At 43.3% G+C, this 139,305-nt stretch overlaps 1 protein-coding gene across 2 annotated transcripts; it reads left to right on the top strand.

Annotated features, from left to right (window-relative positions):
• Nucleotides 1–44,434: 44,434 nt before the first annotated feature.
• On the top strand, nt 44,435–99,445 carry LOC117348471 (tetratricopeptide repeat protein 24-like). Of its 2 annotated transcripts, none has more exons than XM_033920664.1 (7): nt 44,435–44,566; nt 70,087–70,768; nt 74,644–74,859; nt 76,070–76,198; nt 85,629–85,750; nt 91,028–91,134; nt 97,251–99,445. In XM_033920664.1, exons 2-7 carry the CDS (start codon nt 70,105–70,107, stop codon nt 97,351–97,353), a joined length of 1,341 nt encoding a protein of 446 aa, XP_033776555.1. In that variant the 5' UTR covers nt 44,435–44,566; nt 70,087–70,104; the 3' UTR covers nt 97,354–99,445. The 2 variants fall into 2 exon arrangements, with proteins under 2 accessions (XP_033776555.1, XP_033776556.1); XM_033920665.1 differs by having other exon boundaries at nt 44,441–44,501.
• Nucleotides 99,446–139,305: the final 39,860 nt, after the last annotated feature.

Here is a 139,305-nt window from a genome sequence, read left to right as displayed (position 1 = left end):
TTATTTTTCATTTTGAATTATGGCATTCCTTTCTACATTTTCTTGCATTTTAATTGTAAACCGTTTGAATGGATTTGTTATCCCTAAGTGGTCAAGCAAATTCAATAAACCTGAACCTTAATCTTGTGTGGGATTGCATGTTTGCAAGTTTTCACAGATTTAGGGCTCCTTTTATTAAGCCACGCTAGCGGGGTTAACATGCGCGACTTTTCATCACACACTAACCCTGGCGCTGGCCAAAAACTACCGCCTGCTAGCACGACCATTGGTTTAATGCGCGCTAGCGGCTAGCGCGACCGGCGGTTTAATGCACGCTATTACATGCATTAAACCGCTAGCGTGGCTTGATAAAAGGAGTTCTTAAAGTTAGTTCAGATCTAACAATAGAAGTGTGACTATGTGAATATAAGTATCATAGCTAGTCAAAGTGAATCCTTTGGCAAAACAAAGGATTTACACCAAGCCCCAAATGGTCTATGCAAGATTTATCTGGTCCAATCTGATCGCTCATGTTTGGAAATTTATTTATTTTTAGTTTAGTTTTATTTAAAATTTGATTAATCGCTTAATCTTACTTCTAAACGATACACAAAAAATAAAAAGTTTAAAGACAGTCAGGGAAGTATAATATATGAGACATGGACTTATACCAATACTTACATTGCTAATGGAAAGGAAGGTAAGAAATACAATAGGAAATAAATAAATATGGGTAAAACATAAGGTAGGGGATTTGAGAAAGAAAAAGGAGAGAGGGGGAAAAAAAAGAGAGTTATGAAATAGAGTTAAAATCAGAAAGGGGCTTATCCTAGTTTAAAGAGTCAGAGATCAAAGGCATCCTTAAAAAGGAAGCATTTAAGATTGCTTTTGAGCCTGTCGAGAAGACATTCCTCTCTCAAATACAGTAAAACCTTGGTTTGCGAGCATAATTCGTTCCAGAAGCATGCTTGTAATCCAAAGCACTCGTATATCAAAGCAAATTTCCCATAGGAAATAATGGAAACCTCAAACGATTCGTTCCACAGCCCAAAAACTTTAATACAAAATACTATATGTACTTGTTTTGCAAGACCTCGCTCATTTAAGAAGTCACTACACTCCCACAGCGTCAGAGAGAGAAGAACCATCGGCTCAGTTGTAAGGATGTGAAGCTTGTATACTGTATGTACTCATATTGCAAGACTTTGCTTGCTTAGAACAGTCACTTGCAGCGTCGGAGAGAAAAGAACCATAGGCCCAGTTGTGCTGTATATACTGTATGTACTTGTATTGCAAGACATTGCTTGTATATCAAGTTAAATTTAATAAAATGTTTTGCTTGTTTTGCAAAACACTTGCAAACCAAGTTACTTGCAATCCAAGGTTTTACTGTAAGTAGGAAGCAAATCCCATGTTTGAGGTGATGTGACTGACAAAATATATTGAGAAGGGGACTGTTAATAATGCTGTTAATACATGCTGATAAATTCTCTCCATCTTTCCCATCTAGGTCAGTTAGATAAAGGGCTCCTTTTACTACGGTGCACTAGCGTTTTTAGCGCACGCAAGAAATTACCGTGCGTTAAAGCCCTAGCGCACCTTAGTAAAAGGAGCCCCAAATTTAAAATGATTCACCTCTCTCCAGATGCTGCAACATAAAATTGACCCCAGTGGTCTAATCTGTGAAACTGGAAACGCATCTTGCAAATCAAAGCTGCAGGGTGGAGGGGAGGTTTTCAGTCACTTCACATGTTAATGTACAAGTGGGTGAGAACTTCTCTCTTTTCTACTCTAAATCATCTTATGAGGAACCTTATACATAAGAACATAAGAATTGCTATCTCTGGATCAGACCCTGGGTCCATCAAGTCCGGTGATCCGCATACGCGGAGGCCCCGCCAGGTCTACCCTGGCATAGTTTTAGTCCCCATATCACTGTATGCTTCTCAAGGGAGATGTGCATCTAATTTACCCTTACCCGTATCACTCTATGCCACTCTTAAGGAGATGTGCATCTAGTTTACCCATCCTGTACCCATTCTGTACCCATGGAAAGATACTGAATAAGGAACTTTAGTACAGGTATCAAAACTAGTGGAATTATCTGTTTTAGGTGTCTATTAAAATATCAAACAAAAACTAGAGAAATAAATACTATAATCCAGTTCAAGCTGGGATGTTTTTGCTTTAAGGTACTATCCGGTTTAGCCCCTAAATATATAACTGACCTCTTCTCCTTCTCACTCAATAGACATAAGAGAAGCGCACACCTGAAGTTCATCTCCCCACCAGCTAGAGGATGTAAATTTAAAAGACACTATCAACACCTCCTCTCTTATCAAGCAGCCTTATGGGGCAAAGACCTGGAAAAACTAATTATGCACGCAAATAACTATGGTGAATTTAGGAAACACCCGAAAACAGACCTGTTCCTGAAGTACCTAGGTAGCTGATCTGCACAATCTCTCCCATAACAACTGATCTCTTAACTGTTAGCCACTAATCTCCAACTATGTAAGTTCCACTCAATTTGTAGCAGCTTTCTAATCATTGTAAACCGCATAGAACTTCACGGTACTGCGGTATATAAACTGTTGTTATTATTATAAATCAATAAAATATTATTATAAGAGAATCCGGTAAATCAATACATATTACGACAACATTTTTAAATTATTGATATTATATATGGTAAAATTCTTAAAACATCAATGACAAGGACAACAGACAAGACAGGTCAGCAAATCTAACATCAATTGTCTAATTTCAGCAGGATGAGCAGATACAGAGTGTGGTAATACATAAAAAACTTGACCTCAGCTGTAGGTATTGATTTACCAGAGTCTATTACAATATGCCTTAATAAGTGAAGATCACTACTTTTTTTGTGTGTGTTCAATCTTTTTTTTTAATACTTTTGAAATATTAAAAATACATCAAATAAACAAGTAACAAAACTAGAAAAAGGAACAATATATCAAGCGTCCTTCAACATACATATTGAGTAAGCAGATATGAAGTGCTCAAAAAATCCATGTACATGACAATCCAATTGAAATTTCAACAACAATATAAGACAAAAATATCATCATTTGCTGTACAGTAAAAGGGTGACATTATAATGCTGGCATATGACAAGATACAGGAGATCAAATGATCACTACTTATATTACCTGCTTTCTAAATATGACTGCAATTAAGACCCATTTTTTCATTTTTGATAAGGATACGGGCATGGTTGATAACTGGCTGCTAGATGAAGTCCTGTTGGTTTTAAATAGCATTTAGCTGGCTAACAGCAAATATGCAATGGAATATAGCCAGTTACTCCCACTGAATATTTGCGGTTAACGCGTGGAGTCTAACCAGCTATATTTCTTTCTTTATTTATAAAATTTATGAATCGCAAACAAGCACAACGCAAACATTGTAAAATGCAGTAAACAAATAAGTCTTCCCCACAAATTTCCTCAATACAGAATTCTTTAAATCTAAAACAAATAACCACATTATAATCTCATTATACCTGGAATTGAATTCCAAAGATGAGAAAATTGATATTCTAGATTTAACTTAACAAATCCCATTTAGTCAATTAGCAGGCCTATCTTTAACCTTAGGAACTTAACTGGTTAGCGTTGAACTTCGGCTTAACTGGTTGCCAAAAATGAAACCAGAAACTCAATGCCGACCCTAGCAGTGGGCCCCCAGTTGAATATTGGGCCCATTGACTTTTTCTACTGTACATTGCATAGCTACTTGCAGTAGGGTTAACAGACGACATGTCCTCCTTTTCGAGGACATGTCTGGCGGGTCCAGACAGCTTTTCCAAAACCCGGCACTTTGTCCGGGTTTTGTAAAGCCTCCTCTAAATCGTGTCAGACAGGAGGAAATCCATGCATGCGCAGATGTGCGTGTGTGTGACGTCATCGGGTGGCATCCATGCATGCACAGATTTCCTCCTGCCGACAAGAGCAGGCAGCGGGGGGCTGGAGTGGGGCTAGTGTGAGATGGGGAGGACTTACAGGGCATTCAAAAGAGTGTTCTGATAGGTACAGTTTCAGAAAGCCAAATCAGGAGTTATAGTAGAACAATTACTGAAGAGACAGTGTTGCTTTTACTGTGAAAACAATTCCAGTTTTATTGACTCATAGGGCCAGATTCTATAAATGTCACCTAGCAGCCATTCAGCGCAGTTGTTAATCAACCGCTAGATGTCATTTGTAGAATTGTGCCTAGTGGCGCTTAAATCGACATAGATGCTGGTAGGCGTCATAATGTTAGGCCAGGATTTTCTTGGCTTAATTTGTTGGTGCCTAAGGCAATCCAGGACCAAACTCTGCCCTTAACCATGACTACTTTTCGGGTAGGTGCCAATAAGCATCTCGGTGTAGACGCCTATATGGCACCTACTGAGTTAGGCACCTACTCAAAACGTAAATTTTAAAAAATTGTTTTCTAATGGCGCCATTCAATTAACACTTCTAAATGAACCAATTTTTAAAAAATAGGTGTCTAGATTGGCTACCTAGGTGCCTTATATTAGACACTTATTATAGAATCAGGGTCATATAGCCCAAAACATCAAGGGGACAATTTTCAAACTAAACCAGGGCAAAGATTTTCATGATTTTAATTTGGAGGGGGAGGGAGGTGATTTAACTCATATCTTTACGTAATTCAAGGCAAGTTACATTCAGAGGCCTTACCATCTAAGGACTAGATGCACTAAGAGGATCGAAAAGACCCTGTGGGTCTACAATGATCTAATTTTTTGGCCGATTCAGAAAGTGCTATTGATGCACTAAAAGATTTGCATGGAAATTATTCACGCAGAGGTTCGTCGTAATCCCCCAACTCTGCTATCCAAGTGGCTGCTGTGAGAGCGACTCTCACACATGCGCAGAGCCAGCAGGGGAAGCCTGGACAGGTGAGAGGCAGGGGAAGCCCCGAAAGCAGGCTTCAGCCACTCAGCCGTTCGGGCAGGAAACCTTTTTTAAAATATTTTTTTAATGGGCACAGATGCTGTGCATGTTACACACGCATAATATCTGCCCCATAGCCCCCCTCCCGATGACAGCCCTCCCCAATGAACCAACAAACACAGCACCAGGAAGACCCCCCCCAGCGAAAAACAGCAGGAGGGATGGCCATTCCCTCCTGTATTCGCCCCCCACAGTGAAAACAGACAGGGAAAAATGAGTACCTGAACAAATTCATGTAAAGTGTTCTGACCTTGCCTAGGAGAACAGTATAGAAAAATGAATAAATAAATACAGGTACATAGACCCATACTCAACAATCTATTTCTTCAAATGACCCATATACTTCCTCTTTTCTTCTGTTTAAACTTTAAATGGTTTCTATTCAGCCAATCTATATACTAGCCTCTAAATATTTAAGAGCATAAAGGCCTTATATAGGAGTCTGGGGAGAATTGTAGTACTGCAAAACTACCTCTAGGGTTGAGGAGGTAGACCTAGGGATTCTTCAGGTGGGGGGGGGGGAGATCATTGACTGGGGGTCCAGGAGGATGAAAGTACTATATAACAAGATTAATGCTAAGGGTAAGCGGTACTATTTTGAACTAGCAGGTGCAGGAGAAACTGGGGATCACTCCTGCTCCACACCCCCTAGATCACCTGGAATAGGACGGGCAGGCCAAATGATGCCCATGAGACAGGAGTTAGTTTCAGGGGGGGGGCACTGAATGGGATTCTGGAGGTTAATTTGCAGGAACAGGAGCAACCAGGGATCACTCCTGCCCCAAAGACCATGAGGCACATTTCTGGGGAGGGCTACTGTGGAGGGTATCTTCCTTATATTCTAGTTCTTTCTTTTTCAACCCCTCTTATCTGAGGTCCACTGAAATGTATGACTTCTATTAAGAGAATCTTTCTTTGCTTTTTTTCTGTATTGGGAGTTCATACACATATTTCTGATACAAGATGTAATGTTCCTTGCATGTTCTTTTGTGCACATTTTGCAAACAGACCCCCCCCCCCCCACCCAAATAAACTCCATTAACTCTCCAAAGATGACAGATTGGGATTTTCAACCTTGGTAAATCATCGAAAAATGAAGCCCCTGGTCATCCTTGTAATAAGTTTCAGACTATTAATAATAAGAGGCTAGCCCATATTTTATTACTGCTACCCAGCTCACTTCAGTAGCACTGTGGGAACACTATCACCTTACATGAAGCCTGACTGTTACAGTGCCTCTTCAGTCATACTCCCCATACAATTTCTTTTCCTGTCAGCATCAATTCAATGCAGGAGAATGGCAACTCTCTACAGAAGGTTAGGAGAAGAAGTGGAATTTTAGGAAGCTACTGGACATACCAGGAAAGCAGGTAATCCTAAACAAAGAAATGGTTTAATTCACTCCTTCATAGGTGCTGACTTGAGAATACATGCATAAAAGTTTTTTTTAAAAAATCCCATGAAAGAGATATCAATTCCTAACTGAACTCTCTGCTTTCAACAACACCATCTGCAATCTGGATAGTGCACTGTGCTAAAATGTGTGTTCAGGGCAATGTTCTCTGCCTACCACTAGATGGTGTCAGGAAGACAGAAATAAATATTGAAAGAAAAACAGTTTCAGAGGATTGAACTTCTGATGAGAGAAATAGCATGCAAGTGACTGTTCCCCTGACATTTTGCATATAAGAGCTTCTTTGTACTTAACTTGCTGATATCATTTCTAGACTTTTCCATGTGTCCCACATGGAACGTAATTTTCAATCAGCTTGTCAAGATGAAGAGACCAAGTGGGCACCTGTTTTGGGACTGTTTTAGGGGGGGGGGGGAGCTTGTATGCTGCCTATTTGTGGTTTTTGACATTCAGGTGGTGGGCATTGTGTGACTTGCCCAGGGTCACAGGGAGTAGCACTGAGATTAGATCTCAAAACCTCTGGGTATAGAGGAAGTGGCTTTACCAGTGAGCCTTATGTTCCTCTGCCATACTTCCCTCACGTAGGGGGCCTTTATAAATACCAGCACATATCATGCAGAAATTGAGATCAGGTGTACATGTACTATTCATGCATATTTCAGAAACATGGAGGGCAATCCTATATAAAGGTGTCAGTGGTGTAACCACAGGTGGGCCTGGGTGGGTCCAATTTGGACTCAGGCCCATCCAGAATTATGCCACTCTTGCTAAAGATTTCTTCCTCCTCCAGCAGGCCTTGCCTTGAGCTGATGCTAACACCAGCCCCTTTGCATATGCTCAGAGCATGCACAGTCACTGAGTATGTGTGGCCGGCTAATAGTGTTGTCAGCTTGAGGTAAGTGCTGCCAGCTGCTCTTTAGAAGAACTCTGGCTGCCCAAGGAGGAAGAAATCTTTAGCTGGTGAGGTTTGGGAATCTCCATTAGTCCAGATATATAGTATTTTGGTTTGTCAGGCAGGCAGGGGAGCAGGGAGGAGAATGAATTCCATGTCCACCCACCTAGAACTCAGGTCTACTTGAAACTGGCTGTCTAGCTACACCCCAGTAAGGTGTGGATCATAGCAATTGGGGGCCTTGGTCGGATCTGTGTGTCTCGGACTGCACTAGCTCTGGAAACACTTCCAAGCCTTCATATAGGCTGCTACAGTAATATACAGACTAGGGGAGAGTACAGCACAGTGAAGGGTTGCCGGATTTTAAAAGATTGTAAAAGAGGATATGGCCGGGTATATCCGGACATCTGGTATCCCTAGCACAGTGGTTAAAGTTACAGCCTCAGCACCCCTGAGGCTGTGGATTCAAACCCACACTGTTCCTTGTAACTCTGGACAAGTCACTTAATCCCCCCATTGCCCGAGGTACATAAGATAGATTGTGAGCCCACCGGAACAGACAGGGAAAAATGCTTGAGTACCTGAAAAAAAAGTCATGTAAATCATTCTGAACTCCCTTGGTAGAACAGTATAGACAACTGAATGAATAAATAAGTCAATTTAGGTGTAAATGCAGAATAGGGACCACTTTTTACACATGTACATACCCATAGCAATATTCTGTAAGCTTACACCTAAGTGGCACAGAGGTCAATGGGGGTCAATGGCGGGGGGTTGGCTGCTAACAGGTTAACCAATTAAGCTGATATTCATGTGGGAGGAGCATGGGTGGGATGTGGGTGTGTCAACCATCAACACGATGCCCTATTTGGAATACTATGTGCAGTTTTAGAGATCGTACCTTTAGAAAGATAGAAATAGGATGGAGTTGGTCCAGAGGGCTGCTACAAAATTGGTTAGTGGTCTTTGTTATAAATCGTATCGGTACAAACTTAGAGACCTTAATAAGTATACTCTAGAACAGGGGTAGGCAATTCCGGACCTCGAGAGCCACAGGCAGGTCAGGTTTTCAGGCTATCCACAATGAATATGTACGAGAGGGATTTGCATGCACTGCCTCCTTGAGATGCAAATTTATCTCATGCATATCGATTGTGGATATCCTGAAAACCTGACCTAGCTCCAGCTCTCGAGGCCCGGAATTGCCCATGTTACCTCAGCTCTACCTTAACTGTGCAAGCCTTGGACACTTATGATTTTACAGTGTTCAAAGCTTGTGCAGATGAAGACAGAGCTTGCAGGAATGGGGTAGGGATAGGGGACAGATCTCCCGGGGACAGGATGGAGAAAGAAATCCCACTGGAACGGGGAAAATATGTCCACTTGTCATTCTCTACTGTTAATAAATGTATACATTTGGCTCTCTCATTTTTAGTGTATTGTTGAAGGCATTTGTCTCCCAAGTTCCCAGCAACCCCTCCCCCCTCCAAATAATATGGCTTTGATTCCATACATACCCCAGTACCTTTACCACATTATGGGGTCCTTTTATCAAGCCGCGCTAGCAGGGTTAGCGCGTCGTACATTTCATCACGTGCCAACCCCCGCAGCCGGCTAAAAAACCAACGCCTGCTCAATTCAGGCATTAGCGGCTAGCGAGGCAGGCGGTTTAACGCGCGGCATTACGCGGGTTAAACCCCTACCGCAGCTTGATAAAAGGACCCCAATATTTTTTCTGGCTTTCATAAATACTTTGAGAAGAGCAAAATATGGAAACTACACCATGAAATATATTCATAAAGGAAAGCAGCTTTGGAGAAAACAGCAACAAATTAACACTTATGTGAATAAATTGCTGTGTGGACACCCCACAGCAGAAAAACTAACACGAAATAGGAAGATCTAATAGTACATCTAGTCTTTCATACAATAAGTTTTTTCAAAAATGTACTAGAATTCCAGTCATAAATAAAATGCTAGAAACAATGGAAATTATTGAACGAGTTAATGAAACCCTGAAATTGGGTTTATTGCCTTCCATAAATGAAAAGCAACCTGGGACATGTTCTTCCTCATATCTGCCTCTTAGCAACCAATCGTCAATCATCAGGTTCTCTGCAGCTAGAAGAGGAGAAGAAAGGAAGGGTGAACCTGGACTTCATCACCACACTTGCCTCATTACTGAAGGAGGAAGAGGACACCTTGAGTTTGCTGGAAGTCTATGAGGCCATCACTGTGTCACCTGCTTTGTGATGCACTCTGGTTACATTATATACAGTCTTTGGGACTAGGACATACATACACCTCTTGTCAACTAGGTTGCTGGGTTTTTTGCCTCTGTCATCGGCATAGCTTATACATCTTTGCAAGCAGGTGAGCTTTAAAATATTTGCCGTTGACTTAAGTTTCAAGTTTCTTTAAAATTTGATACAAACGCTTATAAAAATTTCAAAGCGGTGTACTTAATAAACAGACACAAGAGGAAAAGGGGGGGTGGAACTGCAATGATTTTAAGAAAAGGTGACAATGAGTGGAAAAATAATAGGGGCACGGCAGGAGCAACAACTCTTATGCAGAGTAGATAAGAATTGATGATTAAGCGTTCGAACGTTTGGATAAGCTGAGTCTAATGGTTTTGAGTTTCAAATGCATCCTTATAAAGATGCATTAAAATAATAGCAATGATTTCTGATTTAAAAAAAAGTATACAGGTCAATATTCAAAGCACTTATCTGGATAATAGAGCCTGCTGTCCAGACAAGTGCAGTTGATCAGGATATTGCTGGCATTAAACCCAGATATTCAATACCAGGCTTATCCAACCACTGGCATTGACTATCAGGAAGGGAGGGAGGAGTTGGCCGCTAAAGCGTTAACCAGTTAAGCTGATATTCAGCACTGACTGGTTAAGGCTCTCTTTTATTAAGCTGCGGTTGAGGTTTCTTCTGCTACCCGAGGCGCTAAATGTCCGACGCTCAGAGGAATTCTACGAGCATCAGAGCATTTTGCGCTCCGAGCCGTGGTAGAAACCTGTATCGTGGCTTAGAAAAAGGGAGGGGGGTAAGTTGCTAGTGGTTAAAGATAGGACTGCAGTCAGACCTAAGTGCTAAACTTATTTGGTTAGGCGCTGAATATCTACGCGTAAGTGAATAAATAGACAGTTTTGCAAGCGGAGCCCTAATCAGCAAGCAACTGAAAAAACGGTGCCGGTCGTGTGTCACTCAGAGTTTGGCGCTGTTTTAGGAATCACGGCCTGTGTTGAAGATAGGTACCGGAAAAGTGGGCCAGGGTTTTACAGGCCCACATTCTGGCACATACCTTCAAAACAGAATCATGATTAGCAACTCTGAACGTCAGCCCTGCCCATAACCACGCCTCTTTTGATGTTCGGCACCACTAAGCGTCTGCGTAGACACGATTCCAATGCCGTGTTTTGTAGATGCGTCTGAATTCAAGAAAGCATGAGAAAGCCTCGTGGCACCTACTTTTTATTTCTTTTAATTGATTTTTTTAATGACTCAGTCAATTACCATGCCATTAATAGCCAATTAAAACAATTAACATAGGTTCTGGTAGAGCACCTACCAGCACCTTCCAAATTGAGCCGCTTTTAGAATCTGGGCCTATCTGTAAATATTCAGTGGGAGATAACTGGTAATCTAAATATTTGCAGTTCACTTCAGATATGCTATTTAATTGCTCATCAGTTGTTTCTGCCCAGTTATCCAGATAGGAGCAATATTTAGTCTGATAATTTGGGATAAACAGAAGTTTATCCTAAGTGCATTCAGGTGGTATACTGAATACCGTCATTTCCAGATAAAGTACCTCTGGTAGCACTATAGAAATAATTAATAGTAGTAGTAACTCCTGAAAATGGCACCCAAAATTTTTAGAGGACAGTCAATGCAAGATGTGCCCCCAATGAAATTGACTAACAAGCCAATTAGTGCAAACAACTGGTAATTTGAATCTGCATGCATACATGGATTATGCCTTCAAGATGGCCACTGACTCATGGCAACATGCACAGTGAGGAATCCACCCTGTGATGTTTCACAGCAGAGTACAGGTGTGGTTTGCCCCTCAGCCTACATCACCTGGTATTCCCAAGTGGTCTCCCATCCAAGTACGACCCTGCTTAGCTTCTGATAGTAAGAGCAGGCCTACTCAGGGCAACCAGGTCATAGGCAGGAAGCGCCCAGGGGCATGGTCATGGGAGGTGCATGGATCGATGAAGGGTGTTCCTTGGTATTCTGTAACACTGTGCGCAAATTTTAGTGTGTTCCTAAGATGATACTATAGTTGTAATATATATTTTTGTATGCTTAATTATAAAGGTACCTAATTTTATGGATAATCTCTTATATTTTCCCTTTCAAAGCTTATCAGTCCTCGGAAACACCACTTTCATTACACAAAGCTTTATCTTCAATCAATTTTTTATATAAATATATTTCATTTCTGAATTTCAAACCGTACATATTAATCAATACATTTATCTATATTAAGTCTATAATTATAGTAGTCTTAGGGCTCCTTTTACAAAGGTACGCTAGCGGTTTTAGCACGCGCACTAGCTGCTACCGCCTCCTTTTAAGCAGGTGGCAGTTTTTCGGCTAGCGCGCGCTAATCTTGTGCGTGCACTAAAAACGCTAGCGCACCTTCATAAAAGGAGCCCTTAGCTGTTACTTAAGACAACTATAATTATAGACTTAATATTGATTAATATTTATAGTTTGAAATTCAGAAATGAAATATATTTATATAAAAAATTGAGTGAAGATAAAATCTTGGCTCCTATGACGATATAACACATAAAGCTTTGTGTAATGAAGTAATTGAACACAAAGTGGTGTTTCTGAGAATCGATAAGCTTGGAAAGGGTGCTATATTACTAGGGAAAATATAAGAGATTATCCCTAAAATTAGGACTCTATATGAAATAACACCGTCACGATATACTATAATTGTCTATAACTAGTGATTTCTATTCCGCCAATACCTTGCGGTTCAAGGCGGATTACATAAAAGTTTTCAGAGATTACTTAAAAGTTTACAGGAATAGCATAAGAGATGTCATAAGAGTTACATAAGAATTACCAAAGAGTTGTCGAGATCGTAAGGTGATAAATGTTGGGTAATGAGAATTTACCAAAGAGTTGTCGATATCTTAAGGTGGTAAGTATTGGGTAAATAGAGGCATTTTAGCATTAGTTGGGTAGTTAGAAGCATATTAGAGTACTAGTCTTATAGCCCGTTACATTAACGGATGCTAGGTGTGTCTGTCTTTATTTCTTTTTCTCTCTCCTTAGCCGCTTTCTGTATTTCTGTCTTTTTGGGGGTTTTTTTTTCCTTGGCTGTCCACAACCACCCCTTGCCTGCTCCCCGTCCATTCTCCCTTCCTTTTACCTCCCCTGTGTCCTCCACCACCCCATCACTGCTCACCTTATCCAGCAGCAACCCTTCTCCCTTTGTTTTACCTCCCCCCTGTCCATCATCACCTCCTTCCTGCTCCCCCTGTCCAGCAGTAGGCCTTCTGTGCAGTATTTTCCTCCCAGCCCCATACCTTCCTCCTTAACTCCATGCCCTACCATTCTCTCCCCTTCTGCTCCCTTTCCTCCTTCAACTTAATCGGGCAGCAGCAGCATTTATAATTAATTGCTGTTGCCGGCTTCAGGTCTTCCTCTCTGGTGGGTCCTGTCTACATCATGAAAACATGAAGTAGGCAGGACCCACCAGAGAGGAAGGCCTGAAGCCGGCAACAGAAGCGAATTTTAAATGCTGCTGCTGCCCAAAGAAGCCAGGCCTTAACCACAAAGGTGGGGGGGAAGGTTTTAAAAGGTATTAGGTCGGCGTTGGTGGGGGGGGGGGGTTGAAAAGCCATCTTTTTTATTTTTAAATGCCGTCCGGTTTCGGCCGCCGCAGCCAACATCTGTCTCGGGGGGGAGAGAGAGAGAGAGCTTCGGGCGGCCATGTATATTTTTCAGTTGAAAGACGCGGCTGCGGTGGCTCCTCTCAAGATCCCTGACTGCATCGGACTTCAGGCAAGGAGCACGGCCGACAGCCGCCGTGTCCAGCATCCGCCTCGGGGGAGGAGAGAGAGTGTTTTGCGCGCATGCGCACTCCTATCTGTGGTGCCCTACAGCGCACGGAAAACGGAACACGCGATGGGAGTGCGCATGCGCGGCTTAGCCTTTTATTATATTAGACATTAAGGGTATAGAGTGGGTAGGTGGGGTTTGTCCAGGTTTTGGAATGCCCCTACAAGCTACGGCTGCATCTGGAGGGCATCTGAGCATGCGCAGATGATGTCACACACCTCCACGCATGCTCCAGGCCCTCCAGACGTGGCAAGCGCTTGTCAGGGAAGAAGAGAAGAGGTTTGTGGGGGCAGGGCTGGAGGCTGAACTGGGGCAGGATGGGGTTGAGCCGAAGGCAGAATAGGGTAGGGCCGGGGTGGAATGGGGCAGGGCTATAGGCGGAACAATGCAGGGCCATAAATGGTATCTTCAGGGACCAGACGGACTTCATCTAACCAGCAGGGGTAAGAAGGTCTTCGGACACAGCAGCACGTCTGCTTCGAAGAGCTTTAAACTAGGTAAGTTGGGGGAGGGTACCAGTGCAGTGGGTAACTATCTTGAGGAGGAGAGTCACAGCTCCACTTCAGAGTCCGAGGTAAGTGCTCACTTTGCTAACAATTCCAAGTCCGTGGTAAGTACTCACATTGCAAATAGTTCTGAGTCCGTGATAAATACACACATTACAAACAATACATTTGGGGCCACACTAACTTGGATGGGAAACTACCCGCAGGGTCCTAGCAATCACAAGGCATGGAGGGCTATGTATGTCAATGCATACAGTTTAGGCAATAAAATTCTGGAACTGGAGACCGAAATAATAAATGCTGATCTAGATGTAGTGGCGATTTCCGAAAGTTGGTTCACGGACTCTCATGGGTTGGATATGGCTATACCGGGTTACAACTTACTTCGTCAAGACAGGGAGGGCAAGCTAAGAGGAGGGGTAGCGCTATACACTAGGAAGGACATTAAAACTACAAGAATCACGGAGGTCAAGTACACCAGGGAATCCCTCTGGGTAAACCTAGCCAGAGGCAAAGAAAAGTGTCTGTATCTTGGTGTAATATACAGACCACCAAGACAGCTGGAAAACAAAGACATAGAATTAATCAAAGATATAGAGAATATCACTTTAAGGGGGGACACTGTTCTGCTTGGGGACTTCAACATGCCCGATGCAGATTGGAACACGCTCACAGCGACAACCAGCGCCAGCAGAAGGCTATTATCCGCCATTAAAGGAGCGCAACTCAAACAACTGGTATCAGAGCCAACTAGGGCACAGGCGATTCTGGACCTGGTACTCACCAATGGAGAAAGCGTATCGGAGGTCTCGGTAGGCGATAAGTTAGCCTCCAGTGACCACAACATGGTATGGTTCAACCTCAAGAAAGATTTCACTAGATCGAGCACGACAACAAGAGTACTCAACTTTCGAGGCGCTGACTTCAAACGCATGGGAGATTTCGTCCATCACGCACTACAAATCCAAGATGTGGCCGATAATGTGGAGGACATGTGGTCAACCTTGAAATCTACCTTACATGCAGCAATGACCCGATACATAAAATCAACAAGCAAACGGCGAAGAAACATTAGACCCCAATGGTTCACCGCAGAGATTTCAGATCTCGTTAAAGAAAAGAAGCTTGCATTCATTTCCTACAAACATTCAGAGACATTCAGGGAGGCTAAATTGGAATACAAGGCCAAGTCTACAGCGGTGAAAGCGGCAGTCAGAGAGGCCAAGCATCAAGCTGAAGTAAACCTGGCAAGGAACATTAAGAAGGGTGACAAATCCTTGTTCAGGTATATTAGCGACAGAAAAAGAAACACTGATGGGATAGTGCGCCTTAGGAAATCAGATGGGAGGTTTGTAGAATCAGATTCAGATAAAGACGAACTACTAAATGAATACTTCTGCTCGGTCTTCACCTGTGAAACACCGGGGTCTGGTCCACAGTTGCAGGTAAAGCAAAGTTCAGAAGACCCATTTCGGGATTTTGAGTTTACTTCTGGAGACGTCTACAACGAATTATCAAGACTCAAGGTGAACAAAGCCATGGGCCCAGACAATCTACATCCTAGGGTGCTCAGTGAGCTCAGGGACGTCCTGGCAGAACCTTTATCCGTACTCTTCAATCTGTCCCTGAGAGCGGGAATAGTCCCCTTGGACTGGAAAACAGCTAACGTCGTTCCTCTGCACAAAAAAGGTTGCAGGACAGAGGCTGCGAATTACAGACCGGTAAGTCTCACATCAGTAGTGAGTAAACTCATGGAGACACTCATCAAACGCAAGTTGGACATGATACTAGACGAGGAGGAACTACGCGATCCCCACCAACATGGATTCACCAAGGGTGGGTCCTGTCAATCCAATCTCATCAGTTTCTTTGACTGGGTAACAAGGAAACTGGATTTGGGAGAGTCCCTAGACGTCGTGTACTTGGACTTCAGCAAAGCTTTTGATAGCGTCCCCCACCGCAGGCTATTGAGCAAAATGAAATCGATGGGATTATTCACGATTGGCTGAGTGGTAGACTTCAGAGGGTGGTTGTTAATGGTACCATCTCTAAAACATCGGAGGTAGCCAGTGGGGTGCCGCAGGGCTCAGTCTTGGGCCCGATCCTGTTCAACATATTTGTAAGAGACATGACTCAAGGACTTCAAGGTAAAAAAACATTATTCGCTGATGATGCCAAACTATGTAATATTGTGAGTAACGGCAATCTGTCCGACAGCATGACGCAAGACCTGCTTTTGTTGGAACAGTGGTCCTCGACCTGGCAGCTTAGCTTCAACGCTAACAAATGCAAGGTCATGCACCTTGGCAACAATAATCCGTGCAGAACGTACACATTGAATGGAGAAACCTTAGCAAGGACTGCCGCAGAACGGGATTTGGGGGTGATCATCAGCGATGACATGAAAACAGCCAAACAAGTGGAGAAGGCTTCATCTAAGGCTAGGCAAATGCTGGGTTGTATCCGGAGAAGTTTTGTTAGTCGGAAGCCCGACGTCCTAATGCCTTTGTACAGAACCATGGTGAGGCCTCATCTGGAGTACTGTGTACAATTCTGGAGGCCACATTACCGCAAAGATGTGCTGAGAATCGAGTCGGTACAGCGAATGGCCACCAAGATGGTCTCGGGGCTCAAAGATCTATCATACAAAGAAAGGCTGAACGAATTGCGGCTATACTCTCTCGAAGAACGTAGGGAGAGAGGGGACATGATTGAGACGTTTAAGTATGTCACTGGTCGCATCAAGGTAGAAGATAATGTTTTTCTTCTTAGGGGACCCTCAGCCACAAGAGGACACCTGCTGAAAATAAAGGGCGGGAAGTTTCATGGCGACACCAGGAAGTACTTCTTCACTGAAAGAGTGGTGGACAGCTGGAATAGGCTCCCAGTACAGGTGGTTGAGGCCAGCAGCGTGCAAGTTTTTAAGATCATTTGGGACACTCATGTCGGATCTCTTCGAGGGAAAAGGTCATCAGAGAGCAATTAACTAGGGGGTGGGTCAATGGAGTGGGCAGATTCGATGGGCCTTGGCCCTTTTCTGCCGTCACTTTCTATGTTTCTATGTAACCCTAGCCTTCAGACAAGTGTAAAAGCTGAAATGGATATATTTTAGGCCTATACGTGTTCCCTTGTAAAATGAGGACTACATGAGGCATGTTGATTTAGAATACACACTCTTTCTTTTCGCCTCATAGAGAAGTGCAAGTTAGCTTGCCAGGCATCCCTCCTGCCATTTTTCTCCTAAACTAAACTAAACTAAACCTTAAGTAGAGCTCGACACGGTTGACAGTAATTGGTATAGAAAGAAACTACAATGAAAAGTAGAAGGGCTTAGAAAGAGGGGCTTAGAGGGAATTAGTAAATCGATGTGGGAGAGGTCATTGCATTTTGGAGAAGAGCCAAGTTTTCAGATGTTTTCGGAAGAGTTGGAGGGAGGACAGGCACCGAAGCGGGGTGGTAAAACTGTTCCAGAGTTCGGTGATCCTGAAGGAGAGGGAAGTCCCTAGTTTTCCTGCATGGGATATGCCTTTTAAAGAGGGGAAGGATAGTTTGAATTTTTGAGTGGATCTGGTGGTGTTGGGGTTAGAGGAGTTCCAAGATAGTGGAAAAAGGGGAGGTAGGATACCGTGCAGAGACTTGAAGGTTAGGCAGGCGCTTTTGTAGTGAACCCTGAGGATTACTGGGAGCCAGTGAAGCTTAGACAGAAGCGGGGAGACGTGGTCAAATTTGTTTTTTGCAAAGTTGATAATTATAAAGATAATCATCCTAGCTTTTATGTTGGGAATGTGTAACAGAACTGGAAGTGACTGGTTTATATTGCAATTTCGCCCCATCTTTTACCGTCTCCAGTCTTCAATCCCATATAGATGACTTCATTAAATGATGCTATCAAATAATACTTGTTTTATTGGATGATTGAAACTGGCTAAGTGACACTGCATAGAGATAGGACTGACTTTTAGTCTCTTTTTATCTGTACCCTTCTCTACTGTCAAATCCTGACTCCAGCCCTTCTACTTTGCTGCACCGTATGCCTAGAACAAACTGCCTGACTGTCTCTGGCAGTATTCAAATCCATGCTAAAAGCCCACTTTTTTTGAAGCTTCTTTTAAATCCTGACTTCAACCCATTTGTAAAGCACCTAAACCTGTTTGTCATTCCCTCTGTAGTCCCCTACCGTATCTGCCTTATCATTCAGTCTGTAATTCCCACTTAAGCAGTATGTACAGATTCACCCTTTTTGTCCTGTTTACCTAGTAACATAGTAGATGATGGCAGATAAAGACCCGATTGGTCCATCTAGTCTGCCCAACCTGATTCAATCTAAATATTTGTTGGGTTTTTCTTCTTCTTATCTATTTCTGGGCAAGAATCCAAAGCTCTGCCCGATACTGTTCTTAGTTCCAACTACTGAAATCTCTGTCAAAGCTCACTCCAGTCCATCTACACCCTCCCAGCCATTGAAGCCCTCCCCAGCCCATCCTCCACCAAAAGGCCATATACAGACACAGACCATGCAAGTCTGCCCAGTACTGGCCTTAGTTCTTCAATATTTACTATTATTTTCTGATTCTAGATCCTCTGTGTTCATCCCATGCTTTTTTTTAACTCCGTCACCGTTTTCCTCTCCACCACCTCTCTCGGGAGCACATTCCAGGCATCCACCACCCTCTCTGTAAAGAAGAATTTCCTTACATTGCTCTTGAGTCTACCACCCCTCAACCTCAATTATGTCCTCTGGTTTTATCATTTTCTTTTCTCTGGAAAAGATTTTGTTCTACATTAATACCTTTCAAGTATTTGAACATCTGAATCATATCTCCCCTGACCCTCCTTTCATTTAAGGTATACATATTCAGGGCTTCCAGTCTCTCCTCATACCTGTTATAGATTGTAAGCTCTTTTGATCAGGAACTGTCTCTTGCATGTTTAATGTACAGCGCTGAATGCGTCAGGTAGCACTAGGGAAATAAGTAGTAGATTCCGCATTTTCATCTTTTCACAGGAAATGGTTGGGGCGGGAGAAGCGGTAAGAGGGTGTGTCGTAGAATGTCATGGGAAAAATGTATCGCAAAAGAGGGTGATTATGTGGAAAAGTGATGTAATTTGCTTTTGAAAATATTTAATAAATAGTGTTTAAAAAAAATAAAAGTGCAGAAACTTTTTGAAGATGCCTTGTAGTAGTACTTTTATGCAGTCCAATGTGACCACTAATCAAGTGTTAAATGTTGGCACTTAACCATATAAGTGCTGACTCAGCCCGTGGACCACCCACAAAATAGCTAGCTTCAGGTTTACTACTATTACTAGGGGAGTGTGTGGTGCAGTGGTTAGTGCCACAACCTCAGCACCCTACGGTTGTGGGTTAAAATCCCACACTGTTCCTTGTGACCCTGGGCAAGTCACTTAATCCCCCATTGCCCCAGGTACATTAGATAGAGTGGGAGCCTGCTGGGACAGATAGGGAAAAATGCTTGAGTACCTGAACGTAAACCACTTAGACTGTAAGTGGTATATAAATGCTTAAATAAATACTACTACTTACATATCGCTGAAAGGCGTATGCAGCATTGTACATTTTGACATTTATAGATGGTCTCTGCTCAGAAGAGCTTACAATCTAAATTGGACAGACAGACTTAACATATAGGGGATGCAGAACCCAAGGTGAGAGGAGTTAGGAGTCAAAAGCACTCTCAAAGAGGTGGGCTTTTAAACAGGCCTTGAACACTGCCAGAGACAGAGCCCACCGTAGGAATGCGGGCAGCTTCTTCCAGTATGTGGTGATGAATGACATGGGAACAGAATTTGTACCGTCACTGTCCCCATGGATAACAGTGGGAAAACATCCCATGTCATTCTTTAGTATCTATCCCAACCTCAGTCCTTCTACACCAGCATTCTTCAATGCAAGGTGTTGAGTATCAGTGGCTATGCCCATTCATTACTCTGATTCTTATGTGAGCCAAGTATAGGATAATGAAGCCATTGTGACATCACTGATGAGGTTGGCTCTTAGGCATGGGTGGAATGAGGCATTATGACATCACAATACCTGCTCTGGATACCAGAGACTGTCATTCTTTAGTGTCTATCTCAACCTTAATCCTTCTATACCAGCATTCTTCAATCCAAGGCTTGAGGGTCAGTGGCTATGCCCATTCATACCTCTCTTTTAAAGAATGACATGGGGATGGTTTCCTGCGGTTAATCACGGGGATGGGGATAAATTCTGTCCCCGTGTCATTCTAGGCACATCTGTAGGTAACCTTGAACAAGCGATGTAGTTGTTCAGGAGCCGTTTCTGGCCGGTTCAATCGCTCTGATGATCGACCCCCATGGTAACTTGCTAATCACCGCACAAAAAAACGTCAGCTGTTGTATGAAACCCAAATTCAACATTGTCATTTTTTTTTTCCAGAATGTCTAAGCAGCCCTGGGGTACTATCATACCTGCTCCTTTCCCACTGGGTTATCAGACATTATCTCACCAAGAAATTCAACAAACCGTGAACCGACTACATTCAAGGTCAAGGTGTACCAAGTGTGGAACATCAACTAGTCTAATTAGACTGCCTAAAACCCAAAAAACCCTGAGCCCAGAAATTCTAGTTAATCTCCTGGAAAGGTTTTCCCCTCACCAAAAAGGCAAACCATCAGATAGAAAAAAAATCAAAAAAGATAATGAGATGGGCACCGGTGATCGCCTGTGATAATAGTGTGATATTATTTTTCACCTTTCTCGTTGCAGCAGGAGAATAAAGCTTGCGGCTGCTAGAACTAACATAACTTGTGAGACTTTTCTTTCCAGAAAGGCAAAGTTTAGGCACAGGGTAGAACACTCAGAAATGACAGAAGAGTCACCCTTCTATCAATTATTAATAATACAAGACATCTTTATTTATTACATTGATATGAAGAATTAATATAAATTTCTCAATTACCTCTCCCTCCCCCACCCCAGATGTGTAAGGAAAAACTTAGAAGAAAAGTACATAAACCATTAATGTGAAGCAGCAAATAAAGCCAATGGACTCCATACTTTATTAAATGAAACACTGGACCCCAAACATTCTGCATTCATTCTCTCATATTTGTATGTATTACATTTGTTCACCAAAATGTGTAGTTTAATCTATCATGGCTTTTCCTATTTTTCGTGATCAATTGAACAGCTATTCCAGTTTATTAAAATTTTGATTAAACGCTAAATATAGAATTCAAAGCGTTGTACATTAAAATAAATAAATGGGGGAATTAATATTAAAACAAACATGACTTAGTACAAATCTACTAATATAACATAGGATGGGATATAAAACAAGAGGAAAGGATGGGGGAAGAATTCAATTAATTAAAGACAAGAGAACAAAAAGGAAATAACATTAAGGAGGGGAGGTGGGTAAGTTAAAAATAATAAAATATCCAAATGGTGAATTACTCATAAGCATCTTTAAAAAGTTAAGGAACTGATTCACTAAACTTCATGGGTCCTTACTACTGTGTTTCCCGTACTCCAAAAATAAGCCCTAGCATGATTTTCTGGGTAGGTCTTAATATAAGCCCTATCCCAAAAGTAAGCTCTAGTCCCCGGAAGCCTAACCCGAATGTCCCTGGATTTGCCAGCAGCAGTGCTCCCCCACCCCCACCCCCTACCCCCGTCCCCACCATGCAGCCGATCCTCCACTGACCCTCCTTTCTTTCCATCTTTCCCTCCCGTCTGAACCCTGCTGACCCTCCAACTGCGAGACCTACAAAGAGCAGCGTCGGCAGCATTCCAAACAGGCTGCTTCGCAGCCTTCTCCCGCCAGGGCATTCCCTCTGCCGCATCACTGATGATGTCGTCAGTAATGTGGCACATGGAAGGCCCCAGCGGGAGAAGGCTGCGAAGCAGCCTGTTTAGAGTGCTGCTGACGCTACTCTTTGGAGGGAGGTATGTAGGTCTCGCGGTTGGTGGGAGGGAGAGATAGAAGGATGCGAGGTCAGTGGGGGTTTGGCTGCGCAGCGGGGGCTACTCAAGGGTTCTACTACATGGAAGGGAGGGATAGAAGTTGTGTAAGGGTTCTACAGATGGTCTGCGCATGCTTCAGGATCCCTCACTAGCGATCCATGTGGTCGATGAGGGGTGTTCCTCCGATCACCCCCATTTGCATGCTGAGCCTTGGTGAATTGGTCGGCCTGCCACAGATCGGGCACGGAGAGGCAGGTTAGTGAATCTAGCCCATTCTATGTTTAAATCTTTTTTTTTTTTTTATTTAAGACTTTTTAATACCATTTACAAAAAATGCCTAAACAGTTAACATCAATTAATTAATAAATAAATAAATAGTTTTATCGACTATCTGCTTATGGTAACCTGCCTGCCAGTAATTCTTTCTTGCTGTGCTTTTTGACTGCAAACATCTTGCTATCTATGCATCTATGCCCAGAGATTGGGAGGATGGGAGGACATAAGGGAAGTGGGAAAACAGTGATCTAAGCTGAAGGGAGCAATAAAAATGGCTACCGACCTTTATGTGAGGAAAATAAATAAAAACAAGAGAAAAAGGAAGACAATATGGTTCTCTAAACTAATGGCGGAGAAAATAAAGGCATAAGAGTTGACTTTTGTGAAATATTTAAAAGAACTCAAGAAGAGGAGTACAGAAAGGACTACCAGGTGAAACTAAAAGAAGCCAAGAGAGAATACGTCTGGCAAAAGCACAAGCAAAAGAACAAATGGCTAGAAATGTAAAAAAGGGAGACAAATTTTTTTTCAGATATGCTGTATTAGTAAAAGGAAGAAGATGAAAAATGGAATTGCGAGACTAAAAGATGATATGTATTGATATGTGGAGAGTGATGAGGAAAAAGCAAACATGTTAAACAAATACTTCTGTTCTGTGTTCACGGAAAAAGATCTTGGAGAAGGACCAAGATTGTCTGGCAAAGTTACACACAAGAATGGAGTAGATACAATGCCATTCACGGAAGAAAGTATTAATGTACAACTTGAAAAATTGAAGGTGGACAAAGCAATGGGACTAGATGGGATCCATCTCAGGATATTGAGGGAGCTCAGAGAGGTTCTGCCGGAACCTATTAAAGATTTGTTCAACAAATCTTTGGAGACGGGAGTGATTCCTGGGGATTGGAGAAGAGAGGATGTGGTCTTTATTCACAAAAGTGTTCACACAGATGAAGCTGGAAACTACAGGCTGGTAAGCCAGACATACTCTGAAACTCCAACCCCAATCAGCTACGATAACATCAAAGGATACTATCTGAATACCTGCTCCGTGAGAAACAAAGCACACATAATATACGACTGGATATTACAAACACAACCGGATTTTATGTTCCTGACAGAAACATGGCTGGTCTCTGACACAGATGCTATCCATGAAAGAAATCCTACCACACGGATACAAAATGCTCCCACTATCAAGAAGCTGGAAAAAAGGAGGTGGCCTAGCGATTATACTGAAAGAACCCTTTAACTACACCAAGACAGATTCCAAAACTTCAGAAAACCTAATAATACTAACTTGCAAAATCACTAATGCTCAATTAGAAGATTCCCTGACAACAACTCTATTCTATATCCCGCCCAAAAAGTGGTCAAGCGTCAGAGAAGAATTTTTTGAATTCCTAACTATTAACACCCTAAAAGACCCGTACAATCTACTACTAGGGGACATAAACATTCACTTAGAACAAAAGGGAAAGCCAGAAGTAACCAAAATTACCAACTTCCTAATGTCACTCGACTTCCCTATTCCAGACACAGAGATAACCCATAAAAAAGGCCACAAACTTGACATAGTTACCTTTTCTCAAAAATAAATCCTAGACCCCAAAATACAGTATCATACAGGGTCCTGGGGAAAATGCATCTAGTCGGACCACTATATTGGCAATTTCCACTTCCACTGGCAAAAACACAATTCCCAGCCGAAACACAAAAGCAAAAACACGAAAACAATAACCAGCCGAAGTACTATAAACCCAACTGAATTCTGGGCCCACTATGAGCTTCACCCTACAACCAATGAAATACAGGAATTCCCCACAAGATGGAAAAAGTTCAGTAAAGAACTCTTAGACCATATAGCTCCTTACCAAACATACAAAAAGAAAGATAGAGCACAAAATGAATGGTTTGACTCAGAATTACTAACCAATAAACAGGAACTAAGAAAGCTGGAGAGAATCTGGAAAAAAACAAAGAAACAGATAAGACAAACTGGAAACAAAAAATGAAAACATACAAAAATATGATCAGAGAAAAACGCACAAAAAATAGGTACGGAAAAAATAAACAGCAAAGAATTGTTCAAACTAGTAAAAACATTAACAGACACAACAAGAATCCTGAAAAATGACAATGAGAGCACCCCATCTGCCCAAGCCCTAGCCAACTTTTTTAAAAACAAAATCACAGACCTAAGAACAACTCTACCCACACCCACAAACGATATCCTCCACTATCTCGAACCCCATGACCAGAATACCAAAGCAGACATGACCTGGGACCACTTCGAATTCCCAAATTGGCACCAATTCCTAAATTTATTCAACAAATACAGTAATTCAAACTGCCTATTAGACGAATGTCCCCCTAAAATCATGACAATTGCCCCACCAGAATTCAAAATGGAATTGTTCACTTGGCTATCAATGGCCCTTACAAACAGAACACTAAACAAAGACATGGGTCACTTACTGATTACACCAATCCTCAAAGATCAGAAAACCTCTACAGCACTAACATCCAACTACAGACCCATAGCAAGCATTCCCCTTTTCACAAAACTACAGGAAGAATTGGTCAACCTCCAAATGGTAAACTACCTAGACAAATTTAACATCCTTAGCGAACATCAATCAGGTTTCAGGAAAAGATATAGCACAGGACACGGTGGGAACGAGGAGCGGGTAGCGGCGAGAGTTAGCTCCGCCCACCCACACCGCATCATCACCAGCGTCGGCGCCGGACTCCCTTAACAGGAAGGGAGCCAGCGGCACGAAGAACTGAGCTAGACCGCGTGGAGGCAGGCAGAGCAGGCGGTAGCTGAGGAGGAGAGATCTGGGAGAGGTAGGCAAACAGGAGGAAGCAGGACACGGTGGGAACGAGGAGCGGGTAGCGGCGAGAGTTAGCTCCACCCACCCGCACCACATCATCACCAGCGTCGGCGCCGGACTCCCTTAACAGGAAGGGAGCCAGCGGCGCGAAGAACTGAGCTAGACCGCGTGGAGGCAGGCAGAGCAGGAGGTAGCTGAGGAGGAGAGAGCTGGGAGAGAGGTAGGCAAGCAGGAGGAAGCAGGACAAGGTGGGAACGAGGAGAGGGTAGCGGCGAGAGTTAGCTCCGCCCACCCGCACCGCGTCATCACCAGCGTCGGCGCCGGACTCCCTTAACAGGAAGGGAGCCAGCGGCGCACAGCCGTTCGGCACGCAGCGAAGGCGAGCGGCAAAGGCGCTCGCCTTAGCGAGAGCGCCTTTTCGAAGAGCCGTAAGAAGAGCCAGACCGCTACACCCTAGAGCAAAAGGAGAGGCAGCACAGTAAGTGGTAGCAGGCACACAGGGAAAGGGTAACAAGGGCACAGGAGGAAAGCCGCATACAGACAGAAGGCACTGAAGACAGGAAATCAGGTAGGTCCAGGGGGGCCGCACCCACACCCACACAAAACAAAAGAGCAGCGACAGTGTAGCAGTAAGAACAGAAGACAGATAAAGGACAGGCACAGAGGGCACAAGAGTGTAGCAGTAAGAACAGAAGACAGATAAAGGAGACAAACCCAAGAGGTAACAGGGGGAACTCACAAAAGCTGAAGGCAGTGGTGGAGGGTTAAGAAAAGACAAACTCAAGCAAAAGGTTCTGACAGGCAGAGAGGGCTACGAAGAACAGGACAGGCGGAAGGAAGCAGAGGACAAAGAGGATCAAGAAGAGCCAGGATCAAGAGTGAGTGCGCAAGCAAAGAGCATACGAACCTCTAGAAGGCAGACAAGCATGGAAGCTGCAGGAGCCCAGGGATTGAGCTTCCCAGTGTTCTGCACGGACTGCCACATGTACGACTATCTCCCCTCGGGGAGACAGTTGTATGTGTGCGGACGATGTCAGGAACTGAAGAGCTTGAAGAGTGAGGTTAGTCACCTGAAGCACAGGATCCAGGAACTAGAGGGACTCTACATCTCAGAAGACCCATTCCTGACAGCCGATTACCCCACGAGAGAGAGGCACTTCAAGAAAGGGAACTATGATGCCATGAGACACATGGTAAAGGAACTTGAGAAGTTCATCGAGGATGCCTACAGGAGAGTAGAAGAAGAAGAACCCGAGCATAGCACGCACAAGGAGGATGAGCTGAGCGAAGGACACGAGCTATCCGACACGAACGAGGAAGGATCCCATGGAGGGTACTCGCAGGAGGAAGAAGCAGGATCCTACCAGAACCTAGAGGGAGAAGAAATGAGTGCCACCAAAGACACTGATATGCGACCACAGCGGAGACTGAAAGAAGGGAAATCTGCAATCCTGGTGGGAGACTCGATCTTGAGACAGGTTGACAGTCACATAGCAGGAGGGAGAGAGGATCGGCTGGTTACCTGTCTCCCAGGAGCAAGAACCGGGGACATCATCGACAGAATCAAAAGGATCCTGGAGGGAGCAGAGACGGAAGAGACGGCAGTGATGGTCCATGTCGGGATGAACGATGTCGCCAGGAGAGACTACAGCAGGAAGGCACTCACCGAACAGTTCATGATCTTGGGAAGGAAGCTGAAGATGAGGACACAGAGGATAGCGTTCTCGGAGATCCTACCAGTACCGAGGGCTGATGTGAAGAGGCAGACGGAACTACAAGCAATAAATGCTTGGCTGAGGAGATGGTGTGAAGAAGAGGGGTTTCAATTCGTGAGGAACTGGACAACGTTCTGGGGCAAGAACAAGCTCTACAGGAAAGATGGATTACACCTGAGCACGGCGGGAACTAGACTACTAGCAAGCAACATCAAGAGAGGAATAGAGCAAGCTTTAAACTGAGAGGAAGGGGAAAGCCAACAGTCAACCAGATGTTGATGATTCGGAAGACAGTATCCCAAAAGGATACTGAGTGGGGAAAGTGCAGGGAACACACCAACAACGTCAAACAAGCAATGGAATACCAGCAGAGCCAGACAAATCAGGAAAGGGATAGGAGGAATCCACTACATGGGGAAGTCAACAAGGGGCAAGAAGAAGAAAATGAACGTAATGAAGAAACACACCACGCCCCACAGGAGGAAGACAAGAGAGACAATAAACAAAAGTCTGCAGAACAAGAAGGGGACGGAAAGGAAAATGGATCGCAAGGGAAACCAACAAGAAAACAAATCCATCGAGACTTAAACTGTATGTACACTAATGCAAGAAGCCTGACGAACAAAATGGGGGAACTAGAAACCAGGGCCAAAGATGAGAACCTAGACATCATAGCAATCACGGAAACATGGTGGAACGAGGACAACAAATGGGACACAGCACTACCAGGGTACAAGCTCTACCGAAGAGACAGGACACATCAGAAAGGAGGAGGAATAGCACTTTATGTAACGGATACAATTCAATCGATCGGAGTGGACACACCAACAATTAATGACCAACTGGAATCAATATGGGTTAAAATACCAGGAAGAAAGGGAACCGAGATAAAGATGGGGCTGTACTACCGCCCGCCCGGACAAACAGAAGCAATAGATGAAGAACTGAGAGCTGAGTTGAGGCGAGAATGTAAAAACGCAAACACCATAGTTATGGGAGATTTCAACTACCCAGGGATAGACTGGAGCCATGGAGTTTCCAATTGTTCAAAGGAATTGGAGTTCCTAGAGGCTGTAGGGGACTGTTACTTGGAACAGCTCGTCAAAGAACCAACGAGAGGGGCAGCTATTCTGGATTGAATTCTTAATGGGCTGAGAGGACCTGCCCAAGAAGTGGAAGTAGCGGGATCTTTAGGGAACAGTGACCACAACACGATCCAATTCAAAGTGGAACTAAGTATGCCAAAGGGGAGGAGAACCACTGTAACAACGTTCAACTTCAAGAAAGGGAACTATGATGCCATGAGACACATGGTAAAGAGAAAACTCAAGAACAGCACCAGAAAGGCACTGACGGTGGACCAAGCCTGGACCCTTTTTAAGGACACGGTGAACGAGGCGCAAAGCCGATATATACCCAGATTTAGAAAAGGGGGCAGAAAGAATCAAGCAAAGGACCCAGCATGGTTAACAAGAGAAGTTAAGAAGGTGGTAGGAGATAAGAAAAAATCCTTCAGGACATGGAAAAAGGATAAAACTGAGGAAAATTGGAAAAAGCACAGGAAGCACCAAAAAGAATGCTACCGCGTAGTCAGAACAGCAAAGAGAGAATATGAAGAGAAACTTGCAAAGGAGGCACGGAACTTTAAACCTTTCTTTCGATATGTGAAAGGGAAACAGCCGGCGAGGGAGGAAGTGGGACCCCTGGATGAGGGGGATAGGAAAGGAGTGGTAAAGGAGGAAAAGGAAGTGGCGGACAGATTAAACACGTTCTTCTCGTCGGTCTTCACAAAAGAGGACACATCCAATGTTCCGGAACCGGAAAAATTCTTCAAGGGGGACCAAGAGGAAAAATTATCGTGCATGGAGATAAGCCTCGAAGACATACTCAAACAGATAGATAGGCTAAAAACTGACAAATCGCCAGGCCCGGACGGAATTCACCCAAGAATACTAAGAGAACTTAGAAACGAAATAGCGGAGTTACTGCAGCAGATTTGTAACCTATCCCTGAAAACAGGGGTAATACCGGATGACTGGAGGATAGCAAATGTTACACCTATCTTCAAGAAAGGAACCAGAGGCGACCCGGGGAATTATAGACCGGTCAGCTTGACCTCAGTTCCGGGGAAGATGGCCGAATTATTGATCAAGAACAGTATCAGTGAGCACATAGAAAAAAATAAGCTGATGAGAACAAGCCAGCATGGTTTCTGTACTGGAAGATCCTGCCAAACAAACCTACTGCACTTCTTCGAGGGGATAAGCGGACATTTGGACAAAGGTGACCCCATAGATATAGTATACCTAGACTTCCAGAAAGCCTTCGACAAGGTACCTCATGAGCGCCTTCTAAGGAAACTGTGGAACCATGGGGTGGAAGGGGACATACACAGATGGATCAAAAACTGGTTGGCAAACAGGAAACAGAGGGTAGGAGTAAAGGGACACTATTCTGACTGGAAAGGGGTCACAAGTGGTGTCCCACAAGGGTCAGTGCTGGGACCGCTGCTATTCAATATATTTATTAATGACTTGGAAACAGGGACAAAGTGTGAAGTTATAAAATTTGCGGATGACACAAAACTCTCCGGTAAGGTTAGATCTGTAGAGGAATGTAAAAAACTCCAAAGGGATCTGGACAAACTGAGTGAGTGGGCAGATAAATGGCAGATGAGTTTTAATGTGGAGAAATGTAAAGTTATGCACATAGGGAAAGGGAACCTGATGTACAACTACACGATGGGGGGGATGACATTGGGAAAAGGCAACCTAGAAAAGGACTTGGGGGTTTTGGTGGATAAAACAATGAAACCGGCAGCACAATGCGCAGCGGCCTCAAAAAAGGCGAACAGAATGTTGGGCATTATCAAAAAAGGTATCACTACCAGAACCAAGGAAGTTATCCTCCCGCTGTACAGGGCAATGGTGCGACCGCATCTGGAGTACTGCGTCCAGTACTGGTCGCCGTACCTAAAGAAAGATATGGCGATACTCGAGAGGGTCCAGAGAAGAGCGACAAAAATGATAAAGGGCATGGAAAACCTCTCGTATGCTGAGAGGCTGGAGAAGTTGGGGCTCTTTTCCCTGGAAAAGAGGAGACTTAGAGGGGATATGATAGAAACTTATAAGATCATGAAGGGTATAGTGAAGGTAGAGAGAGACAGATTCTTCAGACTGGCGGGGGGCAACAAGAACTAGAGGACACTCAAAAAAATTGAAGGGAGATAGGTTTAGAACAAATGCTAGGAAGTTCTTCTTCACCCAGAGGGTGGTGGACACCTGGAATGCGCTTCCAGAGGGGGTGGTTGAGTAGAGTACGGTTTTGGGTTTCAAAAAGGGATTGGACGAATTCCTGAAGGGTAAGGGAATCCAGGGGTACAATTAGAGGGTTACTATACAAGACAAAATGCTCTTGAGTAATAGATCACTACAGGTCATTGACTTGGGGGGCCGCCGCGGGAGCGGACTGCTGGGCATGATGGACCTATGGTCTGACTCGGCAGAGGCCATGCTTATGTGCTTATGTGCACAGAAACGGTCATAGCCTCCATACTAAACCACCTCTATGATCTCTTCAGCAAAGGCAAAAAGCGCACTGATCCTGCAATTAGACCTCAGCAGTGCGTTTGACCTAGTAGACCATGATATCATGCTACTGTGCCTTGATGCAATGGGAATCTCGGGAAAGGTAACGAGATGGTTCCAAGAATTCCTAACAAACAGATCCTACTGAGTAGCCAGCAATGGAAATCACTCCAACCCATGGAATAATCCGTCAGGGGTACCCCAAGGCTCCCCTCTATCGCCTACATTATTGAACATTTACATAGCATCCGTAGGTCACTGACTACAAAATTTAAACTTAAAACACTACATATACGCAAACCATATATCCATCCTAATCCCTTTAAATGACATCTCAACTGAAATTATAGATATCCTTTCACACACAATGAGAGAAATCGAAAAATGGACCACCAACTTCAAACTGAAACTAAATACAGAGAAAACAAAAGTCTTCTTGGCAAGCCCCAACGACAAAATAACGAGAACATCATTAAAAATAAACAGCCATGAATATCCGATTTCCAAAACCATAAAAATTCTGGGTGTCACAGTCGACATGCACTTGACCATGGCTGACCACACAAATTTAACAGTGAAGAAATGCTTTTATACGCTATGGAAGCTAAGAACTATTAAAAAAATACTTTGACACAACATCCTTCAGGTTACTGGTGCAATCGCTGATCCTATCCACCCTACTGCAACATCGTCTACCTGGGTATCCCAATAAACACAATAAAAAACCTGAGATTAGTACAAAACACTGCAGTTTGCTTAATCTTCGGACTGAGAAAACAAGACCACATTAGCCCATATTACAAAAAACTGCACTGGCTACCAAGTGCGAATACAATTCAAATTTGCATGCATCTGCTTCAAACAAATCTGGGGCCTAGCACCTTCCTACCTGCAAACACACTTTATTCTACACAACCCCACACGAACAACCAAAAACATCTTCGCCTATCCTAAAATTACTGGCTGCAAATACAAATCCTACGACGAACTATCAAGACTCAAAGTAAACAAAGCCATGGGACCAGATAACCTACATCCCAGAATGCTAAGGGAGTTAAGGGAAGTCCTGGCAGATCTGTTCTTTTCAATCTTTCCCTAAGCACAGGAAGGGTCCCCTTGGACTGGAAAACCGCCAACGTAATCCCACTCCACAAAAAGGGCTGCAGGACAGAGACAGCAAACTACAGACCAGTGAGTCTCACATCTATAGTGTGTAAACTCATGGAAACACTGATCAAACAGAATATTGACACAATCCTAGACGAAGAAAAACTACGTGATCCACACCAACACGGGTTCACCCGGGGTAAATCCTGCCAATCTAATCTGATTAGCTTTTTTGACTGGGTTACTAGACAACTGGATGCTGGAGAGTCACTGGACGTAGTGTATTTGGACTTCAGTAAAGCATTTGATAGCTTCCCTCATCGAAGATTACTGAACAAGCTAAAATCGATAGGATTAGGAGACACTCTAACTACATGGGTTGGGGATTGGCTGAGCGGCAGACATCAAAGGTGAACGGTACCCCATCTGAAGCATCGGACGTGATAAGTGGAGTGCCGCAGGGCTCGGTCCTGGGTCCGATTCTATTCAACTTATTCATAAGAGATATGACGCAAGGACTTAGGGGAAAGGTATCGCTGTTCGCAGACGACGCCAAACTTTGCAACATAGTAGGCAGAAGCTTATTACCTGATAATATGACACACGATCTACTGCTGCTGGAACAATGGTCAACTACTTGGCAGCTTGGCTTCAATGCTAAAAAATGCAAGGTAATGCACCTGGGAAAGAGAAACCCGCGTAGAACTTATGTACTAAATGGTGAAACCTTGGTTAGGACCACAGCGGAACGCGATCTAGGAGTGATCATTAGCGAGGACATGAAGGTTGCCAATCAAGTGGAGAAGGCTTCCTCCAGAGCAAGACAAATGATGGGGTGTATCCGCAGAGGTTTCGTCAGCAGGAGACCTGAAGTTATGATGCCGTTGTACAGAGCCATGGTGAGGCCTCACTTAGAGTACTGCGTTCAGTTTTGGAGATCTCACTACCGAAAGGACGTGCTGAGAATCAAGTCGGTACAGCGAACAGCCACCAGGATGGTCTTGGGGCTCAAGGATCTCACGTATGAAGAAAGACTAGAGAAATTGCGGATGTACTCACTTGAGGAAAGAAGGGAACGGGGAGATATGATTGAAACGTATAAGTATATCACGGGGCACATCGAGTCAGAAGATGATATCTTTCGGCTCATGGGACCTTCGACCACCAGAGGGCATCCGCTAAAAATCAAGGGAGGGAAGTTTCATGGCGACTTCAGGAAGTATTTCTTCACCGAGAGAGTTGTGGATCATTGGAACAGACTCCCACTCCAGGTGATAAAGGCCAGCAGCGTGACGGATTTTAAGAGAAAATGGGATACTCACGTGGGATCTTTAAGGGAGTAAACTCAGGGGGGGAAGATACTTGGAATGGGCAGACTTGGTGGGCTATAGCCCTTTTCTGCCGCTTTTTTCTATGTTTCTATGTTTCTACCTTGACAGAACCTTCATGTTCCAAGCTAACAGACAACAATCCTGGCTGTGAAACTACATAAATAAAACCAGACAGACTACAACGCATTCCGAAAATCTATCAAAACCACTCTGTTTGACAAATTCATCACCTAAACAGACCAATCCGCGCTCTCTACTCTTTTTCCCCCTACAAACCCGAAGCAATCTTCAGGCAATTCCTACCCCTCTCACTTTTCCTCCCCCTTTCAAACCCTCTTACATTCCCTCCCCTACAACCCTTTTCTTCTGTAACTTTCCCCTCATGCATTTGTAATTCGCTGAATGTTCAGCCTTCTTTCGATGTGAACCGCCTAGAAGTCGTCTGACTATGGCAGTATAGAAAAAATAAAGTTATTATTATTATTATATTATTGGAAAAATGATGGAAGTGTTGCTGAAAGAAAGGATAGTGAAATTCCTAGAATCTAATGGGTTACAGGATCTGAGGCAATATGGTTTTTGTTAAAGGTAAATCATGCTAAACAAATCTGATTCAATTTTTTGATTGGGTGACCAGAAAATTTGATCAAGGGCATATGCTAGATGTAATTTACTTAGATTTTAGCAAAGCCTTTGACATGGTTCCTCATATGAAGCTCTTGAACAAACTTGACAGGCTGAAGTTAGGATCCAAAGTGGTGAACTGGATTAGAAACTGATTGACAGACAGACGCTAGAGGGTGGTGATTAATGGAATTCGCTCGGAGAAAGGATTGGTGATTAGTGGAGTCCCTCAAGGATCAATGCTGATGCCGATCCTGTTCAATATGTTTGCGTGCGACATTGCCAAAGGGTTAGAAGGAAAGGTTTGCCTTTTTGTGGATGATATCAAGATTTGTAACAGAGTAGACACCAAGGAATGGTCTAATATCTGGCAACTAAAATTCAATTCAAAGAAATGCAGAGTAATGCATTTGGAGATTAGAAATTGGAAGGAGCCGTAAGTGCTGGGAGGTGAAAGGCTGATATGCATGGATGGGGAGTGGGACCTTGGGGTGATATTGTCTGAAGATCTAAAGGCAAAGAAACTGTGACAAGGCGGTAGCTGTTGCCAGAAGGATGCTAGGCTGTATAGACTGTATAGAGAGAGGTGTAACCAGTAGAAGAAGGTGTTGTTGTCCCTGTACAGGTCATTGGTGAGGCCTCACTTGGAGTACAGTGTTCAGTTTTGGAGACCGTATCTTGCAAAGGACATAAGAAGACTTTAAGCAGTCCAGAGAAAGGCAATGAAAATTGTAGGAGGTTTGCACCAAAAGACGTATGAGGAGAGACTGGAATACCTGAATATGTATACCCTAGAGGAAAGGAGGGACAGGGGAGATGTGATCAGTGGCGTACCTAGGGGGGGGCAGGGGGGGCGGGCCGCCCCGGGTACCAGCCCTAAGGGGGTGTTCCCGGCCTTGCCGTTCAGTCCCCCGCCACCCCCGAAGGACCGCTCGCCCCACTGACCTTCCTGCACCACCTGTGAAGCAGCCCGCAGCAGGATCGCGAAGTCAGCGTCAGCATCCCTGCGCTGCTTCCTGCGCCGCGATCCCGCCCCTCCTCTGACGTCAGAGGAGGGGCGGGACAGTGGCGCAGGAAGCAGCGCAGGGATCGCTGACGCTGACTTCGCGATCCTGCTGCGGCTGTTCATAGGTGGTGCGGGGAGGCCAGGGGGGCGAGCGGTCCTTCGGGGTGGGTCGGGGCATCAGGCCTTCAGGGTGGGGCGGGCGGGCAGGCAAGCAGGCTTTCAAGGGGGAGGGGGTGACAGGCAGGCAGGCAGGCCTTCAAGGGGGGACAGGCCTTCGGGGGGGGGGGGTGCAGACCTTCAAGGGGTGCAGGCCTTCAAGGGGGGCAGGCAGGCCTTCAGGGGGGTGCAGGCCTTCGGGGGGGGGTGTAGGCCTTTGGGGGGGTGCAGACCTTCAAGGGGGTGCAGGCCTTCAAGGGGGGAACAGGCCTTCAAGGGGGGAAAGGCAGGCAGGCCTTCAAGGGGGGTGCAGGCCTTCAAGGGGGGGAAAGGCAGGCAGGCAGGCCTTAAAGGGGGGACAGGCCTACAAGGGGGGGACAGGCCTACAAGGGGGTGGGACAGGCCTTCAAGGGGGGACAGGCCTTCGGGGGGGTGCAGACCTTCAAGGGAGTGCAGGCCTTCGGGGGGGGGGGGCAGTCCTTCAAGGGGGTGCAGGCCTTCAAGGGGGGGGAAAGGCAGGCAGGCAGGCCTTCAAGGGGGGGACAGGCCTACAAGGGGGGGAGAAGCTACAAGGGGGTGGTACAAGCCTTCAAGTGGGGGACAGGCCTTCGGGGGGGGGGTGCAGACCTTCAAGGGAGTGCAGGCCTTCGGGGGGGGTGGTGCAGGCCTTCAAGGGGGTGCAGGCCTTCAAGGGGGGACAGGCCTTCAAGGGGGGAAAGGCAGGCAGGCAGGCCTTCAAGGGGGGACAGGCCTACAAGGGGGGGGGGGAGAAGCTACAAGGGGGTGGGACAGGCCTTCAAGTGGGGGACAGGCCTTCGGGGGGGTGCAGGCCTTCGGGGGGTGCAGACCTTCAAGGGGGGGACAGGCAGGCAGGCCTTCAAGGGGGGGACAGGCCTACAAGGGGAAGGGACAGGCCTTCAAGGGGGGTGCAGACCTTCAAGGTGGGACAGGCAGACCTTTAAGGGGGGACAGGCCTTTGGGGGGGGACCATGATTTAGAAGTACACGGAGGGAAGGGGGTGTTCAAAGAGACATGCATATGCCAAACTTTGGGGGGGGGGGAAGAAATAATGGGTCTGAAAATAGAGGAGAGGGAGAGAGATGATGGACCATGGGATTTAGGGAGGGAAGGAACAGAAAGGGAGAGAAATTGGACACAAGGGATGGTGTGGAGGAGGGATAGAGATACTGGATAGGAGGGTAATTAGGAAAAGAAACGGAGAGATGGTGGACTCTGGGATGGTGGGGAAGGAGGGAGAGATACCGGATGAAAGGGTATTTAAGAAAAGGTGGATCTGTGGAGGGAGATGAAAAAAAGGAAAGATACCAGACTTCCTGGGAAGGGAAGGGAAATGGAAAGGGAGGACAGAGTTGGCAGATGGATGGTTAGCATGCAGAAAGAAGGAGACCCTGGCAAGCAAGTTATCAGAAGAAAACCAGAGCCTTGGACCAACAAGATTTGAAATATAACCAGACAACAAAAGGTAGAAAAATTAATTTTATTTTCTGTTTTGTGATTATAACATGTCAGATTTGAAATGTGTATCCTGCCAGAGCTGGTGTTGGACTGCAAACGTGAGCTAGGATTTAACAGAAAGAGGAAAAGTCCTTTTTGTTTCTTTATTTTATTTACACCACAGCGCCAGTGTGGTTAGGAGAAGCCAAAGGGGGTGAAAAAGCTATAAAACCCACCAGGAGTTTTGAAAAAAATCACCCAAATGGGCAGGAAAATCGAATTGAAAAACCAATTCAATAGGGCTGAATCGAATCAAAATTTTTTTTTCCTGTATCTGGCAGCATTAGTTTGCGCTACTGTCTTAGACTTTAGGACCTGGGATTGGGGAGAGATGGCATCCTCAGTACTTTATAATGCAAGTGAAACGAGGATTTGGTCAGACTTTTGAAGGGTCTGCAGAAAAAAAATATTGTATAGGCCGGGGACATGAGACAGCAGGAAATGGGAACTTTTCTTCCTTCTATTTTTGTGAATGGAAAGGCTGAGGATGTCAGAGAGGTCAGTTAAAATATGTGCTTTATAAGAAAATATAATAATGTGTTTTATAAAGTTTATAGCATAGCTGGCCTACCCAGTGAGGTGTTCCTAGTGGTGATGGTGGCAGCGTGTCAATGTGTTGAGAGGAAGAGGTGGTCTGGGAAATTCTGCTGAGCAAACTCCGGGCCCATTTCCACCCCCCAGTTAGTCCACTCCACTCAACTGATTCACACACTGAGTGGGTCTTTGGGTGTTGTGTTGGGATCTCTTCCAGTGGTTTATCTCCTTCTGGTCCAAGGAAGGAAACTTTGTTATCCTTAGCATTGACCTACAGAATATGTTTGTAACAGCGCTGCTTGTGTGGCATTAGGCTATGTAGTGATCGAAAGAAAAAAACAGACCTTTGCACATTTTTGCACTATATGGTGGGTGTATGAGGAGATTCACATTTCCTGCACAGCTAAGTCCATGTGAAGTTACCTTGTGCTGTATTTGACATCTAGCAAGGTCTCTGTTTGAAAGGAAAGATCTAAACTTAAAAATGAAGTGGCCAGAAGTTATGGTAAAAGCAGATAGTGTAGCTGGTTTTAAGAAAGATTTGGACAAATTCCTGGAGGAAAAGTCCCTAATCTGTTATTAAGACATGGGGGAAGTGTCTGCTTGCCCTGGATCGGTAGCATGGAATGTTGCTACTCTTTGGGTTTTGACCAGGTATTAGTGTCCTGGATTGGCTACCATGAGAATGGGCTACTGGGCATGATGGACCATTGGTCTGACCCAGTTAGGCTATTCTTATGTTATGTTCTCATCTGTAGGGGCCTTTGTTTTCACTTCTTATTTTAATGTATTTTTTTTCTGGGAACTTATCAGTGTTTTTTATAATGGGAACAAAAATGGAAGAGAATTAATGTGTGTGGAATGGGGGGTAACTAATTTCTTCAGCTAAATAATTCAATCCACTTCAAACAGACATAGGAGAACTTGTGCACCATTCACACACCCTCCAACCAAAAACGTCAAAAGAAAAAAACTGTTCGACAACCTCCTAGCCATTCGAGCTGCAACACTCGACCCCCAACTCTACAACCAATTGATATCAACCACAGACTGCAAAACCTTCAAAAAGAAATAAAAACCCTTCTATTCAAAAAACACATAAAACCGAACTAACACAATCAGAACTGTCCCAAGCATCACCTGCAACTACTCCATATGTACTTCTAATGTCATGACAATTTAGACATAATTTATGTTATATTATGTTTGGAATAATGGTTACATATATGAGGTTCAATAAAAGAAAATTTTCACTGCCTGTTTCTATTCTGACCATTTATTCCATTTCATGGTTATTGCAAAAAAAAAAAAAAAAAAAATTTTTTACATGGGGGGGGGGGGGGGGGTGTCAAAAAATGATGGGCCCCGGGTGCCACATACCCTAGGTACGCCACTGGATGTGATTCAGATGTTCAAATACGTAGAACAAAATATTTTCCAGAGAAAGGAAAATGGTAAAACCAGAGGGCATAATTTGAGGTTGAGGGGTTGTAGACTCAAGAGTAATGTTAGGAAATTCTTCTTTACGGAGAGGGTGGTTGATGCATAGAATGTTCTCCTGAGGGAGGTGATGGAGAGGAAAATGGTGACATGAGTTCAAACAGGGTCCGTGGCCAGCAGGAGTACGGATGCAGCGGCCAGACAAATCAGGAAAGCGGAGAAACAGCACAGCCGGCGACTTTCCCCTCCCATCTTCACTCAGCGTCAAAACCACCACCGCCAAAGCCTCCTCCTTCTCGCTGGCTCACCCGCGTTTAAATTGAGAAAAGCACTGCACCGCACTAACGCTGGCCTTGCCATCTTCTGTCCACTGTGGCCCACCCTCTCTGACTACTTCCTGTTTCCGCTAGGGTGGGCCGCAGTAGATAGAAGACGCCGAAGCCAGCGGTAGCGCGATGCAGCGCTTTTCTCTGAATTTAAACTCGGCGGCTGGGAAGGGGGGCGGCGGAAATGCTGCTTCTGCACAGGGAAGTGTGTGTATGCGGGGAAATGCTGCTTCTGCACAGGGAACGCTGGGAAATGCTGCTGCTGCACAGGGAAGAGTGTGTGGGGGGGGAAATGCTACTTCTGAACAGGGAAGTGTGTGTGTGGGAGGGGAAATGCCGCTTCGGCACCGGGAAGGCCGGGAAATGCTTCTGCTGCACAGGGAAGTGTGGGAAATGCTGCTGCTGCACAGGGAAGTGTGTGTGTGGGGGGGGGGGGGGGGAAATGCTGCTTTTGCACAGGGAAGGCCGGGAAATGCTGCTGCTTCACAGGGTAAAGTGTGTGGGAAGGGGGGGAAAATGCTTCTGCTGCACAGGGAAGGCTGGGAAATGCTGCTGCTGTACAGGGAAGGGTGGGAAATGCTGCTGCTGCACAGGGATGTGTGTGAGTAGTAAAATTTATTTAAGTTATTTATTAGTGATAAAATAGATCACCAAACAAAGTGAAGGTTTTGGATCAATGAAAGATACCCACGCCACAATTCCTTATATGGATGATAATCTTATGATCCTTTGAGTGGCAATTCTGAGATTCTTTCCTTCATTCTTTGTTATAAATTAATCATCTATTAGATGGTTTTTTCAGTTATAAGAGAGACCATCACAGCAAGTTCACTGTCTCTGCCACCTGCTAATAACATACAAGGAAAAGATAGATAACTGGATGCACCACATTCCAATGCTGCAGGACAGCTCAGGTGGCGGTAAGGGTTGATAGAAATAATGGTACCAAAGCAGGAAAAAAAACAGGCTGGGGAAGGAAAGAGCAGTGTGATGCTGGACACAGTGGGGGGGGGGGGGGTAGGAAAAGAGAAATGTCAGACACTGGGGAAGAGGGGTATAGGTGAAAGAACATGAAGATGCTGGACACATGTAAGTGATAAGCAAAGGACGGAAAGATGCTAGAATATGGGAGGTATAAGCAACGGAATGGGAGATGCTAGACTATGGTATTATGCAGGGGAAGAGATGATACTCAACTCTGGGGGTAGGCAAGGGTAAAGGAAATGCTACACAGACTGCAGTGTATCTGACAATTGCTGACGGGGATGTGGTGGTGGATCCAGTTGTCGAATATGTCGATCGAGGTGGTCCCAAATGTGCTTGATTGGGTTAAGGTCTGGGGAATTCAGAGGTCAGGGAAGTAGCTGGAAGTCTTGATCATGCTCTGCGGAACCACTCACAAACAATTCTGACGGTATGACATGTCACATTGTCCTGTTGAAAGATACCATCGACCATAGGGAAGACCATCAACATGTACGGGTGTACTTGATCAGCAAGGATGGAGAGATACCCATATCAATTGAGAGTGCCTTCCAGAGGTATCAAAGGGCCCAGACTATACCAAGAAAACATTCCCCAGACCATAATGCTGCCACCAATAGTGGTTGCTGGGCGTTTGTTCTCAGCAGTTTCACACCTGACACGCCAACATCCATCCGTTCGATGGAGCTCAAATGTGACTCATTGGAGAAGACTACCCTCTTTCAGTCGATGCAAGTCCAATGTTCAGTCAGTGCAAGTCCTATGTTAATTGCAGCCATTTTTTTTACAATGAACCCTTGTGAGCATGGGTAGTCACCAGTCATTTGCTCTGGAGCCCTGTTCCCAACAGGGTTCACTGCACAGTCATTTTGGAAACACATCTGGAAGCCCCCAGATTCATTTGGACGGTAAGTTGTTCTACAGTACCAACCTGTGCAGCCAACTTTCACCTCTTGCATCGATGACTTGTACTGTCCCAGTTACCACTAGTGCTGCCTGATTCAGGAAAAAAATTTTGATTTGATTCGATTCAATTCAGCCTATTGAATCGATTTTTCAATACGATTCAATTTTCCTGCCTAATTGGGTGTTATTTTCAAACATCCTGGTGGGTTTATTTTATAGCCTCTTCACACCCTTTGCCTTCTCCTAAGCACACTGGCATTGTGTTGTAAACAAAATAAACAAACAATAAAGACTTTTCCTCTCTCTATTAAATCTTAGCTCACGTTAGTGGTCTAACACCAGCTCTGGCAGGATACACATTTCAAATCTGACATATTGTAATCACAAATCAGAAAATAAAATTATTTTTTCTACCTTTTGTTATTATTCAAATCATGTTGGTCCCAGGATCTGGTTGTCTTCTGATAACTCGCTTGCCAGGGTCTCCTTCTTTCCTCTTTCTCTGTGCTAACCATCCATCTTCCATCTCTGTCCACCCCTTACATTTCCCTTCCCTCCCCCGGAGGTCTGGCATCTTTCCTTTTTTTTTCATCTCCATCCCCACAGCTGCAGCAATGGACCCCACCATCTTTCCTTTTCTCAACTACCCTTTCATCCAGCATCTCTGCCTCCTTCCCCACCACCCCAGGGTCTACGATATCTCCCTTTCTCTTCCAACTACCCTCCTATCCAGTATCTCTATCCCCCACCCCCACCCACACCATCCCTTGTGTCCAACTTCTCTCCCTTTCTGTTCCTTCCCTCCCTAAATCCCATTGTCCACCATCTCTCTCCTTCTCCTATTTTTAGACCCACTCCAGTCCAGCATATGCACGTCTCTTTGAACCCTTCTTTCCCTCCCTCTTTCCGTGTACTTCTACACCAGGGCCTCCCTCCCCATAAGGCCTGCCCCCCCTGAAGGCCTGCACCCACCTGAAGGCCTGTCCTCCATGAAGGCCTGCATCCCCCTTGAAGGCCTGTCCCTCGTGCAGGACTGCACCCCCCAAAAGCCTATCCCCATGAAGGCCTGCACTCCCCCTGAAGGCCTGCATCCCCTGAAAGCCTGCACTCCTTAAAGGCCTGTACTCCCCTGAAGGCCTGTCCTCCCTGAAGCTCTTTACCCCCCTGAAAGCCTGAACCCCCCCCCCCACCCCCGAAGGACTGCAGATTCCTCCCTGGCTTCCCGGTCTTATATTTACCCAATTACAGCAGCGGAGCAGCCTGCAAAGAGGATTGCCGGTACTGTAGCGATCTTCCGCAGCTGTCGTTCCCTGTGCCGTGGTCCCACCCCTCTTTTGACGTCAGTGGCAGGATCGCCCTCTGATGAAGGCCCCAGGGGAGGATGACTTACGAGTCAAATTTTATAAAATTCTGGGGGAGGAGATTGTACAACCGCTCCCCACTCTGTTCAATATCTTGGTCAATGTAGAAGCGTTGCCTGAATCACTGAACATGGCGTGCATATTGGTGCTACCTAAACCCTGATGAGACTCGGAGTTGGTGGAGTCTTATAGACCCATCTCATTGCTGATCACACAGGTAAAATTTTTAGGAAAAATTATGGACAATAGGATGGCACTGGACAGTTGTCAAAACTAATGGAAAATGCTTTAGTGCTAAGGGTATTACTTAAAATACAAATAATCAATTCAAGAACATAGAATACAAACAATCAGTACAAGAACAAATTAAGACAAACAGACATAGTAGAACAAGAGGAAAAGGGCAAGAACTACATTAGAAATAGGAGAGAAACACATATGGGAAGCACGAGAGGAGGGGGATCTAATATAATAATTAAAAGTTAATCTCAGGGCGTCCTTAATAGGACAGTTATAAACCGAAGACATCCTTAAATAAAAAGACCTCTAATTTTTATTTGAAATGAACTAGCAATGTAGGCCATCTTGCTTTGCTGTAGGTGGGAATGTGCCACTTTCCTAGGCAAGAGAACAAGAGTGTAACTGCCACTGTTTTCACTGAACTGTGGGAAATAACTGATAGGAGAATAGCCTGGGAATTTTAGTTCAAAATTTTTATTGATCTGCATAGGCAATTTTAGTGTGCATAGTTTACTTGAATTTTGAGAAGAAAACTATCTACACTTATATTCCCTCTGAAAATAGGTACATTAAAGCTGCCTGTGTACTGGCATCCAAGAGGTGGAAAAGTGTGCATGTACTCTGGAAAATGGTTTTCTCCCCTTAGGGGTCCTTGGGGGAAGAGTGTGGCGCAGTGGTTAAAGCTACAGCCTCAGCACCCTGAGGTTATGGCTTCAAACCCATACTGCTCCTTGTGACCCTGGGCAAGTCACTTAGGGCCTCTTCTATTAAACTGTGCTAGACATTTCTAGCGTGGGGAGCCGCGCTAAATGGCCTATGAGCATTGGGAGCAGCGTGGGCCATTCAGCGCGGCTCTCTGCGCTAAAAACTGCTAGCGCAATTTAATAGAAGAGGGGGTTAATTCCCCCATTGCCCAGAGACATTAGATAGATTGTGATCCCACCAGGACAGACACCTGAATAAATTCATGTAAACCATTCTGAGCTCCCCTGGGAGAACAGTATAAAAAATGGAATTAAATAAATACATTTTACAAAGGTGCAGGAAAAGTGGCCTTATCACGAATGCTAAGGTCAGTTTCTACCACGATTTCCCATTCTTATTAATGACCATAAGCTGACGTTGACACTAGCAAGCGCCCATTGAAATGAGTTAGTGCGTGAGCACTTACCGACGTTTATTTTGCAGGTGATAAGGGTTCATGCGCTAATTATTTAATACGGAGTGCAGTACCTGATCAGTGCTGGTATGCCCACCCTCTCCCCCCCCCAACCCCCAACACAAACCCTTGTGAAAAGCCTGAAAATTATTTTCAGTGCTCAGTGTGCGTGCACTAACCTCAGACTTACCCCAGGACCTCCCTCGTAAGACCTTTGCAGTAAGCATGCGCTAGCTAGTCAAGTGACCTTAGCCATAGAAGGAATGGAGGAGGTGGCCCAGTAGCTAGAATTGCTGCCTCTGCACCCTGAGGCTGCGAGTTCAATCCCAGCCTGCTCCTTCTGACTCTGGGCAAGTCACCCCACGTATCACAATTAGATTGTGAGCTAGCCACGACAGATAGGGGAAATACTTAAGAGTGCTTGATTATTATTCAATGAGCTGTAAACCACTTTGGGTGAATCTCTTCATGAGAAGGCAGTTAATAAATGTAAAATAATAATAATGTGCTTAAGAATATGCATGTTGTGAACCTTGCATATATTTTTAGACAAATTGAAGAAGGGCGATTTACAGATATGCCAATTTACCCAGGTATATCACTATTTACAAGCACGCCTGACCACAGGTTATTGGGTATAATGACTGGGATAGCCATCCAAATGATTACGAAAAATTGGAAGAATTGTAACCGCTTAAATTTCACATTTTGGTGGAATTCGTTATGGGAAAATGATTTCTGAACAAAAGGGTAATATTAAATGGATTCATCTGATGTGGGGTCCATTGACCAATTTTATTGATTCTAATTGAATGGTTTTCCCTTTATTTCCGGTTATAATTTACACATCCAGGGAAGGGGGGTGGGTGGGAGAGTGAAGGATAATATATAGGGTCTGGTTTATTTATGAGTTGCAAGTACTATTGTATGGTTATCTTGAATACATTGAAATCAAAGGGGGAGGGGGCGAAAATTATTCTTCTGTATTTTATTGATGGTTGTAAGTGCTGTTTTTTCAGATAATTGGTTATGAATATTTGTATGCACTGTTTTTAGATTGAAAATGAATAAAGATATATATTTTAAAAAAAACAAAAAAAAAACCAAGCACGGCTGACTTAGAAAACTGTCACCAGACAACTGTATAACATTTTCCACTTCACAATCAAAGAACAAAATTAATATCTCTTGTACTTTCGGGTCACGGACCCAGGGGGCTGCCGCGGGAGCGGACTGCTGGGCACAATGGACCTATGGTCTGACTCGGCAGAGGCGATGCTTATGTTATATTATGCCCTCTTTTTGACAGAATGCGACAGGTAGCAGGAGTTTCCCCTCATTGAAAGTGGCAGTGCTGTAACCCTGAAGGTTTGCTTTCTTTGAGGGGCAGGAACAGATGGCTACTCTAAAGCACTCTCCTCCTCTTCCTCCTCCTTTGTATGCTTTGCTTTGTTTCTGCTACGGCTCAGCACAAGTTGCTAAGAGCACTCTCATAAACATTTCATCAGACATCTAGGGAAAGGCAACACTTCCAGAAGTCTGGGGTTATTTTCGAATGGCAGCAATGTAAGGATTTGTGAAATATTTTCCTGCACAGTCTTCTCGGTGGTGGTGGGGTTTTTTCCCTACAGGTTAGTTATAATTATTGGCATTATTATTTGCACCTAAAATGTGGATCATCCATCGGTGTCATTTTGGGGGAGGGGGCAATGTGGAATATTGATTCCCCCAAACCCTGTTGGTATGAACTCAGGATACAATACAATACGGATTTGCTATAATGCCTTTTAAGAAAACCTTCGAAGTAGTGAAACTCCATAAATAAGGGTAAGGCAGACAGACAGACGACAATAAGGGCCACTGGGACTCAGAGCTGGGCATTGCTATCGATCCACTTTGAAATAGGGAATGCATGGGTAGCAGAAGGAAGGGGGCTGAAGGGACTAGTAGCTTGTAAGCTCTGAGTCCCCAATGTTCATATTGTTCTACATGCAGAATGGTGAAAGAGAGTAATGCAAATGAAGGGAAAAGGAAGGGGGGAAATATGGGATGACGAAATAGGGGAGGAGAGCAATGGGGAAAGACTACAATGTGAGGGAGTGAACATAAGAACATAAAAATTGCCATATTGGGACAGACCGAAGGTCCATCAAACCCAGTATCCTGTTTCCAACAGTGGCCAACCCAGGTCCCAAGCACCTAGCTAGATCCCAAGTAGTATTTCCTATATCCTAGGAATAAGCAATGGATTTTACCAAGCCATCTCAATAATGGTCTATGGACTTCTCTTTTAGGAAATTATCTAAGCCTTTTTAAACCCCAGTAAGCTAACTGATTTCGCCACATTCTCCGGAAACTACGAGTAATTCCAGAGTTTCATCACATGTTGTGTGAAGAAATATTTTCTCCAGTTTGTTTTAAATCTACTACTTAGTAGCTTCATTGCATGCCCCCTAATTCTAGTCCTTTTGGAAAGAGTGAACAAGCTTTTCACATCTACCCTTTCTATTCCACTCGGTATTTTATAGACTTCTATCATATCACCTCTGAGCTGTCTCTTCTCCAAGCTGAAGAGCCCTAGCCGCTTTAGCCTTTCCACATAGGGAAGGCGTCTCAATCCTTTTGTCATTATTGTTGCCCTTCTCTGTACCTTTTCTAATTCCGCTATATCTTTTTTGAGATATGGTGACCAGAACTGCATATCGTATTCAAGTTGTGGCCGTAATATAGAGTGATACAAGAGCATTATAACATTTTCATCTTTGTTTCCCATTCCTTTCCTGATAATTCTTAACATTGTATTTGCTTTCTTAGCCACCACTGCTGCACATTGAGCTGAGGGTTTAAACATATCCTCAGCAACGACTTCTAACATAGAACCCAGCATCACGTAGCTAAATTTCAGGTTCCTCTTTCCCACATGCATCACTTTGCACTTGCTCACATTAAATGTCATCTGCCATTTTGATGCCCGGTCTTCCAGTCTCACAAGGTCCTCGTGCAATTTTTCACAATCCTCTTGCAATTTAAGAACTTTGAACAACTTTGTGTCATCAGCAAATTTAATTATCTCACTAGTTATTCCTATCTCTAGATCATTGATAAATATGTTTAAAAGCAATGGTCCCAGCACAGACCCCTGGGGAACCCACTATTTACTTACCAAAAGGCTATACAACTAATCACTATACTTTTAATTCGGCACAAATGTGCTTAATATGGCCCATGCAGAGAAAGCTGCTTGGCATCTGACATTGCTAAATGACCCACCTCTTGCTAACATCACACACTACTCAACCTATGAGAAACATCCAGCTCACAATGCTCATCCAACTTAGCCCAAGCAGTTTGAATGATCTACATGAGGTGCTACCGTACTGTTTGTAGTAGATGAGAATCCAAACTTAATCCATTCGCGTTCCAAAACGTTCGAGTTCCAAGACAATTTTTCCCATTGAAAATAATAGAAACTGTATTAATCTGGTCCCACAAACTCAGATTTTCCAATAAATTTAACAAAGACAGCAAGATTAGGTCCCCCTGGCAGAGGCAGCAATATCGGGTCCCCCTGGCAAATACAGCAAGATCGGGTCCCCCTGGCAGAGGCTGCAAGATCGTGCCCCCACCGGCACAGGCAGCAAGATCGACAACGGCAACTGCAAGCGGTGCTCAGCCCAAAGCTTCCCTCCCAGGCAGAAACAGAAAGCTGCGTCAGAGGGGAAGCTTTGAGCTGAGCAACGCTTGCAGTTCCCGTACGTTCAGATTCCAAAGCAGCTTTCGGATTCTGGGGCAAAATTTAATCAAAAAAAGTTTGGATTACAAGTTGTTCGAGTTCTAGGGCGTTCGGATTCCGAGGTACCACTACGGTATATACTGAAAGATTGTGTGAAAAATCTTAATAGAGAGATAGCACATAATAGTGCTCCGAAGAGCCTCAAAACCAGCTTATATCTAGGAGGTTGATGTCTTAAAGGAACAGGAACAGCTAGAAAAAATTGTGTGATTTTGGAACCCCTCTATTTGCCCTTCTCCATTGAGAATATTGACCATTTAAACCCACTCTCTGTTTTCTGTCTTTCAACCAGTTCTTAATCCATAAAAGGACATTCAGATACACTATATACAGTTTATTTCAGTCTTGATATACTGCTCCACTGCTATAGCAATCTAAATGGTTTACAGCCAATAATAGTACAATTAAAAGAAAAGAACTGCATTAATCAATGCGACAGCACACAAATCATACAAATATAATATAGAATACAAAGCATCAAACCCTCCCCCCAAATCATATACTAAAATAAAGCATAATAAAATCCTACAAAATAAATGGATAGCTTAAAAAACACCTCTAGCCTAGTCAACTAAACATGATTTTTCTTTCTAGGAAGCTAAAATAAGTAATTTAAATAGAGGTAATATATTGTCTCAGAGTAGTCTCAGCAATCAACCAATCTGAGTTCTGTACTAATTGTACAATAACCCAGGACTGGTAAAAACATGGTCTGTAAATTGTATGAAAATCTTCTACTTCCAACACTGGCTTCAATCTTTAGCAAACCTTTTAACTTCAGACCAGAAACTAAAGTTAGAGTCCAAGAGAACACAATGGGCTCCTTTTACTAAGGTGCGTTAGGGCCTTAACGTGCGGAATAGTGCGCGCTAAATTGCCGTGCATGCTAAACCTTCCATGGCATTATTCTAGAAGCGTACCATGCGGTTTAGCGTGTGGTAATTTTGTGCGTGCGCTAAAAACGCTAGCGCGCCTTAGTAAAAGGAGCCCAAAGTACCACATACTTGAACAAAAATCTTATCAAAAGTTCATCCAATTTTATCCTTTCCATGGATACAGGTGTACAAGTTATAATCATTGTTTGTAATTTCTAATTTCCTCTAATTTAGAGCTGGATCATTCATCTTTAACCAGTGAGAGATGGCCTCAATTCCCTCTACAACAGATTGGGCTAAAACAATGGCTGAGGCTAGGAATGGAAAACAGAGGCCTGCATGGGAACGGAGATCGCAGAAATCTCGGGGGTCCCACGGGAACCCCACGGGGATCCTCCCAGGTCCAAAGGCTCTCGCAGCGATCCCCCCCAGGTTCACAGGACTCCCGCGGGGATTCCCACAGGTCCTCCAGACTCCCTTGGGGATGGACGCTGGTTCTCCGAGGTTCCCACGGAAATGACAGCCTACCTTTGTTCCAATGTTCCCTCTAAACTTCTTGAATCCTTCAGCGCACCAGTTGCTGATTGCCACTCACATGGGAGAGCTCTGTACATCCATCAGTCAGGGAGACAGAGTTGGAGCTTGATGGCTAATCATGAGCACGGGCAGGATTCTGGCGGGGACAGGTAGGTACGGGTGGGATTTCTGTCCCTGCGCAACTCTAAAGGAAAATAAACCATAAGGCCATCAGCAAAGTCTAAACTGGATTTCCAGACAAATAGTTTGCACAAGGGTAGCAAATATGTATTAAACAATAAAAGTCAAAGATTACACGGAATCTAGGATGAAACATCCTATCCAACCTTAACCTGAAAACTCCAAAAGAACAGAACATAAGAACATAAGAAACGCCTTCACCGGATCAGACCTAGGTCCATCTAGTCTGGCGATCCGCACACGCGGAGGCCCAGTTAGGTGCTCCCTGTTGGAGACACGGATTTCCCGTATCCCCCGATATGATTTGCAAGAAGGTGTGCATCCAACTTGCGCTTGAAACCCTGAACACTAGTCTCTGCCACAAGCTCCTCTGGGAGAGCATACCAAGCGCTCACCACTCGCTGTGTGAAACAGAACTTCCTGACATTTGTCCTGAACCTGCTGCCACACAGTTTCAGGCTATGACCTCTTGTCCATGTCACATCTGAAAATGTCAGTAATGCTTCTTCCTGGTCTATTATGTCAAATCCTTTTAATATTTTAAAAGTCTCTATCAAACAATAGGAAAAAATATGAGGTCTGTTCAAAAAATTTATTAAACAATCTTACAACTTATTCCATTGGGTCCCCTGGAAAGTACTCTCCTTCCCTACGTATACACTTTTCCCAACATCGTTTCCACTTCTGGAAACAGTCCTTAAATGCATCTTCAGGGATCACTAAAAGTTGTTGCGTTAAATTTTGCTTTATGTCTTCAATGGTATCAAATTGTTTTCCTATCAGCGTAAATTTAAGTTTAGGAAACAAGAGGAAGTCAGCAGGGGTCAAGTCAAGAGAGTAAGGTAGCTGGAAAAGAACTGTCATTGTGTTTTTGCACAAAATTTGCAAATTTGACGCATTCAAAACACCTTCCACGACTCATGACATGATCCCCATAAGCCACTTTCAACATTTCATAAGTTTCTTTAGCAATCTTACCCAATTTAAATGAGAACTTCACGCTGTAGCACTGTTCATTGAGGTCACACATGATGAAAAATAACCGATCACGAAAACACTCTTTCACAAAAACTGCTGTAGCTTAGAGACGAAAACAGATATCAAAAAAACGGAAAAAAAGGATGTTACTTGTGAGGATTCAAACTACTCAGTACTACCAAAAGAAATTCCCATTAGTGCACAATTCAAACTATCCTGGAACTTTTTGAACAGACCTCATATTCATCTGAAACAATTGACTGAATTCTTTAGATGGCGCCCATAAAAATTGTCTTAGCACTTAGAGCTAGGCCCAGTTTATAGAATAGCACATATTTATTTGAATATATTAATCACCTTTATGAAGAGGTTCACCCAAGGCACAGCAGGTAAAATTCAACATAGAACTTACACTTTCCCCTTCGAATCTGCGGTTTCAGCATCCGCGGATTCAGTTATTTGCGATTTTAAAACAAAAAAGTAATTTAAATTTTTCGGGCTATTTTAAGCCCTGTAAGCCCCCCTTAAGCCTTACCTGGTGGTCTAGTGGGATCTTCCCATGCTCCTGCCCCGTACAGATCGTTCATAGGAAATGGCTGCCTTGAGCTCCCGTAGGGAGTCAATTACAAATATTAGATAAGTACAAGATGGGTGGTACAGAGTGAGTTGGGATAAATAGATGTGAGGCTAAATTCAAGGCAAGTTGTTTATACAGTTAAACAAGGTATAAGGAACTGATTTTAAATCTTCCTCTTTTACAAAACCGTAGTGTGTTTTTTAGCGTCGGCCACGGCGGTAACAGCTCCGACGCTCATAGGAATTCTATGAACGTTGGAGCTGTTACCACCGCAGCCGGCGCTAAAAACCGCACTATAGGTTTAATAAAAGGGGGTGTTAGTATGTGTGTGGCAGGCTAGTCCTGGTGCCTAACTTTAGCCGCATCCATTTGAGCCAACTGGATTAAGGTACAAATCCTCACTCCTAAATTGGGCACAGTAACATAGTAGATGATGGTAGATAAAGACCCAAATGATCCATCTAGTCTGCCCAATCTGATTCTAAAAATTTGTTGGGTTTTTTCTTTTTCTTCATAGCTATTTCTTGGCAAGAATCCAGCCCATCTTTCACCAAACGGCCAAATACAAACACAGACTGTACAAGTCTGCCCAGTACTGGCCTTAGTTCGTCAATATTTACTATTATTTTCTGATTCATCCCATGCTTTTTTTTTTTACTCCGTCACCGTTTTCCTCTCCACCACATCTCTCTTGAGAGCGCATTCCAGGCATCCACCACCCTCTCCATATAGAAGAATTTCCTTACATTGCTTTGAGCAGTGGCGTACCTAGGGTATGTGGCACGCGGGGCCCATCATTTTTTGACACACACCCCCATCTATATGAAAAATATGACTTTTAGTAACAATCCACATATCGCACAACAAGAGTGTACCTAGGAAAAGGCAGCATCTTAAACACTGCAGTGAGCACTACATACATTGTAAAACTAAACAAGCCAGATCCTGCACAGTCAATTGATCCTGTAGTCAATGCCAACTGAAAACTATGTTCTTTTCATACACACAGAATAGAGATACACCCTCGCCCAATATGGAATAATCACAAACTAAAAATAGAAATATGTAGACAAAAGTTAAACTGAACCGCCAAGAAACCAGACCCTGGATACAATGCAACACCACAAAAACAGTAACACATGTCCTCTAATACAGTGCAAAATATAAAGACAGTAGATGTAAATTTGAAAAAACTGATACATAACAATCACCACTTTACAAATTAACAAATAAAAATAAAACAAATAATGAGAAATAAAAAAATACCATTTTATTGGACTAATCCCTGTAAGCTCGGTCCCCATCCCCGCAAACCACCTGATTCCATCCACACAAGCTTTGAATTGTTTATATTAAAGTATAAAAAGAAACAATATTCTGTACAATTGTCAATTTATAAATCAGCGTCTTCTCACCACTCTCTCTTCCCCATTTCCCTCCAGTGTACGCACATAAAAACAAGCTATTTCAATCTATTCATTCATAGAAATTAAAGTCTAAATAATGCCAGTCACATAACAAAACATGATTTTACAAAAATAATTCCCTGCACAGTCAAGCCTGCAAGGATTACTAGATGTCTTTCAGCAGCTCCCCTCCCTCCCTCCCCCTTATCTTTGTGGCCAAGTCAAAATGATCTACCAACAATAACATTTAAAAAAAACAACACAACGCACACTGTACGCATAGAATTGTTAATTATCATTCCTATTCCAGGGTTTTTCAAAGAGGTCAAAGCAGATGACTCTATGCACTGTCACCTCAGTAACAACCATACAAAAATAGACAAATACCCTCCCCCCTCCCTTTTTACTAAACCACAATAGCAGTTTTTAGCGCAGGGAGCTGTGCTGAATGCCCAGCGCTGCTCTGGATGCTCATAGGCTCCCTGCGCTAAACACCACTATTGCGGTTTAATAAAAGGGGACCATATTGTAAAATATAGACAGCAGATATAAATTCAGACACATTTTGATCACTAAATTTAAAATAAAATCATTTTTCCTACTTTGTCTGGTGATTTCATGAGTCTCTGGTTGCACTTTCTTCTTCTGACTGTGCATCCAATCTTTCTTTCAGCCTGTATGCTTCCTCTCCTCCACACCTCATTTCCTCCCCCAACTTTTTCTTCCTCTCTCCCTGACCTTTCTTTCTTTCTCTCTTCATGCCCCCTTTCTTTTTTTCTGTTTCTCTTCTTTCCTTCTGTCTCCCTGCCTGCCCCCTTTCTTTCTTTCTCCCTGCCCTTCCCCAAGCCACTGCCACTACCGCTGCCATCAGGGAACAGGACCCAAACTGCCACCAATGGATAACAGGCCCCAAAGCCAACGCAGACCTGCCCCATGCTCTCCCTGCTTCGGGCCGACCAGCATTCCTCTCCCCGACGTCAATTCTGCCATCGGAGAGGAAGTTCCGCCCAGCCATGCAGCGATTGGCTGGCCCGAATTTTCTCTCCGACAGCAGAATTGACGTCGGGGAGAGGAAGACTGATCGGCCCGTTAGATCGCCAAGGCAAAGTAAGTCCTGGGTGATCAACTCACTTTGCCTTGGCGAGCTACCCATCGAATTGGGCACCCCTGCTCTATGGAGAACACTCAGCTCTCTCCTGTGCACCCCCTTGAGGCGTGCACCTGGGGCAGACCTCCCCCCCCCCCCCCACTAGGTACGCTACTGCTCTTGAGTCTACCACCCCTCAAACTCAAATTATGCCCTCTGGTTTTGCCATTTTCCTTTCTCTGGAAAATATTTTTTTTCTACGTTAATACCTTTCAAGTATAGAAACATAGAAACATAGAAAGATGACGGCAGAAAAGGGCTATAGCCCATCAAGTCTGCCCACTCTACTGACCCACCCCATTAAGTCTGAGTACTAATGACCTAGTTCCTTAACTCGACCCTCGTAAGGATCCTACTAGGGCATCCCATTTATTCTTAAAGTCAAGCATGCTGGTGGCCTTGATCACCTGCTCTGGAAGCTTGTTCCAGTGATCTACAACCCTTTCTGTGAAGAAATACTTCCTTACGTAACTATCGAATTTCCCTCCTCTGAGTTTGAGCGGATGCCCCCTTGTGACCGAGGGTCCCTTGAGAAAGAAGATGTCTTCTTCCACCTCAACACGTCCCGTGATGTATTTAAATGTCTCAATCATGTCCCCCCTCTCCCTGCGTTCCTCTAGAGTGTAGAGCAGCAATTTGTTAGTCTTTCTTCGTACGAGAGACCCTTGAGCCCCGAGATCATCCTAGTGGCCATCCGCTGAACCGACTCAACTCTAAGCATGTCTTTACGGTAATGTGGCCTCCAGAATTGCACACAGTACTCCAGATGAGGTCTCACCATGGTTCTGTACAGTGGCATTATGACTTCAGATTTGCGGCTAACGAAGCTTCTATTGATACATCCCATAAGTTGCCTTGCTTTGGATGAGGCCTTCTCTACTTGTTTGGCGACCTTCATGTCTGCACTGATGATTACTCCCAAGTCTCTTTCTTCTGAAGTCCTAGCTAGTGTTTCTCCATTTAAGGTGTAAGGTTTGCATGGATTTCTGCTACCGAGATGCATAACCTTACATTTCTTAGCATTGAAGCCCAGCTGCCATGTCGAGGACCAGTTTTCCAACGTAAGCAGATCCTGCGTCATACTATCCTGCAGATTGCTTTCACTTACTATATTACATAGTTTGGCGTCATCAGCGAATAGAGTTACTTTACCCTGAAGTCCTTGGGTCAAGTCCCTTATGAATATGTTAAAAAGGAGTGGACCCAGGACCGAGCCCTGTGGCACTCCGCTGGTCACCTCCGATGTCTCAGAGAGGGTGCCGTTGACCACCACCCTCTGACGTCTTCCACTCAGCCAATCATTGACCCATGCAATTAGTGTCTCACCTAACCCCATCTACGGTGTGGGACGCTGTCGAAAGCCTTACTGAAATCCAAGTACACTATGTCCAGAGACTCTCCCGAGTCTAGCTTTCCTGTTACCCAATCAAAGAAGCTGATAAGATTGGATTGGCATGACCTACCCCTAGTGAATCCATGTTGACTAGGATCCCTTAGATTCCCCTCATCCAAAATCGTGTCTAATTTACATTTAAGTTGTGTTTCCATGAGTTTACACACTATTGATGTGAGACTCACTGGTCTGTAATTCGCAGCCTCCGCTCTGCAGCCCTTTTTGTGCAGAGGAACGACGTTAGCTGTTTTCCAGTCCAGGGGGACTCTCCCCGTACTTAGGGAGAGATTGAAGAGCATGGCTAACGGTTCCGCCAGGACATCACACAGCTCTCTGAGCACTCGTGGGTGCAATTTGTCTGGTCCCATGGCTTTGCTCACCTTGAGTCTTAACAGTTCACTGTAAACATCAGCTGGTGAGAACCCAAAATTCTGAAATGGGTCTTCCTTGCTTGGCTTTGCTTCCAGCTGTGGCCCGTGTCCAGGTGCCTCGCAGGTAAAGACTGAGCAGAAGTAATCGTTCAGTAGTTTGGCTTTTTCGGAATCTGTTTCCACATAAATCCCGTCTGCTGTTCTAAGGCGTACTATCCCGTTTGTGTTCTTCTGCCTGTCACTAATATACCTGAAGAAGGATTTGTCCCCTTTCTTAATGTTCTTTGCTAGAGTTTTTTCCACTCGAAGTTTGGCCTCCCTGACTGCTGTTTTGACCGCTGCAGACCTTGTCTTGTATTTAATGTTAGCTTCTTTCTCCCCGGTGCATTTGTATGAAAGAAATGCTCTTTTCTTGTCCTTGACTAGATGTGAGACCTCATCAGTGAACCAACGGGGTTTCTTCTTTCTTTGTTGTTTATTTACCGATTTTATGTAGCAGATAGTTGCTTCGTGTAGTGTCCTTTTCAGTGTTGACTTTTCAGTGTTGATTTTTCAGTATTTGAACGTCTGAATCATATTCCCCTGTCCCTCTTTTCCTCTAAGGTATACATATTCAGGGCTTTCAGTCTCTCCTCATACGTCTTTTGGCGCAAACTTCCTATCATTTTTGTCACCCTCCTCTGGACTGCTTCAAGCCTTTTTGCATCTTTCACCAGATAAGGTCTCCAAAACTGAACACACTACTCCAAATGGGGCCTCACCAACGACCTATATAGGGGCATCAACACCTTCGTTTTTCTACTGGTTACGCCATTCTTTATACAGCCCAGCATCCTTCTGGCAGCAGCCATCGCTTTGTCACACTGTTTTTTTGCCGTTAGATCTTTGGACACTATCACCCCAAGGTCCCTCTCTCCATCCGTGCATATCAGCCTCTCACCATATACGGCTCCTTCCGATTATTAATATATAATGCATTACTCTGCATTTCTTTGCACTGAATTTTAGTTGCCAGATATTAGACCATTCCTCTAACTTTTGTAAAACCTTTTTCATGTTTTCCACTCCTCAGCGTCTACTCTGTTACAAATCTTGGTATCATCAGCAAAAAGGCAAACCTTTTCTTCTAACCCTTCAGCAATGTCACTCACAAACATATTGAATAGGATCGCCCCCCAGTACCAAACCCTGAGGGACTCCAATACTCATCTTTCCTTCCTCTGAGCGACTTCCATTAACCACTACCCTCTGGCGTCTGTCTGTTAACCAGTTTCTAATCCAGTTCTCCACCTTGGGTCCTAACTTCAGCCCTTCAAGTTTGTTCAAGAGCCTCCTATGAGGAACCGTGTCAAAGGCTTTGCTGAAATCTAAATAAATTACATCTAGCATATGTCCTTGATTCAGATCTCTGGTCACCCAATCAAAAAATCCAATCAGGTTCAATCAGGTTTTCAGCCACACATCATAAGATTCACATCATAAGATTTACCGTACCTTTAGTAAAGCCATGTTGCTCGGTTACTGTAACCCATTAGATTCTAGGAAGTTCACTATCCTTTCTTTCAGCAAAACTTCCATTATTTTTCTAACAACCGAAGTGAGGCTAACTGGCCTGTAATTTCCCGCTTCATCCCTGCGACCACTTTTGTGAATAGGGACCACACATCCACTCTTCTCCAATCCCCAGGAACCACTCCCATCTCTAGAGATTTGTTGAACAAGTCTTTAATAGGACCCACCAGAACCTCTCTGAGCTCCCTAAGTATCCTGGGATGGTCCCATTGCTCTGTCCACCTTCAGTTTTTCAAATTGTTCATAAACACTTTCCTCCTTAAACGGCGCAGAATCTACTCCATTTTCCCATGTAATTTTGCCAGACAATCTTCAGGATTTTCTTCCGTGAACACAGAGCAGAAGTATTTGTTTACCACGTTTGCTTTTTCCTCATCACTCTTCACATATCGGCTCCTAGCATCTTTTAGTTTAGCAATTCCATTTTTCATCTTCCTCCTTTCACTGATATATCTGAAAAAAATTTTGTCTCTTTTTTTACATTTTTAGCCACTTGCGCTTCCGCCTGCGCTTTTGCCAGACATATCTCCCTCTTGGCTTCTTTCAATTTCACCCGGTAGTCCTTTCTGTACTCATTTTCTTGGGGGGGGGGGGTTAATTTCAGGAACGCCAAGTCTTTAGCCTTTATTTTTGCCGCCACTAGTTTGGAGAACCATGTCGGTTTCCTTTTTCTCTTGTTTTAATTTATTTTCTTCACATAAAGTTCCTAGCCATTTTTATAGCTCCTTTTAGTTTAGACCAGTTTTTCCACTTCTCTTATGTCCGCCCATCCTAACAGCTCTTTCTTCTAAAACTACATGCATAAATTCCAGGAATGCACCAGATCTGCCATGACCTTCCAATTTCTGCATCTCCTTTTTGGATTCACATGCAACTTTTTAAAGAAATCAAATAAGAACATAAGAATAGCCTTACTGGGCCAGACCAATGGTCCATTCAGCCCAGTATCCCGTCTTTACGGAGGTCAATCCAAGTCACAAGTACCTGGCAAACACCCAAATAGTAGCAGCATTCCATGTCGCTGATCCAGGGCAAGCAGTGGCTTTTCCCGTGTCTGTCTCAAAAGCAGTTTATGGACTTTTCCTCTTGGAACTTGTCCAAACTTTTTTTAAAACCAGCTACATTAACCGCTCTTACCACATCCTCTGGCAACGCATTCTGGAGCTTAACTATTCTCTGAGTGAAAAAATATTTCCTCCAATTGGTTTTAAAAGTATTATTCTGTAACTTCATCGAGTGTCCCCTAGGCTTTGTAAATCTTGATGCAGTAAAAAATCAATCCACTTGTACCCATTCTACACCACTCAGGATTGCTTGTTAGAATGCCAATTATCAGTGCTAATTGGATCGTTATTCAGTTAAAGTGCATGCTCAAATTGGATGTGACCCCAAATTTGCACAAAGCGCCTACCAGTGCCTAAAAACTTAGCACCAGAATCACGCCTCTGTAGGTGCTTTAGGCCGCCTAATGCTACTGTGGCCATGGCTAACACCGGAATTGGTGTTAGGCTGCCTAAAGCACCTACAGAGGCACGATTTACATCATAAGTAGGCGCCAGAAATGTAGGCCAGGAAAACCCTGGCCTATATTTCTGGCAAGTATCTTTGCCAGAGGCGCGATTCTGTTCCCAGTACTATTGACACACGATCGGCAGCTGCTTTTAAGGCAGCCACCGACATAACACTAGTTACAAAATCCGGGCCTAAGCCCATTTCTTGCAGAGCCAGGAAAAAGCCTTCTTTGGATTTGCTTCAAGTCTGTCCCCATATGCTTTATGACAAAGACCACTGGTCATTTTAGTAGCCGCCCTCTGGACCAACTCCATCTTGTTCAAATCTTCTTGAAGGTGCAGTCTCCAGAACTGTACACAAACTAACATAGAATGCTTTAGAGCAGGGGTGTCAAAGTCCCTCCTCGAGGGCCGCAATCCAGCTGGGTTTTCAGGATTTCCCCAGTGAATATGCATGAGATCTATTTGCATGCACTGCTTTCATTGTATGCTAATATATTCATTGGGGAAATCCTGAAAACCCGATTGGATTGCGGCTCTCAAGGAGGGACTTTGACACCCCTGCTTTAGAGCGTCCTGCGTTAGGCCTTTTTTTTTGCTGCGTTACACACACATTAGTGCCTCATGCATTTTAGAAAAGGGTCCTATAGAGATTTCATTACTATGTGCAGCACTCTCTCATGATAAAGTGACTTTTCCCATCCTTTTTATGCTCAAATCCATTTTAAGAGCTATAGTTCACAGCAATTTTCATTGCATTCGATATATTTTATTGTGTGTACTATTTAAGACTAGCAATTCTGGCGCCTTCTCTTGCAGTGACACACAGGAAAATAACTCTTATTAACTGCTCCCTAATGGCCTTGTGGAGGCACATTGTGTAGCCTCCGCTTGAGTGCAGAGCTCCCAAGCAGTTGCTGGAACAATCACACTGGACCCATTCTTGGTGTCTGAGCTGTTGGCGGAAGCCAGGGGCTGCCTGTCCAGGAGAAATCGCGGAGTTGTCAGCTTGGCATTCAGCCCAGAGGCTGTGCTATCCTGAAAGCAGCAGGGCCTCTTAGATTACGTATTTTTCTCTGCATTGCATTGAAAAGTGGACAAATGTATTCAAACAACAATAGCTGGTCCCTTTCTACCCTTTAAACTTAATTGGTTGTATTAATTCTTAGGTCTGCTATTTTTTCTGCCCTTTCAGCTCTGTCCCATTTGCTGCTGCCATCATCACCAGCCAATTTACGCCAAATATTAACTTCTTCCTCTCCAGCTACCATATGATCTCAAAACAAAACACAGCAAGGGGGCTTCCACTTAAGGCTGGCACACAGTCAGTTCCCTTTAGTCATAACAATAACTTTTATAAACCCAAGCAATGATTTCAACATAATAATAAATAAAATGAGATGCATTACTGAGTCAATGATAAGGATTGATGAAGTTTCCTGGAATTATTCTAAGTAAGCAGCAGTCTGACTACATGAAAAAATTAATACCAAAAGCCTTTTTACCTCTCATAGGTATGATTTTCTTTCCCAGAACTGCTGATTTACTGAAAACTTTCATGTGTATGAAAATGTGTTTGCTTTCTAAGTCTCCAACTCTTGTCTCCTCCTATGAGGTCACAATAGTCAAATAACTATGACATCACGAATGAACTTCAGAAGAAAAGGGATTGAGACTGCCCAGAAATGTTTAATAAAGATCTAAAGGGCCATAAATGAGCAACATTTTGGATTTGTTTCATTTAAGCAGAAGGTTGGGATATCTTCCTACAAGAGTGTTTGCTCATACAACTGAAGCCGCAGTAGCTGTTCTCATAATAGCAGAACCCACGTGTAAGTAAATTAAAAAATTATAAGACAACAACCCATCAGCATGCATGCATGATTCCATGACTCTGGTGTAGATAAAATGGTAAAGAGCTGAGTTCTCCACCAGCAGCAGCTCTAGAGATTACTTTAAAAAGTTTTATTCCAGACATGTAGGCCCTGATTTTGCAAAATGCATCTAAAGTTAGCCGCCGTTTAGGTGCCTATGTGAGGCATTCTTTGTAGAATCACGCTCAGCAGAGTTCAGCACTGTTTAGGCGTCTAACATTCTAGGCGTCCTGTAGAGAATCAGGTTGTAGGTGAGATTTAGACGTCCAAGCAATGTCCTTAATGTTATTTTATTATGTTATTAAAATGGTGATTTTATGCAATTTTTCATTATAATAGTAATACTAGGAGTTGGATCTGTATAATGCTTTTATCTATTTCTCTTCCGTCAGACAGAGTGACTGGGATTCGAACCAGCAACATTAGGATAGAAGGGTATGGATGCCCTAGGTCACTCAGTATAATGTAAAGGAATCAAAGGACGCCCAAATTGAGTCTTTGCCCAAACCACACCCATTCCACACCCACGCCTTTTGAGTTAGGTGCAAGTTTTAAACATGGGCGTCCGTGAAATTGTGGCTGCATCTACAAAATGGCATCTACGTCCTTTGGACGCCTAAATACCAATGATCACTTGTTAAGACCCTTAATTGGCTCATTAACTGCTTAGATTGGACTCCGAATGCACGCCAAACTTTAGGTATGCCTTTAGGCGCCTTTTATAGAATCAGGGCCGTAGTTCGTACATTAGAGTCCAGGAAAATGAACAAGGAAAAGCTTTGGATTAAGTTATTTAGGGTTGTGTTTTTTTAGTTACTAAAGATTAGTGCATGTTATCTGCAAAGGAGGGGGGATATCTTGAGGCAGATAACATGCACTGTTTGGGTGACCTTCATAGAACCAAGGGATTCATGTATTGTCCTATATCCTGACCAAAGACATAAGGGTCCATTTACTGAGCTCTGGCAAAAAGTGACCGTAGCATGCCCTTATGCAGGTCTTTTCTGCATGCTAAGGCCACTTTTTGCCACATCTGGAAAATGCAAGATTTTCCATTTGCCAATTTAATGGCCATGTGCTAAAGTTAGCATTTAGCCATTAACAAAAATTAGTGCGGGATCCCTTACTGCCACCTATTTTGTAGGCGGTAATGGCCATATTCTATAAAGAGCACCGTAATCGCGTCCGCCAAGCAACACCTAAGTTCAAGATCTGTGCAAAACTTTATTTTTAAATTGGCTTAATTAGCATGGTAATATGATCACGCCGGTTTTCAGCCAATCAAAAAAAAAAAAAAATTAGCGATTGAAGAATTTAGCACCGAACTCTAAGGAAGCCTAGCGACGCCTAAGTGGAGGCACCATTCAACGCCTAACAATGCCTATGTTAAAAAGTACAGACTCAGATAAAATAAAAAAATAGAGCAAAAACTCTCAAAAACTGTGAGAGTGGAGTGATTAGAACATCAAAACAAAAATGCAAAATAATCACTCAAAAATAATACATTCTAAATATCATAAACAACTGATAGTGAGTTGTAATGCTCAGAGATATGGAGGTGATAACAGGGGATACCCAACACTACCACCTCACTGCCCAATCATCGCTTAATTCAAAGCACCAGCTGTAAACATTCTACACTATTAGATATGGTTTGTGTAAGTGCACATATCTACCATTATTTGAAAAATAACAAAACGTTGTTTAAACATAAGTTTGAAACAGCAAACTTATCTTAGATTCACGGGTTCCAACGTGACACCAACACGTTTCGTTCCTGCCTCAGGGAACCGAAAACAGAATTGTAGCTAGACTCAAAATTTGCGGGCGTTGTGTGCAACTCATACATTTCCAAGAGCTCCTTTCCAAAAGCATGACTCTAATCGTATTTTTAGGAAACTGCCTCCTGATAGCTATCACCCAACTAGCTATTACACCCAACAAGACAGCTTTTGTAGGAGTGGGTTTTTTTTTAGGCCAGATGAAGCTGAACTGAGGCCTTTTTCTCCACTTCTTTTCTTTTTCTTTTCCCTCTTTCTTGTGGGAGTGTGAATGCTGTTGGGTGTGTTTAAGGCCTGTAGTGTTGCTGGGTGTGTGTATCGTTTGTCTATGTGGGGCTTTGTTTTGAGTTAGTAAGGGACGCCTCAGTACTCCCAATGGTACACCATTTTAAGCTGCAGTAGGCACACATTAATGTTTACTGCGGCTTGGTAAAAGGACCCCATAATTAGATAGGTTTCAGTTAGGGATTATTCGAAAAGGGATGGAGAATAAAACAGAATATGATACCTCTGTAGGTCCATAGTATGATTGCATCTTGAGTACTATATGCAGTTCTGGTCATCCCATCTCCAAAAGGAGAGCAGAACTAGAAATAGTTCAGAGGAGGACACAGAAATGATAAAGGGGATAGAACACCTCCCTTAAGAGGAATGGCTAAACAGGAGAGGGTTCTAGTTGTTTAACATTTCAAACCACACAAAAAAGATGAGGGCACTTCATGCAACTAATAATCAGTATACTGAAGAAAAAAAATTGTAGGTTTTGTTTCAATCAAAGCATAGGTAAGCTATGAAATCTGTTGCCAGATGTTGTCAAGGTGACAAACAATAGATTCAAAAGAAATTCAGACAAATTTCTGGAGGAAAAGTCCTTAAAAATGATTAGCCAGGTAGATTTGGGAGAATCATTGCTTATCCTTAGAAATGAGCTACTACTTAGAAAAGATCTATTTGGGGGGGGGGGGGGGATCTACTAGGTACTTGTGGCCTGAACTGGTCAAGCTCGAAGACAAGAAGCTGGACTTCATGGACTTTGTTCTGATTCAACATGACTTTTTGTATGTTCTTATGAATCCCTGCTGTTAATGTACTTTGCATTGTACTGATGCATTATTGTATGCATTATGATGAATTTATTTTTGTCGATTGTTACTAATTAAAGCACACTCTCATGTTTAGTAAGAAGTGTGGTGTATTGAGGTCTATAAAATAGTGGAATGGAAAGGGTAGATATGAATCGCTTGATCACTCTTTCCAAAAATGTGTCATTAAACACATTTTGAATCGCTTGATCACTCTTTTCTTCACACAATGTGTAATTAAACTCTGGAATTTGTTGCCGGAGAATGTGGTGAGATCAGTTAGCTTAGCGGGGTTTAAAAAAGATTTGGATAATTTCCTAAAAGAGAAGTCCATAGGCCATTATTGAGATGGCTTGGGAAAAATCCACTGCTTATTCCTAGGATAAGCAGCATAAAATCTATTGTACTACTTGGGATCTAGCTAGGTACTTGGGACCATGGGTTGGTCACTGTTGGAAACAGGATACTGGGCTTTATGAACCTTCGGTCTGTCCCAGTTTAGCAAATCTTACATTGCAGTGATAAGGAAATGGATTTGGGGGTTAGTTCATGCCTATTCAGTAAAGGTGAATTTTGTCATAATCCAAGAAAAAGGGACCAAGTCTTAGAAATTGAGTTATTCAGCTGGCTAAATAATCAAGAAGTTGCTGATTCAAATGCAACAAACCACATCTTTCTATCATTTCATTTGCCAGAGATATACCATTTTGCCGGCCTACATTGTAAACGTCTTCCACTCTACTAGGGAGATGCATAGGGCCGCCAAGGTTCACCTAAGGCTACCGCCTAGACTTAGGCAAGCTTAGGCAGGCTTGCGGACCTCCCTAGGCTCTCAGAGGCACCTTCAATATAGGCGGCCTGCCTGGGGATCATTTTTTTTTTTTAACGTGCATCCCAATTGACTGATTAGACAGCTGTAGGATGCCTACAGCTGCCTACAATCGGGACGCAGTTTACAGAATCCAGGCCTAAATGTGGGCATGCTTTGGAGTGGATCTCAGACGTGCTTTCAAGTTAGGTGCCGCTACGCTCTGATATCATAGAAACATAGAAACATAGAAATAGACGGCAAAAGAAAATTCTGGAATAAATTAAGGATGTCTAAATATTAGGATGCTGAGCACTGCCTAAGCATGCTTAGGTGACGCTAAGCATAATTCTGTAATGGGAACCTACGCTTTATAGAATCAGACCCAGATTCTCTAAATGGCACTGCTGTTGGTGGCTACCTTAAAAGCGGCCACCAATTGCATGTCAATCACGCTATGGTACCATTTAGAGAATTGCAGCTTTGGGAAAGGTAGGCGCCAGAAATGTAGGCCAGAGGCTTCAAGGCCTACATTTCCAGCGCCTACCTTTGAGGTTAATCACTCCTATGGAGGTGCTATATGGCGCCTGACACAAATTCCGGCATAAGCCACACCTACAGTGGCATTAGGCATTGTAAAGCCTTTTAAATGGCATTTTCCTCTTAACCTAGATGCCATTAGGGCACCTGCCAGCACCTAAGTTAAGACACCGTTTATAGAATATGGGGCTCAGTGCTGATATTGTTACTTAACTGTAGGCAGACTTTATGGAATCAGGCCCAAAATGGCTTGTCTGGGCTCACAGAGTCAGAAAAAAATGAAATTTACCTTGCATGGTAGCCCCTAGCTAGAGCTTCTAGGGCCACCAGACTTGTTTAGTCTATCGGTCTTACAGTTTGGTAAAGTGTACCTACCGTGTGGTTTTTTTTCTCTACTAAGGATCTCGTTCCTTCTATTATATATTCATTTAGTGAAATACAACATAGTGTGCACATGCCCCTAATTCTATAAAAAGCGCCCAAAATTGGTCATATAACCAAACTGCGCATGCAATGTAATTGAAAAACAAGATAATTAATGCCGATCATTGGCATTTTAACAAGCAGTTATTGGTGTTAATTATGTGTGTAGGCCACTTGCACCACAGTCATTTCCACATGCCACTGGGACCCACTTTCCCATGGTGGTTTCTTTGGAAACAAGGAGTCCCATGGGAAGGGCACCCTAAACCACAGCCTGGGCAGTGCTAGAGAATGGGGACCTTGGCTACAGTTGCCCTGTCTACTGGTTAAGCCCGCCCTGGCTGCTAATGCTGCTGATCTTCCAACCCAAGAAGATCTCAACTAGTCCTCCCACTGTGTTGATCTCACAGCATGCATCAACCTCGTGAAGAAACCGGTTTGGGTTTTTTTAGAGCTTCCTTCAAAGTTTTCTTCTTGTGCATTATTTATACCTTTGTGGTATGGAAAATTTCTATCTCCTCTAGTAGATGCATATATTAGTTTCTATGTCCCACCTCACAGGGCTTTTGATGTACTCTGTATTCTTTCTATAGCTTTTTGTTACTTTGGTCTCCAAAACTGGATGCAATACTTTCTCCAGATGAGGTCTCACTGACAGTCTGTACAGAACATTACAGTAATGACTAGAAAATTCTACAAAACAACTTGTGGCCAAATTTGTCTTTTATATTTATCTACTGAAGGTAGAACAGCAATATCTCCTAAAATGAAAACAGCTTTAACCATGAACTCATCAGTATCTAACACTGTATCATTTATCTGTAGGAGAGTGGTTGGTTAACCTCACCAAGCTCTAAAAATGAAAATGTTACACTTGAATGTATTGTGGAAGCATTAAAGAAAGGAGGATATGACACCACCCTGTTTAAAATGCTTCAGACGTGTTGTAATGTATTGGAATATGCTAATAGAAAACTGAATTTGGTCTTGCGGGACCAAGGATTCCTCTTATCATTATTATACTTTTTTCTTATCAAGTAAAGGATCTTAATTATTTTCCTGCTTGCATAGCAGTGCTCACCACCGTAGAACTGGATTTTTTTGAAAATGTTATCGTGGAAATGTTAACTACACTTGGATCATTTCAGAATTATTATCGCACAAAAAGATCATTCATTTATGTGTACAAAGCTAATGAGTTCCCCAGGTAGCTACATAGCAAATATTACAGGCAATTTCCAAGCAGTCTTGTCATTACAGAATGCAATTTGAAAATACTTTTTCAGCCATCTCTTTATGGGAAGCACTCAGATAGCACCATGGCTCTGACTTATCAAGGGTTTCCCATAGGTGTAAAATGAGTGAAAACCTTGGATCAAAGTAAAGTGCTTAGCTGCCTTTTCATAATCATTTTCCAGCAAATGTAATGCTTTTGAAAAGAAAAAAGATTAATAGCGCTGGAAACCATGGCCCACCATTTACAGAACAGGTTCAAGCACAGACCTGGATTGGCAGCTCTGCAAACTTTCCCACATGACCTGTCAAGGTGTTTCGGCACTATTCTGGAATAAACCATGTCAAAGACTCAGCTCGTAATTCACTTTCCATTCTTTTCATACTTTGGCCTCTCTGCTAAAACTATACACAGTGGTGCCAATTAGTGCTAAACTGTGATGGCAGGGTTTTATTTTTAGTCTGAGGTAAAAGGTGAGAGGTTTAGAATGAAAATATTCTCAATCATGGCGCCCACATGGTGGAAATCTACCCAAGGAAATGAGGCAGGAAACTACGAGGGGGTGCTGAAAAGTTCTCAGCCCAACCAAGAAGAAAATGATGTGGATACGGTTTCAATGAATGATCTGAAATAATGTCAAAACATACAGCAGAACTTTTTCTGCAAATTGGCACTTTTCAGTTACAATGGCAAAATAACGCTCAGAATTTAGGAAGCTGGTTGGTTGGGCTGAGAACTTTTCAGCACCTCCTTGTATGTAATAAAAGTGAGCCAAGTACAGGACAATCAAGCCATTGTGACATCACTGATTAGGTTGGCTCTTATTGGTGGAATGAGGCATTCTGACATCACAATCTCTGCTCTGGTTACCAGAGACTGGAACTCTTCACATTATGAGGGGGTGCTGAAAAGTTCTCAGCTCAGCCAGGAAGAGAATGACGTGAATACAGTTCAATTAATGATCTGAAACAATGTCTAACCATACAGCAGAATTTTGTTTCTGCAAATTGGCACTTAATGAAATAAGAGAACACTCTTTTCAGTTACAATGGCAAAATAATGCTCAGAATTTAGGAAGCTGGTTGGTTGGGCTGAGAACTTTTCAGCAACCCCTCATGTTGTTAATTTAAGAAAATGATGAAAACTTGAATTTTTACAGCCTTACTTATTGGTAAAGTGATGGAAATTAGTTGAACAGACAATGTTAAATAATTTGAGAAAATCAGAGGTGCCTACCCTTACCATGTGGAAAAATGAATTATTTACCTTGATAAAGTATGAATATTTGGATGTCAAGAATTGTCCCATGGCGCCCAAAGTGCCCTCTTTAATTTTTGACACTGGAGTGCTTGGGGGGGGAGGTGGGGGGGCATTGGGGGGTTATTGCCTGGTTTCTTGGTTGGGTCCATTTGCCTCCATGCAGACACAATGCAGTAGACTCTTTCATCTTGTGTTTTGGTTTTTGGTTTCTGGTTGTATTTGTTCCCAGAGTATTGTATCTTTTATCTTGTACTGTATTTCTATTTCAAAATAAAACTTTATTAAAAAAAAAAAAAAAAAAGATAATAATTTGAAAAGATGCAATGTTTATTTCAATCTTGCTACACCACCTTATTTTCAATACAAGGGGGCCTGGGATCCCTCCTGCCCGTTTCTTAGTAGGGGGGTAGGGGGTTTCGCTGGGGCAGGATGGCTTGGGCTCCCTCCTGCCCGGATCGAGTCGGGGGGGTCACTCGGGCAGGAGGGCTTGGGCTCCCTCCTGCCCCGATCATTGTTGGGTGGGGGGGGCACTGGGGCAGGAGGGCTTGGGCTCCCTCCTGCCCTAATTGTTGTTGGGGGGGTCATCGGGGCAAGAGGGCTCATCTCTCCTGCCGCGATAGCGATCGCCCACCCCCGAACCACAGCACTTCGGGGTGAGGATCATAGCAGGGGAGATGCCCTGCCATGTGTAAGGTTTGTTAGTGGCCCCCACAAAAGGCATTACAAGAATTAAGCATTACAATTAAGTAGAAAGCAAAGCAGTTTCCCTGCCTTACATAGTTCAGAGACAAAGAGACAGAGAGTCTGAAGTTCTAGGGAGAGCCAGAGAGAGAGAGAAAGAAAGAAAGAAAGAACAAGAGAGCCAAGAGCCAAGAGATAGATAGATAGATTTTTGTGTGTTGCAGAGAGGAGGCTTTTATAGCTTGGAATCTTATTCAGAATATAGAAAACTATTGAGCTTCAATAGAAGTTAAATCTTCCCCTCCTTAGTAAACTTGTGCTAGACAGCCGAAGAATAGGTTATGGTCAAATGTAATTTCCAGTATGCCTCTGACAATAGTTTCTGATTAACTTTAGTTATCTGTGCACCTGGACCCATTGTCCTAAGCACCCTCTTAATCAGACATTAACACATTAACACCTTTTAGCTAATCATGATTCAATCAGGGCTACTTAAAACAGTCTCCCTGCCCTCAGGGTCTATCTGCATTCACATGCCAGAGTCAGATTTATATAATTTCCCATAGGCCTTTGCTGACATAAGTAATGCCAACTGAAAATGCTGAATGCTAGCGATAGCTATGCTGACACCGTGATCCTCACCCGAAGTACTGCGGTTCAGGGGGTAGGCAATCACCATCATGGCAGGAGAGATGAGCCATCTCTCCTGCTGCGATAGTTGCAGTATATAGTAGGATGTTGCTGGGGCCGCTGAGCTGCTGCTCAGCGGCCCCTTTTTTGGCACTTATATCTGTTTTGACTTGGTCTAAATCAAAACTTATAAGTGCCGACTAGGCAACCTGCCTAAATGTTTGGTTATACATGCTGTACGACTAAGTGTAGGTCAGCCCACCTCCTACCCTTTCCCCTCCTCTAAAAATGCCTCTTTTCGCTCTATGCGTTTAGAGGCAGGGGAAAGGCCTAAGCTGGTTTTAGATACATCCAAAACCAGCTTGGTTATGGGTACTTGGACAATCAGGCTTTTTTAATCATCCAAGTACCCATTTAGGCCACTTTTTAGATGTTTTTTTGTTTTGATTATAAGCCCCTTAGCCTTTTGGAAAATTCTCTTGTAAAATCCCAAATAAATTCTATTACAATAGTCAGGGATACTCGATATCAAAAACTGTACCAATAATCTGAAAGATGTTAAATCGAAATATTTTTTAATAGTGCGAAGCTTCCACAGCACGAAGAAGCATTTTTTGACTAGTGAGTCGATATGCTCATCAAGAGTTAGTGATCTAGCGTAACTCCAAATATTTTAAGGAAATGTAACAATGTAACAATTTATGAGTGAATGATGTATGATTGACAAAGCTGCAGTAGAGATTTCTATCACGGGCCAACAAGGTAAATGCTCCAATGTTCATAGGAGCATTTACCTCACCGGCACACGGTCGAAACCTCTACCATGGCTTTGTAAAAGCCAGCATAAATGCATAACAGGCATTCACTGGAAACAGGACTGGAAGACTGCCAGTTTTTGGCAAATACAGTAATGGGTTACATAGTAACATAGTAGATGACGGCAGATAACGACCCGAATGGGCCATCTAGTCTGCCCAACCTGATTCATTCTGATTTTTTCTTCTTAGCTATTTCTGGGCAAGAATCCAAAGCTCTGCCCACTGTTCTTAGGTTCCAACTACTGAAGTCTCCGTCAAAGCTCACTCCAGCCCATCTACACTCTCCCAGCCATTGAAGCCCTCCCCAGCCCATCCTCCACCAAATGGCCATATACAGACACAGACTGTGCAAGTCTGCCCAGTACTGGCTTTAGATCTTCAATATTTACTATTCTTTTCTGATTCTAGATCCTTTGTAAAGGGGGATAGGTATGTTTATAAACCATTGTGAAACAGTCAAAGTGGATTCATATATAAAAGATTCATCTCTTAGACGTATCTTAGAGCAACTAAATAATGTGTCAGAGACAGCTTTGTTGGTGACACTCGATGCTGACTCGCTCTACCTCAACATAAAGGGCTCCTTTTACTAAGCTGCAGGATTTTAGCGTGCGCTAAACCCGGGCTACACGGCTAGAATTAACGCCAACTCAGTGCTGGTGTTAAGGTCTAGCATGCACGGCAGCTTAAAAGGAGCCCAAAGTGTTAAAAATTATAGATCATCATACATCACTACCCCTTTTTTTGATTCAGTTGGCAGAGTTAGTGATCACTAAAAATTACTCTTGGTTTTCTGGAGATTATTTTTTTACAAACACAAGGCGTGGCAATGGGAGCCACTTTGCCTCCATCAGTAGCCACACTGTATGTGCTGCACTTTGAGCCTACACTTTCAAAAATCCCAGTGTGTATCTAACAAAATCATAATTTATTTCTGTATAGGTTGATCCTACATCATTAATGAAAGAAAGGGTTTATGTAGCATCAGCAAAACTACAAGTAGACCTATCTATAGGCACAACCAGCAAAAAAAAAAAAAAAAGGGAAGTGATAATGTTCCAGACTTAACCCAGAAACACAAAAAGTGGAGAAAGCCACAAAGTATCAGGATGAGATAAGGAGTACACAATAAAAAAATATATATTAATTGAATACAAAAAGATGAGGCAGCACAGTCCAAATATTCATATTCATTGTGATGATCTTACAAAACCACAACAGGGTTGAGTAGCACAACTCTGTAGGAGAGGAGAGACAAAGATACGTAATAGAGGCAGTCAAATACCTCAAAACATATAAAACACACCTAAGAACGAGTGGTCACCTAGATGCCACATTAGGAAGAATTGCAAATTTTAAAGAAACAGAGACAGTATAAAGCTCTAAAGCAGAGCTCCCTAAATCCTGTCCTCAAAGTCCTCAATCCAGCCTGGTTTCAGGATTTCCTCAATGAATATGTGTGAAATCTATTTGCATTCACTGCTTCCATTGCATGCAAATAGATCTTCTATGTATTCATTGTGGAAATCCTAGAAAACCAGGCTGGGTTGTGGACCTCGAGGACTGGATTTAAGGACCATTGTTATAAAGGATACAATAGACATATGAGCAGCATCAGAAGAGGGTAGAATGCACAGAATATAAAATATTATATTAACCATAATTATTTTTTATCCACAGTTAGCCCTCCATTTATAAATGGCTTCTACTATGGTATCTTCTTCAGTTAAGGACCATTCTATCAACCAAGAATCGCTCCTCCAGACTGAAATCCAAAGTCTTTCTAAATCTGCAGCTCAGTCTTTCAACAATGATGATGTTTCCCAAGCTTTAAGTATGTTCAAAAAAGCTTTTTTACTCTCCTGTAAACTAGCACAGAAACAAACCCAGAACGCATGCTTATTTAACTTGGGTGCTGCCTACATATCTGCAGGGAAACCCCAAAAGGGACTGAAATGTCTGATCAGGTCTAAAGCAGAGGGATTGGAGGAGAAAGATGCCAGCTTATACTTTAATATTGCAGCTGCTTATGATGAAATGAAGGAGCCTTTGAAGGCTATGAAATTCTATGAAAAAGCAATTAAGTCATATGAAATCAGTGATATAAGCAACATTGCAGATGCTCTGATAAAACTTAGCTACTGCTTTGTGGCTATAGGAAATCTTCCCTCAGCTGTACACACTTTTAGACTAGCAGGGCAATCGTATCAGAAACTGAAGAAGACTGAAGATGCAGCAATGGCCGTGAGAGAGGCAGCTAACTATATGATACAGAGTCAGAAGTTCTCGAAACTGGAAGTGCTCTCGACTTTAAATACTTGTGTACAGATATGTACTGGAGTCACAGATAAATCACTGCTGGGTGAGTCGACACCATCTTCGATCAAGCTATGAAAACCTCACTAAATACGTATAATTGCTTGTAAATCACCTCTTTTACCATAAATGCATGCGCCTACGAGAGGCCACTGAAAAGTTCTCAGCCCAAGCAAGAAGAGAATGATGCGGAGTCATGAAACATAAGTTATTCCATACTTTTCTTGACATGTTTTGTTTCAGTGAGGCAAAGGCTTTCTAGTAAATGGGCACAAGTATAGGAAAACCAAGCCATTGTGACATCACCAGTGATGTTGGCTCTTAGGCATTGGTGGAATGAGGCATTATGACATCACAATACGAGGAGCTGCTGAAAATTTCTCAGCCTAGCCAAGAAGAGAATGATGTGGAGCCATGAAACTTACAAGTTATTCCACACTTTTCTTGACACTTTTTATTTCATTTCATATCATTGAGATGAAAAGTGTCAAGAAAAGTGTGAAAAAACTTGTAAGTTTCGTGGCTCCACATCATTCTCTTCTTGGTTGGACTGAGCACATTTCAGCAGCCCCTCGTAGTTCTTTCTTTCTGAATTGTTCTGTAACAGAGATCAAACTCTTGTCATTTTCTTCTAGAAACACCCGTTGATTGATGTTTTCCCCTTGTGAAACTACTACTTATTTTTTATGATGTCCTAGATTCAGAACAAACCATTGAACTTGCTTTTCGTTTTACTACATCTTCCACTTGTAAACTGCTAAAAATCTATTTTCATTCAAGAAGTTGAGATGAGTGCAAAATTTAAGGTTAGAAACAATCCAGGAGCATATCAGCACAATAGAATTTTGGGATTTTCTCAGAATTCACTGCAAAAATTTATCAAGGCTTTATCCGTGAATCTGGAGAAAATACAACCTAATTCAGTGCAATCTACACTGAATCTACTTAAGTGTATCTGCTCAAATTTCCCAAGCAGAAAGGCCCTGATTCTATAAAAGACATCTAGTTAGGCGCCTAGATCGATGCATAGTCTGTTATTAAGACATGGGGGAAGCCTCTGCTTGCCCTGGATCGGTAGCAAGGAATGTTGCTTCTCTTTGGGCTTTGGCCGGCTACTAGGGACCTGGATTTGCAACCGTGAGGACTGGCTATTGGGCTTGATGGACCATTGGACCCAGTAAGGCTATTCTTATGTTAGATGTTCACCTAGCCGATCTAGGCGCCTAACTCAATTATTTAAAGAGCTTAATCAGCACCAAAAATAAGCAATTAGTAGCTCAGAATTGGTAAAATTTTAAATTAATTGGATGGTGGGCATCTAACTTGGTAGCTGTCTACCAAAAAGTAGGCATGGTTAGGGTCAGATTGTGGGTGGATCTTGGGTGTGTTGTGCATGTAGGCCCCTAAAGTTGATTTATACAATGATATTTAGGCCAAGAAAATCCTGGCATAAATATGGGGGGCCTAAGGTTCAGTGGTCTACCAGTGCTTAAGTCCACTTTAGGCACCACTAAATGTGATTCTATAAATAGCCTAACTGAAGATTGGCAGGTGCTATTCACCGCGTTCCTCAGCACCTGTCTTAGGTGTTGTTTATATACGGGAGGGTGCTGAAAACTTAGTTCTCAGCCCAACCAAACAACTTCCTAAATTCTGAGCATTATTTTGCCACTGTAACTGAAAAGAGCGTGATCTTATTTCGTTAAGTGCCAATCTGCAAAAACAAAATTCTCTGCTTTGACATTGTTTCAGATCATTGATTAAACCGTAGCCACATCATTCTCTTCTTGGTTGGGCTGAGAACTTTCAGCACCCCCCCCCCCCCCCGTAATGCGGCCAAATTGCCACTTCCGGGGTAAGCCATGCATCTGCAGGCATGCCAAGGCACTTCCATAGGTGTAAGTCAGATGCCTACATTGTAGGTATTGTTTGCCGCATCGATTTTTTAAAAAATAAAACGCACATCCCGATAGGTCTATCAGACAGCGGTAGGACGCCTACTGCCTAAACTGGGATTCCATTTTGGAAATCAGGCCCTTTATGAACTAACATTTATTTACATCTGCTCTATAGTTTATTGCAAAAAATGTAGCATCCTTTAATGGCCTTTCCTTTTCTCTAATAAGCTACAAATACAGCAATATAAATAACATAGCACTATAAGGAAAACTGAAAACATTAGAATATCTCATTATAGATATAGAGGGGCATTTTTGAAAGGACCTCCAAGTAAGAATAGAGACGTCCAGCTCATAACGTCCAAAATGGATGTCTATCTCAATAGGTAATAGGAGGCTCAGGGCTGTGGCTGAAGGACATCCGCGCATGCGGCAGACATCAACGTGATGACATTATGTATACACTTGATGTCATTGCGTCAACGTCCTCGCGTCATGTCCGGGTGCCCTCCAGCCACAGCCCCAAGATTAGTGCACTGCAGTGTAAAAAGTTTGCAACACACTGCACTAGGGGATTAAGGAGGTGCCATGCCTTAATAGCTCCAGTGGCCAGCTGCTCAATCAGAGCACCTTTTTGTACCTTAGATGCAGGGGGCTCTCAACCCAGTCCTCGTGACACACTCAGCTAGTCAGATTTTCAGGTTATTCACAATGGGCCTGACATTCGGCACTATTTAAATGGCCAGGAACAGCTGCCAGCCATCTCAATAGCACATCTGGCAATATTCAGCAGAGGATAGTTGGCTATCTCATGCTGAATATCCTGGTCTTTAGATTGGCCGTTGACCAGTCACATGACATACAGTCACCACCAATATTTAGCGGCTTCCGGCTAAGTTTGGTGGCCAAAGACAACCATCTAAAAGGGCGGTAGTTCTATGGCCATTGAGACTTAGCCGGCTAGCAGCTGAATTTTGGCATAGTTGGCTAGGTCTCAGCCAGCCCAAAATAGACCAGAAATTCAACGCCACAGTGGCCGGATACGGCACCAGCACTGAATTTCCAGTAAAATGCTTGAAGTACCTGTATGTAAAATGCTTTGAGTGTGGTTGTAAAAACTACAAAAAGGCAATATACAAAGTCCCAATCCCCTTATCTTATGCATATTCACTTTGGATATCTTGAAAACCTGGCTGACTGAGTGTGTCCCAGGGACTGGGTCGAGAACCCCTGCCTAGATGTGAATGAAACAGGTCTGAGGATGCCCTCTTTTTTTTGTTTAGACTTGAACGCTTCTTTCCATTTGGTTATTACTATTGGATATCCTGATTTGGGGTCCTCCCTACTCTCACCCAAAATATGCCCAAAACACCCCCCCCCCCTGCTATTTGCCATGTTATTGCCATGTCCTGTCTTTGTAAGATCAGGATTTGGATGTTTCCAGCACATGGATGTCCATTTGGGCATTTTGAGATGTCCATGTGCTTCGAAAATAAGAGCCCTGGTATCAGTCTTTTTTAAGTAAAAATGGATCCAGATGTTCACATTTCCCTGGAAACCAAAATTAAAGGTATAACACTCTATGGCAGTGTCTCGCAAACTTTCCTACTGGTGGCACACTAAATCCACTGCCATGGCCAGAGGATGCCCAGAAGTGCGTGGAGGCCCATCTGGCTGCAACATATTGGTGGAGCAATCCAGGAGGTGCAGGGAGAGGAGGAGAGACGCTGGCCAGGAAGAGAGTCATCTGCGCCGGCTGACTTCCTAAAGGACGTGCCTCTCTCGCCGCGAGAGGCACATCCTGTAGGCAGGCAGCCGGCGTGGACGACTCTCCTCCTCGCCAGTGTGTCGCGGCCCACCAGAAATCTCAGGAGGCACACTGGTATGCACAGGACGCAATTTGCAATATGGTATCCTTCTGAATTTCATAGAGTGCAGTCAGCATATTATAGAATGAATAACTGTCTAATGAATTATGTGATGTTTTTCACTAATGTACAGAGCATTTTGCTGTCTTGAGCAGGAAAGCTCTACAATCACATTGGGCTGCATTATGCTGAAATGAAGTGCTTTGATCAGGCTAGGCAGTGTTTTGCGGAGAGCCTGGATACCTGCAAAGGGACAAGCTTTTCCATACGCAAGATGGCTGTGCTACTCCAGAATCTGGGAGCCGTTGACAATGCCCTGGGCCAGTATGAGACCTCACTAAGATGCCATGCAGAGGCAGCTGATATGTATGGTAAGATACGAAAATCACAGCAATGAATTCCAGCTAAGAGACTGCAGCAGCTGCTAGCCCTTGATAACATCTGAGTGACTCAATAAATTACTTAGGGCCCCCTTTTACAAAACTGCAGGAGTGAGTCCCAGGGTGGCAAGTGCACTGCAGCCCAGAGAAACTGAATGGGGTGCATTGTATTTGCTGCGCAGGAATCGCTCCTGCGGCTTTGCAAGAGGACCCCTAGTGTGGGCTTTTTCTATGACTAAAACTCTGGTAAAAGACCACACCTCAGCTGCATAAACAGCTAGGATAGTCAATGCTGGGCCATGTCCAGGCACGGGCATTAAATATCCAGGTTTATGCAGCTGTGTATCTCGTATATGGTTAAGTGTAATATACAGCATTCAATTGCCTTAGTAATGCTGCATAAAGATGGGACTATGTTTAGGGTTAGCAGATGGCCTTAGGGCTTTTCAAAACCCGACACTTTGTCCGGGTTTTGAAAAGCTGGTGACATCAGGGCCAGGGCAGATGCACTCCAGCCCTGGCCCGAAGAGACGGGGTTTGGGTGGGGCGGGGCTGGGGGGGCCACGCATCCTCTTTTACCAGATGGAAAATCTGGCAACCCTGTTCGATGTGACCACTTAACTTAGGCAGTTGAGTACTGACTCCGCCTCCAGGCCAGCCTCAAATTGCTGAATATAAGTGGATAGCCCCACAGTGGTGATTTTTTTCCTGCCAGGAGCTGTTTCTGTTAAAATCACTAACTATCCACCCTTTAATAACTGACCCATTACATACATTGTGGATTGCACTGCCACTTACGCTGAGGCGAGAATCCAATTTTTCCAAATTCAAATCAATGCTCAAAACTTTTCTCTTTAAAGAAGCCTATGAGACCCTAGACTTAATCTCTGTAGTACGCCCTTTTGTCCTTTCCTTCCCCACCTCCTTTTTATGTCATAGCCCTCCCCTATTCCCTTTTGTATCAGATGTAGTTGTTTATTAGGTTTGTCTAGCTATGTTTATGTGTTTGTAACTGCCTCAAATCTACCGGTTTTAACTTTTAACATTGTAATGCTGTATACCGCTTTGGAAATGAAAAGCGGTATATCAAGTCATAATAAATGTGAAAGTAAAGTCGTGGTTCAAGAATTCTGGGGTTTTTTTTTAACCAAAAGATGCTATTATTTCAGACAATTACATATTTTTTGTTTTGTTATTTTAGGGGCTTTAGAAGAAAGACACGCCCAGGGACAATGTCTGTGTAACTTAGCCTTTGCCTACAGCCAGCTAAAAAACTACAACATGGCCGAATTTTACTACCAGCAGGCACTTTGTGCATTTTCAGATGTAGGTAAGGACGTTGGCCACTGGCAAAAGCAGAAATTTACCTATGAACCTCTACTTACAACACTATTATCCTGAAATATACTGTATGATTATTCTGCAATGTGACATAGTGACGAGTTTAGAAAGTTTGGCTATGTGCCTGATGTTAATCCAAGCAATCCAAATTTACAGCATTCATTCCTTTGAAATTCTTCATTCAGCTTTTTCAGTGACTTTTTGTATTTAAAACCTGACTGGCTGGGAGTCCCCAGGACAGGTTTAAGAACCACAGTTCTATTCCATTAGAAATGTTTTTGTACAGTATAATCCCGTTATAACGGACTTCAAGGGACCTGGAAAAACAGTTCGTTATATCCAGAATCCGTTATATCCAGAGTTGCATTTTTTTTAAACTTTATTTAGGTCATCTTGAAATAACATACAATCAATGACCAGTAACTGCACAAGCATATCAGCAACATCAATAACAAAACTCAGCAAAACATTGGTATGGCACGAAATAATTGCAAAACCAGAACACTAAAAAATGTTCTAAAGCAGTGGTCTCAAACTCAAACCCTTTGCAGGGCCACATTTTGGATTTGTAGGTACTTGGAGGGCCTCAGAAAAAATAGTTAATGTCTTATTACAGAAATGACAATTTTGCATGAGGTAAAACTAATAGTTTATAAATCTTTCCTTTTGGCTAAGTCTTAATAATAATATTGTCATTTATATTTAAAGAGACATTTGATCAAGAAACTGTTTTATTTTGTGATTATGATAAATATACCAAGGGCCTCAAAATAGTACCTGGCGGGCCGCATGTGGCCCCCGGGCCGCAAGTTTGAGACCACTGTTCTAAAGCATTATGTCATACTGAACTGGAAAGAAAAATACTCTGTCATTTTCTTCTGGGCTGCATTTTGATACTATATCACCGGCACACCACGAGCCTTGTACGCGGATCCTGCATGTCCGTTATAGCCGAACAAAACTAAAGCATTAAGCGGCTCTGGGGACCAAACTGGTTGTCCGTTATATCCGAAAGTCCGTTATATGCGAGTCCGCTACATGCGATGATTTTCTGCATGTTTATAAAGGCGCACGGCCGGGACCCATGGACCGCGTCCACTATAGGTGAGGTTCCGTTATAAACGAGTCCATTATAACGAGATTATACTGTAGTAGTCAACTTAAAGCAAAAGTGCCATCAACCCTTTGAGCTTTTTTCCGAAATGTTGGTTGGCCGTTAAACAGGACCGCTGGGATCCTACTTTCCCAGTCAGTCAGCCATTTTGCTACATTGTTTGTGAGGTTCAAAGATCACCATCACAGTTACTAATTTTGTTTCTTATTATCTGAATGGCTAAATTATTACCAGAGGTTAAGATTTGTGGAGATTTTTTTTATTTTATACAGTCATATCAATGTCCTTCTGTTTTTGGTTCCTGCAGCAGTCCAAGGGCTGTAACAATTCCCGATCTGTCAAACCAAACACCGTCGTTCTGCCATAAGTACTGGCCAAAGAAAGAAATTGGTGCTGTTTTTCAAAATAAAAATCCCCTAAACTCAACATTAGAGCAATTGATCTGACTGTCTGTACAATTTGCCCTTCACATATTCACATAAGAATAGCCTTACTGGGTCAGACCAATGGTCCATCTAGCCCAGTATCCTGTCTTCATGGAGGCCAATCCAAATCACAAGTACCTGGCAAAACCCCAAATAGTAGCAGCATTCCAAAGCTGAGATTGCAATGTCATAATGCCTCATTCTACAAAAGCCTAAGAGCAGTGGTGTACCAAGAGGGGTGGGGGGGGGGGGGGAGGACCGCCCCGGGTGCAAGCCCTGAGGGGGTGCTCCCGGTCCGGACCCCCCCTGGTGTCCGGTTCCCCCCGACATGCGGGTCTCCCATCTGGTGTCAGAGGAGGGGCGGGACCATGGCGGAGGAAACTGCGCCGAAGCAGCAAAGATAGCTGGCATCGCGATCTTGCTACAGGCTGCTTTTCTAGGTAAATGGTGTTGGGGAGGCCAGGGGGATGAGCGGTCCTTCGAGGTGGGGGGGGGCGAGCGGTCCTTCGAGGTGGGGGGGCGAGCGGTCCTTCGGGGGGGGCAGCAGGCCTTCAGGGGGGAGACAGGCCTTCAGGGGGTTGAGCAGGCCTTCTAGGGGGATGCAGACCTTTAAGGGGGGAACAGGCATTCAGGGGAGGGGAGGGAGGGTTCAAAGAGACGTGCATATGCTGGACTTTGGATGGGAAGAAATAATGGGTCTGAAAATAGAGGAGAGGGAGAGAGATGATGGACCATGGGTTTTAGGGAGGGAAGGAACAGAAAGGGAGAGAAGTTGGACACAAGGGATGGTTTGGAGGGGAGGATAGAGATACTGGATAGGAGGGTAGTTGGGAAAAGAAAGGGAGAGATGGTGGACCCTGGGGTGGATGGGGAAGAGGGAGAGATGCTGGATGAAAGGGTAGTTAAGAAAAGGTGGATCTGTGGAAGGAGACGAGAAAAAGGAAAGATGACAGACATCCGGGGGAGGGAAGGGAAACGGAAGGGGAGGACAGAGATGGCAGATGGATGTTTAGCATGCAGAAAGAAGAGAGAAGGAGACCCTGGCAAGCAAGTTATCAGAAGACAACCAGAGCCATGGACCAACAAGATTTGAAAAATAACCAGACAACAAAAGGTAGAAAAACTAATTTTATTTTCTGTTTTGTGATTACAATATGTCAGATTTCAAATGTGTATCCTGCCAGAACTGGTGTTAGACCGCAAACGTGAGGATTTAACAGAGAGAGGAAAAGTCCTTTTGTTTTTTTATTTTATTTACACCACAGCGCCAGTGTGGTGTAAATAAAATAAAGGGGGGGGGGGTGAAAAAGCTATAAAATAAATCCACCAGGATGTTTAAAAAAGACACCCAATTGGGCAGGAAAATCGAATCGAAAACCCAATTCAATAGACTGAATCGAATTGTATTTTTTTTTCATGAATTGGGCAGCACTAGTTTGCGCTACTGTCTTAGACTTTAGGACCTGGGATTGGGGAGAGATGGCATCCTCAGTACTTTATAATGCAAGTGAAACGAGGATTTGGTCAGATTTTTAAAGTGTCTGCAGAAGAAAAATATTGTATAGGCCGGGGACATGAGACAGCAGGAAATGGGAACTTTTCTTCCTTCTATTTTTGTGAATGGAAAGGCTGAGGATGTCAGAGAGTTCAGTTAAAATATGTGCTTTATAAGAAAATATAATAATGTGTTTTATAAAGTTTATAAGCATTGCTGGCCTACCCGGTGAGGTGTTCCTAGTGGTGGTGGTGGTGGTGGCAGGTGTCAATGTGTTGAGAGGAAGAGGTGGTCTGGGAAATTCTGCTGAGCAAACTCCGGGCCCATTTCCACCCCCCAGTTAGTCCACTCCACTCAACTGGTTCACACACAGTGGGTCTTTGGGTGTTGTTCCTGGATAGTTGTTTTGGAATCTCTTCCAGTGGTTTGTCAGTATTAGAGAATGACACGGTGACGGTTTACCCGCGGCCACCGCATTTAAGCCGCGGGTCACCGCCGAAAACGGGGAAGAAAACTAGCAGTCGCTGCGGTGACGGGGACAAGGCCATTCACCGACCGCGGAAACGGTGAACAGGTTTGTCCCCGCGGGCCAATGTACCCCCTTCTAGGAACCGCTATTTACCGCCCGACGCCCGATTCACCCTCCCAGCAGGACCGCTCGCACCCCCACCCCGAACGACCGCTCGCACGTGCTCCCACCCGCACCCGCGATCGGAGCAAGAGGGAGCCCAAGCCCTCTTGCCCGGCCGACTCCCCGACGTCCGATACATCCCCCCCCGGCAGGACCACTCGCACCCCCACCCGAAGGACCGCCGACTTCCCGACAATATCGGGCCAGAAGGGAGCCCAAACCCTCCTGGCCACGGCGACCCCCTAACCCCACCCCGCACTACATTACGGGCAGGAGGGATCCCAGGCCCTCCTGCCCTCGACGCAAACCCCCCTCCCCCCCAACGACCGCCCCCCCCCAAGAACCTCCGACCGCCCCCCCAGCCGACCCGCGACCCCCCTGGCGACCCCCACGACCCCCCCACCCCCCTTCCCCGTACCTTTGGTAGTTGGCCGGACAGACGGGAGCCAAACCCGCCTGTCCGGCAGGCAGCCAACGAAGGAATGAGGCCGGATTGGCCCATCCATCCTAAAGCTCCGCCTACTGGTGGGGCCTAAGGCGCGTGGGCCAATCAGAATAGGCCCTGGAGCCTTAGGTCCCACCTGGGGGCGCGGCCTGAGGCACATGGGCCCAACCCGACCATGTGCCTTAGGCCGCGCCCCCAGGTGGGACCTAAGGCTCCAGGGCCTATTCTGATTGGCCCACGCGCCTTAGGCCCCACCAGTAGGCGGAGCTTTAGGATGGATGGGCCAATCCGGCCTCATTCCTTCGTTGGCTGCCTGCCGGACAGGCGGTTTTGGCTCCCGTCTGTCCGGCCAACTACCAAAGGTACGGGGAAGGGGGGTGGGGGGGTCGGGGGGGTCGCCAGGGGGGTCGCGGGTCGGCTGGGGGGGGCGGTCGTTGGGGGGAGGGGGGTTTGCGTCGAGGGCAGGAGGACTGCAGTGCAGAACATAAGCCTTTCATTAAGACAATCCTGGTTCGCTTTTCCAAGTTAAAACAATTAGAAAAATATTTCTGGAGTGCTGTAATAAATTAAAATTAATAGTGCTCAGAACCCCCAAGGTAACTTCAGGCATCATTTTGAAGCTGGGGGGGGGGCGGTCGTTGGGGGGAGGGGGGTTGGCAGACCTTCAAGGGGGGACAGTGCAGGGAAGTCAGGGAATTTATATTAATTAATTTTTTCTCTGCGTGTTTTGTTTTTGTATAGTTATTAACTAATATTTAACTAAGTTTTAAAGTTTTAAAGAATGTTTCCTTTATACGTAAATAAAGAAAAGTGAATGGGATTGCAGTGGCGGTGACGGGGCGGTGAATGGGGTGGCAGTGGCGGTGACGGGGCGGTGAAGAGGATGGTGAGACGGGGACGGGGCGGTGACGGGGATGGTGAGACGGGGACGGGGCGGTGACGGGGATGGTGAGACGGGGACGGGGCGGTGACGGGGACCAATTTTTTCACCGTGTCATTCTCTAGTCAGTATCTCCTTCTGGTCCAAGGAAGGAAACTTTGTTAACCATAGCATTGACCTTCAGAATATGTTTGTAACAGCACTGCTTGTATGGCATAAGGCTATGTAGTGATCGAAAGAAAAAACCAGACCTTTGCACATTTTTGTACTATATGGTGGGTGTTTGAGGAGATTCACATTTCCTGCACAGCTAAGTCCTTGTGAAGTTACCTTGTGCTGTATTTGACATCTAGCAAGGTCTCTGTTTGGAAGGAAAGATCTAAGCTTAAAAATGAAGTGACCAGAAGTTATGATAAAAGCAGATAGCGTAGCTGGTTTTAAGAAAGATTTGGACAAATTCCTGGAGAAAAAGTCCATAATCTGTTATTAAGACATGGGGGAAGTGTCTGCTTGCCCTGGATCGGTAGCATGGAATGTTGCTACTCTTTGGGTTTTCACCAGGTACTAGTGACCTGGATTGGCTACCATGAGAATGGGCTACTGGGCATGATGGACCATTGGTCTGACCCAGTTAGGCTATTCTTGTTATGTTCTCATCTGTAGGGGCCTTTGTTTTCACTTCTTATTTTAATGTATTTTTTTTTCTGGGAACTTATCAGTGTTTTTTAGAATGGGAACAAAAATGGAAGAGAATTAATGTGTGTGGAATGGGGGGGGGGGGGTAAATAATTCAATCCACCTCAACCAGACATAGGAGAACTCACGCACTATTCACACACCCTCCAACCAAAAACGTCAAAAGAAAAAAAAATACTGTTCGACAACCTCCTAGCCATTCGAGCTACAACACTCGACCACCAACTCTGCAACCTATTGACCTCGACCACAGACTACAAAACCTTCAAAAAAGAAATAAAAACCCTTCTATTCAAAAAACACATAAAACCGAACTAACACAGTCAGAACTGTCCCAAGCATCACCTGCAACTATTCCATATGTACTTCTGATGTCATGACAATTCAGACATAATTTATGTTATGTTATGTTATGTTTGGAATAATGGTTACATATATGAGGTTCAATAAAAGAAAATTTTATTATGACCATTTATTCCGTTTCATGGTCATTACAAAAAATATTTTTTTACATGGGGGGTGTCAAAAAATGATGGGCCCTGGGTGCCACATACCCTAGGTACGCCACTGCCTAAGAAGCAGACTGGATGGACCATTCAGGTCTTTATCTGCTGTCATTTACTAAGTTACTATGTTACTGTCATCAGCGATGTCACAATGGCTTTATTGTTCTATGCTAGCCCAGTATCATGTCTTGACAGAGGCCAAGCCAAATCATAAGTACCTGGCAAAATCCCATATAGAAGCAGCATTCCATGCCACCGATCCAGGGCAACAATGGCTTCCCCCATGTCTGTCTCAACAGTAGTTTATGGACTTTTCCTCCAGGAACTTGTGCAAATCTTTTTCAAAACCTTTTTTAAAACCACATGCTCTGGCAATGCACTCCAGAGCTTAACTATTCGCTGAGTGAAAAAAAAGATTTCCTTCTATTGGTTTTATTCTGTATTACTCTGTAACTTAATCAAGTGTCCCCTAGTCTTTGTAAACCTTGATACAGTAAACAAAATCAATCCACTTGTACCCATTCTACACCATTCAGGATTTTGTAGACTTAGCTGTCTCTTTTCCAAGCTGAAGAGCCCTAACCTTTTTAGTCTTTCCTCACATGAGACGAGATCCATCCCCTTGGTTGCTCTTCTGTGAACTTTTTCTAGTGCCGCTATATCTTTTTTGAGATAAGGAGACCAGTACTGAACACTATATTCAAGGTGAGGATGCGCCATTGAGCAATACAGAGGCATTATAACATTCTTAGGGGTCCTTTTATCAAGCTGTGGTAGGGGTTTAACGCGTGTAATACCACACATTAAACCGCCTGCCGTGCTAGCTGCTAATGCCTGCATTGAGCAGGCATTAGTTTTTAGCAGGCCGCGGGAGTGAGTGCGTGTTGAAATGTCCAACACGCTAACCCCACTAACGCGGCTTGATAAAAGGACCCCTTAGTCTTGTTTACCATCCCTTTTCTAATCATTCCTAGGAACTCGTTTGCTTTCTTGGTCACCGCTGCACATTACGTAGAAGGTTTCAGCATGCTTATTTATTCAATTTTCTATACCGTTCTCCCAGGTGAGCTCAGAATGGTTTACCTGAATTCATTCAGGTACTTAAGCATTTGTCCTGGCGGGCTCACAATCTATCTAATGCACCTGGGGAAATGGAGGGATTAAGTAACTTGCCCAGGATCACAATTTGCCGTGTGGGGTTTGAACCCACAACCTCAGCTTGCGGAGACTGTCGTTTTAACCACTGCACCACACTCTCCATGATGACACTCAGATCTTTTTCTTGAGTGCTAACCCCCAAGATGGACCTTAGCTATAAGAACATAAGAAGTTGCCTCCACCGGGATCAGACCAGAGGTCCATCGCACCCAGCGGTCCGCACCCGCGGCGGCCCATCAGGTCCATGACCTGTCAAGTGTTCCCTGCCCTAAAAAAACCTATCCTTACTTCTATCTGTATCCCTCAATCCCCTTTTCCTTCAAGAATTTATCCAAACCTTCTTTGAATCCCTGTAGTGTCTTCTGCCCCACCACTACCTCCGGGAGTGCGTTCCATGTGTCCACCACTCTCTGGGTGAAGAAGAACTTCCTGGCATTGGTTCTAAACCTATCCCCTTTCAGTTTCTCCGAGTGCCCCCTTGTACTTGTTGTTCCCCACAGTCTGAAGAATCTGTCCCTGTCTACCTTATCTATGCCTTTCAGGATCTTGAAAGTTTTTATCATGTCTCCTCTAAGTCTCCTCTTTTCCAGGGAGAACAGCCCCAGCTGTTCTAGCCTGTCGGCATATGAAAGGTTTTCCATACCTCTTACCATTTTCGTCGCTCTTCTCTGGACCCCCTCAAGCAATGCTATGTCCTTCTTGAGGTACGGCGACCAATACTGGACACAGTACTCCAAATGCGGGCGCACCATTGCACGGTACAGTGGCATGATGACTTCCTTTGTCCTGGTCGTGATACCCTTCTTGATGATACCCAGCATTCTGTTTGCTTTCTTTGAGGCTGTCGCGCATTGTGCTGATGCTTTCATTGTTGTATCCACCAGCACACCCAGGTCTCTTTCAAGGGTACTCACATCTAGCAATGTTCCCCCCATTGTATAGCTGAACATCGGGTTCTTTTTCCCAACATGCATGACCTTGCATTTCTCTATATTAAAACGCATCTGCCACTTTTTGGCCCACTCTTCCAGCTTCGTTAGGTCCCTTTGCAGGTTTTCACAGTCTTCCGTGGTTCTAACCCTGCTGCAGAGTTTGGTGTCATCTGCAAATTTGATAACCTCACATTTCGTCCCTGTCTCCAGATCGTCTATAAATATATTGAACAGGAGCGGTCCCAACACCGACCCCTGCGGAACTCCGCTCGTGACCCGTTGCCAGTCTGAGTATTGGCCCTTCACTCCAACCCTCTGTTTTCTGCCCGCCAACCAGTGTTTAATCCATCGGTATACATCCCCCTCCACTCCGTGGTTCCACAGCTTCCTAAGCAGCCGTTCGTGGGGTACCTTGTCGAAAGCTTTTTGGAAGTCGAGGTAAATTATGTCTATGGGTTCCCCTTTGTCTATCTGGCTGTTTATTCCCTCAAAGAAATGTAGTAAGTTTGTGATCTGGATTATTCTTCCCAATGTGTATCTCTCTGCATTTGTCCACATTAAATTTCATTTGCCATTTGGATGCCCAGTCTTCCAATTTCCTAGGATCTTCTTGCAGTTTTTCACAGTCTGCATGCATTTTAACTAAGCGAGTTTATCTTAAATGCATTTTCTTACAAACCCTTTAGAAAATCAGTTAAAATTTATCTTTTTGATAAATTTGTCTGATTTCATACCCTTGTTGATGTATTGCTGGTTGTAATATCACTGTCTGTATGCAGTCTCTTTTTATTGTAAACTGCTTTGAACTATTTGTGGTATTGTGGTATATAAAATGAAGATAAAAATAAAGATTATTATTATTATACTCTGCAAATTTAATCACTTCACTCGTAGTTCCAATTTCCAGATCATTCATAAATAAGTTAAATAGTACCTGTCCCAGTACATCATGAAATATGATCTCTAATCCAAACTGTGATTGTGAATCCTAAAATGGGATCACAAAACCTTACACTTTGAATTGCAGCCATAGAGCATAGATTTTAGAAAGGAATTATCTTTGAATGCAGGTCTAATGAAGGTGGTATTTTCTGCTCTCCGTGATTTTACTGATTAAAGTAGTTATTCTATTCCCAGGTGAAATCCATGGACAGTGGCAAGCTTGTGAAGGATTGGGTGCCACCCATTTTAGTCTTGGCAACAAGGATCAGGCCATATCGTACTACAAACAAGCACTGAGTTTATTTGGAAAGTCAAAGGTACTTTCTGTTTGTTCAATGTATTTGCTTTACATTGTACATAAAAGATAGAGAAAAAAAGCTTTTGCTGCAGAACATAGAAAAAAAATGACAGTATCTTTCTAAGTCCTATCTCAATCGCAACTTTTTATTCTATGTTCCTTATGACTCAGTCTATCCATAAGGAAAGTATAATTTAAAATTGTGTTTCAAACTGGGTTGCTTATGTTATAAAGTTGCCTATGGTCTAGCCCAGTGGTCTCAAACTCAAACCCTTTGCAGGGCCACATTTTGGATTTGTAGGTACATGGAGGGCCTCAGAAACTAGTGTTTAAACCCGTTACATTAATGGGTGCTAGTAAAGCTTCCTTCCCTCACATGTCCCCTATTTTCAGCCCCAGCTCCAAACCCATTTTTACCCCCCCAGCCCCCTTCTCCCATCTTTTCATCAGGAAGAAGCAAAACCAGTTCAAAACTGTTCCACCCACCCCACCCAATGTTTAACTTCAAAGAAAAGCGTTGCACCGCACTGTTGCTGGCCTCGGCGTCTTCTGTCCACTGTGGCCAGCCTTAGTGGAAACAGGAAATTGTCAGAAGGCAGGCCACAGTGGAGAGAAGATGGAGAGGCCAGCAGCAGCATGGCACAGTGCTTTTCTTTGAAGTTAAATGCAGCAGGCGGGTGAGCAGGCGAGGGGGAGAAGTAGATGCTGGTAGGGGTGCCTGTGCCCCCCTCTCCCGTTCCGACACCTATGGAGGTTTCTCTGGCGGTGAGTGAGGGCGAGAGGGGGGAGTAACCGGCGTGTTTCCTGCCTCCGTGTTTGAAAATGGAATTCGACACAGCACACTGTCAGGAAACACCCCGTCCTAAGTGCGCATGCGCGCTTAGGATTTTATTATAGAGGATGACAATTTTGCATGAGGTAAAACTTTATAGTTTATAAATCTTTCCTTTTGGCTAAGTCTTTTTTTTTGGCTAAGCTTGTTTTCGCGAAAAGCAAATTTGATCGCGTCTCACCACTCCTGTCTAAGCTCCATTGGCTCCCAGTAATCCCCAGGATCCACTTCAAATGTGCGTGTCTGGCCTACAAGATCCTACATGGCATCCTTCCTGCCGTTATCCCTCTATCCTGGAACTCCCCAATCCCTACTTCCTCCAGATCCTCCCAAATTTTTAAACTATCCTTCCCTTCCATAAAAGGTATTTCCCATGCAGGCAAACTTGGGTCATCCCTCCCCTTTAGAATCACTGAGATCTGGAATAACCTCACCTCCCCACTCCGAACCTCAAGCTCCCTCCAACTCTTCCGCAAACACCTAAAAACCTGGCTATTCTCAAAACTGTAACACTTCCCCCCTCTTAGGCCTCTCACCTTCCCCTTTAAACCTAACTCTTTAATCTCTCCACTGTAGTTCCTCTCTCATCCTTCTTCCTGTAAACCGTGCCGAGCTCCGCATTCGTGGAGATGGTGCGGTATATAAACCCAAGGTTTAGTTTAGTTTAGTTTAATATTGTAATTTATAGCTAAAGAGACATATGATCAAGAAACTGTTTTATTTTACTTTTGTGATTATGATAAACATACCATGGGCCTCAAAATAGTACCTGGTGGGTCGCATGTGGCCTCCGGTCCGCAAGTTTGAGACCACTGGTCTAGCCCCACTTTATTTAACTGATAGATTTTCAGTAGCATCCCAAAAGAATATTCAAAATAACAGTTCTATAATCTCCAGTATGAACGCTGGAAAAAAGCTCATATTAACTCAAACCCTTATTTTGTTCTGTGTAATCAATTCAATTAAATATATATTCACTTATTGGGGAAAAAGAAAAAAATGTCGTCAATGTATCTAATCCATTGATGAACATAAGAAATGAACGGTGAGTTGGGCATAATGCGTTGGCCTTCGTCGGCTATTTTTGTGAGGACAGTCTTTTAATGCTTGCATCTTGCCATGAAGTTTTCATGCTGATGCTGAAGTTTAAGCTAAGTGATGCCTGCATTTTTTTAAATTATAATTATATTTATCTATCTTAAGGTTGTGTCACTTTAACGGGAGGCTTTTTGCCTATGATAGAATGTTGGAGGGGAGCTATTTAGGCTCCCCTTCATAGCTCCAGAGCATTGATTGCCCTGCAGCTTCTGAGGCATTTTCCCCAATACCAGTGGTGCCCAATTCGTCATCGCGATTGACCGGTAGATCGGGAAGGCAACACAAGTCGATCGCGGAGCCCATCCAGGCTCCGTGATAGACTCGTGTTGCCATCCCGATCTACTGGGCCGATCAGCCTTCCTCTTCTCGATGTCCCCCACAGCCGCCCCAAACTCTCCCTGCAGAAGCATCGGACTGACCAGCATTCCTCTCCCCGACGTCAATTCTGACGTCAGAAAGGAAGTTCTGGGCCAGCCAATCGCTGCCTGGCTGACCCGGAACTTCCTCTCTGATGTCAGAATTGACATCGGGGAGCAGAATGCTGGTCAGCACGACGCTTCTGCAGGGAGAGCTTGGGGCGGCGGTGGCTTTGGGGCCTGTTCCCCGATGGCAGCGGTGGCAAACCTAGTGGCTTGGGGGAGGGCAGGAAGAAAGAAAGAAAGGGGGCAGGCAGGGAGACAGAAAGAAGAGGGGGCAGGGAGACAAAGAAAGGGGGAACAGGGAGACAGAAAGAAAGGGGGCATGGAGTGAGAGAGAAAGAAAGAAAGAAAGGAAGGCAGGGAGACAGAAAGAAAAAAGGGGTCAGGGAGAAAGAAAGAAAAAGTTGGGGGAGAGAATGAGGTCTGGAGGAGAGGAAGCATACAGGAGGCTGAAAGAAGGGAAGAAATATTGGATGCAGAGTCAGAAGAAGAAAGTGCAACCAGAGACTCATGAAATCACCAGACAACAAAAGTAGGAAAAATGATTTTATTTTCAATTTAGTTATCAAAATGTGTCCGTTTTGAGAATTTATATCTGCTGTCTATATTTTGCACTATGGCTCCCTTTTACTAAACCGCAATAGTGGTTTTTAGCGCAGGGAGCCTATGAGCATCAAGAGTAGCATGGGGCATTCAGCGCAGCTCCCTTTGCTAAAAACTGCTATCGTGGTTTAGTAAAAAGGGAGGAGGTATATTGTCTATTTTTGTATGGTTGTATGGTTGCATAGAATCATCTGCCTTGACCTCTTTGAAAAAACCCTGGAATATGAATGATAATTAACATTTTTTTTGTGGTAGATCATTTTTACTTGGTCATTTTAAAAGTAGCTCGCAAGCCCAAAAGGTGTGAGCACCCCTGCTGTAGACTGTAGATGTGAAAGCAGTTTTCTAAAATCACTGTTTCCTCTACTAAGGGCCAAAAACCTGGCATTGGCAGCCAGCCCAATTATTTATTTATTTGTTCAATTTTCTATACTCTTCTCCCAAGGGAGCTGAGAATGGTTTATATGAATTTATTGAGGTACTCAAGTATTTTTCTCTATCTGTCCTGGTGGGCTCACAATTTATCTCATGTGCCCAGGGTCACAAGGAGCAGTGTGGGTTTGAACCCATAACCTCAGGGTGCTGAGGCTTTAGCTTTATCCACTGTGCCACACTCTCCCCTATCTCAATGACAGCTTCCCCCACCCTGCCCTCTCCCCCTCCTCCCCCATATCAATGCATCCAATCTTAGCAGTGCAATCCTGCGGCAGCAAAACACTCTCCTGGTGGCACCAGACCTTCCAATCATCTGCCCTCATGACACTTAAATCCTACTCATACAGAATCTCCCACCCCCAAGTATAAGCAAGCTCCTGATATACACCAACCTCTCCACCAGTCTAAAAATACAACAAACAAACCCATGCAAGACCCTCAGTGCAACCTTTTTTCATTAGGTCTCCATACCGTACCACCATCCTCAACCTACTTCCCGGGCCCACCAGGAGTCCCAGGTTTCTAGTGGGGTGAGAATGATGCCCACTCCCTTCTGCCTTGTGTCTTAACCAATCCAAGATGGCTGCTGAGACCTCTAGTTGAAATATCATGGTATTACCACTGGAAGTTAGGCTTTTAAATATTGGCAATATGTGATATTACCACTAGAAATATTGGCAGACACAGTGTAGTAAAAGGAGATAGAGGGGGGCAGATCACCCCAAGCGCCATCTTGGTAGGCGTGCCATTACCTCTCTGCCCCCTTCATGCCATGCTCACGCCCTCCCTTCCATGCCCCCCGTACCTCTTTAAAATCTTTACCTGTGTGAGCAACTATTCTAGCCTGCTGCTCGTGCCAGCCTGGCTCCCTCTGAAATCACTACCAGGTCGCGGGTCCAGGAAGCGATGTCAGAGGGAAAGCCAAAACCAGTGCGAGCGGCAGGCTGGAGAAGCTGCTCGCACTGACGAAGATGTAAAGATGTATGACGATGGGGAAGGAGGGCGTGAGTGTGGTTTGGGGGCATGGAAGGAGCAGGGGGGTTGGCGCAGAAGGAGCAGGGGCAGAGAGGAGGGCACAAGGGACGCCACTAAGCCCTTTTTCATATGTAACATAGACTTTAGAATAGAAAAGCCTTGCCAACAAAAGGATTGCTGTTTGGCTAAATCGTGCTTCAAAGTCCACAAGGTTTGAGTTCCTGAATGTAAACCACTTAGGCTATATGTGATATATAAATACTAAAATAAGTATAATCAAGAGGCTGTAATATCTCAGGCAGTGAAGCCCTATTTTTTTGCCAAGTTGGAAAAGGACCACATGCTGGTCCTCGGAACATACCTAGCCAGTCAGGTTTACAGGATGTTCACAATGAATATGCATGAGATCTATTTGCATCGAGTAGAGGTAGTGCATGCAAATTTATCTCATGCATATTGCTTGTGGATATCCTGAAAACCTGATTGACTAGGTGCGTCCCGAGGACTGGATTGAGAACCCCTGGTCTATGGGCATCAAAGACCAACAGGGGTGATACAGCTCTCCCCAGGAAAGGAGACATGAATGATTTGCAACAGTAATAATAACCATTCAGTCTGAAAACCGAAAGATTCTCATACTTCAGCTTGCCTCCACCAATTCAGGGCATCCCTCAGAGCCTCATTATACCGCCAGGTAACTGAATCCAATCCATTTTCCTTTCGGTTCTCACTTCCTAGCAAACCAAGCACCAAACCTGGGAGCTGGATTTGCTGTTGTGGTGTGGCTACATGTGTTTTTCTGATGGATTATAATAGTACGGCACATTGAAAATTGATTAGAAGAAAATGTTGTACACGTGTAAAATATTATACAGACTCTAGAGAGAGGAGTTTCCTGTGTCTTGTTTTAATGACATTATATCTTTTGTGGCAGGAAACATCTGATATCCTGAGAGAGAGGATCCTGGGGAAACTGGTTCATGCCATTGAACAGAAAGCAACACACCAGCATCCTGTGGAAAGAGTGTTCCTGGAACAAAGGCAAGTATTCTAGTTTCTTTTTCAGTTACTTCAAAGCACAAGTTTTTGAAGGAAACAATCTGGAAAAAAAAACATTTAATGGTATCTCATTCTGTTTGCAACTGCCTGTCATTTGGTCTGCCAGGAGGCCTACCATATAGCAGTGTACTTCATAAGTGCCAGCTCTGTGGGTACAGTGGATTCTTGAACATCTACAGTTTTAAGCAAACTGTATAATCTGTGTTATATTTAGCACCCCTTAATCATTCTGAGATTATATTGCATGGTATACGACTTTGCCTGAGATTCTACAACTTTTCCCCCATCAGAACGAGCTGCCATAAAGAGCTTGCAAAATAATCAAAACCTGGTCATCCAACCTGCAGACAAAGAAGGCTCTGTAGTAATTATGGACACACAAAATTACATTGGAGAAGGATACAACAATGCTATAACACAACTGACTGAAGACCCCACAAAAGATTATATTAAACAGCTAAAAAAAAAAAAAACCCGCATCAAAGCACTTCCAAAGCAAGTACAACCACATTTAAAGAAACTCATACCTAACCATCCTTCTGTGGGCACATTCTACATGCTGTCAAAAATCCACAAACCTGGAAACCCTGGCAGACCAACCATATCTGGTATTGGCACATTCACAGAAGAAATATCTGCATTTATAGAAGGGATTCTTAAACCTTTAGGGGGAAATTCTATACAGGACACCAGTCTCAGCAGCTACCTAAGAATCGGCTGAGAATCGCAGACTGGCATCCTATACAGAATTGTGTCTGTCTTAATGGACAAATGCATAACCCCACCTAACCACCCTGATTCTCTAACCACAACCCATGTCACAGGTGCCAGTTAGAGAATCACGCCTGAATCCTTTCAATCAACTGATTGTGGCAAGAAAATCTCCCTGCTGTGATCCACTGAACGGCAACAGCAGGAAACTCCTGAAGCCCTACCCCCCCCCCCCCGCAAAGTTGACCAGCAGGAGCAATGCCCACTCCTTCCCACTGCCACCCCTAACCCCCCCACCCAAATGAATGTCCACAGCAGAAGGGATGCCCATTCCCTCCCACTGCCACCCCCGAACTACCCCACGAATGTCAACGGCAGGAGGGTGCCCACTCCCTCCTGCTGCCACCCCTTCCCAGAACTTCCTCCCTACACGGTGACATCTGGGCCAACTGGAGTCTTAGGCCTCCTTCCCAGTGCATCCTGGGATGCAGCAGGAGTGGCCTAGTACTCCAATTGGCCAGATACCTAAGTCCCCTCCCCTCCCTTTTATATCTGGCAAATCGGAGTATTAGACCTTTTCCTCCCAGGATGCACTGTTAAAGATAACTAAGACTCCGGTTGGCCCAGGCACGGGAGGGTTCAGGGGTGGCAGCGTGAGGGAGTGAGCATCCCTTCTGCTGGATGAGTTCATGGCAGGGAGATTTCCTGCTGCAGCCGCTCAGCTGATCGCAGCAAGGAGATTTCCTTGCCAAGATCAGCTCAGCAGCTGCATCTGTTTGAAATGTAAGCCAGCATTTTGCTGGCCTACATTTCAAGTGTCTATTACGGCCCTAAGGAGATGCCTAAGGATGCTTAAGCTCGCCCAGGGCCACTTCTGGATGTCTCCAAGAATATTGCCTCATCCCTTAAAACACCCAGAGAAACTTAGTGCATTATAAAGACAAACTGAAAATAAAATCATTTTTTCTACCTTTGTTGTCTGGTGATTTTATTTTTCTAATCATCTTTTCCTATTCTCTGATTGCACTTCCTTCTGTCTGTATTCTTAACTGTTTCCAGGGCCTTCTTATTCATTTGCTGTTTTTCTCTCCTTCACTTTCTGCCCTACATCCATCTTTCAACAATTTATAGGCAGGGTAATATATGTGAAAAAAGGAGATATGAAACAGTATACATATGTTGAATACCAATCAATCTATGGCATAATTTTTAACATTCAACATTCTTCCGTTTTCTTCTCAAATCTATCTACTTTTTCCATATCTTCCCTCCCCATCTACGTACGTATACACTCCAATACCAAGCGGATTGAATTATTAAATAAAAAAAACAGTGTGCTAACAATAACCACAATTAAATGGGTAAGTGATTGTATAAACTCCACTATATTAATGAGGAATTGGATTCTAAGCATTAAATCTGGCTTCGTAAGCTTAAAAAGTCTAAGTGGGAGGAACTTGTTAGCGTACTGTTTTTTTAATTTAATAATGCAATTCGCTTGGTATTTGTTGAGAGAGTATATTTAGGTTTTAGTGAGTTTCTACCTTCTTGAGTGTGGAGCACTTTCCTCACTATCTATCCATGTGCACCTTCTCCTCCTTCACTCTGCCCTTCCCTTCCACTCCCTCCCCCATCTCTGTGTACCATCTCCCTAATCCCATTTATCCATAAACAGTATTACTTCCATCTCTTTTCTTTTCTCCAACCATCCCTATGCACCATCCCTTTCCCTCCATCTTTGTGCACCATCTCTTACCTCTCTCTTTCCATGTTCTGAGATATCTGTCTTTCCTTTCCCCCCTCCTATGGTTTGTCATTTTTCTCCTTTCCTTCCCATAGTATGGCATCCCCTTCCCTTCCCTTGACCACTCTCCTCCCCTTCCCTGGTCTGGTCTGACCTGGCCTGACATCTCCCCTCCCCTTCTCTAGTCTAGCATATCTCCCCTCCCCTTCCCTTTCCTTGTATGGCATCTTTTCTCTTCTCTCCCCTCCCCTTCATTTCCCTTCCCTTGTCTGATCTGGTATGGTCTGGCATCTCTTTTCTCTTCTTCTCTCCTACCCCTTCATCTTCCCTGGTCTGGCATCTCTCCTTCCCTCCCCTCCCCTTTGGTCTAGTACCTCTCTCTCTCCTTTCTGGCCCTCTCCAGATGTACCTTTAAAAACCTGGTAGTCTAGTGGCCTCTTCGGGGGGCAGGAAAGATCCAGTCTTTCCTGCCCACTGCTGCTGCTAGATTCACCACTAATAGAGTTTCAAAATGGCTGCTGAGGCTTCATGCGACAGCCTCACAAGAAAGTCATAAAATTATCCTTATAATTACTAGGGATCGGAATCTATGAATGACACTGAAAATTCAGTGCTGTTATAATTCAGGGTTCAATGCAATTCTATACTGGACACTTTGATGCTCATCTTTGGGCATGATGACTTACATCAGCGGAAACCTGGTACACAAGTTGTGTGCAGATTCCTGCTATTCTGTACTATTGGACACATCTTTTGCGAATACTCCTAACCCGCCAATGCTCCTCCAATGACCACAACCTCTTTTGAGTTGTGTAATCCAATTTAGATGCCCATTGTTATAAAATCCAAAAATAAGGCAAACACTAGTCTAAGGGTTCTGACAGTGCTAAGTGCATAAAAGACACACCTAAGTTAAATAACCAAGGTAAATAAACAATAATAATATAAGTGATACAGGCCACCTCAATGTGAGGGTCAGCGAAGGGAGAGAAACTCCAGCGCTTCACGCAAAAAGGACAAAAGTACAATACCTTTGCCTGCATACCATCACTGGTGGCCTCACATGTGCATAAATCAAATCAATAGTGATACACCACAATCAGGTAATAATAATACTCAGTGTGAAAAAAGCAAAAAGCACTCAAAGAACCCTCCCCAGCCAACTCCCACAGACAAAAATAACAAAGGCCACAACCAACTTATCTTCAAACAATGGTGGAGATGTTGATAATAGCTGAGTGCCAGATGGCGGGTTCAACCAAGCCCAGTTTCGGGAGATCAACGTCCCTTCCTCAGGAACCCTCAGATGGAAACAAACAATGATGAGCCATAGAGCCAGCCGGGGGGGTGGGGGGGAATAGAACTTACGGAGGATTGCGCAGCCGCGCTAAAAAGCCAAGCAGCAGCAACGTCATGACTGAAGAAACCAATCAAAACAGAAAGGGGAGGAGTCACATTCTAAATGATCGTATTCCACTCAATGCAATCATTGAGTCCTTCATGATGTACAGCATGCGATCTGTAGGCTTCCTGAACACAGAGGTGGTCAATTTACCAGATGGAAAATCAAGACCCAATTAACTGAGTACAAGAGCAGAATTAATTTGGCTATAACAACTGCCCCGTTCGTTCCCCATTGTTTGGAGAAGGGCCATGATTTTTATGAGCTCACATGGTTTGTGTTGGAACAACTACCTGGGTCCTTTAAGGGTGATAAAATGGCTCATATTCAGCTCCGAGAACAGTTTTGGATTTTCCATTTGCATGCTGTACATCATGAAGGATTCAATGATTGTATTGAGTGGAATACGATCATTTAGAATGTGACTCCTCCCTTTTCTGTTTTGATTGGTTTCTTCAGTCATTACGTTGCTGCTGCTTGGCTTTTTAGCGCGGCTGCGCAATCCTCCGTAAGTTCCATCCCCCCGGCTGGCTCCATGGCTCATCATTGTTTGTTTCCATCTGAGGGTTACTGAGGAAGGGACGTTAATCTCCCGAAACCGGGCTTGGTTGAACCCGCCATCTGGCACTCAGCTATTATCAACATCTCCACCATTGTTTGAAGATAAGTTGGCTGTGGCCTTTGTTATTTTTGTCTGTGGGAGTTGGCTGGGGAGGGTTCTTTGAGTGCTTTTTGCTTTTTCCATAGTAACATACATAGTAGATGACGGTAGATAAAGACCCGAATGGTCCATCCAGTCTGCCCAACCTGATTCAATTTAAATTTTTTAATTTTTTCTTCTTAGCTATTTCTGGGCAAGAATCCAAAGCTTTACCCGGTACTGTGCTTGGGTTCCAACTGCCGAAATCTCTGTTAAGACTTACTCCATGCCATTGAAGCCCTCCCCTGCCCATCCTCTACCAAAAGGCCATATACAGACACAGACCGTACAAGTCTGCCCAGTACTGGCCTTAGTTCAATATTTAATATTATTTTCTGATTCTAAATCCTCTGTGTTCATCCCACGCTTCTTTGAACTCAGTCACAGTTTTACTCTCCACCACCTCTCTCGGGAGCGCATTCCAGGCATCCACTACCCTCTCCGTAAAGTAGAATTTCCTAACATTGCCCCTGAATCTACCACCCCTCAACCTCAAATTATGTCCTCAGGTTTTACCATTTTCCTTTCTCTGGAAAAGATTTTGTTCTACATTAATACCCTTCAAGTATTTGAACGTCTGAATCATATCTCCCCTGTCTCTCCTTTCCTCTAGGGTATACATATTGTAGTACGCAGCCTATGCCTTCCCAGGTGAGCACCCACTCGAACATTAGAGACACTCTCTCCATTTGTGAGGACCAGATCCAATATCGCTTTTTCCCTTGTGGGTTCCGTCACCATTTGTCTGAGCAGAGCCTCTTGAAAGGCATCCACAATCTCCCTACTTCTTTCCGATTCCACAGACACTGAGTATTATTATTACCTGATTGTGGTATATCACTATTGATTTGATTTATGCACATGTGAGGCCACCAGTGATGGTGTGCATGCAAAGGTATTTTACTTTTGTCCTTTTTACGTGAAGCGCTGGAGTTTCTCTCTCTTCGCTGACCCTCACACTGAGGTGGCCTCTATTACTTATATTATTATTGTTTATTTACCTTGGTTATTTAACTCAGGTGTGTCTTTTATGCACTTAGCACTCTCAGAACCCTTAGACTAGTGTTTGCTTTATTTTTGGATCTGTTAAGTATCTTTGGCAAAGTTTGTTGAGGAGTTATTCTGCATTGTTATAAAATAGCACATAGTCAGATCAGTGTCCAAATCATTATTCTTTGTGATAAAGTATTTAATGAACATCATCATTCCCTGCTAAAATTTACTGGCTTGTTGCACAAGTAATGAGAAATGGGGAGAAATATATTAATTAGTTGAAATGCGCAAACTACAGCTTGGAATCTTATATTAATTAGATCCAGATTTTTTTGCAGGTATATGATTACAAAGAATAGATGCCAAATTTGTCTCTTTATGTCATACTCTTATTCTTCTTGTATGTTCATTTCCATATTACATAATGTTTAGTATCTCACTAGCATTAGCCTTTATGCTGACTTACAGGAGAACTAGATGTATTTATGCTGCCCTGTAAGTGAGAAAACATTCATCTCAAGCATTATAAATCACTTCCTTTTGTTCAGATCACACAATGAGCAACCTCCTGCAGAGCCTTCAGATTATAAGAACAGAAAAAGAAGTGCACACGGAAAAATGCACTCCAGTGAGCTATATACAGCTGATTAAGTCGGATTGGCCCAGCCTCCGGGACAGTAACAATCAAGACATTGGCAGTTGAATATAATACTTGAACTAAGCTCAACAGACTTCTAACTGCAGTCCGTAAATAAAACTGCAAAAGCACTTGGAGAGTAATTTTATAGGTCATTTTGGTACATAAAACATTGATTTACACAGGTAATCAAGCTCATTTGGGGGTCCTTTTACTAAGCTGCGATAAAAAATGACCTTCGAGTGCCCTTACATGGGTCTTTCCAGCTTGCAAAAGCCATTTTTACTGCAGCCATAATAATGACTTTTATCAATTTTTTTGCATTAGTGGCCATGCGCTTATGTCATTAGCATGCAGCCATTGTATGAAATTATCATATGAGCACTTACTGCCACACATTTTGCAGGCAGTAAGGGTGTTTTTGCTCTGAATAACTACATGAACAGGTTTCACATCCCTCAGCTCTTTCTTCTGTCACTGGAGGAGGCCAAGGAAAAGACTACCAGGACAATTTATAGTTTAAACATTCAAGGCCTTGAGAGTTTTTGGCATCCTACTAACTGGTAGAATAACAACCAAGAATCTCCCCATATTATAAGTGACTGGCCATTTTTATTGGGTTTATGACATCATTTAATTCATTAGTAAACATACGTAGTTGGTATATCTTCCAATTGAATTACAATTGCTTCATTAACATCCAGTGATAAATTGCATACTCCAGCAATGTTCTTTTGCTTAGTTTTGATCACATGATCTCTTGTCAACCTAATTTCAATAGTAATTGTCACTAGGTTTTGCTCCTGTTAGCTTAGCTTAGGGCACAGTGACCTTTTCCCTGTTCTAGGACATAGGCACTTCCTCTATTCTGGAACAAACATCTATTTAAAAACTTTAACATTTGCCAGTAATGCTAACCAAGCAATATTATTTTACTGTAACTCTGAAGCATTTCTATATCCTTCAGCTTCATCTTTTATTTATATATATATTGGTGTCTTTTCAGATTTCCCAGGCAAGGGTTATCTCATACATATTGGGTTAGCCCCCCCCCCCACACACACACACCCTCTTATATCCTGCTTAATACTATTATTGCCATCAAGGGCTCCTGCATAATGCATGTGCTAACCAGTTGGGGTACAGCAATATAGATGCATTAACTGGTTAGTGTAGGAATGCCCATTCTCTTCTCCTAACATGCCTCCCTCAAAAAAGTAGAAAAAATTTTTAGCATGCAGTTAGCACACATATTTCAGAGTTACTACAGGCACTCTGTTTTTTGATGCATTAGGTACCTGTTTAACGCCAACCACAGTTAAATAAAAGGACCCCTTAGTTAGGTCATGCCTAAAACAACACATGATTCAAGCCAGTGTGTGTTCTTGTAATATAAATGTGCTCATAGAGGAGTTAGAGCAGAGTATGGGTAGAAATATGATTAATCTGTATTTTTATAAAATAAGTTCATAGGAGCATAGCACGCACACCTGCATTACATAGTATCAACACCTTCAATCTAGATACAGTTTCTGCAGATTTGGGCTGCAGAGTTGCTTATGGGGCTCATTTTCAAAAAAGATAGACGTCCAAAAGACAGCACTTGGACATCTTACGAGTCAAAACGTCCAAATGGGCATTCTCAAAACAGGCTTTCTAGATGTCTTTCTGGTTTTTTTGTCTCCAGTCCGTCTGGACACTCTGTAATAATTAAACCTTTAAAAAAATGTCCAGGACATTTTTTAGACGTTTTTTAGACATTTGGAGCTAGACCTGTTTTAAAAGCATCTCAGTGCTAAAAGTTGCCCAAACTGACCAGATGACCACTGGAGGGATTAAGGCATTAACCCCCCCCCCCCTTTATGCCCTCAGTGGTCACTGACCCCCCTCCTACTACCCAAAGATGTGAAAAAATCAGTACTGTCCAGCCTGTATGACTTATTCACATGGCTCACATACATCGGCACACAGAGCAGAGGGGCACTCTCAGGATTACTATAGTGAATACTATACTGTATTAAAAGTCTAGGTACAGATGTCACTATAACTTGCTTATATTGTATGGTAACCCTTCCAAACCTACTGTACCTACATAAAGATGACACCTGCAGGCATAAGGGCTATTGTTGTGATGTACAGGTGGGTACAGAATGTTATGGGTGGGTTCTGGAGTGCTCACCATACAATATAAGCACCTGGAACTTTTAATATGACATTCCCTGCAGTAATCCCTGCAGTGCCCTTCTGCTGTACTCAGGAATGCTCAGCAGTCTGTGAACAGTTTGCTAGAAATGCTGGCTCCTTGGACATCAGAAAAACTTGCTTTTGTGCGTTTTTCATGTGGATGTCTTTATATTCAAGAATGGCCCAAAAAGATAGATGTACTAAGGGCCCAAATGTCTAAATAATTTATTATCAAACAAAAAAGATAGATGTCTTGCACTTTTGAAAATGAAGGTTTTCTTTATTGGATTTTTGGATGTCTTTCCCAAACATCCAAACTCATACTTAGACGTCCTATTGAAAATGCCTCTCTATGTGTTATAAGAACATAAGAACAGCCGCTGCTGGGTCAGACCAGTGGTCCATCGCACCCAGCAGTCCGCTCATGCGGCAGCCCTATGTCAAAGACCAGTGCCCTAACCAAGACCAGTCCTACCTGCGTTTATTCTGGTTCAGCAGGAACTTGTCCAACCTTGTCTTGAATCCCTGGAGGGTGTTTTCCCTTATAACAGACTCTGGGAGAGCATTCCAGTTCTCTACCACTTTCTGGGTGAAGAAGAACTTCCTTACGTTTGTACGGAATCTATCCTCTTTTAATTTTAGAGAGTGTCCTCTCATTTTCTCTATATTGGAGAGGGTGAACAACCTGTGTTTATCTACTAAGTCTATTCCCTTCATTATCTTGAATGTTTCGAACATGTCCCCTCTCAGTCCCCTCTTTTCAAGGGAGGAGAGGCCCAGCTGTCTTTATAAAATAGACCAAATATAGATGAGCTCCTGTCCCATTAAAATAGGCACCTTGTTAGAAACCTACGCCCCAAAAGTCCATATTAGTAGACCATGCATATGACTTGACAATAAAAACACAATAATATAACATCTGCTTCACATGCTTATATTCTAACATAACAGTCCTGGGAAAATCGTACTGTTTGTATTTCGGGAGAAGGTCAACAGATATAACCTCTGGACGATTTATGATAATACCTTAAGACTACACCTAACCAATCCAGTTATCATAGATTATCACTTGCACAGGGTTGACTGATTCCTGTACAATTATGCCTAGAATATCATGGAAAAGACTTCTTTGGTAAAATCAGAAGGTGTGGTCATTGGTCTGACCAAGTACGGCTATTCCTATGTTCTTATGTTCTATGAATAAGCCCTTACTGGCAGGACAATGCTTGTGCCATTGACATGGCAACTTGCCTTTACTTTATATATAGTAGAGGGTTCCTCCCACAGAACCCTTAACAGGATACTACTAACCCTTCCTTCAACAAAGAATCTCCAATACAAGCAAATTTTTCACTCCATGCTTACCTTCCTAGGGGTGAAAACCTGGAATGACCTCACTGAAACGACCAGAACGGAACCCAACTACACCACATTCCGGAAAAACCTGAAAACCTACCTCTTTGACACTTGAACATCTCAGATCTTCCCCTGCCAAAATGTTCCCCCCACGTCTCCTTGCCTTCTCTCCCTGCCTCTCTCCGCTTCCTTTCACTTCTTTTTATAAGTCGCCTTGAGCCTGCTTAGGCGACACAGAAATAGAAGATTAAATTAGATTATATTAGATTAGGGTTCAGTAAGTTCAACAAAGTCCATTTGTTTATACTTAGACTACAAGGTACAGAAGAGCAAATCTCCTTGGGACAGCGCAGAAGAACTTTTCAGGAAGTGCAAATATGTGCTTTCACCTTTTGATAAAGATACTTCAGGCCAAATAACTCTGCTTGGTTGGCTATTGGTATATTGGAACATTTTGTAAACTACTTTGTCATAAGTTGATGATTTAATTGGGGAATATTTCTTATACATTTAGATTTAGCTCACACCTTTTTGTTTTTATTATAGTTCAAGATGAATTCATTAGGTATTTCCCTGTTTCCAGAGGGCTGCCAATTTCATTTTGTACCTAAGGCAATGAAAGGATAAGTGATTTGTGCATGATCACAAGGAGAAGCAGCAGTATTTAAACCAGGCTTCCCTAGTTGCCTATCCAGTGCTCTCACCATGAGGCTACTCCTCCTTATAGGTTAAAAATAATAATAATAATAAGTTATAGGCTCAAGAGCAATCTAAGGAAATACAGTACTTTTTTACAGAAAGGGTGGTAGATGCATTGAATAGTCTCCTGGTGGAAGTGATGAAGACACAGGCTCTCTGGATTCAAGAAAGCTTGGGACAGGCACGTGGGATTTCTCAAGGAGAGGAGGCGATAGTGTCTTTTAAGAACATAAGAATAGCCTTACTGGGTCAGACCAATGGTCCATCAAGCCCAGTAGCCCATTCTCATGGTAGCCAATCCAGGTCACTAGTACCTGGCCAAAACCCAAAGAGTAGCAGCATTCCATTATCTTAGAGTAAGCAAGATTCCAGAACCTCAAATAGTAGCAACATTCAATGCAGAATCCCCAAAGAGTAGCAAGATTCTAGAATCTCAAAGAGTAGCAAGATTCCATGCTACTGATCCAGGGCAAGCAATGACTTCCCCCATGTCTTTCTCAATAACAGACTATGGATTTTTCCTCCAGGAAATTGTCCAAACCTTTCTTAAAACCAGCCACACTATCTCCCCCTTGAATAAATGTATTGAGAACATCTGGGCCCTTCTACTAATGCACTTACAGCATGCTTTAGGGAAATTTTTGCAGACAGTCAGTGTGGAACTGCAGAAGGTGCTCCAAGCATCTTTCCATTGAGTTGCCACATAGAAAATTCTATCGCATGGTAAATGTACTGACAGAGAGGGCACACATACTGCCTCCAATTTAAAAGGTAGTAGATGCATCTGTATTATCTGCAACAGTGACAAGGCACAGAAAGTGAGGCACTAAACATTCTAACATTTAGGTGCACCCTATTTATGCCAGGGTTTTATTGTCCTATATGCTTGCACCTAAGTTAGGCGCTCATTGGGTCTGATCTTCAAAACAGATGCCTAACTCAAAAATTAACTCCACATCAGTGGCATACCTAGCATATGTGGCACCCGGGGCCCTTCGTTTTTTTACAAACCCCCCCCCCCCATTTGTATGAAAAACATGATTTTTAGTAACAATCCAAACGTTACACAGGAGTATACCTAGGAAAAGGCAGCATCTTACATACTGCAGTGAGCAGTACATCAATAAACCCATTGTAAAACTAAACAAGCCAGACTAGTACAGATCAATCCTGCAGTCAATCCTAACAGAAAACCATGTCTTTTGAACACACAGAACACAGAAGACACCTTCGCCTAGTATGGAATATGTAATCACAAACTAACCCCTCCCCCTTTTACAAAACTGTAGTGTGTTTTTTTAGCCATGGTGGTAGAATTCTGAGCATCAGAGCTGCTACCATCATGCCTGGCACTAAAAAACGCTCCACAGTTTTGTAAAAGATAGAAATACATAGACAAAGGTTAAAATGAACCACCAAGAAGCTGGACTCTGCATACAATGCAACACCACAGAAACAGTGACACATGTCTCCTAAAGCAATAAATAAATAGAAAATTTTTGTTCTACCTTTGTGTTCTCTGGTTTCTGCTTTCCTCATCTTCTTGCTACTCTCTTCCTTCCATCAACTGTCTGCCGTCTCTCTGCCCTTATATGGCATCTTCTCTCCTTCTATGCCCCTTCCAGAAACTGTATGCCTCCCCCTTCCATCTCTCCTTTCACCCCCATTGGTCTGGCATCTCTCTCCTCTCCTTCCCTCTCCCACACCTCTCCTCTGCAATCCCTTTCCCTTTTTTCCCTCATTTTCCTTTACAATTTATTTTCTGCATCCATCTAGATTACGTTCTTACTACCCTCTCATCAATTTCCTTTTTTACTGTCTACCTACAGCTCGCCACCTCTTTCCCTCATCCCCTCCAGTATTTCACTAATTCAATCCTTTTCCCCCCTCATGTGCCCTCCTTTTATTTACCCCCTCCTTCCTTCATGTGACCTTTTTCTCTACCCCTTCCATCTAGTACCTTCTCCTCTCTCTGTCCACTTCCATCCAGCATCTGCTCCCCTCTTTCCTCCCATTTCCTTTCTGCATTTGCTCCCTTATCTCTCCCATCCGCACTTCCATCTAGCAAAGACTCCCCCTCTACCCTCCCCACTACCATCCAATGCCTGCCCTTTCTCTTTACATCCAACCCTCTTCAATTAGCATCTACCCCTTTTCTTTCCCTCTAATCCAATTCCATCCAGTATCCTTTCCCCTTATGCCTCTCTTCCCTTTCCCTGCACACCAATTCCATCAGGACCACCCTTCCCCCTTTCTCTCCCTCCACCACTCTTGAAGTCCTGCTCCCTTCATGCAGCAAGGTCCCTCGATGAGTACGTCTGCCGGCTCTGCTCCGGAAAAAGTAAGTTAAATCAGAGGGGGTGGACCCGGCAGACGCAGTCATCGCAACTCCCTGTGTCTGCTGAGTCCATTCCCTCCGACATAACTTACTTCTTCCGGAGCAGAGCCGGCAGACGTACTCATCGTGGGACCTTCCTGCATCTCAGCGCAGCTGCCGACTCTGCTCCAAAGCAAGTATATTGGAAGGGGTGCACCAGCAGCCGCGCTGAGGTGCAGGTCTTTCTCAACAGTAGGGCAGGATGTTCCGGACCCAGACCGCTATGCACCCCCCTGGGGCATGCACCCAGGGCGGACCACCTCTCCTCTGCAATCCCTTTCCCTTTTTTCCCTCATTTTCCCTCATTTTTCCCTCATTTTCCCTAAGTATGCCACTGCTCCACATAGTGCTAGTTAAGAGCTGTTGAGTGTTGACTATCGGTGCTGATTTAGCCTATTACTTGATCATGTTAGGCACCTACATCAGCTAGACACACTTTAGGCACACTTTATAAAATTTGGGGATAAGGGCTCAAGTGCTAATTCTGAGCTAATCAATTAGTGTGAGGTAATGTAGCTGCACTAACTGATTAGCCTAGAAAGGCCCACTCTGCACTCATAGACATGCTTTCTCTGTAGAAAAATTAATAATACATTTTAGCACGAAGTTTGCATGTGCAGATGAGGAACTTGCCATAGGATGCCTGAGCGTGTCCTACGGTAACCCTTTTAAGCTGTGGCAAGCTTGCGCTAGCACTTCCCACAGCTTAGTAAAAGGACCAATCCAATGGTAAAGAAAATATCAGATATTTATCTAGTTATGGAAAAATTTACTAGATTGTAAATCTAGCAGAAATGAACAATTAAGGGCTCCTTTTATCAAACTGCGGTAGAGCTTTCATACCACGGGCCGACAAGGTAAATGCATTAAATTACTGTGAGTGTCAGAACATTTCCCTTTCTTGCCCGCAGTAAAAAGTTCTACCACAGTTTGATAAAAGCCAGTGTAAGATAGGCCCAAAACATCATTTATTTTCTTCTATAGCAAGTATAACATTGGTCCTTGCACTGATTCTGTCTTCACACACACACATAAGAGAGTTATTAATCACAATTATAATTTCTTGGCATAAATTTGGCTGCACCCCTATTTAACAATCCAATATCAAGGAACAAATATAATAAAAATCTAATCTCTTCCCACGCCTTCTTCTGATAAGTGGCCTTTTACCTCAAGTCATTATCTCACTCTTGGCTAGTTGGTGACAACCTACAGTAGTTGCCATGCACAAACCACACAAATGCCAATGTTTATAATACAAGTTGCAAATGAAAGCCTCATCTCAACAATTCCCACAAATTACACAAATGTAACACCAACATAACTTGATTATTAACATTACTAAATTTATCCCAAAGATACATACCGTATTTGTCAGAGGAAATGTAAATACTGTAAATGAATCCGAATTTCAGAATTCCTGTACCAATGAGAATATTGCAGGATGCCAATTGTCAGGACTAACCTCAGCAGAATGCAGTTCGGATAACGGAAAATGCAAATGATTGGACACACACTTTGAACGTTACAAGTTGAACATTATTTTTAGTTTTAATAATAGATGGGAAAAAAAATACCAAACTATTTGTCATGTTAAATAACATTTTTTTTTACTGTATATCAGGCATAGGGCTCCTTTTAATAAGGTGCGCTAGCATTTTTAGCACACACAGGAAATTACCACGCGCTATGCTTCTAGAACTAACGCCTGCTCAATGCTGGCATTAAGGTCTAGTGCGTGCGGCAAAGTAGTGCGCGCTATTCCGCACGTTAAAACCCTAACGCGGCTTAGTAAAAGGAGCCCATAATGTGCTAACTTCAAAATAAATTAATGGATCTGTGTGGAGTCGTGTTATTTGCTGATAATCAACTATATCTAATCTAATCTAATCCTTAGGTTTGTATACCGCATCATCTCCACGTTCGTAGAGCTCGACGCGGTTTACAGTAGGAGAAATAGGAAGGAACTACAACAGAGGGTTAGAGGTAGAAGTGTGAAGAAAATTTAGAGGACTTGGGATGCCAAGATATAAGAGTTTCCTTGATTCCTAAGTTGGAGGGAGACTTACTATATACACAGAAAACTTTTTTATCAGGGGGAAAAAGACTTCAAATGCCCGAGGCTGCCTGTTTTTAGAACTTGTCTTGGCAGGTCAGCCTCTTGCAAGCTATCATTATCAAAACCCCTTATTTTCATAAATTTTTTTACATTTTTGTTTATGTGCATTATTTAAAAATTTATTTCCGTATTTATTCAATAATCAACTTGGGTAAACATAAAATGAAACTGCTTGTACTTAGCTTGGGGTTTTAACTACAATACAGAGATTATGATAGAAAAATTAAAAAAAATAAAGAACAGAAGCAGTCCGGATAATTGGACATCCAGAAAATTGGAGTTTTGATAATTGGTGTCCTACTGTATATGTTCACAAAGAACCAAAATTAAGGGTCTATTTATAAAAATGCATTAACCGGTAACATGGTCATTAACACGCACTAACCCCTAATAGTAAATGCGGTATCTTGCATCATTTCCACATAAACAGCTAATGTGAAATGAGGTGAAAAATGGATGAGGATTACATCTTACAGTTAACAAGCAGCAGCTTACCGCATGATATCAGTTAATGCAGTAGATAACATTGCCCTCCTAATGCCACTTGAATAGTTAACTGCTTTGCAATATCTTCCATTCAAATAATGCATGCCATCCAATCTCCCACGTCAAGTTCGTTGGACTAGTAAGTTGCATACTGGTTAGCAATACTTGCAGGCTTGGTTATAAGCAAGTATCTTCATGTTTGGATGCCCCAAAAGTTAACACAGGGCTTTGCAGTTACTGCGTGTTAATTATTTTGGTAACATAGTAAATGACGGCAGATAAAGACCTGGACGGTCCATCCAGTCGGCCCATTAGTTATATCCATTAAAAATTAATGATTAAATTAACTTGTCTCTTCTTTGATATTTCTGGAAAATAGGCTGTAAAGTCCACTTGGTATTGTCCTAGGTTCCAAATGCTGAAGTTGCCATCCAAGCTCACTCCAGCCTATCCAACCATCCTGTTTGCAGGATATCTGTCTGGCCAGTAACATCCTCATGTTCCAAGTTTGTGGAGTTCCCATTGATGCCCGCCCCAGCCCATCCTACCTATTGTGACCGCATAATCTTACCGCAGTTTAATAGATAGGTCCCTTGGTGTTTAGACAGTTCCTGGAAAAAGTACAACAATGTTTTTTCAGTGCCATGTATCACAAAATGTGTTGCAACTGAAATTATTACAAGTTGCTAGTCTCTGGGACTGAACTCCAGGGAAAAGAGAAAGAGGATAAAGGTTCTGATAATGAGGAAATTAGATTACAACTTAGAAGTAAGAAAGAACATAGCACAAATGAAAAAGTAGACTCAATTTTTTAAGTATTTTTTTGTAAGCCCCTAAGCAGTGGAGTACCAAGGGGGGCGGTCCGCCCCGGGTACACGCCCCAAGGGGTGCACAGCCAGCCACCCTCCCTATTCTGCCGCTGCTGCTTTCCTTAACCAGCAGCAGCAGCAGCAGCAGTACACAGGGGTGTCCACAGGTGCTCCCTCCAGCGGCTGCCTGGAGCCCAAAGTTGATTAGCAGTAGGTGAGATCCCCTACCCACCACAAAACAGAATTGGGCCTGGTGTAATACGCCCAATTCCCAATCTCTGCTGTCACGCACTTCCCCCTCGTGCCTCGGTCTCCCACCTCCCCTTGGCTCCCGGATTGGTGTCTCTTTGGTCACCGGCACTGCCTCTCATTCAAAGAAGGCGTCGCCATCCAATAGCGAGGCTTCCTACGGGTTCTGCCTCCAGTTCAACAACGTACTGCTGTCTCCTTTCAGGAACAACAACAATGGCGGAGAGCTGCGTGGGTCCTGCTGTGGGAAAGGCTGCGGCTTGGTCCGGAGCCACAGAGGCGGGCAGTGGCCCACTTCACTTTCTACCCAGACTGGAGCCCAGCGAGTACGGTGAGGAGAGGCAGCAGGGGGATGGAAAGCAGATGGGCACCAAGCTGGATAGAGGGCAGAGGGGGAAGAAGTCATGCCAGCTCCCTTTCTCAGCGGAGGACTTAGAATCTATCGTTTAAGGGACTTTCCTAAGGAGCAGCAGTGGGATCTGAACCCTGCTTCTTAGTTTGGGTCAGATGCACAAAGCCTCCCATGCTGGGAACGTTGCATTTAGACTGGTTACCAGCATGGGAGGCTTTGTGCATCTAACCCAAACCAAGAAGCAGGGTTCAGATCCCATTGCTGCTCCTTAGGAAAGTCCCTTAAACTGTAGATTCTAAGTCCTCCACTGAGAAAGGAGATACCAGACCATGGAGGGGGAGGAAGAGATGCCATGGCATGGGGTGAGGGAAGGGAAGGAGATAGAGATACTAAACCATGGTGTGGAGTGGGAAAGAAGGAAAGGAGAAGAGAAAGAGAGATGCCAAAGCATAGGGGAGAGGGTGGAGACAGAAAAATGGAGAGGGAGTGAAGCTGAAATGAATCATGTGCAAAGGAGAGAACAGACACCGGATATATAGTTTATTGAAGGGACATAGAAAGAGGGAAGATGCCATATGGAAGAGAGAGAGGGTGGGCAGTAGATGGAAGGGGTAGAGAGAGAGGGCAGAAGCTGGGTGGAAGGGGCAAAGAGAGGGCAGATCTTGCATGGAAGGGAGAGAGGACAAACACTGTATAGAAAGAAGAGAGCAAAGAGAAGATGATTAAAGCAGAAACGACAAAAGGTTGTTGCTTTACTTAGAATCAAGTAGTATTGTAACTGTATTGATAAAAGTTTATTAATAGGAAATAGAAATAAGGCAATTTTTGGGACTAAACCCCTTTCCTCAGGACAGGATACCATAACAGCTGTATACTGTACTGTTCTGAAGAAAGAATTGGCCTCTGAAAGCTAATTGAAAAATGGATTAGTCCAATAAAATTGTATTTTCTTATTTCTCATTATTTGTTTTATTTTTATTTGTTAATTTGTAAAGTGGTGATTGTTATGTATCAGTTTTTTCAAATTTGCATCTACTGTCTATATTTTGCACAGTATCAAGGGACATGTGTCACTGTTTTTGTGGTGTTGCATTGTATGCAGAGTCTGGTTTCTTGGCGGTTCAGTTTAACTTTTGTCTACATATTTCTATTTTTAGTTTGTGATTATTCCATTTTGGGCGATGGTGTATCTGTCTGTGTGTATGAAAGGGACATGGCTCTCTGATAGCATCGACTGTACAGGATCAATTGACTGTGCGGGATTTGGCTTGTTTAGTTTTACAATATATGTGTTGGTGTTCTAGTGCTCACTGCAGTTGAAATATATGATATTGCGTAAAAAATCAAAATCTATTAAACTTGAAACTATTTAAAATGCTGCCTTTTCCTAAGTACACTCTTGTTGTGCGATTTGTGGATTTTACTAAAAATCATATTTTTGATATAGATAGGGGGATGTCAAAAAATGATTGGCCCCGGGTGTCACATATGCTAGGTACGCCACTGCCCCTAAGTATATAATACTTAGGGGCTTACAAAAAAATACTAAAAAAATTGAAACTGATTCAGAACACTGCGGTTCGTCTCATCTTTGGATTTAAAAATTGGGAGCACATTACCCCTTTCTATGAAAAACTTCACTGGCTGCCAGTGGAATCCAGAGTTCTGTTCAAGTTTTCCTGTATTAGTTACAAAGCAGTTTTCGGTATGTTACCAGATTACCTTGCCTCTCAGTTTCCTTTGAATTGTTCTAATAAGAGTACTCGTAGGATAAATCTATTCAATTACCCTTCTCCAAAATCTTGTCAATACAAGTTTTTTGACAGAATTTTGTCATTCCAGGCCGCCAAACTGAATACATGGCTTGGAAAACTTATACTTGAGGCCACTTCTTATTTTGATTTTAGAAAACCTTAAAACCAATATATGATATAGGCGTTATGAAGTATTGAAGGGATAGGAGGGAAAGGTATAATTCTATATAATTTAAAGAATTTTTGAATTTCAAGTGATGTATTTAAATCAAAATGTTGTTACTTTTTGATGCACTTAATGTAAGTTATAAAAATGAATAAAGAATTTAAAAGAAAATCTTTAAAGACACGCCTGTTTAACATGTTTACATCTTAGCTGTGTTACTGTTTTTAACTTCTCCTTGTTTTTTAACAGATGTATTCTCTTATTGATTGTTTTATTATGTATCTTGCATATATCGATTGTATGCATTTTTTTCTGTTGTGAACCGCTTTGAAGTTTTGGTTTAGCGGTATAAAAAAAATTAATTATTATTAAATTATTAAATCATGCTGGAGTTCAGTGCTTCAGTCTATAAAGTGTTCTGTGACATTGAATATTAATAATTCTTACAAATGGTTCCAAGGGATAAAACAGGGGTATAGTATGACAGAATAGCAAAGATTTGTGAGTCCTAATCCTCACACTGCAATTCTTTTCTGTAACATCAGGCAAAGCCTGAAGACTCCTGAAGATAAAACTCTGCTAAAGCACTGCTATTTTTATACTCCCAAACCTTGTGTTTAAATCTGGAGGGTATGCAAAGAGATCTCACAAAAAAAAAAAAGAAAAAGTGGAAGAAATAACAGAAATATCGAAAGACAGGATGCAAAAGGCAACTGATAGAAACTGAAGATCTCTGAAGCTCTAGAACTCATTACCTGATGATGCAGTAACACTTGTTAGCATATCTGGGTTTTAAAAAGGTATGGACAAGTTCCTGGAGGAAAAGTCCATAATCTCTATTGAGATAAACATGGGGGAAGTCAGTTCTGTCCTGGAGATTGGTAGCATGGAATCTTGCTACTATTTGGGCTCGGGGGGGGGGGGGTGCTTTTTTTTAATGGGGCAGATATTGTGCATGTGTAACACACAATTTCTATGCCCATTAAAAAAAAATAATAGGGCTAAACTGTGGTTAGACAAGTAAGTGACTGGCCTAAATAGAGTACACCTAGATGTTAGACTGCTTAGCGCGCGCTAATTCTAAATTGGGTGCCTAACTTTATAGGATCGCGCATAATGCCACACTAGTTGGCACTGATATTTTAGGTGGCATAAATAGAACCGGGCCCTTATGGCCATCTTTTATCAAGTGCGCCTAAATCGGCAGGAGCCTTGAACAAAGATGCCGACTACGTGTCAGTTATTTACAGAATCACAAAACGTAGGCGCTATCAATGTATGCCAGGGTTTTACTGGCCTACATTGCAGGTGCCTAAGTTATTTTCAGAATCATGCTTAACGGCACCTGTCTCTGCCTCCACCCCCAAGCACACCCATTTTTTTTTTTACAGATAAGTCGATTTTACAGATAGTCGAATTTTGGATATCAGAATTTAAAATGAAAATTAACACGGAAAAAACTAAATTTTTCTAGGCATCAACAAATTTAAATGAAGATGTTACATCTATTGTCTTAAATAATACAATTTATAGCATTCAGTTAACTATAAAGATACTTGGCATAGTTCTAGACCGTACCCTTACAATGAAAAATCAGGTTGATTCATTGGTTCGAAAGGGTTTTTATACTCTATGGAAATTAAGAACTATCAAAGCATATTTTGATATTAACTCTTCGTTTGTTGGTTCAATCACTTGTCCTTAGTCAGCTGGATTATTGTAATATTATTCATCTTGTAGATACTCAGTAAAACCGTCATAGAATACGCATAATTCAGAATGCAGCAGTTAGATTGATTTTCAATTTAAAGAAGTATGACCATGTTACTGATTTTTATCATAAGAACATAAGAAGTTGCCTCTGCTGGGTCAGACCAGGGGTCCATCGCGCCCAGCAGTCCACTCCCGCAGCGGCCCATCAGGTCCATGAACTGTAAGTGATCCTTTGTCTAAAACCCTTTAATCCCCATTTTTCTTCTATCTATATCCTTTCATGATCCTATTTCTACCTCTATCTATATCTATATCCCTCAATCCCCGTATCCTTCAGGAACTTGTTCAATCCCTCTTTGAATCCCCTTAATGTAATCTGTCCTATCACATCCTCCGGAAGTGCATTCCAGGTGTCCACCACCCTCTGAGTGAAAATTTTTTTTTTACTAGCATTGGTTCTAAACCTGTTCCCTTTCAATTTCTCCGAGTGCCCCCTTGTTCTTGTAGTTCCCAATAGGCTGAAGAATCTGTCCCTTTCTACCTTCTCTATGCCCTTCATGATCTTGTAAGTCTCTATCATGTCTTCTCTGAGTCTTCGCTTCTCCAGGGTGAAGAGCCCCAGCCTTTCTAGCCTCTCTGTGTATGAAAGTTTTTCCATACCTTTTATCATTCTTGTCGCTCTTCTCTGAACCCTCTCAAGTATCTCCATGTCGACTGCATTGGCTTCCAGGTGAGGCACGGGTTAAATATAAGCTAGGCTGTATTTGTTTTAAGGCACTAACAGGCTCAATTCCTAAGTATCTTATGGAATTTTTTATTATCACAAATTCTGAACATCCTAGGAAAACTCACTCATTGTTTTCTTCCCCTTCTGTGAAAGGATGTAAATACAAGACATTTCAGGCAGCCTCATGGTCTAGGAACTTAACTTATATATTTACACTCCCAATTTCGACGTGCCTTAAAAACGTATCTTTTCAGGGAACACTTTGGAAGTTAGAAATCGGATATTTATTCATTTGTATTACTAGTCTTTGTGAACCGCATAGAACTTAATGGTATTTGTGGTATACAAGTGCGTTTTATGTTATGTTATTTATAAAATCGGGTAGGCACCTGTTGGTCAATTTTTTTTCCAATTATGAGTAATTAAAGCTCATTTAGGTAATTAATGATTTAGGTACCTGGCTGTGCCTAATATAGGCATCCTTTGTAGAATCTGACCCTCTGTGACTACAAAATAGATGGCGGTAAGTGCTCCCATCTTAATTTTGGTAAAATCCAGCTCTATGAAAGGATCCCTAACTTACATCTCACATCCAAAGAAAAAATAATGAAATAAGACCAATCAAGCCACAACCTGTGTAAAGGAACAATTTATTGATACCATAGAAATAAATCATCAATAATAATAAAACCCTAAGCGTGCATGCACACTCCTATTTCCGTGACCCTGCCTCCGTGATCTGTAGCTCCATGGCCCCGCATGCACAGTAGAAGAAGTTTGTGGTGTTTTGTGTGCGGCAGTTTTCTGGCTCCTTCTACTGTGCATGCGGAGGCATGGAGTTTGAAGTTGCAAACACCACGGCGGCAACTCCGTAGAGGAAGCCGCTGAGCAGGAATGAACCGCCGACTAGGGAAGCATCAGCACAGTGGCAGCAGTCCTGACCTGTCAACCCCCCATTCCTTACCCAAAGCAGCAGTGGCAGCGTTGTAAATAGGCTTTTCGCGGCAAGCCCTTCAGGGCCTTTCCTCTGCCGCATCATTTCAGATGCAGTAGAAGAAAGGCCCTGTCGGGGTTAGCCCCGAACAGCCTGTTTACAGCGCTGCCACTGCTGCTTTGGGTAAGGAATGGGGGTGAAGTAAAGGCTGCTTTGTTTACCTCATTGGAATAACTACAAGACGGCATTGTATTTTCCAAAACAGACAATATTTGTTTATTGTTAGTATAAAAACTTACAGTATTACAGTAGCAGAAACATATCAGAAAAATATATTGTCAGTTCAGAATATGCAATGGAGAGAAGAACTTGCACCCATATGCTTAGCAGGGGGCTAGCAGATCCCCGTAGCATAAGTAAGTGAATCTCTCTGGCTTTACACGTGTTTTTTATACAGAGAAATTCTTCCTTTGTTCCAAAACGTACATCCCCGAATTCTGGTTATGTAATTCCCTATTGGTACATAAAATAATGTATAGCTAACTCCTCCTCTCAGTCCACGCCTCTCTCACCTCCACCCCCCCCCCCTCCCCAGTCAGGGGGGGGGCCTTGCAGAAACAAAGAACTCTTGGTGAACTTTCTTTCTCCAGTGCTGAGATATGTAGATGCTAATTAGTGGGTTTACAATTCTGTGCATCTTCGGGATGGTGTCCTTGTATGGTGAAAGTTGGCAAAGGTGACAATCCAGCTGCTTGGTTCTCATAACTTGGTTCAGAGACAGGGAGCAAATGTTTTGGTACCAAGTTCTCTCATCTCGCTACACCCACATCGTCCTGCAGGGATCCTTGCTCATTATAAAAGTTTTATGGCTTTCCAGGGTGCCTGACATATGAAGTCATACAGCACTGATAACAGTTTAGCAGAACCTTGGAGAAATATCCTCCCAGCAGGGAATGGAGACAAAAACATTAGCATTGCAAAGGCTGCAGGTGTTTACAGACAGCAAGGTACAGGCTGGGCCTGGCTATGGGAAAATATAGGTCTGTAGTGTCCAGCATACACAAGTGAAAATATAGGTCTGTAGTGTCCAGCATACACAAGTGAGGCCAGTATGTCCAGTTGAATCATCTGTATGTCCAGGTTATCCATGTCAGGGGGTTGGCGAGTCAGGATTGCTGCCGCTGCTACTGATATTTGGGTGGGGAAGAAAAAAGATGCCTGATTGGGAGTTGGGGCCTGGGTTGGTGAGAAGAAAGACATGGGATAGCCACTGGAAAGTGGAAGCCATAGCTGGATTGAGGAAAGGGCAAGGGATCCCTTAGCTGGCACAGCTGGAAGGCAGCATCAGTGAGGGTCTGGGCAGGGAGAGAGAAAGAAAGAAAGAAAGATGGGGCAGGGAGAGAGAGAGAAAGAAAAAAAGATAGGGCAGGGAGAGAGAGAAAAAGAAAGAAAGAAAGACAGACAGACATCTATTCTAGCACCCGTTAATGTAACGGGTTTAAACATCAGGCGGCGATCCAGCACTAAGGGTGAGCGAGCTGGGTTCAGAGGGGAGATGGGACACGTATGCCTGTTGTGTAGCTGGGCAGGTGTGTGCAGGCAACTGACCACAGCTAGATTGAGGAACAGGCAAGGAATCCCTTGGCTGGCACAGCTGGAAAGCGGCTTCAGTGAGGGTCTGGGCAGGGAGAGAGACAGAAAGAAAGACAGTAAGAGAGAAAAAAAAAAGATAGCGGGGGCAGGGAGAGAGAGAAAAAGAAAGAAAGGAAAAAAGATAGAGAAGGCAGGGAGAGAGACAGAAAAAAGAAAGACAGATAGACATCTACTCTAGCACCCGTTAATGTAACAGGCTTAAACACTAGTATACAATAATGTGCAATAAAAAATAATTGCTGAGACTTCCCAATAGGATACAAGGGAAGAAGAAAAAGAAGAAGAAAACAGCTCCTTCGTGGAAAAATAAAATGCACCATGTTAAAAATAAAACCACTGCATGCAGAGATGTGATGATAGATGAATACCTCAAAGGAACAAGGATGCCAAAAATAATGAGGAAACTAAAATGTGAAGCTGAAACATACTGCATGAATAAAACACATTAAATTCGTGCACTCCAATAACACTTCCATAAGAACATAAGATTTGCCACTGCTAGGTCAGACCAGTGGCAGTAAAATGGCATGCAGAAGACAGCCCAATTTTACAGAAGCACCACTATTATATTTTACTTATCTTCAGCTACTTTATCATATTTCCCTTCTGTCCTGGTGGGCTCAAGGGGATTAAGTGACTTGCTTAGTGTCACAAGGAGCAGTAAAGGGTTTGAACCCACAACCCTAGGGTATTGAGGCTATAGCTCTAACCACTGCACCACACACACTCAGATATTAAACCGCATGTCAATTCAAAAGCCAAGCTTATATCCTCTTGATTCATAAGCAGTCATTTCTCTAGGATAAATATCAAACATGTACCTTCAACACCTGTCCAGTTCCTCTGTGTTCCTCAATCAAAGCACATGAAAAAAAATATATATATATACCTAGTGCATACTAAACTTTCCATTGTTTGGTGTAAAAAAGACTTCTCTTTGATAATAATGGAAAAAGAAGTATAATAATGCATTACTGAAGCCAAGCACATATTTATAAATGACCTGGAAAGTGGTACGATGAGCGAGGTGATTAAATTTGCAGATGATACAAAGTTATTCAGATTAGTAAAGACGCAGGAGGCATGGCAAATGAGGTTTAACGTGGGTAAGTGTAAGGTGATGCATGTTGGTAACAAAAATCTTATACACGAATACAAGATGTCCGGTGCAGCACTTGGAGAGATCCCCCAGGAAAGAGATTTGGGAGTACTGGTCAACAAGTCAATGAAGCCATCCGTACAATGTGCGGCGGCGGCAAAAAGGGCAAACAAAATGCTAGGAATGATTAAGTAGGGGATCACGAACAGATCAGAGAAGGTTATCATGCTGCTGTACCGGGCTGTACGCCCTCAACTGGAATACTGTGTTGAGCACTGGTCACCATACATGAAGAAGGACACAGTACTACTCGAAAGGGTCCAGAGAAGAACGACTAAAATGGTTAAGGGGCTGGAGGAGTTGCCGTACAGTGAGAGATTAGAGAAACTGGGCCTCTTCTCCCTTGAAAAGAGGAGACTGAGAGGGGACATGATAGAAACATTCAAGATAATGAAGGGAATAGACTTAGTAGATAAAGACAGGTTGTTCACCCTCTCCAAGGTAGAGAGAACGAGAGGGCACTTTCTAAAGTTAAAAGGGGATAGATTCCGTACAAACGTAAGGAAGTTCTTCACCCAGAGACTGGTAGAAAACCAGAACGCTCTTCCGGAGGCTGTTATAGGGGAAAACACCCTCCAGGGATTCAAGACAAAGTTAGACAAGTTCCTGCTGAACCAGAACGTATGCAGGTAAGGCTAGATTCAGGGTACTGGTCTTTGACCTAAGGGCTGCCGCGGGAGCGGACTGCTGGGCACGATGGACCACTGGTCTGACCCAGCAGCAGCAATTCTTATGTTCTTATAAAATGTATTGCATACTAAACCTCATTCCCAAAGTTTAAGAAAATAAGAAGAGAAACCCTACTCACAATGGCTGTGGCTCTGATATCCAGCTTGCCATGTTCTCCTTGCACCTCTATAAACAAGACAATATCCTGTTCTAACAAGAATAAGAGTTCTTTTATGATATTAGTAAAGACAGAAGCAAATGTAAACAGCAAACAAAGAAACCCAATTATTCCAAAGTAACCAACGTTTCAATCAGGGAATCGCTTCGGAACAGTGAAGGGAATGGTATGCACTGTAAGACCTTGAACTGCAGCAAAAGCTAAGGTTTTAGAAATTGATCTAAAGCATTAACTGTTGAAACAAAGGTCTTGAGTCTTGCGCTTGTACTTGATCCAAGCACACATTTCAGACTCATCTATCTTTTTCAAGTTCACTAAGCTCTTCCCCACTTAAAAATCCAGGGGCTCAATTTAGTAAACTGCATTAAAACGGTCCACGTTTAACATGCAAGAAGTGCTGTGCTGTTCACAAACTTGCAGCACATAAGTTCTCGAGGAACGCAGTACGTGGCTTCCTGCAGCCTCACATAGAGAGACACAATTTTTGAACCGTGGTGTCGCAGGGGCAGGCTATATGAGGGGCCGGTGGAAAGTCCTCAGCCCAACCAAGAAGAGAATGCTAGGGGTAACAGCTATTTCTTGAGGTCTTTTATATAGTTAATGAGTGCAATTAGATGATTATAATATTTGGGGTGTGATGGTGTAATTAGTAAAATAATTATTGTTATTGCACAATGAAATGTTTTTAACTTTGAAACTTGTTATAATGAGCTGTTTTTAGAATTGTAAACCGCTATAGCACTTCAGTTTTTAGTGATATATTAAATATTAAAATCAAATCATAACTTACAAGTTATTCCACACTTTTCTCAACACTTTTAATTTAATATCATTTTCACGAAAAGTGTCGAGAAAAGTGTGGAATAACTTGTAAGTTTCATGGCTCCACGTCATTCTCTTTTTGGTTGGGCTGAGAACTTTTCAGCGGCCCCTCGTATTGTGATGTCATAATGCCTCATTCCACTAATGCCTAAGAGCCAATCTCATTAGTGATGTCACAATGGCTTTGGTTTCCCTCTACTTGTGCCCATTTGCTAGATGCATTTGCCTCATTGAAACGAAAAGTGTCAAGAAAAGTGTGGAGTAACTTGTAGTTTCATGGCTCCATGTCATTCTCTTTTTGGTTGGGCTGAGAACTTTTCAGCAGCCCCCCCACCATAGTCAATGGCCCGCAGCCATAAAATTGCTTGTGCAAAGCTGGCCACTGATATTCAGCAGCACTTCACTGGTTAGTGCCACTGACTATCACCACACAATGCTAATGTGAAAGCCAGTTAATTTGTTGATGGTCCGGGGGGGCAGAGTTAGCACTTATGTAATTAAATGCCGATATTCAGCATATTAGCACCTAAGTTAAACAGCCAAATTGGATCGCTTGTAGTCAGTTCTATCTTTATGCAGTGTTGCTTAGGCAGTTAAGGACTGAATATTGTATTTAACATGTAAGAGATAGCTGGCTGCATTAATTTGGATATTCAATGCCAGAAGGGTCAGCTCAAAGAATAGTGATGCCCTGAGCCAACTGGCTTTGGTGGCACTCCCCGCTCCCCCCCAAGGGTTACCAGACGTCTGGGAAAACCCGGACATGTCCTCTTTTTAGAGGACTTGTAATTGGTTACTTGCAAAAACAGCGTGACAGGATACCTTCGGTCAGTCCCTGAGTTTTTCCTCTGCCTCTGCCTCCTTTTGAGGACATGTCCGGGCATCCGGACAGCTTTTCAAAACCCAGCACTTTGTCCGGGTTTTGAAAAGCTTCTCGACATAATCGCATACGCGTATACGTGGACACAACATGGTGACGTCACGCGCACATGCGCATGACATCATTGCGTAGTGTCTACGCACGTGTGGATGCCATCTGGGAGTGGGGTTGGGAGGCAGAACAGGGTGGGAAAGAGGCAGAACTGGGCAGTCCTGGGGACATGGCCATGGATCCGGATTTTCCCAAAGGAAAATCTAGTAACCCTATAGGGTAAGCATCTATGTGCTTTTATAAATTAAGCACTTTGAATGTGCAAATACGTACGCACATAGAGTCCCATCTACTCTGCGGAAGAGATGAGCTGTCATCAGGAATGCACACTCTTTGCAAGAAAAGTGCACATTGGGGGGGGGGGGGCAATGGAATTCAAACATCAGTGCCGGAAAAAAAAAAATCTGTACTAAGCGTGATTCTGTAAAGGGTGTGCAACCTGTACAGAAAAACGCTTCGATTCCCACACTCAACTTTTGGCGTCAGACTTACTCCTGCTGAAAAGGGGTCTAAATGCTGGCACCCAAGTTAAGTTCGCTGAGGCAGTATACTACAAAAACACGAGGAGCATTATTCATTCACTTTTCTATACCATTCTTCCAGGGGAGCGCAGAACAGTTTACATTAATTTATTCAGGTGCTCAATACCCCTCCCATGGCCACACCTTCTTATGAGTTACACGTTATTACAGTTTGGCGCCATACCTTATAGAATAGTGTACAGCCAGAGGTCTGTGCCCATTTTAATGGGTGCCACCATGGGTCAATTCCATAAATGGCACTTAAAACTGCCACTAAGCACAATTCTATAGACGGTGCATGCCCTTCATAGAATCACACTTACCAACAATTCCCATTTTGGCACCAGACTTACGCCTGCTGAAATACTTGTGCTCAGTTTAAGCATGCTGAAGCAATATTCTAGAACGCGCCGAAGAATTGGATCCTAAGCTAATTTTCTATCACGGCATAATTGCACACCAAATCTGTTATAGAAGACTAGCGAATGTGTGCAGTAAAGCGCCCAGTGTCAGGCATGACCATTTATGCCACGTCTACGGCTGGTGTAAATGGTAGCACCTAAACGCAGCAGTTGTGCAATTAAAAGCATGCATTCTATACTTGAAGGGTATTAACGTAGAACAAAATCTTTTCCAGAGAAAGGAAAATGGTAAAACCAGAGGACATAATTTGAGGATGAGGGGTGGTAGATTCAGGGGCAATGTTAGGAAATACTACTTTACGGAGAGGGTAGTGGATGCCTGGAATGCGCTCCCGAGAGAGGTGGTGGAGAGTAAAACTGTGACTGAGTTCAAAGAAGCGTGGGATGAACACAGAAGATTTAGAATCAGAAAATAATATTAAATATTGAACTAGGCCAGTTACTGGGCAGACTTGCACGGTCTGTGTCTGTGTATGGCCGTTTGGTGGAGGATGGGCAGGGGAGAGCTTCAATGGCTGGGAGGGTGTAGATGGGCTGGAGTAAGTCTTAACAGAGATTTTGGCAGTTGGAACTCAAGCACAGTACCGGGTAAAGCTTTGGATTCTTGCCCAGAATTAGCTAAGAAGAAAAAATAAAAAAAAAAATAAAATAAAAAATTTAAATTGAATCGGGTTGGGCAGACTGGATGGACCATTCGGGTCTTTATCTGCCGTCATCTACTATGTTACTATGTTACTATATAAAACACGCCCATTCCCTTCCCACATGATAATAAATAATAATAATAATAAACTTTATTTTTATATACCGCCCCCTACTGCAAAGTTCTGGGCGGTTCACAAAAAAGAGAACTGGACAATCATTGAGAATACAAATCATAGGAAAATACAAAAAGATCAGATTACTATCAGTTAATAAATTTTTCAAATAAATGTGTTTTCAATAATTTCCTAAACAGATGGTAAGACTCAGGGCTCCTTTTACTAAGGTGCACTAGCGTTTTTAGCACACGCATGAAATTACCACACGCTACACCGCACAGTACGCTTCTAGAATAACGCCAGCTCAATGCTGGTGTTAAGGTCTAGCGCGCATGGCAATTTAGCACGTGCTATTCCGCACATTAAGGCCCTAACGCACCTTAGTAAAAGGAGCCCTTAGTCAGCGGTACAATCTTACCCAGCCAGTCGTTCGTTTTTCCTGCCTGAAGAGCAAGTACTGTATCTTATCCAAATATCTCTTATAACAGCAAGCTTTTATGGACAGACAAGCAAACAAACAACTAATCCAGGTTGATTTAATCATTTTATTAAATTCAAAATGAGAGGCAAGGTAGGCTGGAGCTAGGCCGAACAATGTTCTAAAGCAGACGCAGACTTTCACATGTGCAGGAGTCAAGCTATGGAATGGCCTTGTTGGCCAGATTTGAAAATGTGGAGAGAGGAATTCATTTAGGAAAATGTTGAAGACTCAACTATTTGTTGATGCATTTTTCTGAGCAATTGATTTTATGTAGGACTGAACATGTCTGTTTTATTTTCTTATTTTGTATAGATTTTTAACATTTGTAAACCGTTTTGGAAAAAAAAAACGGTATAGAAATTTTTAAAATAAATAAATAAAATAATTCTTGCCTCAACTGGCAGCCAATGTAATTGACGCTTCCTTTGCAGTCATGTGCGAGAGAAATTAGGGATTCTCGAAATGGTGCTGCTGATCACGTGTCAATCATGATCACGTGCCATTTAGAGAATCACACATCCGGCAAAGGTAGACGCCAGAAATGTAGACCAGGGTTTTCAAGGCCTAAATTTCTAGCACCTACCTTTGGCCCGAATCGCGCCTCAGGAATCGCCTACTCGTGCCTCATGCCACTTCCATCATTAGCCACGCCTACAGTGGCATTAGGTGCCAGTGGGCATCTCCAGAGGTGCGATTCTGGTGATGTTTGTTTAGGCGCCAGTAGGCATCTTGAAGTTTTATTTAAGTACTGTTTGAAATGGCATTTACCTCTTAACTTTAGTGCCAGTAGGGCGCCTTCCGACACCTAAGTTAAGGTGTCGTTTATTGAATTTCCCCCTCAGTTAGGATTTGAAATTACCCACAGCAGGTAATTAGTGCCAATCATTGATACTTTTCTCCAATTAAGTGCCAGTTTAGTGCCAATTAACTATGTAACACACTTTATTGACTCTATTCTACAACTGGGCGTACAGTAGGGGGCCTAACTTTAACCATTTATAGAATTGGGGGGACAGTGAGCACTTTTTGGAGAGTGCGCACTCTTAATAATATTAGTTCCAGAACAAAAAAACCTGGAACCCCCCCCAACATAAACATTTTTTTAGCTACCCCTCCCCGCTCTGAGGGGGTGTATGTGCATATTTTATGAATTATCTATATACGTACATTGCAGCTCTGCTTTGGAACCCTTATATATTGTGCCCAGAAATGGATGCCTAGCTTTGGGCCATCTTGCTGTGCTGTCTGCCTGGAACAGACTGTCTGAGCCAATACATCAAGCTCCGTCTCTAGCAGTATTCAAATAAACCCATGTTCTCCAGCCTGCTTTCAACACTTAACCCCCACTTACCGTAAGATACCTATGTCCATCCTATCATGTTTTCTGCAAGAAACTCCCTAACCTTATATGTCCTGTCTGTCCAAATTACATTGTAAGCTCTACTGAGCTTGTTAAATGTACAGCACTGTGTACGCCTTTCAGCACAATAGAAACGATAAATAATAGTAGTGCGAGATCCTGAGATACGCACACAACTTAATTGGCTATCAAGTTGTCAATGAGCAAATATTGGATGCTACCAGCCAATTATGGATGTTACTTGGTACCAGTTAGGAATTGCACACGCTTCTGACTGTGCCCTATTCTATAACTCCTGGTACCCAGATCCCCTAGCGCGCAACTCAAAAGAGGGCATGTCAGGGGCATTCAGGAAAGTTGTGCATGTTGTTGCAGGATGTCAGATCAGCACATCCTGTTTGAACGCCGGCATTTGCACCAGGTTTCAGCAGGTGTAAAGGTGGGCATAGAAAGCGGCACAAGCTGTGATTCTGTAAATGACGTATGCCCTTTATTAATTTGTGCTTAGCGCTGTCCATTTTTTGGCACTATTTATAGAATCTGACTTGAAATGTCTGTGCCTTGCATGCACAGAAATATAGAGGATATTGGCAGAAAGCGCATATAGCCATGTGATTTTAGCAAAGCCTCGTTTCTACATATAAAAGCAGCATTATACATGAAAAACGCTTGCCAAAATGACTTTGACTGCAACCCCTAACAAAATCAAAGACACCACAATTCAAGTAAAAGGATCCGTTTCCCCCCTCAAACAAACCTTAAAAATACTGGGAGTCACACTGGACAAACATCTATCCCTTGATAAACACACTGATATCACAGTCAGAAAAAGTATCTCGGTGCTCTGGAAACTCCGCACCATAAAAATATACTTTGACGACACCTCATTCCGCCTGCTAGTACAATCCTCTATCCTCAGCTTACTAGACTACTGCAATATTATTTACTTGAGCTCCACCAAAAAAACCATCAGGAGACTCAAAATGATCCAAAACACCGCTGTCCGCCTCATATTCGGCCTGAAAAAATGGGAACACGTCGCCCCTTTCTACCACAAACTCCACTGGCTACCACTGGAATCCAGAGTCCTATTCAAATTCGCCTGCTTTTGCTATAAAACAGTGTTTGGTTTATCCCCAAGCTACATCATCCCTCACTTCCTCCTGAACCACATCACCAAGAACTCCCGCAGAATTCAACTCTTCGCCTACCCCTCCCTAAAACTATGCCACTCTAAAAAATTCCTTGACAAAACCTTCGCCTTCCAAGCTGCCAAGCTAAACCCATGGCTAACCCAAATGGCCCTCAAGGCCCCCAATTACCTCGAGTTTAGAAAAATGCTCAAAACCCACCTCTTCCAAGACCAGGATCCTTAATGCCCCTTCCTAACTAAATAAACCTCCCCCCCTCACTACCTCCCCCTCCCCCCTGGCAACTCTGATCAATTTGGTCTTCAACCGCTTGTTACTCTGTTTTAATTGATGTGAACCGCCTAGAACTCTTCTGGGTATGGCGGTATACAAGAATAAAGTTATTATTATTATTATTATAAACTCTATTAGTGCTTTAACATGGAACATAAGAATAGCTATACTGAGTAAGACCAATGGCTCATCTAGCCCAGTATCCTGTTTCCACAGTGATCAATCCAGGTCACAAATACCTGGCAGAAACCCAAAGAGTAGCAACATTCCAGAGCTGAGATTGTGATGTCATAATGCCTCATTCTACCAATGCCTAAGAGCCAACCTCATCAGTGATGTCACAATGGCTTCATTGTCCTGTACTTGGCTCACTTAAAAATAGCCATACTGGGTCAGACCAATGGCCCATCTAGCCCAGTATCCTGTTTCCACAATCCAGGTCACAAGTACCTGGCAAAAACCCAACTAGAAGCAATATTCCATGCTACTGATCCCAGGGCAAACGCTGGCTTCCCCCATGTCTGTCTGACTTTTCCTTCAGGAATTAGTCCAAACCTTATTTAAACCCATCCTCTGGCAACATTCTATTGATTTTAAAAGTATTTTCCTGTAACTTCATTGGGTGTCCCCTAGTCTTTGTAATTTTTGATGGTCAAAAAAAAAAAATGATTCACTTGTACCCATTCTATACCAGTCAAGATTTTGTAGACTTAAATCATGTCACCCCTCAGCCCTCTGCACTCGAGCACTCGAGCACTCGAGCCCTCATTGAGTTTGCACAGAAGTCACAGCACAGTATTAAAATTCAAGCATGGCACAGTGCTGCTTTTTGTGCAGTACACTGAAATCTGGAATATCTTTCCTTCAGGACATTCTGTGCAAAGGTGACAGCAGCAGGATTAAGCTTTGCATACAGTATATCTTCTGCTGCCATCCTTCAAAATGGCAAGATCAGTGTCTTTGATTTACCGACATAAAACAAGAAATGGCGTGAAATTGGATTTTACTTGGGTTGAGGAATGTTGTGGGTGAAAGCATAATGGATTCTATGCTTCAAGTCTGCATTCCAAGATCCATTCAAAATGAGCCACTTTCATCTGATACAGAGCCGTTAGGAGAGTTAAGAAACAAAGAAGTCATTAGCACATAATACAGACAGTGGTGAGCTTATCAGGCTGTCTACAAGTTTGCCTCAGAAATGTTTCAATATAAAATATACAGTATAAGAACATAAGAATTGGCGCTGCTGGGTCAGACCAGTGGTCCATCATGCCCAGCAGTCCGCCCACGCAGTGCCCTAACATAATTAAGCTTGTTATTCAATTTAGAAAGGCGCCTATCTAGTTGGGCGTCTCTGAAATAGGTGCCTAACTTTAAGTGCTGGTTACAGAATTTGGGCCTTAATCCTCCAGTGCCCCGGATACAAAATAACTTTTTGTATATATGTAAACTGCTTTGAAGATGGTATACAAGTCCCATTCTTTTATTTTGGAGCTGTAGTGGGAATTGGTTCCCCAGGATCTTAGCTCTCTAAACTTGTTAACATGATTTTAGTATCCTAACCTGAAGAAATAACTTCCAATGCATGCCCCTTTCCCCAATCAGGTACCGCCAATCTGATTCCACCCATCAGCATCCTCCTTCAATAAGTCAGCACTCCTCAAGGATCCCCCTCAATCAAGCCCTCCTCCCCCCACCCACAAGATCACACAATCTGACCTTCTTCCCTCCTCACCTCCCCCCCCCCCCCAAACTTATCCAGGAATCTCTCTGGTAGTCTAGTAGATTGGGAAGGAGTGGTTCCTCCTTGACTCCTGCCCTGTAGCTTCTCTGAGTTCAAAATAGTGGCCATTTTGAACCCAAGGTATGTAACATGGGCTTGTATGGTAAGTATCTGCCCTGTGTGGTAAATGCAGAGAAGATGTTAGGTCCACCCTCTACATTTATCATATGAGCTTTGCACTTACAAAACCTTAAGATGGAAAAAGCTTACTGCATTTTGGTAAACAGGCCTCTTTTTTTCATTTTCATTTTTAATTTATAGCCAATACTTAGAAAGTCATAGAATCACTGGTATCACACCGATACAACATTTTATCTAATTTACTCATGAAGGTGATTTTCTAGTTTTTCTGCATCTAAAGGCTGTTTTATACACAAAAATGGTCTGTTACAGAATTACTCAGTGGTATATATGCATATTAGCAGAACTAGGGTTACCAGATTTTCCCGAAGGAAAATCTGGACCCATGGCCACGCCCAAAGGCCACGCCCAGTTCCACCCCATTCTGTCTATGTCATGCCCTGTTCTGCCCTCAGCCCCACCCCCAGATGGCATCCACACATGTATGGATGCGACGCAACGATGTCCTCCGCATTGCGTCCGCGCATGCGCGGATGCCCCCTCCTAACGTGAAAGCTTTTCAAAACCTGGACAAAGTGCTGGGTTTTGAAAAGCCGTCTGGACTCCCAGACACGTCCTCAAAAAGAAGGATCTGTCCGGGGAAATCTGAACCTCTGGTAACCCTAAGCAGGTCTGACCGTAAGCAGGGGCAGCAGTACAGGGCCCTGTGTATAACTGAGTCAGCTTTGCAACTAGTAGCTGACCAAAAGTTATCGCTCCTTCTCCCTCACCGTCTCCTCTCTCCTTCCCCCAATTTTCTATTTTTTGTATTAATGACCATGCGCTAATGTTGCTATTCGCATGCAGCCATTTAAAAAAATTGCCATGTGCCCACCCATTTTGTAGTTAATCCTTCACCAACCAATGGGGCTCATAGTCTATAAATGGGGCCCTAACTTGGGCGCTTACTAAAAAATAGTGCTGGAATCTTGCCTACAGATGTGCTTTACGATGCCCAATGCCACTGTAGGCTTGGCTAACACCGGAAGTGGCATTAGACATCATAAAGTGTCTCCGTGAGCACGATCGATATAGCAGGTAGAGGCCGGGAATGTAGGTCTTGAAAGCCCTGGCCTACATTTCCAGCAGCTACCTTTTCCAAAGTCCTGATTCTATAAATGGTGCTGTCGTGTGATTGACACGCAATCAGCGGCCGCCAAGAACGGCGCCCTTTATAGAATCCGGGCCTTAGTGTGTGCTAATGTAGATGCGCTCTTTAGTGCAGGAATGTCCACTCTCCACCCCTGACACATCCCCTCCCCCCAAAAATATTTTGGGAGTAGCACCTGCTTGAGTGCATCCCACGGAACACCATTTTACACTGCGTTAGGTGCACAATAGTGCGTAACACAGCTAAAGAAAAGGGCAACAAAGTTAGGTGCTCTTAGAATTCATATTGCTATCTACTCATATATAGAGATAGGGCCATTTTTGATATGACATCTAAATCTAAGTTTAGACTTTTTTTCTGGAAAATGCACAAAAATCCAGGACCAAAGATAGCCATTTTCAAAACTGAAAAATGTCTATCTTGGGTTTTCTTCAAAAATGGATGTTTGTCTTCTGTGCATCTATCTTTATGAACCACTACAAAAAAAACCCACAGCCATGTGAAAACCGCACAGAACAAGCCATTGGAATGTAGGAGGGACCAGCATTTGTACTAGATTGGCCACACAGACATCCCAGCAGAGCAGTGGGGCACCATAACAGGACATATTAAAGATCCCAGGTACCCATCTCACCATATACCTCTTACGGTGTATGGGGAACTCTCTGAAACCTATTGGACCCAAATGTACACCACACCAATAGCTCTTAAGCCTGCAGGTAACACCTCACCTGTTGGATGTGGGTGGAGTGGAGTGGTTAGAGTGGCGTATGGGCCTGAAACCCCATCTCTCTGGTTGACTACACTGCCCACCAGGCTACTCCAGGAAGCTGTTTGCTCTTCTTCTAGGATTAGCTGTAATATCTGAAGCTGTCATACAGGCCGGTGTGTACTGTATCATTTACATCAGGGGTGTCCAACCTGTGGCCCCATAAAGTATTTTGTGTGGTCCTGGTCAAGAGCGATGCAGTGTTTTCCTCTGCTGCCCCTCGGTGTTTACCGTCTTGCTGGCTCCTTCCTCTATCTTGCTGCAGCGTTTGCGCGTTTGTGTGGCCCCAGAAACATTTTTTGGGGGTCAATGTGGCCCAGGGAAGCCAAAAGGTTGGACACCCCTGATTTACATCTTTGGAGAGTGGGAGGGGGCTAGTGACAACTGGAGGAGTGGGCGGGTCCTGCTTACATCTCTCCTGTGGTCATCTGATCAGTTAGGGCACCTTTTTGGCACTTATTCGTTATTAAAACAGGTCTAGCCCCAGACATCTAACTTGTGCCCTGGAGATTATGTCAGAAAAGCGTCCAAGTCACAAACCCGCCCTAATCCCGCCCACACCACATCTTTAGCACACCACCTTGAGAGTTTGACATACTACTGATCAAAAGTATAGATATCCATCTAGAAAATAGGTTTCAAAAATAGTGAATCGGAAGGGTTTGGTGAGAAAAACATCCACCTGCCCCTTTATGCCACTTTTTGACATTTTTCTCTTTTGAAATTTATGAGATCTGGTTCCCTTCATGAAACATTCATAATAAAATTTGAACCAGTGAGAAATGTAGCATCTCATTTCCCATTTCCCTCCCAAGGTTGATTTAAATTCTTTTTTTTCTTTTCATCCAGTTTTCTTTTATTATAAAAATAATCAAATGATACACTTTTTGAAATATGTATGGGAAAAGAATTGGCGACTGCAAAGAGGAAAATACTGCAAACTAGAATGATGAAACTGATCTGTGAAAAATCTTGTTGCAAGCCTAGTGCAGTAATGGTCGTCAGCCTCATATTTAATTTGTATGTCTGTGCCGGTGTCTACCATTACCTTAGCCCTTTAATTGGCAGATGGCTGCTTTACGTAACTTGATATTGAACGAGAGCAACAGTGCCAAGTAACAGGCATCTGGAGATGCAGATCTCCCATAAGAGCCATAGAAAGCACATGTTGCTTCTGAGCAACAATTACATTACATTACATTACATTAGGGATTTCTATTCCGCCTGTGCCTTGCGGTTCTAGGCGGATTACAATATAGAAATATCTGGGATATTCCAGTAGAGTTACATTTCAGGATAAGAGTAAGTTACAGGAACAGTAATGAGTTATGATACTACAATTTCACAGAAGATAATACTTGTTACAGAAGATAATACATATAACGGAAGATAATGCATTTAACAGAGGTAATACATGTTAACTCGATCGGTTGAATCGGGTGTAGTGTAGCAGAATTAAAGTACATTCTAGATCGCAGATAAAAAGATAATATAGGTGGGTATTTCCGAAGTCGTTGATTGGGAGGTCATTGGGTGGTGGTTAGAGCGATGGGAGATATTTTTTGAACAGTAATGTTTTTATTTCTTTGCGGAACTCTTTTATGTCTGTTGTTTTGGTCAGTAATTTTGAGATGTCAGAGTCTATTTTAGCTGCCTGTGTCCCCAGGAGGTTGTCGTAAAGTTTCTTACGACGAGTACCGTTGAGTGGTGGGTAGGTGAAAAGGTTCTGTGTTCTCCTTCTTCTTGGTGGGAGGTAGTGGTGAAAACGGTTATTTAGGTAACTGGGTGCCGTGCCGTGGGTTACTTTGAAAATGAGACAGTAGAGTTTGAATTGTGTTCTTGCTTTTATTGGTAGCCAGTGGGATTCAAGGTATGCATTGGTAATGTGGTCGTGTTTGCTGAGTGAGTATATGAGTCTGAGGGCTGTGTTCTGGATGGTCTGGATGCCAGATAAAGGGTTAAAAGGCGGCATGTGACTAGAGCCTGCTCTATACTCAAAGCACAAGCTTCCTACAAAGTCTTAGAAATCACACTTATATATTAAGTAGTGTTCTATAAATTGTAAAGATCCTGGAGGGAAATTGGATTTCTTCCAAATCTATGATATCTTTTATTTAACCAATATAAAAATTACATCTTTGGATAATTCCTGCAGTGGTTCAATAAAAGATTTCTCAACCTGCAAAAAATGGGGAAGACAATATTCAAAGGATTTAGATGGGTAACCAAGGAATTATTTCATTTAATTTGAAAGCACATTTATATTCCGCTACAAACATCACAAGCTCAGAGTGAATGACTGATTCCTAACATCTGGAGAAAAAAATGCAATTCTAAAATAAAACAGCATAAAATTATATGCATCGTCAGATTCAGCTGGATCAAAGGATTTGAACATTTTCTTCCTCAGAGTACATAAATTATACATGTGTGAAACCCAATTTTAAGAAAAAGCATGCAGATGGAAATTGAGACATCCAGCTCGGGGCGTGCACAGATTCCCCTGTATTTTCTAAAGGTTCTGCCAGACACGTGATAGCCTCTTGTAAAATATGGGTACGGATGGGCCCATGTTATTTCAAATCCAGCAAGAGTATCAGGCTTAGAAAACCACACATGGGGAAAACTGGATTCCAGTTGTGAGTCAGGAAATTATAGACTGTTGAGCCTGACTTCGGTGCCAGGTAAAATGGTAGTGACTATTATAAAGAACAAAATTACAGAGTCAATACATAGGCATGGAGTAATGAGACAAAGCCAACAAGGAAATCTTGCCTCACCCATCCACTACATTTCTATGAAAAATAAATATATGGGTAAAAGTGAGCCAGTCTATATTATAGTAAACAGTAGTATAGTAAATTATGGCAGATAAAGACCTGCCTGGTCCATCCAGTCTGCCCAAGAGCCACATTCATTATGAAAGCAAAATTGACAAGCAAAGTATGTACTATCTAAGCCCTTTCCCTTGTTTAAAAACAGATTGAAAACTCACCTTTTTGATCTAGCCTTCAATCCATATCCCTACTCCCTACTGTCCACCAACCCAGCCAGCAGATTAACCGTTCCCCTTAACTGTATCCATGATATACTGTTTGTCTGTATTGTTTAGAATTGTAAGCTCTTTCAAGCAGGGACTTTCTTTGTGAAATAAATAGAAATAATTCATAGTAGTAGTAGTAGTGTGAAGAGTTTCAGTCTTTGGGAAGCAGAGCTGAGATTGTGATGTCATAATGAATCATTACATCAATCAGAGCCAACCTCATCAGTGATGTCACAATAGCTTCATTGTCCTGTACTCCCCACTGCCCTCCAATCCAGCCAGCAGATTAACCGTTCTCCTTAACTGTATCCATTGCATCCTGTGTGTCTCTCTTGTCTGTTTAGATTGTAAGCTCTTTTAAGCATGGACTTGTCTTCTTTGTGACTCTGTACAGCGCTGTGTGCATCTGGTAGTGCTTTAGAAATAATTCATAGTAATAATAATAATAATAACTTTATTTTTCTATACCGCCATAGTCAGACGACTTCTAGGCGAAAGAAGGCTGGACATTCAGCGAATTACAAATGCATAAGGGGGAATGTTACAGAAGAAAAGGGTAGTAGTAGTATTCTACTTGGTAAGTTCCATTATAAGATGTTTTCCTCTCCCCCACTGAGAAATACAAGAAGATATAAAATTACCGCAAAACCCTACTCCAGCCCATCCAGGACACAGACCAAAGAAGTCCATCCAGCATCGGTTTCACTTCCCCACTGCTGGAGCTGCCATTTAAGCACCGCTCCTGTGCATCCTATGTGAACTTATAACTGTTGATGTGTTAAGTTTTGTTCTGATACTATCCTGTTTCTATCAAGGGATCCTTTGTGCCTGTCCCATGCGTTTTTGAACTCCATCACTGTTTTTGTCTTTAGTACCTCCACCAGCAGGGCATTCACCGCTCTATCCGTTAGCAAGTATTTCCTGATATAACTCCTAAGTCTAGCAACCTGCAACCTCATATTATGTTCTCGAGTTTTACTGCTTCTCCGTCTCTGGAAAAGATTTGTTTGTAGATTAGTACCATTCAAGTACAGTACTGTACTTAAAAGTCTACAGTACATTGTATCTCTTCTTTCCTTTAGGGCAGTGGTTCCCAACCCTGTCCTGGAGGACCCACAGGCCAATTGGGTTTTCAGGCTGGCCCTAATGAATATGCATAGAGCAGATTTGCATGCCTGTCACTTCCATTATATGCAAATCTCTCTCATGCATTTTCATTAGGGCTAGCCTGAAAACCCAATTGGCCTGGGGGTCCTCTGCTTTAGGGGAACCACTGCTTTCTTGGCCACTCTTTCACCCTTTCAGCCACTCCTTCACCCTTTCAGCCATCTCTATCTTTTCTAAATATATATATATATATTGTTACATCCCATCCATGTTAATCATTGAGCTATGTCTCTATGATAGGAGTAATAATATCCAAGTCGGCCTCTAACATCAGAGCTTGCAGAGCCTGAACTTTATTACCTAAACCAGTATCTCGCAAACTTTGTCAAGCTGCGGCACACTAAACGTAGTGGTCGCGACTACGCATCTGGAAGTCCACGCATCTGGAAGTGCGTGGACATTGACATGATGACATCACGCACATGCACATCTGGAATACTGTGTTCAATACTGGTCGCCGTACCTTAAGAAGGATATGGCGATACTTGAGAGGGGCCAGAGAAGAGCAACAAAAATGATACAGGGCATGGAAAACTTTTCGTATGCTGAGAGACTGGACAAGCTGGGGCTCTTTTCCCTGGAAAAACGGAGACTTAGAGGAGATATGATAGAAATTTACAAGATCATGAAGGGTATAGAGAAGGTAGAGAGGGACAGATTCTTCAGACTGGTGGGGGCAACAAAGACTAGAGGACACTCGGAAAAATTGAAGGGAGACAGATTCAGAACAAATGCTAGGAAGTTCTTCTTCACTCAGAGGGTGGTGGACACCTGGAATGCGCTTCCAGAGGAGGTGGTAGAGCAGAGTACGATTTTGGGCTTCAAAATGGGCTTGGACAAGTTCCTGAAAGAAAAGGGGATTGAAGGGTTCAAATAGAGGGTTACTATAAAATACAAAATGCTTTAGAGTAATAGGTCATTGACCTGGGGGGCCGCCGCAGGAGCAGACTGCTGGGCATGATGGACCTATGGTCTGACTCGGCAGAGGCAATGCTTACGTTCTTATCACATCAACAGCCACACATTCGCGAAGGCCCTACAAATGGGCCTTGAGCCGCCAGCGAGGGGTGCTGGATGGGAAGACGCACAGAGAGGAGAGGTGCTGGTGCCGGCTGATTGCCTACAGGACGAGAGGCACATCCTGTAGGCAGTCAGCCAGAGCCGGCACCTCTCCTCCTCGGTATCTCACGGCACACTTGAAATCTCCGGCGGCACACAGTTTGCAATACACTGACTTAAAGTCATGCTCATTGATTTCCAGCAACATTTTACTGATATCTTTTGTACAATATGTTGTTGACTCTCCCCATCTCCTTTGTTGATGATGCTGCTAACAATATCTTCCCCCCTGTTGTTGTTCCATTTTTGCATTTTCTGGAAGTGGCCTTTTGATATTACCTGCTTTACTTTGTCACCACCACACTCTAGTTTTGTTTTTTTTTAATCTTTTTTAATTTATTAAATTTCAAATAATTCCAAGCACATATATCTTGTACAGATAGTGTGATTAATGCATAATAATTTAAACACAAAAAAAAAAAATAATAATAATAAAGATTATTACAATCAAATTCAAAGGAAAAATAGCAAAAATGAAAGAAATAATCTTTTAGCTTAGTTACATACTTTAAACTAACTCAAGTCCTCAATTAATATCGGATCCAAAATTTACTCTAGTTTAAATGCCTAGTAACTTACAGGGCCTGATATTCAGCACTATTTAGCTGGCCAAGGACAGCTTCCAGATGGCTAAATAGCACATAGCTGACTATCCCACGGTATTCAGTGGGAGATATATGTCTATTGTTCACTGAATATCCAGCTTAGAGGATTGGCCAGTGACTGGCTATGTTGCGTGACATAGATGTTCACCGGCTAAGTTCGCCAGCCAGATAGAGCCATCTAAAAGGGTGGTCTATCTTTGGCTGTTGAGACTTAGCCAGCTAGTTGCTAAATATTGACCTAGCCAGCTATGTCTTGGCAGGCCAAAAATAGACCAGAAATTAATTGTTGGTTGCCAGATACGGTGCTGGCATTGAATTTCTGGGTTCATCATGGACCATGGGAGATTGCTGGTGATCTCCCAAGGTCTGAATATCAGGGGGCTTGTTTGAATTTCTCACCAAGTATCCTTCTTTCCACAATAGACAGATATAAGCCAACCTTAAATGAAGCCTTTTCTTGTTTCATAAATTGTCCCATCCTCCTACATATCTAAAACCTTCTTGTGGACAACCGTCTCTATATTACGAAGTCTTTCCTCTCCCTCTGGATAAGAGACTTACTGGGATGCCATTTGAGGGGTTCACTAATAGATTTACTGGAGGGGTTCACTAATATTCACATTTGAGGAGTTCACTAAGAGACTTACTGGAGCCATTTTAGGGGTTCAGTAATAGACATACTCCTAAATTCTGGCTCATAGTGAGGTTATTTCCTTTTTCCTCTTTTCTTGTTTTATATTGGACTCCTATTATGGTGGAATTGAGCTGATTAACTATATTTTGGTTTTCCTTGTACGTATTTTGCTTGTTATTTTTTTTCTCTTTTCTTCAGCCTATCTCTAGGCTTAATTGTATATTTGTGAATTCACAGCAAAAACAAATATCACAGCAAGAACCCGATCAGTGCTTAGCGAGGATGAGAGGCACCTGGGGCGGTGACACCTCTCCCCTGCTCTCATCTCTACCCCCCACCCTCCTTCCCTGATTTCCCTGCTACGCGTGCACCCCTCTTTCCCTTCCCCTATACCTCTAGTTGTTCACCTCCACAAGCAACAAGAACAATGTTAGTGCAACCGTATCGGCTCTCCTTCTGATGTCACTTCCTATGTGCATCACCCAGAAGTGATGTCAGCAGGAGAGATGAAGGGGTCATGAGGAGCAAGTTGAAGTTGTTGCTCGTAGCAAACTAGAGGTACAGGGAAGGGAGAGGGGCGCACATGGTCAGGGGAGAAGTGAGAAGAAGCGGGGGTACAGAGAAGATGAGGGGTGCCAGTGCCCCCACCAACATGTAGCCCGGGGGCGTACCACCACCCCCCTTACTACGCCACTGAACCCAATCCACTTATTGCCTGGACTCACCAAAAGGTTAATCTTGCCTCGTTTCTTTTTTTTTTAATTATTATTATTTATTTTAATTATACATTCAAATTTCACAAGAATACATCTTGTTCCATCAAAAACAGGGAGGAAAACAAACCAACAAATTAAAATACGTCATTATACAATCATACTGATTATCCCCTTCTTAGACCACTATCATGGGGGGTGAGCAAGCAAAAATAAATTATGAGAGAAAATTAAGAGGCATTAGTTAAACCTATAGGCTTATGTATCAAGCGCCCTTTACGTCCATTGTCCTTCAATCCTTGATGATCTTCTTAACATCTAGAAATTCCTTCAAATGATTAGGAGAGAAAAAAGTATATTTAACACCTAAGTATCTGACCAAGCATTTACAGGGGTATGCCAAAAGAAACGTTGCTCCCATATTTATAGTCTGTTGACGCTTACAAAGAAATTGTTTCCTCCGTTCTTGTGTAGTCTTAGCAACATCAGGGTATATCCATATTTTCTATCCCCCAAATAATTTTTGAGAGTTTTTGAAGAACAATTTCATGATCATATTTACATCTTGCTCAAAAACAAATGATACTAAGAGCGTTGCTCTATCTGTTTCAGACATTATTGTTTGTTCAAGTAGAGCAGTCATATTAGCAAAATCTATCACGTTAATCTTTCCTCTTTTCTCTCTTTCAATCTCATTTTCACCTTCTTCTCTTCCAGGCGTCTTCTTATTCGGTAGGTAATAAATTTTATTTATTGGAGGAATACAATTTGAAGAAACTTCTAAATTTTCAATTAAATATCTTTTCAGTAAATCTAAAGGCAAGACACCTGGAATTTGAGGAAAATTTAAGATACAGAGGTTCAAACATCTATTGAAGTTTTCAAATTGTTCCAATTTCTTAGGAATGGAGGAACTATTTAACTGAGGCCACTTTAAATTGTTGTAAGTGTTGTATTTCCTCCTGCATCTGTTTAGCTTGGCCAGTATAATCTACTCTCATAGCTTCAACTGTTCCAGTTAACAAATCCAATTTCTCTGTTATTTTTGTTACCTCCTCAGTTGATTTTTCCATTTTCCCCTCCATCCGCTGAAGCAAGTGCCAGATGCTGTTCATGGAGGCCTCCGTCGGAGAGGATAGAGATTCCCCTCTCTTGCTGACTTCCATCAGCTGTCCAGCCGTCGACGCTGTGCCCTCGCCGGGAGACCCCGCGTCTCTGCTTCCGACAGCGTGTGCCTCTCGTCGCAGCGTCTCGGTGGTCACCGGGTACGGAGGCATGAAAGAACCCGGAGGAGATAAAGAAGTTTCAGTGCCCGAAAGGGCTAGTGACTTCCTCAAATCGCCGCCCAACGCCGAGCTCTCCACTCCAGTATATACAGGCTCCGGAAGAGCCGAAAAGAAACAGTCCATGGTCTGCTATATCGGGGTGGACGTCAGGGCCGGCGAGGAAGAAGCCCTGACCACCCCTTTCCTCTTAGTATGGGGCATCAAGGAATCGGGGTATTATTTTGATGAGGAAATGCAGGCTAGGAGAGAATTGTACAGTGTCTCTCACAGCTTCTCTACATCGCCGCCATCTTGATCCGCCCCCACCTGCTGCCTCGTTTCTAATTCACTAAAGTAGAGCCTTACAGAAAAAACATACTGTGAATTATGTGTATCCGATTAAATAATTACACCAGATAATCTTATTAACTGTCTCAACATTCCTTTCATTGATAGATAAACACAAGTAAAGGAGAATTAGAATAAGTTCTGGAACTCTTTGATGGAAGATGTGGTATCAGCAGTTAGCACATCTAAGTTTAAAAAAGGTTTGGACAAGTTCCTGGAAGAAAAGTCTGTAATCTGCTATTGCGACAGAAGTGGGAAAAGTCATTAATTATCCCGGAACCTGAGCAAATCTTCAAAGGAGACCAAACAGATAAATTAACATCCATGGAAGTAAGCCTTGAAGATGTACGTAGGCAGTTAGAAAAATTAAAAACTGACAAATCGCCGGGCCCGGACGGAATCCACCCTAGGGTACTGAAAGAACTAAAGGAGGAAATAGTGGAACTACTACAGCAAGTTTGTAATCTATCCCTGAAAACAGGAGTGATCCCAGAGGATTGGAAGATAGCCAATGTTACGCCCATCTTTAAAAAAGGATCAAGAGGTGACCTGGGGAAATGAGTTTGACCTCGGTCCCGGGAAAAATGGCGGAAGCACTGATAAAAGACAGCATCGATGAGCATTTCGAAAGAAATAAACTTCTGATCACAAGCCAACATGGCTTCTGCAAGGGGAGATCGTGCCTAACGAACTTACTGCACTTCTTCGAAGGAATTAACAAATGGATAGACAAAGGGGACCCCATAGACATCGTATATTTAGATTTCCAAAAAGCTTTTGACAAGGTACCCTATGAACACCTACTGTGGAAACTGAAGAAGCATGGGATGGAAGGAGACGTACACAGATGGATCAGAAATTGGTTGGCGGATAGGAAGCAGAAGGTAGGAGTGAAAGGCCACTACTCGGACTGGAGGAGGATCACGAGTGGTGTTCCACAGGGGTTGGTGCTCGGACCGCTGCTATTCAATATATTTATAAATGATATAGAAACAGGGACGAAGTGCGAAATAATAAAATTTGCACACGACACCAAGCTATTTAGTGGTGCTTGGACTAAAGAGAACTGCAAAGAATTACAAAGGGACCTGAACGAGCTAGGGGAGTGGGCGACGAGATGGCAGATGAAGTTCAATGTAGAGAAATGTAAAGTATTGCATGTGGGAAGCAAAAACCCGAGGTACAGCTATATACGATGGGAGGGATGTTATTGAGTGAGAGTACCCAAGAAAGGGACTTGGGAGGTAATAGTGGATAAGACAATGAAGCCGTCGGCACAGTGCGCAGCGGCCGCTAAGAGAGCGAATAGAATGCTAGGTATAATCAAGAAGGATATTACAACCAGAACGAAAGAAGTTATCCTGCCGTTGTATCGGGCGATGGTGCGTCCACATCTGGAGTACTGCGTCCAATATTGGTCGCAGTACCTTACGAAGGATATGGCGATACTCGAGAGGGTTCAGAGGAGCGACGCGTTTGATAAAAGGTATGGAAAACCTTTCATACGCTGAGAGATTGGAGAAACTGGGGCTCTTTTCCCTGGAGAAGAGGAGAATTAGAGGGGATATGAGACTTACAAGATCATGAAGGGCATAGAAAAAGTGGAGAGGGACAGATTCTTCAAACTTTCGAAAACCACAAGAATGAGAGGACATTCGGCAAAGTTGAAAGGGGAAAGTGTCAAAACCAATGCTAGGAAGTTCTTCTTTACCCAACGGGTGGTGGACACCTGGAATACGCTACCAGAGGGCGTGATAGGACAGAGTATGGTATTAGGGTTCAAGAAGGGATTGGACAATTTTCTGGAGGAAAAGGGGATAGAGGGGTATAGATAGAGGACTATTACACAGGTCCTGGACCTGTTAGGCCGCCGCACGAGCGGACTGCTGGGCACGATGGACCTCTGGTCTGACCCAGCAGAGGCACTTCTTATGTTCTTATGTTCATAATCTTTGCGATTCTGCCAGGTACTTGTGGCCCTAGATTGGTTACTGTTGGAAGCTGGATACTGGGCTAGATAGACCATCAGTCTGGCCCAGAATGGCTGTTTTTATGTTCTTATATTCGTAAATAATGTTGCCATCCATTCATTCCTAAGCATCAGTGCAGATAACAGCCCCTTTGACTATTTTGCAGGCTGTTATTTTCCTGATCTTTCTGCCTTCAGATTCTTTGCTTTTAGAATGTTTTTCTGTCATACTTTAGCGTACAGAGTTGTGTGCTATGGATGGATTTAGCTATAATCACTAGGTTCTGACTCATAGAACCAAATGATTTTCTTGTTTTTAATTAAAATTCCTTCAGTGCCAGAAGCAAGTGCTTACGGCCTGATCAGCTATATCAGACAGGAAATGAGCCAAGTCAGCAGAGAGGAAGAGAAGGATGAGGGGAAAGTAGAGGAAAGTCTGCATAGCATCCATAAAGCAGGACGAAGACCCACAGAGGCAGCACACACATCTATCTAAATACAGACAGAAGTAGTGATAGGTTATAGGATGAGGCAGGGACCACTTGACAGGTCATGGACCTGATGGGCCGCCTCGGTTGCGGACTGCTGGGCGCGATGGACCTCTGGTCTGACCCAGTGGAGGCAACTTCTTATGTTCTTATTCCATCTAAGTGCACAAGTTAGCAAATTTTACAACAGTAAAATCCAGACATGTGGCCCCGCCCCCAGCCCCATCTAGTTCCACCCAACCCCATCCTGTTCCACCCAAGTCATGCCCCGCTCTGCCCCAGCCCCGCCTCCCCCCCCAAACCTCTTCTCCTCGAGCTGGGAGCCACATCTGGAGGGCCTCTGAGCATGCACAGATAAGACACGATGATGTCACACACATGCATGTATGTGTATGACATCATCACAGTGCATCCATGCGTGCGCAGGTGCCCTCCAGACGTGGCCGCGAGCTCAAAGCTTTCCAAAACCCGGACAAAGTGCCAGGTTTTGGAAAGCTGTCCGGACGCCTGGACATGTCCAGGTAAA

This window comes from Geotrypetes seraphini, chromosome 14 (genome assembly GCF_902459505.1).
Source record: "Geotrypetes seraphini chromosome 14, aGeoSer1.1, whole genome shotgun sequence".
Taxonomy (NCBI): Eukaryota; Metazoa; Chordata; class Amphibia; order Gymnophiona; family Dermophiidae; genus Geotrypetes; species Geotrypetes seraphini.
This window is presented reverse-complemented; position numbering and strand designations above follow the sequence as displayed.

Coding starts and splice junctions, on each gene's coding strand:
- LOC117348471 (XM_033920664.1), top strand. CDS start 70,105: ATGGCTTCTACTATGGTATCTTCTTCAGTTAAGGACCATTCTATCAAC. Junction 85,751..91,027: donor GTTTATTTGGAAAGTCAAAG/GTACTTTCTGTT, acceptor CTTTTGTGGCAG/GAAACATCTGATATCCTGAG. Junction 91,135..97,250: donor AGAGTGTTCCTGGAACAAAG/GCAAGTATTCTA, acceptor CCTTTTGTTCAG/ATCACACAATGAGCAACCTC.